Genomic DNA, 112,959 nt, shown 5'->3' on the forward strand with positions numbered 1-112,959 from the left:
ATAATGAAATAGCCAATCTACGTACAAGCTCACGAGTCCTGTAGATTGGCTTGTTTAGCTATTTAATACATATTTTTTTAAATTTAAATTAAATGTTTTTTTCTACAGTATTGAATGTGTTAATAAGCAGTGCCCATTGAATAGAACGACAGTTTGGTAGAAAGCACATGGCATAATCGCAGTATTAGCCTAGCCAAGAGACAAGACCCAAAACGAGACAAGATCCGACAATATAAAGAGAATTATATGAGGTTTGGATTTACCTTCAAGACAGAGACAAATGACATTGACCACTATTTATAAACGTACCTTATTAACTAACAACTAACATGAAAAATATCTGTGTGTGTGTGTGTGTGTGTGTGTGTGTGTGTGTGTGTGTGTGTGTGTGTGTGTGTGTGTGTGTGTGTGTGTGTGTGTGTGTGTGTGTGTGTGTGTGTGTGTGTGTGGCAAAGTGTGTGTGTGTGTGTGTGTGTGTGTGTGTGTGTGTGTGTGTGTGTGTGTGTGTGTGTGTGTGTGTGTGTGTGTGTGTGTGTGTGTGTGTGTGTGTGTGTGTGTGTGTGTGTGTGTCTCTGCCTGACAACCTCCATCCGTCCAAGGTTAGATAAGTTGTGTGCCACTCATCAGGGTCAGACATCTCATTAAATAGCTGTACGTGTCATCCACAGATAGACTTGATATGAGGATTCCACATGTTTGTTAAAATGTTAATATCTCAGTATTGTTTTCAACATAACAGGTATGTTTATGCATGGCAGTGGCATTCATTCTTCTTTTTCCACATTTATGTTAAAATAAAACATGATTCTGTCCATTTGAATAGCTTGTACATGATTATCATTCAATTGACAGACGGTTGATCATATTGACATTCTCGATTAATAAGGTATGTTTATAAATGGCTTAATAATGAATTGCATTTTTATTGCGCTGTTCTAAGTACTCAAACTTACTCAAACTACATGGTCTCATTTCAATTATGTTAAAGATGATTACGACTAGAATAAAAATGAAAATATATATGCTCAGAAACAGCGAAAGCGGAAATGCATGGCCCATTGCTCGCCTAAAATGTTATCAGACACTGTTTCTTGTTAAGCGAGATTTAGATCATTTCCAAAGAAACCATTGTAGTCACACACACACACACACACACACACACACACACACACACACACACACACACACACACACACACACACACGACATTGGGATGTGAAGCGGCGAACAGTCAACTCCAGCGTCCTCACACCAATGTTGGCAAGCTAGCGCCGACCGACTCATTGGAGGCAATGTAGGGTCCAGTGTCTTGCCCAAGGACACTTCGACATGTGGACAGGAGGAGCCGGGATTCAAACCACTGACCCACGGATCATTGGACGACCTGCACTACCTCCTGAGCCACAGCCGCCCGGCCGGCTTAGTATTCAATGCACAATAACATGGTATATTTATACATAATCTGTAGAGAAAGCTCCTATTGCACACCTACTGGGACAGGTGCGTAGGAGCAGGCAACCATTTTTTCATGTTTATACATATAACACACTATTGTATACATACTAATATGTGGTAGGCCCCCCTACCCAACAGGGTAGGGGGTCCCTGCTCCATCTCCCCATCAGTTTGGGGGTCGCTGGCCTGAAAACGTTGAAGACCCCTGTTCTAGTATGTGAAGAGTCTCATTTTGGGTAAAAAGAAATCGTGAGTTTTTCTGCTTTCCTGAAGAATGGGCACCCGCGAGAAGACTGTCTCCCAGCCAAAAACAGTCACAAATTTAGACATGAATGTTCTAGTTGAATGGGTAGAAAGGACGCCCGGGAAACAGAAGGTCACAGGTTTGAATCCAGGCCACGGCTAAACCGACTGGCAAGGTACGTTTCTGACTGGGTTGTATTCACTGGGCAGATTCATCATTTTTGCAGGCTAGACTGCCCAGTCATAAACTTACTCTGTGCTGCTCAATAAAATGATATAATATGCGCATTGAAAAACAACATATCAGAATGTTCTCCTTTTGTTTCCCTTAACTGATTATTTAATGCAGGTTTCTCCAGATTTCAACGTTTGTTATAGTTAATTAAAGGGCAAGACCACTTTGGTAGAGGTTTGGGTTGTGACCTTGCCATGATGTAACTCCAAAGGTGGGAAACAAATCAAATTTTTTTTTTCCATTGACTAGAATTTGAAATATACTCCTCGTTGACTTACATTGTACGGTGAAGAGGCTAGAACGCAAGTAACTAAACAACATACTAAATGTAAATAACATACAATGATAATATGTGAGACTAACATACATATGGATAAGATAACTTGCATCTATGTAATTAGACAACAAGTACAGATACTAGGGATGTGTGAAATGACTCATTTCAATGATGTTAAAGATGATTACACGACTAGAATAAAAATGAAAATAAACGCTCAGAAACAGCGAAAGCGGAAATGCATGGCCCATTGCTCGCCTAAAATGTTATCAGACACTGTTTCTTGTTAAGCGAGATTTAGATTGTTTCCAAAGAAACCATTGTAGCCATTGTAGTCTCACACACACACACACACACACACACACACGCACACACACACACACACAATGATGCATGATTAAAGATGATTACTCGACTAGAATAAAAATGCTCATTGCTCGCCTAAAATGTTATCAGACACTGTTTCTGGTTAGGCAAGATATAGATCGTTTCCAAATAAACTGGCATTGTAGTCACGCACGCACGCACGCACGCACGCACACACACACACACACACACACACACACACACACACACACACACACACACACACACACACACACACACACACACACACACACACACACACACACACACACACACACACACACACACACACACACACACACACACACACACACACACACACACACACACACACACCATGGCCACTGATAGTGACATGATACTAACCATGATACTGACATGATACTGACCATGATATTGATATGATACTGACCATGATACTGACCATGATACTGACCATGCTACTGACATGATACTGACATGATACTGACCATGATACTTACAATAATACTGACATGATACTGACCATGATACTGACTATGCTACTGACATGATACTGACCATGATACTTACAGTAATACTGACATGATACAGACCATGATATTGATATGATACTGACCATGATACTGACCATGATACTGACCATGATACTGACATGATACTGTCATGATGCTGACATGATACTGACATGATACTGACATGAAACTGACCATGATACTTACAATAATACTGACATGATACTGACCATGATATTGATATGATACTGACCATGATACTGACCATGATACTGACCATGATACTGACATGATACTGACATGATACTTGCAATAACACTGACATGATACTGACCATGATACTGACCATGATACTGACATGATACTGACCATGATATTGATATGATACTGACCATGATACTGACATGATACTGACATGATACTGACATAATACTTGAAATAATACTGACATGATACTGACCATGACTAACCATGATATTAATATGATACTGACCATGATATTGATACGATACTGACCATGATACTGAACACGAGGCACTCTGCAACCTGATTGTACATAAAACACATGCACACACACACGCACGCACGCACACACGCACGCACGCACGCACGCACGCACGCACGCACGCACGCACGCACGCACGCACGCACGCACGCACGCACGCACGCACGCACTCAGGACAATGAAAGCCACCGCTGGCAGCTGAGGAGGGTCTATAAAAGGCAGTGGTGGAAAAAGTACTCAAATGCTTTTCTTAAGTAAAAGTATCAATACTGTAATGTAGAAGTACGCTGTTATAAGTGATCTGCTACTTTCAAATAGCCTAAGTATAAAATAAGGCTAAAGTGGTTAATGTACGTTTTATAACGTAATAATTTATATCTGCAAAGTAACTAAAGTTTTAGTGGTGTAAAAGCACAATTTTCCTCCGAGATGTAGTGGAGTAGAAGTAAAAGTATAGACAATTGGAAATACTCTAATAAAGTAATAATACCTAAAAATGTTACTTACATTTAAGTACAGTACTTGAGTAAATGTACTTAGTTACTTTACACCACTGCTCACCAGGTACGTGGCGAGGGACAGGGCGGTGCGCCCACAGGCATCTTGGGTATTAATGGACGCGCCCATCTTGAGCAGCAGCTTGACCGTGTCCACCTGTCTCCCCGACACCGCGTGCATCAGAGGGGTGGAGCCTGGAGGCGTGTCCACAAGGCATGGTTAGAAAAAACAAACGCGGCTAAGTCATGATTTCCTCCTGTCAAACTAGACACACAAACAGTAAAAACAGTAAATCCTCAGCGTTCATTTAAGCATTAACTCTGAGAGTGTACAAATGTAACCAAATGGACCTGTAATGGTGCATTTGGTTACATTTGGTCACAACCAAATGTAACCAAAGCAGCACAAAGTCAGAACTGCAGACCCTTTTTTATCTAATCTTTCACTGGTATATTTTTCACAATAGCCATTCCGTGCGTTTTTGGCAATGACACTGCCCCCCAGCACCGGATATGTACCATAAATGTATTTATTTATGTCTTTTACACTTAATAAATACCCTTTCTGATATTTCTGTTTTTGCTTCCCTAAGTAAATGCATTTAGTTACTGTCCATTACTGAGTGTTGTGCGTGTTGACGTCCCCGCTGGCTGCTACTTGAAACACGACATTCAGGTCCATCTCCTCAACACAATCTAAACACACGGAGAGTGACAAATAAAGTGGACTGACCTGATTCTTAAAGGAGCACTTCGCCCATTTTCAACCATATCTTCATAATTGGTCCTCACTAATGCTCATTATAAGATTTCTGTCTACACACTCTGTGTCTCATTCGAGGGCTGTGGACGGTTCAGAAACCTGCCTACCAGTGACATCATCGATGGGGATTCCAAGTGAATAGAAACTGCAGCTTTTCCCATATTCACTTAAAAAGTGGGCAGCTTTTCAATGGGAACGGAGCAGTTTTTTTTCCGGAAATCCGCAAATGACAACAAACCGCTCTGTTCCCATTGAAAAGTGGCAGAATCCGCCCGCATAGGCCGAATTAAAGTTCGGTGTGACCACACCCCCAGTCAAGAAATATCTGTGTCATCTTTTAAATCACTTCTGAATACACGTTCACTGTGTTTTTACCTGTTAGGGTACGGTTACACCAAACTAATTCTGCCTATGCGGCGGATAGGGAGAATTAAATTTCAGTGTGACCTCAAAACCTTTATGTCAGTTTTATTTGTTTGTTTTCATTTTATTTCATCTTATCTTTAAAGGGATATTTCACTTTCAAATGAACTAAACAATAAAAAATATACAAAAAATGAATGAGAAAAGTAATGGAAAAATCATGGCCCCTCACGTATTAGAAGGACATTCTAATGCATGAGGGGGCTGTGATTTTTCCATTATTTTTTCTTTAATGTTTTATATATTTTTTTATGTTTATTTTATTTGAAAGTGAAATATCCTTTTAATTATCTTTTATTATTGTTTTAATTAACATTATTGCATACACTGATTTTACTTTGCTGTTTTATCTCTTTATGGCTATCCTGCTGCTGTTTTTTAACTTGTTCTGTAAAGCACTTTGTAACCCTGTTTGGAAATGCGCTTCACAAATAAATTCATTATCATTATCAATATAATCATTATTCTCTTCCTGGAAAGTTAGCACGCTGACATATAGAAGCCATTGTTCTTGCATCAATAATAATAATAAAACAATTGAAATCTTGTTTAAAACAACCAAACTTGTCTGCAGATGGTGTTGTTGGTAGGAAGGTTTCTGAACTGTCCACAGCCCTCCTCTGACACAAAGACCACCTTTAAGTGTAAACTTGTCTAACTGGTTCCACCTACACACTCATCTGTGGGCAGCACTCAGCTAGGTGAAATTTAAAACTGAAGAAGGTCAAAAACATAAAGGAATGGAATGCCCCTCCACAGGTCTTGAGAGCTGAAGCCTCTGTGGACATTTTTAAGAACCACTTAAAAAATACTGTTTAAACAAGCATTTGTGGGATGTCTTTTTTTTCTCTTCATTTTTTCCATTTGAATGTTTCATGCTGTGTTTTTATTTATGTTGCTGTTAAGCACTTTGTGACTTCTCTCTGTCAGAAGTGCTATACAAATAAAATGTAAAGTATAAAAATAGGCTACATACTTGATATCCTGAAGATGAAATAGCATTTCTCTTATTTCAATTGAATTTTCGAACTTTTAATTTAATTTGAATTATGGCATCTATTCGCTTCCATACTAAAGCAGTGGTTCCTAAACTTTGTATTTGCCTATAGGAACCCAAAGTTGTGAAAATAGCAGATCTACAAGCTCACAACACATGCAAACTTTTTCTTAAATGTTTTTTTTTTAAATTATTATTATTTGTGGTACTGTATTTGATTATATGTATGAAATACTTTTGAAAAAATGTTGGAATAGTTTGTAATTGATGAAAAGTTGTAATTATTTAGTTTTATCTTTTTTTTTTTTTTTTTTATCTTTTGAAATATATGTGTTTGGGAAACAGAGGGCTAAAGGTTGCACAGCTATTTAGTAAGAAATACAAGAACTCATGATGGAAACATGGCACTACATACACAGACTGCATTATTATGATGATTATTATTATCATCATCATATTGAGTGTTTTGGGGTGTATATGTATACCGTATAAAAGCACATGTTTCAAATTCGACACGTTTCAACAGTTCCAATAGGATACTGCAGTTACGCTATTTTGCCACTAGAGGAGTCTGTTGACCACATAATTATAACCCATTCAATCCGGGAACGCATCTGTCTCATTTTAGATTTCTTATTGAGCTTGTAGATCTGCTAAAATATATATAAACGGTGTATATGTATTTTTAAAGCGAACATTTGTAACCTTTTGTGGCCAAATACGTATCATTTTGGGGGTCCTTGTCGACATGTAAAGGTTTGAGAACCAAACATAAGTTGTTTTGTTTTTTTAAACTGTTAGAATTTAGAAGACATTTGTAGAATCGGCCTCAGGTCTTAATTGTTTCCAGTGGTTGTAACATGATAGATAGAACAGTAATTTCCTGAATGCATTTCCAGAATGCTTAATTGAACCAGAGTAGGCCTATTTTATTGAAATGTTAGTGTATTTTCTTTGTTTCTTGGGTGTTCTTTGGAACTATAAACACACATTCTAATCTAAAGTGAATCCTTGGTGACTGCAGTTCTTTCTTATTACACTCACCTGAGCATAGTCTACTGGTGTTTGGCCCGATGCCACCCTGGCCTGGCCTGAAGTGATTGGCTCTTTGCACAGCAGCCATATTATCACTTCCTTTACAGGTGTTACCAATGATACTAATGAAGGCTCTGTTCTAGCACAGTGGTTTCCACGACCCCCATAACTCTGAGAGAGAGTGTACAAATGTACTAACTCTGAGAGTGTACTCTCAGAGTTACACACCTGTAAGGGGCCATTTGGAAGCCCATGAGGGTCCCTGGACCCAGACCCACTGGTGTAACAGAGTGTTTCCAGTGGGCCAACATGCACAATATCAGCAACCTGACTCTGTTTGACCAGAATGGAACAAAGCCTTCATTAGTAGCATTGGTAACACCTGTTAATGTCCTCATAATATGGCTGCTGTGAATAGAGCCTAGTGCTAGGGTCTAGGGTAGGGTAACACATCCTATTGTTAGGCCTGTCACAATTATTACATAATCGCCTATAATCGCAATTATTTGAGATAATCGCAACTATTGTCTCGTCAGCTATTTGAAAAAGCCAATCTACAAGCTCACGAGGTGTTGTGAGCTCTTATAATGGCAAGTTTTTTAAAAGAACATTGAAATAATGTACACAGGAAGATTGGGCACCTGAGTAAAAAGCAGTGGTGTTAAGTAAAGTACATTTACTGAAGTACAATTTTGAGGTATTCTTTTTACTTTTTAGTGGAATATTTCCAATTTTCAATACTTTTACTTCTGCTCCACTACATCTCAGAGGCAATGTTGTACTTTTACTCCACTAAAATGATTTGAAAACTTTAGTTAGTTACTTTGCAGATATAGCCTATATTATTATAATACGAAAAAACAAACATTTTAATCACCTCAGCATTTTATACACAGGCTATTTGAAAATAGCCGATCTAAAAGCTCACACGTTGTGAGCTTGTAGATCTGCTATTTTCAAACCATGGAAAAACGCCATTGGCCAGATCTGTAGGTGGCAGTGTTGAGTGAGTAAAGACATCTCCGTCTGGTGGATATATAATTTGATCTTATTTGTGGCACAGAAAAGGTGGGCTTCTGTGAATCCCCCCACCGCGGGGGAGAGGCTTTCAACAACCTAGAACCGTCTTCGTGTCTGTCGGTGACGGTGAGCCGCGAAAGTATAGGCTATTGTTTTATTACCGTTCAACCGGGACAATGAGGATAAACATGATATATCCTACTAACACAAGAAGGGGAATGGAATTGAAGCCGCCTCTATGCACAGCAGCCATATTGGGAATGAATTGGCCCCTTCCTTAGTTCCTTCACAGGTGTTGCCAATGATACTAATTAAGGCTCTGTTCCATTTCGTGTGGCATAGTGGTGGTCTTATTTTCAAGGACCCCTTAACTCTGAGAGTGTACAAATGGAACCAAATGCACTCTCAGAGTTACACACCCACCATTGGTGGGTGTGTAACTCTGAGAGTGCATTAAGGGGCCATTTGGGAACCAAAATGGAGTGTTTCTAGTGAGCCAACATGCATGATATCAGCACCCTGACCAGAATGGAACAGAGCCTTCATTAGTATCATTAGTAACACCTGTGAAGGAAGTAAGAAGAGGCCCACTTTGAGACTTTCTTTCCAATATGGCTGCTGTGCATGCCTATTGTTCCCAAAAAATAAAAAATAAACACCACAATGAATGAAACAACTAAAACATATTTATTTAATTGTGGCATTTATATAATTTACAGTTTAGACCAATGTACTCCCATAAGGGAGGGAGGAGAGGGTAGCCTTGGATCAAGACTTATCATATATGTATTTTTATATCGATTTTGACATTTGCATATCTATGATAGACTTGGCTAGCAGCGCCCACTTTCACCAGTAAAGCCCGTATTTCTCCGTACGTGAACAAATGCAATATATAAGGTGCTTATCCGCTAGCCCCAAATGTTAACTCACCATTCGGAATCTTTATGTAATGTATCAGTTCATATTCTTCAATAGGTGTGTGTTTTAATCCCGTCTTTGGTCGAACGCCATTCCCCCCCTCGTTTACTTTCTGTTTACATTTAGGTGTAATTCCGGCTGTCACCGGATGCGCCCCGTCACCACCGCCCATTACATACAGGGAATTTCCGACAGAATCCGACATAGACGGGATTAAAACACATATCTATTGAAAAAATACGGACCTAATACAGTGCACAAAGACTCCGAATGTTTCTTTAGTACATATACGGAGAAGTACGGGCTTTACGGGGGGGGGGGGGTGCAGGCCAAGACTATCGTAGATATGAAAGTAAAAGTCAAGACTCGATCAAATAATATGATAGTCTTGATACAAGGCTAGGGGGGGGGGGGCGGGGCTGCTGGTGGTCATGCAGACGGTGCCGTCACGGCTGCAGAGAAGTGAGGCTCCTCCTTCCTTGCTGCATGGTGGCTGTCGCAGTTCTTCACTCATCAACATCACACGCGCGCGCGCACGCACACACACACACGCACAGACCCAGGCAGACCTAGTAGCGACGCTCCGATCCCTGCTTGATTTGCTGTAGATCTCTGACTGTGTGTGTCTGTGATCCAGGCAGCCCAATCCATCCAGATCCAACGGTCATCATCATCATGGCGATCAACCAGGGGCTCAAGGCGAGATTCGACTCGTTCCTCCACGAGAAGAACCTGATGACGGACGTTCTGGCCAAGATCGAGGCCAGGACGGGCGTGAACCGCTCCTACATCGCGCTGGGTATGTATGACAACAATGATCAACAAACAAAAACCCATCATCATGCATCATCTGTGTCGCTCGCCGACAAATGGCAGATGTTGACGTGTGATCGTGAAGAGCTGGCACTTTTCGGCGAGCTACAGCCGTCGCATGACGTTTAATGGAAATAATAGACGTAACACTGATATCTGATCTTTTTTTTCCCTGATCTCTCTCTCTTTTTTTTTTTACTGATATCTGATCAATTTTTTTCTTCTTTCTTTTTTACTGATCTCTGATCTCGCACCACTCGGTGAATGATGAAACAAAGACGCTGTCGCTCGCCGAAAAAAAATGGCAGATCTAGCTAGACCTGCCATTTTTATTTTCAGCGAGCGACACCATCCATCCTATCATGACAGGGTAGATCTATAAGTAAGCGTTTACGGGAAATAAATGTAACGGCTGATCTCCGGTCAGATATCACGTCAGTTCAGAGGAAGGGATCAACGCATTAGTAGTAACAATGTAACAGCGTTTCATAGAATGTGTAGTGGATGACTAATTAAAATGTTGTTTGCGGTGGATAATGTTTTACTTTGAGGGTTGTGTAGTGAATAATATCTATTTTATGTTTTTTGTAGTGAATAATATCTATTTTATGTGTTTTTGTAGTGAATATTATCTATGATATTAGGTGTTTTTGTTGTGAATGATATCTATTAAGTGTTTTTTGTAGTGAATAATATCCATTTTAAGTGTTTTTTGGGTAATAATAATAATAATGTGTTCATTTAAATGGTTTCTCTCTATCATCAGCTGTCATAGGGTTTGTGGCTATATATTTGGTGATCGGATATGGCGCCTCCCTGCTATGCAACCTCATCGGCTTTGTGTATCCGGCGTACATATCGTAAGTGAACACACACACACCCACCCACGCACGCACACCCACCCACCCACCCACCCACCCACCCACACACACACACACACACACACACACACACACACACACACACACACACACACACACACACACACACACACACACACACACACACACAAGCACGCACGCGCACACACGCACACACACACACACACACACACACACACACACACACACACACACACACACACACACACACACACACACACACACAGAGAGAGAGAGAGCTTGTTAGGTGACTGTGTGGTGATGATGATGTTGATGATACATATATATCTACCGATGATGTCACGTTCAAAAGAAATCAATGCGTCTGATCAGGATGTTTCCACAGCAGCGCAGGCGTTTGGGATTTGACTTCCGCTTTCGTAATAACGACCATAGTGAGGAGTCACTGCAGACCAGACTGGGCGCTGTGCCCGGTTTTGTTTCGTGTGTGTGTGTGTGTGTGTGTGTGTGTGTGTGTGTGTGTGTGTGTGTTTTAGGCCAGTAGCTCTCAACCTTTTCTGGTTCAGGGCCCACTTGAACATCTAAAAAAAATGCACGTCTGCCGTTTTAAGTGGTCGGATGGGTGGGCCACGTGCATTTTCAGAGCACGTTTAGGACCTATAATTAAGAGCTAACCATAGTGGCCACAGTGTAGTAGAGCAATGTTTTTAGAGAGTATTTTAGCTACAATGACGTCACGCCCCTAGGACGGGCCAATAGGGGAAGGGAATCGAGGTCACGTGGCTCGAGTGTGTCGGAGGTGCAAACAAAGCTGCTCCTCGTGTGGATTTGGCTTCTTTTTGTGGATAGGTAGGTTGAAAAAAAAACTGTATTTTGACGTCCAGTCTTCATTTTAAATCCCCGGCACTACAATACTTAGACCGCAGGTTTGTGCTAGGACATAAATATCTATCGTCGTATACGATCCATCTCTCAAAATCAATGCCCGACACCTGTTTGCACCTACAAGACAATGGCCGACTTGGCCACGCCCTATCTATCTATCGACCTATCGACCTATCGTATATCATCTGCTGCTTAGCTGCTGTGTGGAGTGTTGATGGAATTCACCACACTGTGTTCATAGGGCGTTGGTCTGATTACAAAATAAGCTTTATTTATTGCACATGCAGTAGTAGCAATACCACACTGTAGACAGGGCGAGGTGTGTGTGTGTGTGTGTGCGTGTGTGTGTGCGTGTGCGTGTGCGTGTGTGTGCGCGCGCTGTAGGTTTATCTCATTACCGGAGGTTAGCAGTGCATGTCCTGTATACATGGAGTGTTGGATGTATGGTACATGATGTTCCATAGCAGGCATGGCATGGTCACAATGTAGAGTCTGTGTGTTGCAAGCTGTTATCACAGTGGAGGGGTGTGATAAAATGATAAAAGAGGGTGATAATAAGCCTTGTCGGCCGCGAAGCCAAGCGATTAGCACGAGTTGAAGTACGGTCAAACGCCGGCCCGCGTGCAGAACTGTCACCACGAGCATCCTGCTCTCTGCGGAATGAGGGAACTCAGCGCGTCAAACGGTGCCGACCCACGGTTGCCTAGTTGATCCTTGCGAATAAATATAGGTTAATAGACTCTGGGAACGCATCTGTGTCACTTTAGATTTTTTGCTCTAACCGCTATTTTATACTTTGGCTATTGAAAAATAGCAGATATACAAGCTCATAGCACGGCACCGAGTGCCACGCTATGAGCTTGTAGATCTGCTATTTTTGAAAAATCTTGAACATTTTGTGCAAATATTTCTTATATATATGTTTTTAAAGGGAACATATTTGACTCAAATCTTTGCTTCTGGGGGTCGCTGGAACAAAATATCTTCAGATAGGGGTCCGTGGCCAAATACATATCATTTTTGGGGTCCTTTGAGCACCACTGATATAGCAACATACGTACGTTTTTTTTACAGAAAACTGTTAGCATTTAGAAGACATTCGTCGATTAGGTGCAGCCACACATGGACGTCAAGTCACTGGAAGTTCCATCCACTCCCATGATATGTTTTTTCTTTTTGGTTTTTGGATGGAACTTGGTGACTCGACGTCCATGTGTGGATGCACGTCATGCACCAATAGAATGGGTTAACTACATAACTGTAGTTCCCTTTGGCATACCCATTTCCTGTTCCGGGTCGGTTTCCCCATAGCTTCGTTTGATTGGCTCAGCAGCAGATGAGACGCCGCTGTGAGCTTGTAGGTCATCTATTTTTGATGTGTGACACAGTTGTACAATGAAGTATGAATTGGGCTTAAAATGGTTTAGTGGGGCGACGGTGACTCAGGAGGTTGAGCGGCCGCTCTACCTCCTGAGGAAGGTTCCCAGTTCGATCCCGCGGGCTCCCCCGGAGTCTGTGTGGAAGTGTCCTTGAGCAAGACACTGAGCCCCTAACTGCTCCCGGTGAGCACTCGGTTGGTGCCTTGCAGGGCCGGCCCTAGGATTTTCGTGGCCCTAAGCAAGATTTTTTTGACCCCCCATTATAAAATCATTTTGTCATTTTCTAAAAGCGTTACTAAAATAATAACGCTAGTTGTTGGATAGGAGATACATGACATAATTACAATATGAAAGTAAATATATGTATATATATATTGCTTATAGCAGCGGCCGGCCCTGGTGCCTTGTGTGTGTGAATGGGTGAAAGTAATGCACTTTGGATAAAGGCGCTATAAATGCACCGTTTACCATTTTAGCCGAACTAGGCTTAAAGCGCACTTTGTTAAAGGTTTGGATTGTGTAGTTACCTTGTCATGATGTAGTCCAATTGGTGAGATATCTTGCTCTGTCGCTCCATTGATTAGAAATTGATATTCCAAAAATAGCCTCCTCATTGTCTTACATTGCACAGTGAATCAGCTCTCAAAGTCACTCTTTTAGCACATTTTTTTTAGCTGCCAGCACTTTTCTGCCATGCATTTTTCACTGTGCAATGTAAGTCAATGAGACAATTTGGGATGAATTTCAGTGGCGCAACGGAGCAAGATACCTCACCAATTCTTTGAGACACACATACGGGTATTTCGGGGCGTGGCCGAATCCGCCATTCCTTCGCCGGATGAAACAACACAGCTTTCACCATTGGAAGTATTGTAGTGCAGGTCATTGCAACAACTTAAAACGTAAAAAAAACGTAGAAAAAAAAAAAAAATATTGTGAAGCACAGGATAAAGATATACATTTTCAATTCAAACACCTATGAAGTGCCTCCCTATTTCCAAAAACAAACTCAAAATAAACAGGTACACCGCCACATATTCTAAACCTTCCGCGGTTCTGCCAATAATCATATTGTTTGAGACACACATCCGAGTTTTTGCCGGGACAAACAATGAATCACGTGATCCCCTTACTTCCCCTATTCGCTCATACTAGGACATGGCGTATGTGTAGGCAGAAGAATAGGACTAGTTACATCATGACATGACATGGTAACTACACAATCCAAACCTCTATACAAGCGTGTTATTGCGCTTTAAGGATAATACTCTATTCAAATTGGATTTGTTCCCCGGCTGGCCTTCCCCCCAGTGTTATAAACGGCTCACTCCCCATGAGTGACAACCTCCATGTGCCCCCCCCCCCCCATTTTGATTTTCAATATTGCTGTGTAGTTGTTTTTGTTGCACTATTGTTTTGAGTGTTGAATGTTCAATGGACCATAATGGAAACAAGCCTCTGGCTTTTTGTCTCATCCATGTGGTGTGTTTTTTTTTTACTTGTCGTGCTGCCTGCACCTTTAAAAATTGTCAATGAAGTATTCAATCAATGAATCAATAGGCTCTATGCACAGCAGCCATATTCACTTCCTTCACAGGTGTTACCAATGATACTAATGAAGGCTCTGTTCCATTTAGTGTAGCACAGTGGTTTCCACGACCCCCACAACTCTGAGTGTACAAATGGAACAAAATGGACCCGTAGAGTTACACATCCGCAAGGGGCCATTTGGAAGCCCATGAGGGTCCCTGGACCCCAACTTTAGACCCACTGGTGTAGCAGAGTGTTTTCAGTGAGCCAACATGCACAAAATCAGCACCCTGACTGTTTGACCAGAATGGAACAGAGCCTTCATTAGTATCATTGGTAACACCTGTGAATGTCTTACAATATGGCTGCTGTGAATAGAGCCTATTCAATCAATCTCTTGTCATACTTAATTTTTTCATAAAATATGGTGGCCCTCAGTTGTGGAACTCTCTAGACGCATCACTAAAGTCATCACTTTCCTTTCCAACATTAAAAACATATATCTTATTTATGTTTCACTGTAGCCTATATGATTTAGTTCTGATGTGTGATTCTTACTCATTCTTCTGTCTTTTTCTTTTCCTGTGCAGTTTCTGTGTTTTCACTTCTTTATTGCACTTGTCTAAGGGGGGGACTAAGCTTGGATTCCCCTTGGATTCTTTTGTGTTGTTCTTATTGAGCTTTTAATGTATGTTATTTAATAGTTGAAATAGCAGATCTAGCTATTTCAGCTTTTTGTGGTATATTTTAAAATGTATGAACATTTTCCCACATCGAAAAGATTATAACGATTATTCAAAAATAATAGTCCCTATGCACAGCAGCCATATTATCACTTCCTTCACAGCTGTTACCAATGATACTAATGAAGGCTCTGTTCCATTTAGCAAAGTGGTTCTCAGATTTTTAAATTTCCACAACCCCCATAACTCTAAGAGTGTACAAATGGAACCAAATGGACCCTTACGGGTCCATTTTGTTCCATTTGTACACTCTCAGAGTTACACACCCATAAAGGGCTATTTGGGAGTGTTTCCAGTGAGCCAACATGCACAATATCAGCACCCTGACTTCGTCTGACCAGAATGGAACAGAGCCTTGTCATTGGTAACACCTGTGAATGTCTTACAATATGGCTGCTGTGCATAGAGCCTATTGCGGTTATCTGTAATAATTGGCGATTAGACGATTACTATAACAATTGTGACAGGCCTAGATATGTATTGTTGCTATGCATTCTTTTGCAATGTACCAGGTCACATACAGTAAGTAAGTGATGGACTCTCTTTAACCCTCCGCAGGATAAAAGCAGTCGAGAGCGCGACCAAGGACGACGACACAAAATGGCTGACATACTGGGTGGTTTACGGAGTGTTCAGCGTGGCCGAGTTCTTCGCCGACATCTTCCTCTCATGGTTCCCTTTCTACTACATAGGAAAGGTAACGTCCCGCACGCCAGTGATTTGAGTTGATTCGATTTATTTGAAATGTAATAAAACCCCACAGGGTTACTGCCGTGGTGGGGGAAAAAGTACTCACGTTTATTAGTTAAGTAAAAGTATCAATACTGCAATATGGAGATACTCTGTTACTCTGTTGTAAAAGTCCGGAATTCAAAATGTACTTGAGTGAAAGTACAAAAGTATTGGAATCAAAATGTACTGTTCGCTTTAAAAATATATATATATTCAAAAATGTGCACACATCACGATTCACGACATAGCGCGGGAGTGCCGCGCTATGAGCTTGTATATCTGCTATTTTTGAATAGCCAAAGTATAACATAATGGTTAAAGTGGTTACACAGACGCGTTCCTGGTTTTAATGGGTTAAACATTATAACAAGGAAAGGAGGAAGGACGTGCACAGCACAAACAAACGGTGAAATGTTAAACAAAATAAACGGCCGCAAACTGTTGGACTGTTGGACTAAAAACTGTTGTTTTTATTGCACCTGAATGCTGCTGTGACGTTTCGAGCTTGCACTCGACTCAGGCTGAAACACCACAGCAGGTCCCTAGCACAAAATCTTTTCAGATGGGGGTCTGCGGCCAAACACATACTAATTTGGAGGTTCTTGACATGAACAAGGGTAGAGAACCACTGCTCTGTGTTGCCTGGTTGCAACATGTGTGATGGGAATTGTAGTTCCGCAGTAGAAACAAAGAGAAATGTGCTAAGCTAACGTGTTGCAGGTTGGAATTAAAGCAGAACAATGGAACCACTGTGGAGCTATGTATGGAATGTTTCCTGGTATGTCACCTGACAGGCCCTCCAGTTATTATAACAATAATAATACTGTAGTAGTAAGTAGTAGTAGTAATAATATTAATAATAATAATATTAATAATATAATAACAATAATAATAATGTAGTAGTAGTAGTAGCAGTAGTAGTAGTAGTAGTAGTAGTAATAATAATTAATTGTAATAATCTTATATTAACATACACAGTACATATTTAAAACAAATGAGATTTCCACGGCAATGGATGAAGCTTGGACACATTGCAGGTCAGCCTTATTGGGAACACAGAATGTTACAGGTCCATGTTTGACACCCAGGGCTCAATGAAACACTCCAGATTTGACTGTGTACATCTAGCCATGTAGACATAATGACACGGCAACACTGTAGGGACCATTTATGAGGTCAGAAAGGCTTTAGCCACTGTTAACCCAGTGTTAACTTTGACAGCAAATTTTGCTTTAGTTTAAGTCATAGTTACTTTTGTATACAATTCTATTTAGTTTTAGTCATATTTTAGTCACCAGAAATGTTTTAGTTTTAGTCTAGTTTTGGGAGGTGTTTAGAAGAAAAGATCCACCGGTTTTCAGCCTTTTCTTTCTTTTCTTTTCTAACAGTCTTAGAAAAAGAGCCACATTGCTGTCTTAAAAGGGCGTGCGCGCGGGTCTCATTTGGGGAGCAGTTTTTAACCCTTGAATGTGGGTATTTTAGTCCATTTTATCGGGGTTTTATTGTTTTTTTCATAAGATAAGATTTTAGTCGACTAAAATGTATGTTGGTGTGATGGCGCTTTAATGCCTGATTTATACAAACAAAAAATAGCCGATCTACAAGCTCAGCTATTTTCGGAGCGCGACACCCATGCACAACCAAGCATGAAATGACTTGTTTTAGTTCTACTTGATCTCGCTAGTTTATTTTGTTGTCAAAATTGTCAATATTTAGTCATAGTTTTTCTCATCATTGCTTAGTTTGTAGTAAGGTTTTATTTATTTTTCGTCGGTGAAAAAAGGTAGTAGACAAAACAATTTCGCCATAGTTTTAGTAGACTGAATAGGCTGCACAGAAGCCATATTGGGAATGAATTGGGCCCCTTCCTTAGTTCCTTCACATTTGTTACCAATGATACTAATTAAGGCTCTGTTCCATTTAGTGTGGCATAGTGGCTGTCTTATTTTCAAGGACCCCCTTAACTCTGAGAGTGTACTAATGGAACCAAATTTGGTTCCATTTGTACACTCTCAGAGTTACACACCCACCATAAGGGGCCATTTGGGAACCAAAATAGAGTGTTTCTAGTGAGCCAACATGCACGATTTCAGCACCCTGACCAGAATGGAACAGAGCCTTCATTAGTATCATTGGTAACACCTGTGAAGGAACTAAGAAGAGGCCCAATTTCTTTCCAATATGGCTGCTGTGCATAGAGCCTATTGACACTTAACAGTCCGGGTGTCACTATAACCCTGCAAGGGTAAAAACGGGCCGGCACAAAAACCATTGAATTGGCCTCTTGTTTGTTTAAGGCAGTGGCATTTCCTAGTTCCTGATAAGTTGTGTCATGCTCCTGGCATGTTGCCAGGCCCATGTAAATGTGTCACAACACTGCGGTTTGAGCTGGCAACGATGAATGTCTTTAGAAATCTGCTCATGTTGATCAACGTTGAGCTTTCTCTATGTTAAGCCTCACTGCAAAGCGCAGAGTCTGATTATTATGGAAGATGAGTATACTGTAGAAGAGTCTTATAATGCAGATGATGGCTATTTTAAGGATTTCCGCTATCTTCATCTTGTAATTGTTAAATTCAAAGTCGAGCATAGGGGTGCAATTAACTATTATTTTCATAATCAATGAATTGGGTTTATTATTATTTTATGTCATTAAACTAAGACCATCAAATGATCAAATAAGGAATGCAAAAAAAACGAGAGGAAAAACAGCCTGCAGTGCTGTTCCTTTCGTGGTCAGATGACTGATACCTCTTGATCACCACATGACTCGTACAGCAAAACGTGTGTTTTGAAGAAAATGCAAAATCTTTGAAAATCTAGCCAGGCATAAAATGGTTGCCATTTAGACCTGGAACGCATCTGTGTGTCATTTTTAGATTTCTTTGGCTATACAAAAATAGCAGATATACAAGCTCATAGCGCGGCACCGAGTGCCGCGCTATGAGCTTGTAGATCTGCTATTCATTTATTTTTTTAATCTTGAACTTTTTTTTTTTTTTTTTTTTTTTTTTAAACTGATTTAGAAAACATTTTTAAGAATCGCCTCAGGTCTTAAAGGGTTACGGTAGCTCTCCAGCGCACCAATGTCGGCGGCGGTAAGTGTTGGGAAGCATCCGTTGCCGAAAATCTGATAGCAGCGAGGTTGTTGTTGAAAAAGACATCAAGCCATAGGCTATTTTTAGCACCATATTGAAGTCTGTCTTTGTCGGCTCTCAGGTGCATTCAGCAACCTTTTGTTTCTCACACCTTCCAACCGACTGATCTCCCCACTTAATGCGACTGCCGGTCTGTAGTAATCTGTAGTCTGTAGTCACACACACACACACACTTGTAGATCGGCTATTTTTGGCAAAGAGATTTGGTGCAGACAGAAACCAAGTATCAAGTGCAGTCGCATGTGTAACTCAGGTCCTTTTTTTTACTAACAGCAGAGGGTTGAAGTGGTTAACTGCTGCCTCAGCAGATTGCTGTGTAGGCTACATAACAATAGATGGTCGCTAGGCAACCTGCTTTGCATAAACAACATGACTCACCTCAACTCCGTCGTCAGACAGTGTAGCCTACTACAGCACTGTTTCCTAAACACTGGGTCGGGACCCGTTTGTGGGTCACAGACCCATTTTTACGAGTCGCGAGTAAATGTCCCTTTTCATTTCCTACATTTTTTAATTATTTCAAGAATAATTAATGTTTCAGAAATGATTTTAAAAAAAAGTCAAACATTTTTCAAAATAATTTCATACATTTTCCCATTAAATCTAAGAAATTCCAATACATTTTTTATACTTCATAAGTAGTGAAAATATTTTCACTAGTTCCGGGGAGACATCAAATTTCTCCTATGGGTCTCGAGCTAAAAAGTTTGGGAACCGCCGGCCTGCAGTAGCTTACACATGCAAATGAATTGAATGAGTCACAGGGAAAAAGAAAAAGAAAAAAGTTTGCCAGAAGCAAAACGTGTCATTAGTTTCATGGCTGCATGTCTGAGGATTTGAAGAACAGTCTTGGGTTTCGACACACTGTTACACAAGTAGGCTATTGCATTTCTGAATGTCATGTCCTAATCCTGACTGTTGTTGTCTAATACAGTGGTTTACTTTTTTCATGTCAAGGACCCCCAAATGAATTTGTATTTCGCCACGGATCCCCATCTAAAAATATTTTGTATTTTGTTTTGTTAAGATGTTTCAAAAATATTCCAATTGTTTTAAATTGTTCACGATTTTTTTTTAAATAAACGATTAATTAAAATGTTTCAAAGATATTCAAAATGTTCCAAATTTTAGCCGTTCTATGCGCTTGTAGATGGGCTATTTTCAAATGGCCAATGTATATAGGATTTAAACAGTTGAACAGTTTTGATGATATCTTAACACATTTAGCTGGGGACCCCTGGAACCCCCTTAAGGACCCCTGGGGGTCGCCGGACCCCACTTCGAGTACCACTGGACTGATAAAACAAGTGCTTCCTTTGTACTCCATAGTAGCCCATAACATAACAAGTTCTGTTTTGTAAACAAATCTCTCTGTTTTGTGTGTGTGTGTGTGTGTGTGTGTGTGTGCGCGCGCGCGTGTGTGCGTGCGTGCGTGCGTGTGTGTGTGTGTAAACACAGCCGATCTACAAGCTCACAGCTTGTCGCTACGTGGCGCGCTGTAAGCGTGTAGATCTGCTATTTTCAATGAATGTTTGCTCCAGAATTGGAATAACAATTGTTCCCTAAAAGTGTCTGATCGTGACAACGCTACTCACACATAGTAGTGTGTTAAGAGGTAGAAGACAGTGTTATGTGGGGTACAGGTCAATGTGAGATACATGCAGGCTTCCACAAATATGAGAATATGTTCCAACTTAAAATGAAGCTTTTAAATAAATTGCTGCTGCATCAGATTGGTTGATCTTCTTCATTTCGAGGGTCAATTCTTCACTGTTATTTTCCGAATCAAAAGTATTGTTTCTGGGCCAGTGAATTTGAAATTGAAGTCAGGGCCAGTGCCAAAATTCACTTAAAGGACAACTTTGTTTTTTTACAACCAAGGTTTATGTTTTAGATGAGTGTTAAAATGTTTAAATTTACTGCTTTCTATAGTTTTAGCAATTTTCGCGATCTTTTTTTACAGTGGGCGGGGGCATTCTGTCCGGTGGCTAAATATCTCTTTTTTTACACAGTAACCCGGCATTTTCTTTATTATTATTTACATTAGCTCTTCTAGCCCCCAATAACTCACATCTGGCCATCAAAGACCACAGGACCTTTTTTATTGTTAAAATACATATTTAGCCACCGGACAGAATGCTGTAAAAAAGAAAGAAAAACAATTGCTAAAACTATAGAAAGCAGTAAATAAAAAAAAAACACTCATCATTTATTATTTTAATTACAAGCTAAAATATAAACCTTGGTTGTAAAAAAAACAAAGTTGTCCTTTAATGTCAATCTCCCGGCTTTGAGGAAATTGCACAAAATCACGTTATTAGTTTCTTACATGACTCTTCACTTGATCTCTCGAGTACTGCGTTTTGTTTAATGAATCAATTATTTGATGAATGGTTTCACCCCTTATCAACCATTTGAGAAGTTGTGTGGGCCTAATTGAACCCCCCCCTCTCTCTCTCTCTCTCCCTCCCTCACTCCAGGGTGCGTTCTTGGTGTGGTGCATGGCTCCCATGGCGAACAACGGCTCGGTGCTGATCTACACGCGGATCATTCGCCCCTTCTTCCTCCGAAACGAAGGCAGGATCGACGACGTGGTGAAGAACCTCACAGACAAGGCGTCGGAGGCTGCCGACAAGATTAAAGACGAAGGTGAATGGACTCTAGACACGCTTTGCAGAAGAGAGAATAGTGCATAATATCAGGGCTAGGCGACCGTAGGCACGGGTGCTACCATTGGCACAAGAGATGGTAATCACTGACACAGGTGTGAGAGAGGCTTTTTCCTTTAAAAGGTAGGGTAAGTGATTTACTTCGGTTAAATACGTGTTGAATAGCTCTATATTCTGATAGTACTCATTGCTATAGAGTGTTTGTTCAGTAAAAGGAGTCTCCCATGTGTCTCCAGCGCTTTATTAAACAGAAAATGCATTTTCAGTGCTTTCTCCTGATTGGCTTACATTTTGTCACCTACCTGAAAATGTACCTATATTCTGTTTACTAAAGAGAGCTGGAGAGACCTCTGAGACCGAACAATTGCCATCAGAATATAGTACTTTAACTTATATAAAAAAAAAAAAAAAAAAATATCACTTACCCTTCCTTTTAACACTTGGGGTGCCAGAGTTTTATTTAAAAAAGTGTACGTTGAGTGCCTGGATTTTTAACAATTTTTGAACCTTTTTCAGGTAGTCACAAAATATTTTCAGTGGACAGGAGCAGAGATACAGGCTTTTGAAGTCATAAATTAACCAGGAAGTGGATTAAAGTCTAAATCTTCGAAAAATCATATCTCCTGGTGCTGTGAAGGAAAAAAAAAAAAAAAGTTTTTTTCTTCAAAAAACGTATATATACGGTTTTGGCACTCGACGTCAGTTTTTGAAAAGAAGTATATATACGGTTTTGGCACCCAATGTGTTAAAATACGGTAATTATTATTATTATTATTTTGTCAATTTAAGTCCCCTCGCATGTTCTAGGTTTTTTCGGAGGGTATACGCTACGATACGATGCACGTGGCCGTGGGTATACGCTCTCGTGTTTTCAATGGATGAAATGGTTATTAGACTGTATACGCTTCTTCCCAAAATAATCTGGACTGTGTACGGCGTATACAGCGTCTGACGGTAGAACACACCACTGTAAGAAGGGCAGGGGGCGCTATAATAAAAAAGTTTGGGAACCACTAAGATAAAAAAAACATGTCCACCATTGTTTTTATTGGTGGGCCTAACGGGTTACGTTGAGAACGCTGACTGTTCCTTTATTCTCTTTGCCCCACAGCCAAGAGAGCGACAGCCAACATCATGTTTGAAGAGAAGAAGTCCACCTAAAGACAGACGTCCCCCCCCCCACCTCCAGGAGCGGAGTGTCAATCCCACAGCTCAATAAATGTTGCCTTTCAAATGTTTTCATTGTTCATTTTCTAAATTCAAGTAGTATGTAATCTTCCACACTGTCCATACATAATTTACATGGTGGTAAAAAAAAAAAAGAAGAAAAAGAAATCGTGCCATTTTGAAAGTGAAGTTGGCCTTTTCCCTCAAGACAAGCTTTTAGACCTTAAAACTTTGCATATTGTACCTTTATGCTGCCCAGATAAACTGACTGTAATGTATTGCCGTTTGCTTTATACACAAATACAAAATTGTTTGCCCATTTGTGTTGCCACGTCGAGGGTGTTTTTGTGTGACTATTGAATGCAAAATTGACTTGTTTTTAAGCTTAATTTATTATGTCCCGTACTTAATCTGTATCCAATTAAGCACTTTTAAACACAGCTGTTATGGTCACATTGGAGTGCTGTATATCCTTGATGCGTTTCGTTGTTTGAAATGGTATGTAATGTGTACAATAACACATTACATTTTATATGATATAGCTGTCGGGAGAAACATTGTACTGCATCTCCATATTTCACATTGTTTACGTTTCTTTGTAAATGAATGACCTACTCCTACTTCATCACCCACAAATGTCTCACAAAAGTAGCAACAATAGCCAATCTACAAGCTCACAATGTGTCGCAATGCAAGCTTGTAGATCTGCTATTTTAGCTATTTTCTAATTGAACAATTCTTAAAAGTGAAAATGAGAAGTGGTTACGTATTTTTGGGTTTATTTATATAAATATTCAACCAATGAAAAGTATTTACAAGAGCTTGTTACTAAATAATAACTGCATTGGAACACAGGTTATTTTTTTCCATTAACTGAAAAGTAACAGTTTTGGACATACAAGGTTTCAACCCGACAGTGGCAATAACATACAGTACATGCATGGGGGCCGGGGGGCTAAGTTATTAGTTGTATGTCAACAGCTGTATCAATTTATAATTGTATTCCACTTAAACACCCCTATACTTTGACTGGGGGTCTATAGGTCTTGGTCCTCTCTACATCAAATCTTTCCACAGAAATCTACAGGCCCACAACACGTCACATTAATCTTGTAGATCATTTATTATCACAGAATATTTGCCTATTATGACATGGCCAGAATCGAGACATTGGAGTTCCTGTAGTTAATATAAACCCTAGTGACATTGAAACATAAACTAGAAGAGGAACTGATCCCAATAATGAACAGTAGGTGGCGTAATTGGACAAAAAAAGGGTAATTCAAATGGCTCCTTGTGTAGTGTTGCTGGCATTGTGATGGAGAGCCATTTGAAACTTGATACGTGATTCATTTGTGATGATGCAGAGCCATTTGAAACTTCATAAGTGATTAATTTGTGATGATGCAGAGCCATTTGAAACTTGATAAGTGATTCATTTGTGATGATGCAGAGCCATTTTTAACTTGATACGTGATTCATTTGTGATGATGCAGAGCCATTTGAAACTTGATGAAGTGATTCATCTTGTTAGAATAAGTGTTAAATAACTATATTGTGATAGTAATGATTGCTATTTAGGTAGGGTTAGATAGAGTGTCCCTGTCTCTCCAGCTCTTTAGTAAACAGAAAATGCATTTTCAGGTAAGGTTACCAATATCTCTAGAGCGGTAACTTGTAAATGATAAAAAGTGAAATTGGAAGTGAAGCAACAAAACAAATTGCGGACAACATTGAAATTGGAAGCTGACATTTGTAATCCACCTGAAAATGTATTTTTATGGTTATTAAAGAGTTTGAGAGACACGGAGGCCTCTGTTACTGAACAAGTGCTCTATGGGGCTCTATGGTATCTATAGCTATGATTACAATCACAATATAGAGCTTTAAGTTTTAACAACAAAAAAATCACTTACAGCCATGTTAGGGAATTGATTTACTGGACTGTGGATAGTGGTATAACTACTTGAAATGAGTATTCTACACTAGTACGTAAAGCAGTCTCTGTAGTAGAATTATAACAAATTATTTTGCATGCGTTATGATTGTGAATGGGTGAATGCACATTGGAAAGTGCTTTGGATAAAATATGCTTCAGTATGTAAATAGGGTAGGGACCATTAAACTTACCTGGGATCAGTGCACAGCGCTGTTCAAGATGTCAATAATTTCAGGCAAACTGTTTCTATAAATGTCTCTAACCCACTAGGAGCGGAGTTATTACAATAATGTAGAGCAGTGGTCCTCAAATATTTTGTGCCAAGGACACCCAAATTAATATGCATTTGGCCGCAGACCCCCCCATTTAAAAATATTCTATGCGAGGGGGTCCATAAGAGAAGATGTTTGGTAAAATGTTACTCACCTTTTCCAAAAAGTATCAAAATAGCCGATCTAGACGGGCTATACAAACAACAAGCATAAAATAAGGCTAAACTGTTCCTTATTTTGCCGATGACCCCCTGGAACGCTTTCAGAAGACCCCTGGACCTCACTTTGAGAACCTTTGATCTAGGAACACTGTTTATATAGGCTCTATTCACAGCAGCCATATTATGAAGACATTCACAGGTGTTACCAATGATACTAATGAAGGCTCTGTTCCATTCTGGTCAAACACAGTCAGGGTGCTGATATTGTGCATGTTGGCTCACTGGAAACACTCCCAAATGGCCCTTTACGGGTGTGTAACTCTGAGAGTGTACAAATGGAACCAAATGGACCCTTACGGGGGTCGTGGAAACCACTGTGCTACACTAAATGGAACAGAGCCTTCATTAGTATCATTGGTAACACCTGTGAATGTCTTCATAATATGGCTGCTGTGAATAGAGCCTATAGCCAGCGACATAAAGATACAATCGACACTTGCAGCTGTGTGGCCCGCTACGCTACAAAATAAAGCTGAGCTGCCTTCAACTTCACACTAGCAGATACAAAGCTACAAAATGACCATGTGTTATTTCACCATTTCTACTGGCCTTCTCACTCCATACAATATAGGCTCTATCGGAAAGGAATTGGGCCTCTTCCTTACTTCCTTCACAGGTCGTACCAATTATACTAATTAACCCATTCAATCCAGGACGGCCTCTGTGTCACTATAGATTTCTTTGGCCATTAAAAAATAGCTGATCTACAAGGTCATGGCGCGGCACCGAGTGCCCCACTATGAGCTTGTAGATCTGCTATTTTTGAAAATAAATTGTGCAAATCTTTGAATATATATATTTTTAAATTGAAATTTGTAACTCAAATCTTTGCTTCTGGGGTCCCTGGAACATATATAAAATCCATTTAGTGTTACAAAACTTTGTATAATTTCAAGAAAAACAAAACAAAACCCATAACTCTGAGAAATAGAACCATTTGTACACTCTGAGTTACACACCAGTAAGGGGCCATTTGGAACCCCCTCAAGGAACCATGAGGGTATCTGGACCAAACTTTGAGACCCACAGGTGTAGCCGCGTTTTGTTTCTTTTTTCATTCCGAGAGATATGTGGTGTGGCAAAGTGCTTCCACTTCAACTGCGACAGATACACTGTGTCACTTACTATCTTTTGTAGCTGCCAGTGTGAAAGCAGCATCAGGAATATCATCTTCACAAGTACGAAGACAAAAAAAAAACATATTTGATGTCTAATCATTAAAATTATCGTTGTTCGATCCACATGTATCCTAGTAAATAAAATGATGAACTAGTTTAGCGATATGAAAGCCACGGCAGACTGCGTCATACAAGTGAGTACAGAGATTTGAGTTTAATGGCTTCATAAACAACCTGTATAAAACAATTACCTTAAAAATTCATGCATTTTTCAGTGTAAATTAACTTTGAAATATAGAGGAAAAATTCTATGTACAACAGTGTGTGTACAACAGCCTGTAACAGCGGGCTTCACTCGACTGGGCTGTTGTTGGTGACATAATAATACATGGCTGCATAGAACGATTTGGACATTATTGCCTACATAGAAACAAATAAAAAGTCAACTGGGGAAAATAAAAGTTTATGTAAGAAAAAAAAAATCTAGTTTATTCGAAATCTAGCGGGCATTTATATTTCGAACAACACTCGGATTTCCAGACTGAAATGTTCATTATTTAGAATTCATTTTCAGACATATAACTGACAAAGGAAAAGAAATAACGCTAACAAACATAACCGATGAGATTCCCCATTACCAAAATAAAAGAAAAGTTACATTCTGAATAGCATTATTATCATTAATAACTGTGGTACGAAAAAACTCTTTCATATAACTGCCCAAAAAAATGCCTGAGTTCGATGGGGGGGGGGTTATAGTAAAATCCGCCTGAGTGGAAAAAAATCACTGACTTCCTATATTACATTAATTTACAGTTTTTGCGTAATTTCATGGAAAGAGATCAGGTTGCTCACAAAAACAAAAACAACGTTCCTTTTTACAGACTAAGACAGGAAATTAAATAATTCAAGCATGAGAGGTAAAAGAATTTTAAGAAACCAGATGAGAGAGAGAGAGAGAGAGAAGAGAGAGAAGCAGTGTAAACGAGGTACGTCCGATGGCCAGCCTTGAAACCCTTTACATTTCAGCATAATTCATATATAATACAACGTCATCGACATAACACTTGCTCAAATCAAAACTCGAGAACCAAAGCGCGACGGGGAGAGAGAGAGAGAGAGAGAGCCGTCGCGCGCGGGATCCAGTGTCGTGGGAGGGGTGGGTGGGGTGGGTTGATGAGAACACGAAGACAGCACTCCCGGGTAATCGTATCCGTTAAGAAAAAAGGAAGAAAAAAAATGTACACTTTATAAAAATAATCAAAGAAATTACGCCACATCCCGTGAACTTCTAAAGCACGATGCAGCTTATTTTTAAACTCTTAAGATACAAAAATATGCACTTTTTTCGCTTTTGTTTTGACACCCCCTAAACCCCCCCCCCCCCCCAAAATCCATCCCCTCTGCACGGTTCCCAGGATATGTTGCGCACCATTGGATTAAAGTCGACCCCACTTCTACTGAGCTAGCAGATCGTCGCTGTCGGGCAGAAAACTTGTCATCTCCGTATTTCAGCTTTTTAGGGTTTTATTTCCGTAAATTAATGCCCTAGTTAATCGCGTGAGAGAGCGTCGCACACAAAAGTGCCGCGCTGTGAGCTTGTAGACAGGCTATTTTCTCTAATAGGCTCTATGCACAGCAGCCATATTGGAAGGAAATTGGGCCTTCACAGGTGTTACCAATGATACTAATGAAGGCTCTGTTCCATTTAGTGTAGCACAGTGGTTCTCAAACGTTTTAATTTCAAGGACTCCCATAACTCTGAGAGTGTACAAATGGAACCTAATGGACCCGTAAGGGTCCATTAGGTTCCATTTGTACACCCGTAAGGGGCCATTTGGAACCCCCTCAAGGAACCATGAGGGGTCCCCACATTTTGAGACCAGAATGGAACAGAGCCTTAATTAGTATTATTGGTAACACCTGTGAAGGAAGCAAGGAAGGGGCCCAATTTCTGTCCAATATGGCTGCTGTGCATAGAGCCTATTGTGACAATGTTTGAAAGTGAAAAAGTGTGTTTGGGTTCCTTTCATGAATATTGAACCGATGTAAAGTATTAACAAGAGCTTGTGACTACATTTTGACTCCATTGGAACACAGGTTATTTTTTTTCCGTTTCCTGTTAACAGGGTTTTGGGACATACAAGGTTTCCACCCGGCAGCGACATGAGAAACAGTGCTTAGTACAACTCTGGTCTACGAAAGTTCCCCGTAAGGCATTTCCTGTGTTTCAATGTCTATGGCTACTACCACCGCCTGGGTCCAAAAAAAAAAACATCTAAGCCCCGCGCCTCCGGGGGGCTGGGGTCCAGACCTAAGCCCCGCCCTCTGGGAGGGGGGCTGGGTCCAGATCTAAGCCCCGCCCTCTGGGAGGGGGGCTGGGTCCAGATCTAAGCCCCGCCCTCTGGTGGGGGGTATAGGTGGGGCTCCGGGGCGGCCTCCTGTTATGTCTTGCGGCTGCTCCAGATCTGCTCCGGCGTGCTCCGGTGGTCCGAGGAGTACTCGAAGGGCGAGCGCGAGTCGTACGGCGAGGAGCGCTGCTGCTGCTGCTGCTCCCGGGGCGAGCGGGGCCCGCCGCCGCCGCCGCCGGCGGAGCCCCGGTGCTCCGGCGGCCAGTCCGAGTGGTAGCGGTACGAGTCGCGGGGGGGGCCCGGCGGCTTGTGGTAGTCCGACCCGGAGCGGTGGTCCGAGTGCGAGTGCTCCTTGATGTCTCTGTCCGACCGGTGGTCTCTGCTGCTGGAGCGATGGTCGTCCATTTTCCTGTGCTTGCCGTCGCTGTAGTATCTAGAAGGATAAACAACACAAACTACTTTTTAGTTATGTTGGCCACACCCCTCTGGAGGGACATATTTGTGACATTTCTGAGTGACAAAACGATATGTCAACCGATATGTTGTCTATTATTTGTCTTTTTGATGACATCGGTAGTTATGCAGCCAACGTGTCCCGATTTCCCGATGTTGAGAAAATGTTGTGATGCCACGACATGTTGTGTGCTTGTTTGAACATTTTTGAATAGGGCTTAAGTGGTTAAATAAAATGACTTTTGGTGGTTCCCTCTACATTATTTGTCCAACGCAGCGATACCAGTTTGAAAGTGGTTTAAAAACCAGGCCACATCGGCTGCATAATAGGCTCTATGCACAGCAGCCACATTGTAACGACATTGGGCCTCTTCCTTATATCCTTCACAGGTGTTACCAATGATGCTAATGAAGGCTCTGGTCAAACAGAGTCAGGGTGCTGACGTTGTGGGCCTTCCTTTCCTTGAGGGGGTTCCAAACATTTCCTTACGGGAGTGTAACTCTGACCCTTACGGGTCCATTTGGTTCCATTTGTACACTCTCGGAGTTGTGGGGGTCGTGGTAACCACTGTGCTACACTAAATGGAACAGAGCCTTCATTAGCATCATTGGTAACACCTGGGAAGGAAGTGATAATATGGCTGCTGTGCATAGAGCCTATTGCCATTACAGATACCGTCCAAAAAAAACCCCATCAAATAATAACCAATATATCTGTCGGGTTGCAATCACTGTTACGGTCTCCTCACCTGTCCTGCCGTTCCCTGTCTCGGCTGTCGGGTCTGTAGTGGTCTCTGTCTCGGTGGTCTTTGCCGTTGCTGAACGACGAGTAGGGTCTCTTCCTGCTGTCCCCTGCCCCTCCCCCTCCTCCCCCGCCCCCGCCGCCGCCGCCACCGCCCCCCGGGTTCCTGCGAGGCTCCGAGCCGTGGCGGTCCTTCCCTCCGCCGCCACCGCCGCCGGGGGCGCTGCCGCCGTGCTCGTTGTAGCGGGACGGCGGGTGGTGGCGCTCCGAGCTGTAGCTGTCCCTGCTGCTGTCGTCGTGATGCGAGCTGTCCTTTAACCTCTCGATGTCTGAGGACAGCGGGGAGGGGGGGGACGCAACAGTTTTTTTTACAAATTAGGCCTGCGGCATGCGATAACATAGTTGAATATTGCAATGACGATATGACTCACGATACGTAAACAAAACCGTTGCTGTCGGGCAGAAACTTTTATCTCCATGTTTTAAGCTTGAGTTTTTTCGTAAATTGACGCCCTACTTGATCATACTGCAGCATCACACAAAAGCAATAATCTACATACAAGCTCAAAACTTGGCTTTTTACTCAAGATTTGAGTAATTTTTTTTGCTTTAAAAGAATCTATATATTCAAAGATAGCAGATCTACAAGCTCATAGCGTGGCACTCGGTGCCACGCTATGAGCTTATATATCTGCTATTTTTTAATAGCCAATGTGTAAAATAATGCTTTTTAGCTCAAATCTAAAAATGACACAGATGCTTCTCCAGGTCTTAAAGGTTTCATGATGTTCAGTTTTACCACACATTAAAAGTCTTTGTCCTTCAAACGTGTATAAAAAGTTTTAACAAAAAAACAATGGGTTAATATACAGTTTGAACGTCTTTCTGCCTTTTTTTGGTGCTATCATAGAACCCAGACAGTGAAAAGCCTACTGTATGCACACACTGAGAAAAGAAAGAAAGACATGGATTGTGGTATATTTCCATTCCAATAACATGGTTTTAGTGAAAACATTGCGCTATTGTCAATGGACATATCCCACCGCCAATACAGTTTGTCACGGTTTTCCTTAAAACACGGTTAGTAGTTTTTATCAGCTTGGAATCCCCGTCGATGACGTCATTGGTAGGCAGGTTTCTGAACCTGCCTACTGCAACAATATTCTATACAACAATATTCTAATAACACGTTTATGAACATAAGAGACACATGCCACGTGGAGAAGTGTTTAAAGGTTTCATGACGTTCAGTTTTACAACACATTAAAAGTCTTCGTCATGGTCCTTCGAACATAATGTATAAAAAGTTTTAACAAAAAATTCCACTCCATTGATCCACGGCAGGTGTTTTTCTCTGACATTTCTAAAGCCTTTTCAACTGCAATGAAAAAAATCACACCCAGTGTGAAGTGAGCTGTGATATTTATGAGTTATTCATTTCATCATGCATCTCGGTAGCCAATCACAGCGTGTCTGCGAAGTTTGAAGTTAATTTCATCATGCGTCTCGCTATCCAATCACAGCACGTCCTGCAAAGCTTAGCCTATGGGCGTGTTTTCCACAGCATGGCGTCGCAGCGAAAGACACATTTTCGACGGAAAGAAAAACTTTCACCACGGATGGGTCCTAAAGCCTCTTATAGGAGCGGTTGCACCGCTCAAAAATAAATCTTTGCCTGCGGGTGTCGCTGTTGAGGGATTTTGCCTGTCAATCATTGCCTCTGCTCCCCCCCCGCCTCTGCCCCCCCCCCCCCCCCCCCCAAAGGAAAGGATAGGGGAGGGGTGGGGCGAGGAGGAGAGTGGGCGGGATTAATGGCCTGTGACTTCACTGCCCAAGGGCCAAGCTCAGATTACGTTTCAGCCTAATTATTCAGAAAACCCCAGACCACAGAAAATCCACTGAATGTTCAAAGTTCAGATTTTTTTGGGTGTAATTGAAGTCATAAAACCCCCCAAAAAACATTTTAAAAAAAAACTCCTAAAGAACATTTAGGAGGGTTTGTCAACAACAGTCATGCACGGGTCGTACCTGCATGTTTGCAGCCCTGGGTGTTCATGGAGCTTGCATTCTGGTCCGCTGCCTACAGGAACACAAAAGACATTTTTAGAAGAGCTGAGCCCGTAAGCCAGTGTTTCCCATCCTTGGGTCCAGGCTTAGGGGCTATCGACAAGCAAAAATAGCAGATCTACAAGCTCACAGCACGTCTATTGCTATTCGTCGTAAGCAAAACACAAGTGTGTGTATGTGTGTGTGTGTGTGTGCACGCGTGCATGTGGGGGGTCTCGGTTTTTGTTAGATGCAAGAAGTGGGTTCCAAGGTAAAAAAAAGGTTGGGAACCACTGCCGTGAACCATGCTGCGACAGAACTTCATTACAGTTCATCAATTCTCTAGCAGTGTTTTTTTGGCTTGCGTACCTGGGCGTTCTCTTGCCGTTTCTTGATTGCGTGCTTGTACAGCTTATGTAGCTTCCTGGCGTCGAACTCGGTGAACTTCGAGACGAAGATCCAGAGGTTTCTGTGAAAGACAAAATGCTGCATGTTGAGTGGACAGAGAAATGGAATCTTGAGTAAATCGGCCGTTTATGGGTCATTTGATTCGCCATTCAGTACTTCAAAGGACCATTTGTCTTTTTTTGGAACGATTCAATTTTGTAAACCACATTCTTTAATTCAGTACGGCTGAGACAAAGATGAAACACAACCACAAAAACGTATTGAATATATTGTCGCTGTCGGATAGAAACCTTGTCCAACAGCGTACTTTCCAGGAAATGGAGAGAAAAAAAGAACCAGCGTTCCAATGGCTCCAATGTAGTTATTATTTAGTCACGAGGCTCTTGTTAACACTTTATTGGTTCAATATTTATAAAACCCACGGACACACTTAACCACTCTAAAAAACCTTTGATAAATAGTGAAAGTAGCTGATCTACAAGCTCATAATGTGTCAAATTGCGACACGTTGTGAGCTTGGCTATTCTCGCTACTTTTTCGAGGCAGTCTTGTAGGACAAAGTAAGGCATTAATTTATAAAAAACGAAATGTTTAAACATGGAGGTACAAGGTTTCCACTTGACAGCAACAATATTTATTAACACATTTAGACCGGGAAAGAATCTGTGTCATTTTTTTATTTCTTTGGCTACAAAACAATAGCAGATACACAAGCTACAAGCTCATAGCGTGGCACTCGGTGCCACGCTATGAGCTTGTAGATCTGCTATTTTTTGAAAAATCATGAACATTTGTGCAAATCTTTGAAAAAAAAGCGAACATTTGTAACTCAATTCTTTGCTTCTGGGGGTCCCTGGAACAAAATGTTTTGATGGGGGGGGGGTCCGAGGCCAAATACATATACTTTTGGGTGGTCCTTGACTTGAAAAAGTAGAAAAAATGAAAGAATAATGTTTTTGGCCACCGACCCCATCAAAATATGTTGTTCCAGGGACCCCCCAGAAGCAAAGATTTGAGTTAAAAATGTTGTTTAAAAAATATATATGTATTCAAAGATTTGCACAAATGTTCAAGATTTTCCAAAAAATAGCAGATATACAAGCTCATAGCGCGGCTGTGAGCTTGTAAATCTGCTATTTTTGAATAGCCCCAAGTATAAAATAACGGTTATAGTTCATATCTAAAATGACAGATGCGTTCCCGGAACCATTGAATGGGGTCAAAGGTCAGGAACGTTTAAGAGAGGTACGTACTTCCTCCACTGTTTGATCTGCTCGGGGTTGGTGTATTCCTTCAGACACTCGGTGATGTGGTCTCCTATCTTGATGAGACACTGCCGCGTGTGTTCCAGCTGCTCGCGCTCCGACAGGCCTTTCTCCGGCCTGTCCAGCTGCTTCAAGGCCGCTTTCACCGGACGCATGCGCTCCTTACACTGTAAAACACAATGAACGACACCGTTAGGGGGCTGTTGTCTAGAGTTGTTCCGATAGCGATACCAGTATCGGTAAAAGCTGCCAATAAGGCTCTATGCACAGCAGCCATTATTGGAAAGAAATTGGGCGTCTTCTTACATCCTTCACAGGTGTTACCAATGATACTAATAAAAGCTCTGTTCCATTCTGGTCAGGGTGCTGATATCGTGCATGTTGGCTCACTAGAAACACTCCATTTTGGAGCCTTACGGGTCAATTTGGAGTGGACCCGTAAGTGTACAAATGGAACCTTACGGGTCCATTTGGTTCCATTTGTACACTCTCAGAGTTATGGGGGTCCTTGAAAATAAGACAACCACTATGTGAAGGAAGTAAGGAAGGGGCCAAATTAATTCCCAATATGACGGCTGTGCATAGAGCCTATTATTTAACAATGATTCATGGATTTTTTGATTTATTCCTAGATCAGTGGGTCTCAAACTTTTTCATTTCAAATGGACCCATAAGTGTCCATTTGCTTCCATTTATACACTCTCACAGTTACACACCTGTAAGGGTCCATTTTGGAACCCCCTCAAAGAACCATGAGAAGTGACTTTGAGAACCACTGTCCTAGATAGTTTTTAAATTACACACTTGTACCGGACAGGTACTCGGTATTGACCGATACACGAGTTATGGGTATCGGAAAAGGGAAAAAATGGTATCGGTTAGGGATGCAAATTATCGATTAATTAATTCATTGATAGTTGATAACCTTATCGATCGATTAATCAATTACCGTAATTTTCGCACTATAAGCCGCACCTGAATATAAGCCGCAGCAGCTAAATTGAATGATTTGTACATATATAAGCCGCACTGGACTATAAGCCGCGGGTGTAAAATCCCTAGATTTAGGAGGTCCCCTAGTGGCCGTTAGCTATAAAAATCCATAGATAAGCCGCACCGTTATATAAGCCGCAGGGTCGAAAAATGGGAAAAAAGTCGCGGCTTATAGTCCGAAATTTACGGTAATTGATAAGCGACGTTTTTAGGACCAAAAGGAGAATTCATGTCCGAAAACCGAAAATGAGTGCAGAAACATAATTGCCTTGATGTAGGCAAACTCACATTTGATATCACACACACCATACCTGTAACTTTAACTAGCCAAAAAAAAAAAAGTAAAAACAAAAAAGAAAAGGTAAATTCTTAACGGCAATTAATCGATTATAGATTCATCGTTCACATCGGTACATCTTTAGCTGTGTCTACAGAGAGTGATTATTTTTATTTTTTTGGGTGATGGAGCGTTTTGGATATCATGTCCCTCTGAACACATGCACGGGACAAGACACCTGTGTTCAATGATCGTTAGCCTGTCTCTCCAACCCTCTGCATAGGAAAGTGACTTTTGGGAGCGAGCTTGAAGTGCGCAGGGCGCTCCGCCAGACAAAAACACTGGACTTCAAGAGCGCTGAGACGCGATACTTGGAAGAGGAGGGCTCCAGCGCGTATTTACCATAGAAAGCGTGGCAGGAAGGCACTGGTTCCACAAAAAACACTTTTCTGAGGCCCTTTACAAAAGAACTAAGAACACATAAATGGCAAAGGGATTCTCTCATTCTTTCATCCCTGCATTAAGGTATTGGTTCTCAAAGTGGGGTCCTTGGGAGAGTTCCAGGGGGTCCCCAGCAATATCAGTTAATATAGCATCACAATCATTTTAACCACCAATCCATATTTTATACTTTGGCTTCTCAAAAATATTCCCTTCTGGGGGTGCCTAGCACAAAACATTCCCAGATCGGGGTCCAGGGCCAAATACATATAAATGTGGGGGTCCTTGACATGAAAAGGTTTGAGGAACACTGCATTAAGGGACCACACATCAGTCTGGGCTTTTTCATGTTTAGGTTTGATTCGATCATTACTACACTGTACAAATGAACAGCTTTTGAACAATAAACCTATTTAAAGAGGGAATGGGGAATTATTAAATCAACTTGGGCATTTTCAACCAACCATTTCAAACTCTCAGCACACTGAAAGGATTTTGCACGTGTTCGGTATACGTACCACGCTGAAGGTCTTCTGGTCGAGTTCCTCGGATTCTTCGGAAACGGCCGAGTTCTCGCCGACGGCGCTGACGAGGACCGGCGGCCCGTCCGACGCCTTCTTGGCTTTGTCTCGCGTCTCAGACTTGGCTTCCATCTGACAGAGAAACACACGGGACACAGAGTGTCATGGAACTAGCCTGGGAAGCATACCTTTTTGGGCATATCCGGAAAGACTTCACCCCAAAATAGGTCCGTCCGCGGGCCTACCTAATAAAATCCATGATGCGCAGAGTTTAGCTTATTTTTTTTATATAAATGCGAGTGTACTTCCGGAGACTATATAGCGTCTGTCTACCTTTATTAAAAAAGGCATATATTTTTAAATGGGGGTCTGCGGGCTAATAAGTGTCAATTTGGGGGTCCTTGACATGACAAAGTTTGAGAACAAAAAACAATAAAATAGGACAGCTAGTAGGAGTAGTACCAATAAGTGTGTTTTGAAGAAAATGCTAATAGGTGGAAAAACTAGCTAGGCAAAAAGGCAGGGCCTTATATGGAGAGTTGCGACATGATCCAAGGAATCCAGGAGGGGACAAAATGATCGTGCTCAGACCTGATGTTTAGGGTTGGAACCGGAAGAACTGGATCCAACATTGAGGAACCGGAATCGGTTTATCAAGGATAAAGGATCCCAACCCGAGCAGTGTTGTGGTGTCTTACCTTGTCGAAAACGTCCTCTTGTTTAAAGGCGGGCAGCTCGGGAGGCTTGGCGTCTCTCCTCTCCTTCGTTTCCTTCCTCTCTTTCGTTTCCCGCCCTTCCTCTTTCTTCTCCTTCTTCACCTCTCTCTCCTTGGGCTCCCTGTCCTCCGCCGGCGGCGAGGAGGCCGAGTCTTCGTCGCGCTCCTCCTCCTCCTCTTTCTCGGCCGGCCTCTCCACCCGCGCCCTCCTGGCCGGCAGCCTGACCGGTGGCGCCGCCTCCTGGGCGGGAAGAGAAAGAGCAAGATGGCCGTGTTAACAGGTTAACCCATTAAGACCTTAGGCGATTCTTAAAAAAAACAGTTTTAGCTTGACACCATTATACGACAAAGCATAAAACTGAGGTGGTTAATCACACTACCGTAATCAATTTAGTTAATCAAAAAAATATATATATATTTAAAACAATTTTGAGTCGATTTGTTGATACTTTATTCATCTGCAAAAATATTTGATAATTCGATTACCGGTAAATAAATACAAAAGTAGTCAACTGCATAATTGCTAAGAAAATTATTGATAGTTATTAGTGATGGGGCAAAACGTAAAGTTCAGTGTTCGAATGATTTCGTTCACGTTCAACGTACAGTAGTGGGCATGAACTAAAGCCTGAACCTAACAGTTTCAGGAAGTGAACTAGTTCGGTCACCAAAGACCGAATCATTTAGAACGAATCGTTCATGAACGTCCCGTCACTAACAGTTATAGCCCTAAAATTGTTGTACACAACTTGTCCAAGCGGCTAGCAGCGCTCTTGGATCCCCGGATGCTTCACGTACCTTTTCTTCCTCCACATCCTCCTCTTCCTCCGACCGCTTGTCAGAGGGCGTGTCTGACGACGGACTCTTCGTCACCTCGTCCGTCTTTGTGGGTTTCACCATTTTGGTCTTCTTGCTGCGCGGCTTCCGCTTCCGCGAACTCACCTGAAAGAAAGATACACACACACGTTCAGGCTCTCCCTTGGCTGGCAGAGGGAGTGTATCGCCCAGGATTACTTAAGACAATTGGCACTGCTGAAAAAATGGGTTACAAAATCGTGGGATAACAAAAAAATACATTAAAAAATTAAAAAATACAGCTCAGCATCATGTTACTATATGTCAGTATTATGTTATCATATTGATAACTGAACATAGACAATTAATGCCACCAATTCTGAGTTCAGTTTCCAAATAGACACACACAGACGCCTCTGTGCCTACACAGGGGTGTGCGTGCGTGCACACAGACACACTCAGCCATTGTAAACATTTTTGGCCTTTTTCTCGTATGACGAATAGCAAACATGGCAGATCTATAAGCTCACAATGTGTCATGATGCAATGAGCGGGCCCGTGGTCCGCCAGCCGAGATTGCATCAGAAGACCAACGGCCTACACCATAACTTCCCCTCGTCAATGACTTGCTGTTTCTGACGATGCGCGTTATGACCCGTTTCTATGGTGTCAGCTGCAATGTTTGTACTTTTGGGGGAAGCAACACCCCCCACACACACACACACACACAGAAACAGAGACAGACAGACACACACACAGAGAGAGAGAGACAGACAGACAGACACACACACAGAAAGAGAGAGAGTGAAAGACAAAGACAGAGTGAAAGCGGGAGACACCATATACCTCGTCCCAGTGAATGGACCAGGACACACCGAGACAGATTGAGCCCCACACTCGAGCCGACTGGCTGAGTCCGCGACGTTTGAGGTGAACGAGCGCCGCCGGGTGTACTTACAGTGCCTGCTTGTCTCTGAGCTTCCTTCTTGGCCAGATCCCTGCTGAGTAACTTGATGAGGTAGTCTGCTCTGGTCTGCAGCTGCTTGGCTTGAGGCTTCTTGTCCGGATCGTCCGGGAGGAGCTGAGGGAGCAAGCACGACATCAACACATTATAAACCCAATTAAGACCCCCGAGGCCGATTCTACAAAATGCCTTTCTAAAATCAGCAGTTCTCACACTTTCAAGATTGCTCAAAATGTTTTTTTTTTTTTATAGCAGATCAGATATACAAGCTCACAGCACGTCAAGTGCCATGCTATGAGCTTGTAGATCTGCTATTTTTGTTAAATCGTGAAAAAATATTTTTTATATTCTTATCAAAAAACTGTTAGGATTTAGAAAACATTTTTAAGAATCGCCTCAGGTCTTAATGGGTTAACAAGAGCTTGTGACGAAATAACAACTAAAATCGGATCCATTGGAACACAGGTTCTTCTTTTACAGTTCCTGTGAAGTAACACAAGGTCTAAAACCGACAGCATCCTCATACAAACAGTGTGGGCGCTGATCGAACCTTGTGTGTGAGGTTGAGGTCGGGGTCCATCTTGATCATCTCCCAGCTGCCGTAGCCGTACTCATAGATTCCTATTAGTAGGCTGGAGTCGTTCTCCTTTCCCCAGTCGATGTCAAAGTGGGCCGCCTTCGAGTGGCAGGGGATCATGTACCTGCAAGAACCAGCGACACCACATCAACACTCCAGCTTCTAGGTCCATTACAGGGTTTACACCTTTTTACCAGTGAATTTTCTAAACTATTCCATAATTTGACCACCATATTTAAAAAGGTAGAGTAAGTGATATTTTTTGGTTAAAACTAAAAGTTTTTTGTTAAAAGGTTAAAGGGCTATATTGAGATAGTAGTCATTGATATAGTGTTTGTTCAGTAACAGGAGTCTCCATGTCTCTCCAGCTCTTTAAACAGAAAATACATTTTGAGGTAGGTGACAACATTTCAGCCAATCAGAAGAGAGTACCCATTTATCAGCTTAATTTTGATAGTGTTCCAGTTCCAATTTTTGTCTGCTCATTTCTTAGTGCCATCACTTCCAATTGCCCTTGTTTAATCTGTATGCTGACTGAGTTCTCCATCCTGATTGGATAAAATTAGTATCCCGACCTGAAAATGCATTTTCTGTTTAATAAAGAGCTGGAGAGACATGGAGACTCCTGTTACTGAACAAACACTCAATATAGAGATACTTAACACTTATTTTAACCAATGAAATCGCTTTCACACTAACTTTAACCCCATTTCCACAACTTTCAGAGAGCAGTTTGGTAAACTGCCTAACGTTGCTGTTGTGCAGAACCCTCGTATCTCCATATATAAACCTTTTATGGTTTGTTTTTTTGTAAATGAATGTCCCCGTTCATCACACTGCATTGTCCCACTAAAGTAGCAAAAACAGCAGATCTATAAGCTCAAAAGGCATCACGGTGCAATGCGTTGTTAGCTTTTAGATCCGTTCTTCTTGTCACGTGACATCCGTATAACTTAAGACCACACACACGCAGCGCCACATTTTATTAGTAATAAAAGTTACATATCTTGTATGTTAGACGTAGGTTTTATGAACATAACCAACAGTCAAAAAGAATGCATGATTCAAAAACAGCCGAGCTACAAGGTCACAACTAACAAGCTTTTCAAAAAAGAAAATATATTTTCACTATTTTTGAATTAGTCTGCCCTAAATGCACAACGATGCGCACATAATGATGCAAATATGACATGTTGGTAAATGTCATCCGACTGTTTTCATACAGATGGATGGAAAGGATTCAAACGATTATGCAAAGTGATTGTGATTATGTACTACTTGTGCGACGGGGGTGTGGCTACCTCTTCCTCTCGTCGGGGTCCGAGGGGATCGCTTTATGGAGCGGCGCCAGCTCCTCCTCGTGGGAAATCACCAGCTTGGCGTTCACCTGCACCCCCGAAATCCTGAACGTGGGACCTTTCACCTTCCCTCGTCGACCCCCTGGAGAGAAATATAGGGGGGGAAAAAATATTGTATATATATAAGTGTCCTGTCCTTCCAGAAATAAGGTTCATGAATAATAATGCTCCTATGTGACGCAACCGGCGTCAGCTAAACCGGAAACACATTTTTGGTTGTGGCGATGTCATGACTAATAGTTGGGGATAGCAGTGGTTTTCAACCTTTTTCATGCCCCTAAATTGATAAACATTTGGCCGTGGACCCCCGTCAGAAAATGTTTTGTGCCAGGGACCCCCAGAAGCAAATATTTGAGTTAAAAATATTCGCTTTATAGCGCGGTGCCGCGCTATGAGCTTGTATATCTGCTATTTTTGAATAGCCAAAGCTAAGTGCTTTGGCTATTCCCCCAGGAACACTGGTGGTCCCCCGACCACTGGTTGAGAACCACTGCTATAGAGCGTGTAAAGGTGTTTTCACTGACCCGACGTCTTTTCAGCGCCACAGGGGTTTTCCCGCAGCGTTCTCAAGCAGCCGTTATGAACCGTCTCTGCCAGCCGCTTCAAGTCGTGCTCCGACTTGTCCACCAGCTCTGCGTCGCGCGCGATGGCGTCCAACCTAAGAAAGCAAAAACGGAGACCCTTAGCGACGTATTGGGCAAAGTCGGAATGCGTGAGATGGTTCTCATTCGGTCGTCGGGGCTTACCGTTCGAGAGGCCCGCCGAACTTCTTGTAGCTTTTCACAAATCTGTTGAGAGATTGAGAAATATTAAAGACAGAAATGCAATGCAAAAAACAGAGACAGAAGTCCGTCTTGGGGAAGGAATTCAAAAGCAATACCCATAGTTGTGTAAGGCCAACTCCCAATCTATGAATAGGGAGCCTCCTCACACACTAGCGCTCTGTTTCCTAAACTATTAAACTGTATATGTGTTTTGGTATCATCTTTCTTGCTGTTCTACAGGGTTTGGAAACGGCTTCTGAACATGTACTTCAATTGCTAGTTTGACCAATTGTGAGCTTATAGCTTTTCTGTGCATGACACTGGTACACAAAATAAAAACATGCTGGCCTCTATAGAATCCAAATGATTTATATCAAGTCGTGGCGACTGAGAACTTGAATGAATACCTTCGGATCTCAGCGTCGCTGAAGCCCTTGATGTTTTCTCGTGGGATAGTCCGTGGTCTTCCTCGCTTCTTGGGCCTCTTGCGGTCCGAGGTCGAGTCACTTTCGGACCCCGAGTACCGCCTGTTCCTGCTCCTCCTGCCCTCGTTCCCGTTAAATTTCATCTGCGAAAGAAAAATCGGTCCGATCATTAGCAATCACAACATTAATTAATGTTCAGACGTCCCGTTTGTTTACATTCATTTACGTGTAAAAAGTGTCATTTAGAGATGTGTTTGTCCATACGAGTGGATGGAATCATGTGGTTCCTCCGTCGCAGAGCACGGCCAAATACATATCTAAAAATGTTTTCTAAATCCTAACGGTTTGTTGCTATATCAGTGGTGCTCCGACTTTTCCATGTCAAGGACCCCCCCAAAATTCAATGTGACCCCCCATCTCAAAATATCTAGTTCCAGGGACCCCCAGAAGCAAAGATTTGAGTTACAGATGTTCACTTTAAATAAATTAATTCAAAGATTTGCACACGTTTTCACAACTTTTTAAAAAATAGCCAAAGTATAAAATAATGGTTAAAGTGGGAGCCAAAATCAAGCTTGAACAATCCCGTCTTGTGCACCTGCACACGAGCAGCCCCATTGTCAACGAGACAATATCAGATCTATATACACACATATATATTACCTGTTTGGCACAGTTTCTCATGCGTGGCAGGAGGTAGATCTCCTCCAGCTCCTTCTGCCGCTCCTCCTCCTCCATCCTCATCCTCTGCTCCTCGGGGATGATGTCGTCCCAGCCCCTGTGGTTGTGCTCAGAGTCCAGGTCCTCCTCCTCCATCATGGTGAAGTTGGCCACCTAGCATGGAGAGGGGACACGTCACACAACCAGAGACCAGATCAGGCCTGAGCCCAACGTCCCGAGTCCCACTGGGGGGGACTTTTGATTCTCTCGCTCTTTTTTTATTTTTACATTACATTACAGTCATTTAGCAGACGCTTTTATCCAAAGCGACTTACATTCAACATAGGTGGGGAAACGAAACTACTAATCACCAGGAGCATTAACTCATTCACTGCCACTGACGTAATAAACGTAATTTTAATTTTTTTCAAAAAAAATAATAATAATAATTTGACCCAAAGATCAAGGAGATAGGATTTTTCAAAGATTTAGACTCCCATCCACTTCCTTGTTAACTTAAAACTTCAAAATTCTGTATCTCGGCTCCTGAGTACTTTTGTTTTTTCAATGAAAACTCTCTGGCAGTGGACAAACGAGGCCAGCAATAATTCAGGCAGTGAATGAGTTAAGTGCATTCTCTTCTAAAACAAGCAACCGAGAGTATACCTAGCACTAAAGTGCAATATATCAGCTACCTACTTAGAAAAAACAGATGAGACAAAGTAGGAAAATCAAATGAGCAAGAGCTAAAACAAAGAAGTGTATCGAATAAACAAGATCCAATAAAACAATACAACAATAAAACAAGAGTTCATACAACTAGTTAACAACAAGTAGGCAAGGCGAAGAGGAAGGGTAGTGTTTCCTGAAGAGGTGGGTTTTCAGCCTGCGGCGAAAGATGGGCAGTGACTCTGCTGTCCTGACATCAGTGGGGAGTTCATTCCACCACTGTGGGGCCAGAACAGAAAAAAAGTTGTGACCGTGTAGATCGGCCAGAAGGACCCTTGAGCGACGAGGCAATCAGTCGCCCCGAGGTGGCCGACCGAAGTGGTCGGGCAGCGGTGTAAGCATCGACCATAGCCCGGAGGTAAGAAGAAGAAGCTGTTCCTTTCACTGTAGGCTAGCACCAGGGTTTTAAACTGGATTCGAGCCGCTACGGGGAGCCAGTGTAGAGAACGGAGAAGGATAGTTGTGTGGGAGAACTTGGGGCACCAGACGAGCCGCAGCTTTCTGAACAAGCTCCAGAGGTCTGATGGCAGATGCCGGAGCAATTTTACCCATTCAATCTGGGAACGCATCTCTGTCATTTTAGATTTCTTTGGCTATTCAAAAATAGCAGATCTACAAGCTTGTAGATTCAAAATTGGTGCAAATATTTGAATATATGGCTGCCAGGCTTCTGGGGGCCAGGGACCCCCAGAGGCAAAGACTTTAGTTAAAATGTTTGCTTTAAACATATATAACGGTTTGCAGAAATGTTCACGATTTTTCAAAAACAGCAGATCAAGTTCATACTAGCGCAGCATGCAAGTGACGCGCTATGAGCTTGTAGTCTGCTATTTTTCAATAGCCAAAGAAATCTAAAAATGATTTAATGGGTTAAACATGCAGCCAAAGCAATGGGAACAATGCGGCTTGGAAACAGCTCTTTGCAAAGTTATGTTTTTTTTTCTTCTCCTTTCTACCTGGAACGCATCTGTGTCACTTTAGATTTCTTTGGCTATTCAAAAATAGCATATATACAAGCTCATAGCGCGGCACCGAGTGCCGCGCTATGAGCTTGTAGATCTGCTATTTTTGAAAAATCGTAAAATGTTTTTTTTTTTTTTTTTTTTCAATAAACTGTTAGGATTTATAAAACATTTTTAAGAATCGCCTCAGGTCTTAATGGGTTAAATTACTCGGATGTGTTTACCTTGAACTGAGACAGCAGTTCCTCTCCCACAGTGGAAGGACCCGGGTCGTTCTCTCGCGTCTCTGCTCGTTTAAGGATCTCATCAATGTCCATTTCCTAGGATGTGCACATGTATTACAGTTCAAAGTACAAATAATGACATTTTACCAATATTGATTATTGCCAGAGAAAATATCTAAAAATATCAATAGCATCAAGTATACATTCACTATATGCTACAGATGTAATAACCTATTTAAAAATATATAAAATTGGTTATTTCTCGTTCAACAAGGTGTAAATCAGGCTTGAAACTACAGCGTGTCCTTCATATTTACACACACTGTTTTCAGTTGAAAATGCATGTCTAGTCATTATTAGTCACTGAATAATAATATTCAACCTGTCGTGAGCTTGTAGGTTGGCTATTTTTGGCGTGCGATGAAACATTAATCAGGCTTACGCCCAAGGGAATATTTTCAATGCACAGAAAAGTCACAGACAGTCAATAATAGACGTCCAATACCTAAATCACCTCAATAATATGATGCAAGATTTATCATTTATTTATTTGATTGTCTCCAAACCTGAGGTTCCTGCTCCTCCCCCTCTGGCTCTTTGAAGAGTTCCTCCGCGCCAAACTTCAAAATGGCCGACAACTCCTCCTTGTTGAACGGCGTTGCACTGTTATGAGACACATAGTGGTGACACGTTAACTTTATACTCGAGCTATATACAATACATACAATGTCTTGACCTCATGCCTAGATAAAAAGTTTATGTTGTAACTAGTCTCTCAAGTCAGACAACTGTTCCACAATCTCTGAATGCTACATGCACTCTGTAACTACGCCTTCTGAAAGCAGAGAATGGAAGCTGTCATTTGTTCCTCATTTCCGGTCACAAAAATATATATTTGAATATTTTACAACATGGTTTTGAATTTCCATTTCTGCTAACCAGCAATTATATACTCTTCGACTAATTTGATTTACAGTAGGATAAAATTGATGAGGCGGACATCCGTTTCTTCGCATTGTCAGTGCTTCCGTTGCACAAACTGCATGGTGGAAGCATTTGGAAATTGTGACTATGTCGACACTAAATCCCCATGAATTCAAATTCAAGATAATGTAGTGCCTTCTTAGGATGAGTTAAGACAATTTACGGACCTGGAGGGTTAGGGTTTTTATTTTGTGGCAAAAGGCCGCTGCAAAATTAGTAACTGTAATTCAACATTGCCTGCCACAGGAAAACAGGAAAATAATTGGCAGAAGTATGATTTTGAGATGGAGACACTTATCGGTCCCATGAATTAAAGCTAAATAAAATCCTAAAAAGTCCTAATATGCGATTTGTGAAACAGTGTGACGTGTTGTAAGCTTTTAAGGCCTTTGCACACAGGGTGCGATTAGTCAATCAGTTTTTACCGCATGCGAAAAAACGCACAAATCAAACTGGGTTCGATTGAGAAAAAAAAATGCATCGCATCGCCGCACGGGGTGTGCATGAGGTCATTGAGAACCATGTGTTCATTTAAAAAATGATATTGTCCGTTTTTTCTGTGCGGAAAATCGCACCCCGTCTGCAAAGGCCTGTAGATAGCCTTTTTTTCGGTACATAGTATGCTTCCATAGGGGACATGCTGACTTCTATGGAACCCAAACGAGGCGAATGAGAACTTTAATCCATGCGGTCCTCCATAGATACCTCGATGGAGCGGCTCCGGTGTGCAGCACGGTCTTGCCGGTGGTGTCCATCCTCTGGATGACCAGGTGGTCCAGCACCATCTTCTTCTTGGCTCGCTCTATGATCTCCTCCTCCACCGAGCCCTTGGTCACCAGGCGGTAGATGTTCACCTGGAAGATGCAATCACTCAATATTAGTCCTTTTAACTAATGGGGAAAAAATGTCTTCCTCCCTTTTGTTCTGACCCCGGGCCACACACTGGAATTGTTGGATATGGGTCTGGCTGGAGACGATTCACTTTCATTACATTTGATTACTATTCTTGTTCTAAAAAACAGTGGTTCACAATCTTTTTTTGTGTTCTGGTCCACTAGCACAAGGGTTTCCAAACTTTGCAGGCCGTGACCGACCCCCAAAATAATTATATTTGAACTGGGGACCCCCCCCCAACCCTGACAAGCACGGAGTTGAGGCATTACATTTAGTTTGACTTGGTTCTACAGATAACTGAAATATAGCTGATCTAAAAGTTATGTTCAAACGAGTTCAAACAATCCTCAATAAGACAGTCATTATTTCCTACCTCAATCGCTGCAGTAGTGAGTTTCTAATTGATCTACCCCTTATTAACCACATGAACCATAGTAAACCCTATTGGAGCAAACATTCGACAGAAATGGCTATCAGCTCACAACACATTGTGCGTTTTCAGTGAAGAGATGTTGTGTAGAGGGAAAAAACGGAAGGAGGGCCTAGCACAGACCCCAGGGGTAGGCCCGTCACAATTATTACATCATTATTTGAGGTGTGTTGTACGCTTGTAGATCAGCTATTTCTAGCAGCTAAAAAGTACGACATTATTTAATGTCAGTCATTTCTTTGTATATTTCAGTTATTTGTGTGACAATTAACTGTCAACCTAAATGTGCAATCGTGACAGCCCTACCCTGGTTGGAGTATATGCAGTTTAACTGGATAACAACCAGGCTGTCACCCACCGGCTGCAATCGCGATGCAGAACTCTGGTATAGAAGAATTGCCGCCAGAGCCAGCGTTATGTAATGAAGTCGTGGTTGTAATCCGACTACTGTCTCTCTTGCAATACCTGACGGACCTGTATGGGCCCAGCCCTAGTAGGCTATGCTAGTTGCTTAAGCGACCACAAACCTCTGCACCCAGGGATTATAGACATGGACCCTGGGGGCTAATACCCAGAGGCCTCCGACCTCGGCTATTTTCGTCCAAGAGATTTAAGTGTAGAGTGAAGAAAACAAGCGGGCTAAATATTGGCCACCGTGGGACCCTGCTCAACAACATATAAGGGGTTTAAGCCATCAAGACCGAGAACGCATCCGTGTGTAATTTTTTTGATTTCTTTGGCTATTCAAAAATAGCAGATCTACAAGCTCAAGATCTGCGAGCTTGTAGATCTGCTAAAAATCGTGAATTTGTGCAAATCTTTGAATATATATATTTTTAACTCAAATCTTTGCTTCTGGGGGGTCACTGGTACAACGTATTTGAGATGGGGGTCCGCAGCCAAATAGATATAATTTTGGGGGGCCATGACATGAAAAAGAAAAAAGACCACTGATATAGAAACATACGTTTTTTGGATTTAGACATTTTGTAGAATCCCCCAGAAGCAAAGATTTGAGTTAAAAATGTTCGCTTTAAAACAATATTCAAAGATTTGCACACATTTTCACGATAAACAAAAAATAGCAGATCTACAAAAATAGCAGATCTAAAAATAAAAATAAAATACCAGATCTACATACTGCTATTTTTTCTGTGCTTTTCTGTGCTACTTTTTAAGACCGGGAACATGCGTTCCCGGTCTAAAAAATGGTTAAGTGGTCGATCCGTCGTCGTGCGTATATATACCTGTCTCTTCTGTCCGATGCGGTGGGCCCGGGCCTGAGCCTGCAGGTCGTTCTGGGGGTTCCAGTCCGAATCGAAGATCACCACGGTGTCGGCCGACGCCAAGTTGATGCCCAGGCCGCCCGCCCGCGTCGACAACAGGAAGCAGAAATCCTGGGCAGGAAGAGGGGAGTGAACGCACGTCACACAGTGTCAAATCAAATCAAAAATAATCGGGGGACTCCTCACTGGCAGGTGAGCCAGTAGGGTTCAACAGCAGGGACAGTGGGGAGGAACCAATAGACGGGTTTCATGTTTGTAAACATTGAGAGGATATGACCGCGCAGAGGAGGGGGTAAGCCAACTAAGCCTATAGAGGGCGCCATTACCCGCAGCAGCTCTGGTCAAATGTCCATTCATAAAAGAAATGATCTTCACCGGGTTTAATGAAAGTAGATTAAATTATGCAGTTTGTAATACCTTGTTTACTCAATAAAAATGATTTGTTGGAAGTTGGATCTGTTTGTATATAATAGCAGCATTATGCCTATTATGCCTATAATAGCAGAATTATGGCTAGCTAACTCCCGAATATAACAACAGAGTGAACGGCGCAACAATTCGTTTCCCCCAGGCATGCGCAGATTGCGCATTCTGCTCTGTGATGACGTCGCGCGGAAATCCGTCTATTGGCTCTATGCAGAGCAGCCATATTGGGAATGAATTGGGCCCCTTCCTTACTTCCTTCACAGGTGTTACCAATAATACTAATTAAGGCTCTGTTCCATTTAGTGTGGCATAGTGGTTGTCTTATTTTAAACTAGAGTTTCGGGGGGCTACGCCCCCCTCAACCCCAGCCGCGCACGGGGCCCAGCGTGGCCGCGTGTATATTGGGGTACTCAAATTGCTGGAGTAAAACTGTGGAAAAGTAAAAAAAAAAAAAAAAAAAAGTTTGAAAAAAATATATTTTTGATGTTTGAGGGGGACCCCCGCGGACCCCCTGCTGGTCGACGGCCCCCCTGTGGAGTGTTGGGCCGCGCGGGGACCCCCCTGGAACATGGCGGACCCCTTCGGTGTTTTTTTTTTTTTCATGAAGGTGGTTGCTTGTTTCTGGCGCTTGTTTTTAGAGAACCTGGCATGCCAACGACTTGGCAACCCGACTTGTTTGTTTTTGTGTTTGGGATGAACATGGCACGTGAAGGACGGACATAGTGTGAGCGAGACATGAGTGAAGTGAAAGTAACGGCCTGGGTGGAACAAAGGAGGTACGTAAGAAGGGGGGGGGGGGGGGGGGGGGGGGGGGGGGGGTTGAAGCAAAGGAGCTGCGTGTGTGTTGGTGTGGAGGAGATGGGCAGAGTGCAATGGCGGCGCAAGCCAGCGCATGCTGCCGCACGTTACACCAGAAATGGTGCCTGGAGAAAATGGTGACCAAAAAAAAAGTTTTGGAAAAAAGGAAAAAACCCCCGCAGCGGCTGGCAGCTGTTGTGGTGATGAGGTCGTGCGCACGGTAAACGGTACGAAGCTGGCTCCCCTTCCGTTTTGTCCGACATTTGGTGAGTAGAATTAATTATGTTGCGCGGTGGAAAAGCTGTAGTGAGCAGTGAGATGTCCCCTACGCGAGGCGTAAATTCAGCGCGGCCGCCGTGGCGAGTCAGTTGCCGACATGTGGTCTGGCGGTGCGTTGTTTATTCCATAACAGAGCTGTGGGGTGTCGCCACCGAGGGTGCGGAAGTTGCTGGCCATTTATATAGTTAGAAGGGCCCCATAACTCTGAGAGTGTACAAATGGAACCAAATGGACCCGGGTCCATTTGGTTCCATTTGTACACTCTCAGAGTTACACACCCACCATAAGGGGCCATTTGGGAACCAAAATGGAGTGTTTTTAGTGAACCAACATGCACGATATCAGCACCCTGGCCAGAATGGAACAGAGCCTTCAATTAGTATCATTGGTAACACCTGTGAAGGAAGTAAGAAGAGGCCCGATTTCTTTCCAATATGGCTGCTGTGCATAGAGCCTATTGGCATAACAAGGGGGTGAAAATAGTAGGCTTAAATTAAAAAGATAAAAAATGATTCAATAAAAGGCGGCACTGGAGCAACGCAAAAATATATATATATATATTTCGATGTCAGATTACATCTTTGTCAGGACATGACGAAGATGTAATCTGACATCGAAACGTTGTGTTTTTTTTTGCTGTGCTTTGCATCCTGCTAATAGCTGGGTGCAAAGCACAGGAAAAAAACAACAATGTTTTAAACCTTTTAAAAGGGCTACAATCATCCAAGTTGCTCCAGCGCCCGCCGCCTTCTTTATTCAGTTATGTGTCCGCTCCTGAGACCGGATCAGCCTGAGTTGGGCTTGAGGCGTGGTGGAATATTCCTTTAATGAAGAATAATTAATTTCCACTGTGTGTGCGCCTCTTACCTCAGAGCCCTCGGCGTTGAAATGATCCAGTGCCTGTTTCCTCATCTCGCCCTTGATAGAACCGTCCAATCTCTGGAAAACAAACATTAACTCATTAAATCACTGGTTCGGTTTTGGTCCAAAACAAATCTTATAAAAAGGGACAAAATCTTTCAAGATGCCACGGCCAGTGACATGAATTTGGCCCAAAAAGGTGTCATGGATGAGGCTCTAGTATGTGTTCTAACTCACTCGGTTAGCCACTCACCTGGAAGAGGAACTGTCTGCTCTTGAGGTAGTCAGCCAGGATGTCCAGCATGCGAACCATCTGAGAGAAGATGAGAACACGATGTCCTCGCTCCTTCAGACGCACCAGCAGCTTGTCCAGCAGCACTAGCTTCCCACTGCTACGAATCAAATGCTGTGAACACAACGCAACACGTTAAAAACCAGCTTCCCACTGCTACGAATCAAATGCTGTGAACACAACGCAACACGTTAAGAACCAGCTTCCCAGTGCAAAGTAACGTGTTCCACTAGTATCCGAGGTTGGAAAAGTAAACCAAGTACATTTACTCAAGTACTGCACAATGTTTGAGGTGCTGGTTCTGGAGTGTTGTACATTTTGTCAGACTTTATTTTCCTCCGCTACATTTCAGAGGAAGACATTGCACTTTAAATCTGACAATACATACATGAAATGCAATGCAATGCATTCAGATTGTTTGAGTTTTAAATACCTGAACGGAGCTGATCAGTCTGGATTCTACTGTGCAGCCTACTATAATGCAGGACTTTCACTTTTAATGGAGTACTTTTTCATTATCACAATGCCACATGCACAGTGCCATCTTGTTGCTAATGTTTCTCTAAATTGTAATGTCTATTTATGTTTTTACCTTTATAAGCTAATTCAAGATCACCTTTTTTTGTGGGGGGGGGGGGGGGGGGACGACGACAACTAGACGCAAGATAAGCGTTAAATAATCCAAGGCGTAAGTAGACAGACCTGTAGTGCCTCTGCTCGGCTGTAGAACTCCTGGTCCTCGGGTGGTTTGATGAGGTAACAGTGATTACAACACTTCTTCAGCTCCATCATGATGTTGAGGAAGCCTGAAGTACTGCCTTTCCCTTTACTGAGAGCCTTGTAGTTCCTGGTCAAAATCCACCTGGAACACACACACACACTTTGTGTTAATTCATATAAAAAAAAAAGGAATGGTAGTGTGGTACATGTGGGTCTAATCTCTGTGTCTGAATGGATCATAGTATGGTAGTGTGTTTCTTACGTGTAGGGGTGCCACAGTTAACTCACTCACTGCGAAAGACGACTTATGACGACTTTTTTTTTTTTTTTAAATGTAATATTTATTTATTTTATTTTTTTCGTTTTTTCACAAAGAACCAGGAGGTAACGTGATCCGAAGATTTACTGCTCCATTAACTTCCTGGTTAACTTATTACTTACGGCTCCTGTGTTTTACTATGTATTTTTGGCGATTATTATGCTATTCTCAACTGGGTATAACAAGCGAACGTAGGGTCGCCCTTTTCTTGCTTTAGTTACTAGTTACTTTGTAGATTTTGATTATTATTACAAAACATACATTGACCACTTCAGCCCTATATACACATTTAGGCCATTTGAAAGCGTCGCTTTCTCACAATGCGACGCATTGTGAGCTTGTATATCGGCTATTTTCAAACGATTTTGTTATACATTTGAAAACTTGTGAAATGGGACAGTCTGCATAATGAGTACCTTCTATTTTTTGGCACTTTAAGTACATTTTGAACCTCGGGGTGCGCGGCGTTCCACTTACTTGTAGTACTGCTTCTGGATGGCGCTCATCTCCACGCGGAGGATCTGCTCCACCTTGGCGGGGAGAGACTTCTCCACGTCCTTCTTGACCCGGCGGAGCAGGAAGGGTTCCAGCTCCTTGTGCAGGCTGGCGTAGCCCGAGTCCCTGCCTTTCGCGTGGTCGTCTTCAAACTGCTCCCAGTGGTGGAACCTGGAGAACAGCAGCAATACCAGGGACACGTTTACAACCACACATCCAACACGGGTCGTTCGAAAAGTCTAATAGGCTCTATGCACAGCAGCCATATTATGAAGACATTCACAGGTGTTACCAATGATACTAATGAAGGCTGTGTTCCATTCATGGTCAAACAGAGTCAGGGTGCTGACTCACTGGAAACACTTTGCTACACCAGTGGGTCTACAGTTGGGGTCCAGGGACCCTCATGGGCTTCCAAATGGCCCGTTACAGGTGTGTAACTCTGAGAGTGTACAAATGGAACCAAATGGACCCGTAAGGGTCCATTTGTACACTCAGAGTTATGGGGGTCGTGGAAACCACTGTGCTCGACTAAATGGAACAGAGCCTTCATTAGTATCATTGGTAACACCTGTGAAGGAAGTGATAATATGGCTGCTGTGCATAGAGCCTATTTGACATATCTGTCGCTGTCGGGGTGGAAACCTCGTCCAATGGATCCAGTGTAGTTGTTATTTAGTCACAAGTGCTTGCTGATACTTTTCAATGGTTCAATATTTGTAAACCCCACAGACACACTTACCCACTTTAGGCCATTTTGGGGCGGGAACCCCTATTTGTAACTATACCTTTCAGGACGGGAAAACCCCTTTTGGGGTTGTTATTACTATGTAAAGTACTATATAGCAATACATTTGTTGTACATTTTTTAAGTTTTTCAGAAAACGTAGGTCAGGATTTAGAAGCCGTTTTTAGAATCGGACACAGGTCTAAATGGGTTAAAACTATATTTGAAAAATAACAGATCTACAAGCTCACAGTGTGCTGCTTTGCGACACGTTGTGATCTTGTAGAGCGGCTATTTTCGCTACTTTTGAACGACACTCTTGTACTGTTAAACTAGACTCTATCCTTCAAAGTTGAAACGATAACACGGCATCTGCCCGACAGCAACATTATACTCGTCTATACTTACGTTACAATACAAAATGTTGGATATCACCCTGAGCCCAATAGGCTCTATGCACAGCAGCCATATTGGACAGAAATTGGGCCCCTTCCTTGCTTCCTTCACAGGTGTTACCAATGACACTAATGAAGGCTCCGTTCCATTTAGTGTAGCACAGTGGTTCTCAAACCTTTTAATTTCAAGGACCCCTATAACTGAGAGTGTACAAATGGAACCAAATGGACCCTCGGGTCCATTTGGTTCCATTTGTACACTCTCAGAGTTACACCCTCTCAAGGAACCATGAGGGTCCCTGGACCACACTTTGAGAACCACTAGTATTTCTAGTGAGCCAACATGCACAACATCAGCACCCTGACTCTGTTTGGCCAGAATGGAACAGAGCCTTCATTAGTATCATTGGTAACACCCGTGAAGGACGTAATAATTTTTCTCCAAAACGGCTGCTGTGCATAGAGCCCAATTCGTGCAACATCACTTTCAAAAACACCACTTCAAGCGGGAGGTATTGTCGTACTTTTCGGGCATGATGAAGTGCAGCAGGGACCACAGCTCTTTCAGGGAGTTCTGGAGGGGCGTGCCGGTGATCAGCAGCCTGTGGTTGGACTTGAAGTCCATCATGGTCTTGTAGAGCAGAGAGTCGTCGTTCTTCAGGCGGTGAGCCTCGTCCACGCCGATGAACGCCCAGTTCACGTTGCCCAGGAATGACTGCAGAGAGACACGAGGCAACAATTTGAACTCGCAAACCGAAAGGTTTTGTCGGGGCCAAGTGACAATGTGTGACATTGCTCTTTAATGCAGTGGTTTCTCAAACTTTTTCATGTCAAGGACCCCCCGAATTGACACTTATTAGCCCGCGGACCCCCATTTCAAAAGATATGCCAGGGACCCCCATAAGAGACGATTTTTTTACGGCTCTAGCAGTGATTCTCAACCATTTTAATTTCAAGGACCCCCCAATTTGACATGCATTAGGGCTACGGACCCCCATTTAATGGCATTTCTATCACTTGGACCGCAATTTATATTGTAAAATCTATCTCAATTTAACTCTGAGAGTATACAAATGGAACCAAATGGACCCATTTGTACACTCTCTGAGTTACAGACCCATAAGACCCGATGATTTAATTTTTGGCCACCATCCTGTCCCACCCTCCAACTCCCTGGGCATTTTAAATTCAAATATCCATTCCTCTGCCAAAAATCTAGGTTTTATTTTTGATAACAATTTTAAACTTGACAAACATATCAGCTCTGTCATCAAGTCAAGCTTCTTCCAGTTAAGACTCATAGCTAAAGTCAAAGCGTATCTCCCACAAAAACAGCTGGAGATGGTCATACATGCTTTTATCACCTCCAGATTAGACTACTGCAACTCACTCTATACTGGCATTGATCAGGCTTCACTTAGGCGCCTACAGCTGGTCCAGAACGCAGCCGCCCGCCTCTTCACCGGCACTAAAAAACGCGACCACATAACACCAGTCCTGGCCACTCTTCATTGGCTCCCTGTTCATTTTAGAATAGAATTTAAGGTTCTTTTATTTGTATTTAAAACCATTCACGGCCTGTCCCCGTCCTATCTCTCCGACCTAATTGAGCCCCATATTCCAACCAGGGCCTTGAGGTCTGCGGATAAGCTACTGCTGGTCCCTTATATGACCAATTTGAGGAGTAGGGGTGACCGTGCTTTTGCGGCTGCGGGCCCCAGGCTCTGGAATTCGTTGCCCCTCCCCATTAGATCTGCCCAGTCGATTGGGGCTTTTAAAAACTTACTAAAAACTCACTTATTCTCTCTTGCTTTTAGTCGCACCTAGCTATCCTGTTCTGTCCTAACTCCGCATTGTTTTGTTTCTCTTTTTTGTTTTTGGTCCTGTGTATATATCATTTGTTGATGCTTCTTTGTGTCTAATTACCTTATTTTAACCATGTTCAGCACTTTGGTCGGCTTTGAGCTGTTGTAAATGTGCTATATAAATAAAGTTTGATTTGATTTGATTTGATAAGGGTCCATTTGGTGCCTAATCTATCATTTAGATGGGGACCCGCTGGAACTCCCTCAAGGACCCCACTTTGAGAACCAATGCTTTAATGCGTTTATCTCACCGCGTGTCAGAAAGTGCATTATTTCAAGCATTTAATTTCAGATACGATCCGAGCCGCACCACAACTACCAAGTAAAAAACAGTGAATTTCGAGCCCTGGGGTTTGGCGGCGAGGAGAGCAGCCACACTGACCTTGTCTTTGAGGAGGATCTCGTACGTCGTCAGAAGAACGTTGAACTTTAGCCTCTTGTTGTGCGCGTGTAGCCACTCATGCGTTCGGATCTGAAATGAAGACGGGATAAGAATATGTAAATATTACACAGTTTGCAAACATACATAGTATACATAAACTAGAAAAGGTGCTCCTCGGAGCACTGCCAGACCCCTAGTGGTTGAAATCTGAATGGCCGGACTTCGCATGACATGTGTGCAGAGGAAAAGAGGGACAGACCGACCGACAAAGCCTCCTGTAGGCCGACCCCTTGGGTCGGGCAACTATAGGAAAAAATAGGCCTGCAAACAATGAAAGTGCATGGTAAACTGTATTCATCCTTACAGTATATAGGCTACTTTGTCATACGATGAATAGTGAAAATGTAAAATAAATAGATACATGTAAAAATAATAATAATAATAATAATAACAACAACTACAACAATAAAACTCTTCCACCGCAAAATGTTGAGAAATAGGTTAACTCATTCACTGCCTGAATTATTTCTGGCCGCGTTTGCCCACTGCCAGAGATTTTTCATTGAAAAAAAAAAAAGTACTCAGGAGGCGAGATACAGAATTTTTAAGTTTTAAGTTAACAAGGAAGTGGATGGGAATCTAGATCTTCGAAAAATCATATCTCCTTGGTCTTTGGATCAAATAAAAAAAATTAAAAGAAATTGGACAAATTAAAAGTCGTTTTAGTCGTTCAGTCGTTGGGGGTTACAATTACTACATAATCTCCTAATTGCAATTATTTGAAATAATCGCAATTATTTTGCGTAATCGTCATAATCGTTTCCATGTTGTTTCCAACATTTTCCCAAAATAGCAGATCTACTGCTATTTAGTATAACATCATTAAATGTGTCAGTCATTTCTTTGTATATTTAAGTTATTCATATCTGCTCGTGCTCGGTGCAATTTGTGATTGTGAAGCCCAAAAAAACAAACAGAAATTAAATTTGTATTCATAAAAAAAATCGTCAACTTAAGCCATTAAGACCTGAGGCCGATTCTTACCAATGTCTTTTCTGAAAAACGTATGTTTCTATATCAGTGGTTCTCAAACTTTTTCATGTCAAGGACCCCCCCCAAAATTATATGTATTTGGCCGCCGACACCCATCTCAAAATATTGTTCCAGGGACCCCCCCCAGAAGCAAAGATTTGAGTTAAAAATGTTCGCCTTAAAAGAATATAAATATGTTAATGTGCACACATTTTCTTGATTTTTCTAAAATAAAGAAAAAATATTTTTGAATAGCCAAAAGTGTAAAATAATGCTTTTTTTTTTGCTCAAATAGAAAAAAGAAAAAAAATCACACCCAGTGTGAAGAGTGGTGCCTTTGAATTAGTATAACTGGTTGCATCCTTGTGTTGCAATCAGCTGCAGCTGTTGAGGCCGTGCTCAAACGGACGGACGGACGGACGGACGGACGGACGGACGGACGCACACACACACGCGGTCAAGTGTAGGAGTGGCTGGCACCACTCAAAAAATGACACAGCTGCGTTCCAGGTCTTAATGGGTTTAAGTTTGTATTGATGACGGCCCTGGTCTAACGTACCATGGTCCTGCTGCTGATGTCTCCCAGGTAGACCACCACATTCATCTGCGGGGCCCACAGCTGGAACTCCCGCTGCCAGGAGGTCAGCGTGGAGAGCGGGACCACCACCATGAAGGGCCCGTACAGCTGGTGGTCGTGGAAGAGCAGGTCCAGGAAGCAAATGGTCTGGATGGTCTTGCCCAAACCCATCTCATCTGCCAGGATGCAACTGTTACCTCTGGGGGAGGGGAGGGGAGGAGAGAGATTACTTTAACCCAGGGGGTCCTCAGAGTTACTACAGGGGGTCCGCCAAATCTTTCTGTGATATGATTAACCACTTGAACCTTAGCATTCCTTTTCCGCAAAAATAGCAGATCTACAAGCTCAAAACACGTCGCAGCGCGCCACGTTTTGAGCTTGTAGATATGCTATTTTTGTTTTTTTAATTGGAATTTATTTATTTTTTACTACTTTTTAATTGGAATCCTGAAGAGTAGCAATTTTATTTCTACATTTAGTTATACTTATGTTAACTTTATGAACTTAAATACAAATACATTGGACATAAAAAAAGACAATCGAATTTTAATACTAGTCATTAAGCTACTACTAATATAGTAGCAGTGATTAAAGCGGGTCATGTTTGCAATTGCAACAGCTGAAATCAATAACAAATCAGTATTCCGATATTAACCTGCGGGCCGCATTAAGTGAAGGTGGGGGCCGCAAGTGGTCCCCGGGCCGCCAGTTGCCCATGTATGATTTAAACCACAGAAGAGCGTGACTAGCTCTCTAAAGCCCAATTTAAACTTCATCATACGACAGTGTTGTGTGCCCGGAAATAGCCAATCTGCTATTTTTTTGGGCACGCGAGAGCATAAATTAGACATCGTCGGCCTCTTTGAGTGGGTCGTACGTACTTGCACCAGGAGTGAGCCAGGTAGTTCAGACTGTCCAGTTGATAGTCTCGGAGCTCCAGTCCCTCTACGCCGCCGCCGATGTACGCCGGCTGTTTCTTCACGGGGACAAACCGCGGCCTCTGCTTCAACACCTGGGTAGGAACAAGGTCAGAGGTAGGGCCATGTCACCATTGCAAAATAGGCTCTATGCACAGCAGCCATATTGGGAATGAATTGGGCCCCTTCCTTACTTCCTTCACAGGTGTAACCAATGATACTAATTAAGGGCAGGTTCTGTTCCATTTAGTGTGGCATAGTGGTTGTCTTATTTTCAAGGACCCCCATAACTCTGAGAGTGTACAAATGGAACCAAATGGACCCTTACGGGTCCATTTGGTTCCATGTGTACACTCTCAGAGTTACACACCCACTATAAGGGGCCATTTGGGAACCAAAATGGAGTGTTTCTAGTGAGCCAACATGCACAATATCAGCACCCTGACCAGAATGGAACAGAGCCTTCATTAGTATCATTGTTAACACCTGTGAAGGAAGTAAGAAGAGGCCCAATTTCTTTCCAATATGGCTGCTGTGCATAGAGCCTATTGTATCCATTAAGACCTGAGGCCAATTCTACAAATGCCTTCGAAAGCAGTAGTTCTCACAATTTCAATGTTTTTTCAAAAATGTTTAAAATTAGCAAATGTACAAGCTCGCAGCGCAGCTGCGAACTTGTACATCTGCTATTTTTGAATAGCCAACGCAAAAATGTAAAAAGTCACACATGCTTTCCCGGTTTTAATCCGTGAAAACACTTAAACCATTATTCTATACTTTGGCTTCAAAAACAGCAGATATACAAGCTCAAGACGAGACATTTTGTCAAATCGGAACTTCAGGCCTTAAAAGGGATAGTTCACCCCCAAAATTACTTTTTTTCCTATCGATTAGTCACCCCATGGAGACTTAAATTCATGGATAGTTTTTTGTTTTTGTCGCATTCCTAAGCCTTATTTTTTGGGTGAACTATCCCTTTAATGGGTTAATCTCTCAACACAGATTATTTTGTCTTTTCAGAATGGGTTCCCAGATTGACCAGTGGTCAACTGGTGGTTGTGCTACGGTTACCTTGCAGTCTCTGGAGGGGATGTTCTTAGACTGGTTCCTGCTCATGTAGTCGTCTATACACTTCTGGAACTTCCTGGAGAGGAGCCCTCCGTCCTCCCAGCTGCATTCGGAGTAGGGCAGGCCCTGCCACTTGCACAGGTAGTCGGGAAACCCCGCCGCCGACTTCTGGTTCGAATGCCCTGTTCCAAAAGCAAAGCAATGGATGTTATATCGGAATTCAGGACTATTCAAGGGGGTTTCGATGACGTTTTCTTATATTTTCCGTCGTTGAAACTTGGCAGGGTTTTTTTTTTTCCTGGATGGAGGATTATACAACAAAGTCAGCAGTTCCAACAAAGCAATCCGATTGGTCAATTTAGACCAACGGTTCTCAACCTTTTTCTGGATCAGGGGCCCACTTGAAAATGTCAAAAGTGTTTGCGGCGCACCCATCTGACCACTTAACACAGCAGCCGTGTTAACTAATTTTCTGCCATTCACGCATATATGCGTTCTATTGAATCCATCACTTGCCTGCCAGTAACGCATAAATGCGTTTTGTTTTATTTGACCCGAATACCAAGGAGATATGATTTTTCGAAGATCTAGACTCCCATCCACTTCCTTGTTAACTTAAAAATTCAAATGTCTGTATCTCGGCTCCTGAGTACTTTTTTAATTACAATGAAAAATCTCTGGCAGACAACTGCAAAAAATCTGAAACAATTCAGGCAGGTTAAGTGTTAATATATGTGGGCCGCATGTATTTTCATGTTTATTTGAATGATCAATCGATCGACTGTGTTCTGGCTTGGACAAATGGAACCAATATAGTATACTTTAAGTTATAATTTAGCGGTAACGCAATTAAAACCCATTTTTCAAGGTTTGAAAATATATATTTTTTATATATCATTAAAATCTCAAGTGCTTTGCCAATTATTTGGGACATTTAGAATGGGATCAAATCAGCACGACCGCTACACCTAGCCATGCTCAGATGAAAAATGCCTCATTTCTGACCGTAAGTGAAAGTCAAAGTGTGCTCAATGTCGATGCACGTCTCAACCGTCAGAGATCTCACCTATGATCCTCTCTACCAGTTGGTACTGCGAGTGCAGGTCGTCCATCAGCTCCTCCTGACAGTTCAAGTACTCGATGTCCTCCGGCGACGCGGCCTTCATCCTGTGATGTCATCAAAATGGTGTCAAAGAAGACAGTTCTATAACATGTGTTCCTGTAGTCAATACAGTAAGGAATATAACTCTGTCTAAGACAAAGTTAAAGTCCAGTTGTTCATCCAAAAAAAAAAATACTTATTTTTTCTATCAATTACACACCCCATGAAGACTTGAATTCATGGAGATTTTTGTAGATTTTGTCACAATCCTAAAGCAATAATTCAATGAGTGGCTGCTCAGTAGGAGACTCTCTGAGTCTCCGCCGGTCAAATTATTGACTGAGGCATGCGACAAAAACTAAAGAATGTAATTGATAGAAAATGTTGTTTTTTTGGGTGAACTACTCCTTTAACGCTATTTCCTGTGCGTGTTGTTAACCCACTAATAGGCTCTATTCACAGCAGCCATATTATGAAGACATTCACAGGTGTTACCAATGACACTAATGAAGGCTCTGTTCCATTCTGGTCAAACAGAGTCAGGGTGCTGATATTGTGCATGTTGGCCCACTGGAAACACCAGTGGGTCTACAGTTGGGGTCCAGGGACCCTCATGGGCTTCCAAATGGCCCCTTACAGGTGTGTAACTCTGAATGTGTACAAATGGAACCAAATGGACCCGTAAGGGTCCATTTGGTTCCATTTGTACACTCAGAGTTATTGGGGTCGTGGAAACCACTGTGCTAGACTAAATGGAACAGAGCCTTCATTAGTATCATTGGTAACACCTGTAAATGTCTTCATAATATGGCTGCTGTGAATAGAGCCTATAGTCCATACCCGGGGAGGGGATTGTGTGCACCCAAACTATGCAGGCTGTTTGTTTACGCGCTCGGTATGCATAGTTACAGTTTTGGAGAAGAGCGCTGCTCAGTTGATCGTGTGTGTGTGTGTGTGTGTGTGTGTGTGTGTGTGTGTGTGTGTGTGTGTGTGTGTGTGTGTGTGTGTGTGTGTGTGAGACAACCCGGTCATTTACGACCCGCCGTCGGAGCGCGTCGATGTGCGTGCGAGTGCTGCGGACGTGACATCCAAAGCGGCCCGCGGCCTATGGAAGGATGCCTGTGGACGCGGCCGCCGAATCACACTCCTTTAACCCTTTAAGACCTGAGGGCGATTCTACGAATGTCTTCTAAAATCCTAACAGTTTTCGGCAGAGGTTCCTTAGATGTATAGCAGGATCTAGTTTCTCTCACCACTTCTTCTTCTCCTGCTCCTTCTTCATGAAGTTCTCCAGTTTCTTCATGCCCTTGACGTTCTGCAGCTTGAGGGAGTCCTCGGTCTCCCAGGTGTTGTGGATGTGCGACCAGTTCTTCCACTTGATCAGGTACTGGGTCTCGCCCGCCTCTTTGCCGGCGGTGAAGTTGACGTTGGGATCGCCCTCCGCCTCCACCGAGTACACCGTGGTGGTTCCTCCCGTCGCTGGGTATCAAAACGGGCACAATATATGTGTCAGTGGTTCTCAAAGTGGAGACCCCCAGGGGTCAAAGTGAGGAACAGGTAAAATCAATTAAAAAAAGGAGCACTTCACCCATTTTCAAACGTATCATCATATAATTGGTTCTCAGTAATGCTCATTATAAGATGGCACCGCTTCCGTCTACTCACTCTGATCATTTGTGGAATGTGGACAGTTCCGAAACCTGCCTACCAATGACATCATCACGATGCAGCGCGTTGAGAGCTTGTAGTTCGGCTCATTTTAAAACATTGTTTAAGAATCTTGAAAAGTTGTGTGAAAGATTTGGGATAATTTTGACAACTTTTAACAACACAAATCTTCTCTTATGGTGGTACCTGGCACATCATCTTTTGAGATGGGGGTCCACGGCGTCAGGCTACATTAGAGCCTAAGTGACCGGACCTCTAGGCCAGCGGTCCAGGCCATAATGAGCATTATTGAGGACCAATTATATGAAGATAAAGGCTGAAAATGGGTTCATCCAAATCAGTGTGTGTTCCCCCCACTTGCTCACCTCCTTTCCTGCCGTGGCGGCTCTCCATCACTCTCTCCAGCGTCTCGAACTCGTCCTCCTCGGGCTGGGGGACGTCCTCTCCCTGCACCTCCACCAGGTCGTCCGAGTCCGTCTTCATCTCCTCGTCCTCCTTGTAGGACACGTTCTGGGTGGCCTGCCGCCTCAGGCCCGCCAGCGCCGCCTTCTTGTAGCTGTCGTCGTCCGAGTCCGAGTCCGACGAGCGCCGCTCGTGCTTCTTCCGGTGGGCGCTGGCCTTCTTCCCGTTGCGAGAGTTCACCCTGCGGAGGAGGAGACGGGACAATAATAATCGTTTTAACCCCATTAACCCATTTGTACTCTCTCAGAGTTTGGGGGTCGTGGAAACCACTGTGCTACACTAAATGGAACAGAGCCTTAATTAGTATCATTGGTAACACCTGGGAAGGAAGTGATAATATGGCTGCTGTGCATAGAGCCTATTGAAGTCGATTCTACATGTCTCCTAAATCTCAACAGTTTTCTGAAAAAAAACCTATGTTTCTATATCAATGGTGCTCAATCTTTTTTATGTCAAGGGCCCCCAAAATGATATGTATTTGGCCGCGGACCCCCATCAAAATATTTTGTTCCAGGGACCCCCCCAGAAGCAAAGATTTGAGTTAAAAATTTTCGCTTTAAAAATATATATATATATATATTCAAAGATTTGCACACATTTTCACGAATTTTCAAAAATAGTAGATCTACAAGCTCGTAGCGCGGCACTCTGTGCCGCGCTATGAGCTTGTATATCTGCTATTTTTGAATAGCCAAAGTGTAAAATAATGCTTTTTAGCTCAAATGAAAAAAGTGACACCGACGCGTTGCAGGTCTTAGGCGTTGCAGACCTGAGGCCGATTCTAATCTGCAGTTTTCACACTTTCGAGATTTTTCAAAAAGAGCAGATGTGCAAGCTCGTCGCGCGACGCGGCGTGAGCTTGTACATCTGTTATTTTGGAATAGCCAACGCTAAAATGGGTTCATCTTGATTGTGGCCTTGACCTTTGACCTTTTGGACATGACACTAGGGATGTGGCGGATAACCGTTGTTGCTAATCAATTATTTGACAGCAGTAATAGTAAAATAATCGATTTGAAATAATCGACAATATCCTAGTAATCATAAAAAAAACATCTACTTACTTGGTTGGAGGTTTTCTGCTTTTGACTTTATGACTTGGTTCATAGTCGGACGCCGTCTCGTCACTGTTCGAGTCGGACCCAGAGCCACTCTTGGAACCAGAGCCAGAATCTGAAGAGGCTGAATTTCTTCTCTTTTTGGATCCACTTGAGGAGTCAGAATCATCGCTACTCGACGAGTCCTGCAAAACATTAGCAAAATTAGTGAAATTAATTCAAGGACCCCAACGGAAACAAGTCCGCAAGGACTTTTTTTGGTCGGACCTCTTAGACAAAAGTATTATAAATGTAACCGTGTTGTTTTACATTCTTTTGCCAAGTAAAAATTTCAATCAATCAATTTCAAAAGATTCAAAGCAGCACTACGTAACTTTCCTCTTCTCCTCGGATTCGAACCCGGTTTCCTGCGCAGGTGCTGACATTTTTACAATTGAGCTAATAAGAGTCTGCCTGCTTGCTCAGGGGATATAAATTGAATCTTGACCATCAGGTCAAAAATTCTGGTCAGATCCTGTGTCTAGTTGAGACATGACCTTTGACACAATCTAATCAAAATACAACGACCCCAATTATATAAGTTATATTGTATTAACATACTCTACCATACAGATTGGCTCTATTCACAGCAGCCATATTATGACGACATTCACAGGTGTTACCAATGATACTAATGAAGGCTCTGTTCCATTCTGGTCAAACAGAGTCAGGGTGCTGATATTGTGCATGTTGGCCCACTGGAAACACTCTGTTACACCAGTGGGTCTACAGTTGGGGTCCAGGGACCCTCATGGGCTTCCAAATGGCCCCTTACAGGTGTGTAACTCTGAGTGTACAAATGGAACCAAATGGACCCGTAAGGGTCCATTTGGTTCCATTTGTACACTCTCAGAGTTATGGGGGTCGTGGAAACCACTGTGCTACACTAAATGGAACAGAGCCTTCATTAGTATCATTGGTAACACCTGGGAAGGAAGTGATAATATGGCTGCTGTGCATAGACGGATTTCCGCGCGACGTCATCACAGAGCAGAATGCGCAATCTGCGCATGCCTGGGGGAAACAATTGTTGCGCCGTTCACTCTGTTGTTATATTCGGGAGTTAGCTAGCCATAATTCTGCTATTATAGGCATAATAGGCATAATGCTGCTATTATATACAAACAGATCCAACTTCCAACAAATCATTTTTATTGAGTAAACAAGGTATTACAAACTGCATAATTTAATCTACTTTCATTGAACCCGGTGAAGATCATTTCTTTTATGAATGGACATTTGACCAGAGCTGCTGCGGGTAATGGCGCCCTCTATAGGCTTAGTTGGCTTACCCCCTCCTCTGCGCGGTCATATCCTCTCAATGTTTACAAACATGAAACCCGTCTATAGAGCCTATTGAACCACTGTTCTAAATCCTTCAAGTTTTCTGAAAAACGTATTTTGCTACATATATATATATAGCTAAAATCTAAAACGACAGATGCTTTCCCGGTTTGAACGGGTTAAAAGTGCAAATGAACATGGAGGCCACGTGATGTGTGTGCGTCAGTGTTGAGCTCCTCACGTCAGATCCACTGTCTGAAGAACTCTGCTGCTGTTGCTGCAACTGCTGCTGTTTCCTGAGCATGGCTGACCTCTGCACTGCTAGAATACTGGGGTTGGACTTCCAGAACTGCATGAAACACAAGGAAAGTTACAAATGATAAGTCACTTCATATCAAAAGCCCAGCGGCGTTAATCTGGTTAGCTCTCAGGGACTGGTCATTAAAAAATAATTAGGAGACTGACATCTTTATGAATGTTTGGTTCAGAGTGAGCCATTGAAATTACATTTACTTTAATATTGGTAATATTTAGTGACTTGAATAGCCCATTTTATCATCAAGTATCTAATGGACAGAACATATTTTTATTGAGAAACAAATTTGAAGATGAATCTCAACAAACAGACGTTGAAAGATGGAGATACACGGTTTCTGCCGACAGACGATATCGTCTAACCACATGGCATTTGTAACTCTATTATGCTGCAGTCTCACCTCGGCTCCATCGATGTTCGACTTGTTGGGCGGCTCCACCTTCTCCTTGGATTTCCCCGAGTCAGAATCTGATTGGCTGCCGGAGTCGGAACCACTTCCTGAGTCGCTGCTCCCTGATTGGCTGCTGCTGCTCGAGGAGCTGGAATTGGAGCCGGAGCCCGACCCCGACCCGGAATTGGACTCGTCATCGGAATTGCTGCAAATATTCAAGTGTACACACGCACACACACACACACAACTGTGTTAGAATTACATGAATCGGTGAATGCATTGAGGCAAATGATAAAACAGCATACTGGTAGGTGGGTTTTGTTGACTATTTTCTGCTTTGTCGTCGTTTTTACCGTATCCAAACACAGGCCTCACACTGTGTGTGTGTGTGTGTGTGTGTCTCTCTCTCTCTCTCTCTCTCTCTAAATACGTGAGACTGAGAAAAAACTGTCACGTTGCTAATAGGCTGTTGAACCTCCTCCGACCCTTACGATGGAGGGGGAGGGGGAACGTGAAGAGCTTCGGACGAAAAAGTTAATTATGTACTTCTATGTGAACTTTGGTTGGGTTTTGCTACAAATTGGTGCAATAAATAGGTTAATATCATAGAATTACAATTCTAGTGGAAAATGCATATCGTCTCCGTTGGGTGGAAACCTCTCATGTCAAAAACTACTTCTCAGGATTCCAATTCAAAAACAGCAGGAAAGGCCGCCTTTGAGGATCCGCTACTTTTGATGCTTTTGTGTGACGCTGTCGACTGTAGTATGATCATTAGTATGGCATTAATTTAAGAAGAAACACACAAAGTTAGAATATGGAGATTAGAGGTTTATGCCCGACAGCAACAATATTCTGTTTGTTCTCCATTGTAGAAAAGAGCTTAAAATAGGCCCTGTGCACAGCAGCCATACTGTAAGACATTCACAGGTGTTATCAATGATACTAATGAAGGCTCTGTTCCATTCTGGTCAGACGGAGTCAGGGTGCTGATATTGTGCATGTTGGCTCACTGGAAACACTCCCAAATGGCCCTTTATGGGTGTGTAACTCTGAGGGTGTACAAATGGAACCAAATGGACCCTTACGGGTCCATTTGGTTCCATTTGTACACTCTCAGAGTTATGGGGGTCGTGGAAATCTGAAATTCAAAAATCTGAGAACTACTGTGCTACACTAAATGGAACAGAGCCTTCATTAGTATCACTGGTAACACCTGTGAAGGAAGTGATAATATGGCTGCTGTGCATAGAGCCTATTGTCATGCAGAAACCCCTTATCTCCATATTTTAACTTTTTCGTACATTAACGCCCTACTTGATCATACAACAGCGTCACATAAAAAGGCTCAAAAGTAGCAGATCCACGTGCTCGAAGCGACTTTGAATCCTGAAAAGTAACAGTTTTGGACATTTTCCACCCAACAGAACCTTTCTCTAACAATCCCCATGCATGAATGAAGTGACTTTAGTTAAGAGTCTGCTTTGCATAACAAATATATTGTCTTAAACAGTCAACGTTTTGCAAAAAATGTCAATAACTAAATTAACATGAAGTCAGTGTTGATACAGGTTTAAACAAATCTAATTCGAGACAACTTCCTGCGACATTGATCCCCTGTTCTCCTACAACTAACGTAGTATCGCGTGTTTATTAATGATAATGTGATCCGTCGATGCAAATGTGATTTGCACACCCATGCATTCATCTTTTGTTCGAAGAACAAGCTCATTAACAATTTGTAAATGAACTACCATTTATATAGCAGCTTTTCCAAAAGCGCTTTACAATGCGTTTCACATTCTCCCATTCACACACATTCACAGACATTTACTCATTCACCAACACAGTCACACACCGTTCAGTGTCTTGCTCAAGGACACTTCCGACACACAGCTAGGAGGAGCCGGAGATCGAACCGAGAAATTCCTGATTCCGAGACGCCCGCCTCTCAAACTATCATTCTGCTCTCTAGAACCATTGGTTGTCCAGCACACAGGACAGGATGTTTTGAAGCAAACATTTTTAACTCCGATCTGTGCTTCTGGGGGCCCCTGGAACAACATATTTTGAGATGGGGGTCCGCGACCAAATACATATCATTTTGTGGGTCCTTGAAATGGAAACGTTGGAGCACCACTGATATAGCAACATACTGTTAGGATTTAGAAAACATTTTTAGATATGTACTTGGCCACAGACCCTCATCTCAAAAGGTTTTGTTCCAGGGAGGCAACCCCCAGAAGCAAAGATTAGAGTTACAAATGTTCGCTTTAAAAATATATATATATATTCAAAGATTTGTACAAATTTAAGATTTTTCAAAAATAGCAGATCTACAAGTTCATAGTGCTATGAGCTTGTAGATCTACTATTTTTGAATAGCCAAAGAAATCTAAAATGACATAGATGCGTCCCCGGATTGAATGGGTTAAAATGTAATAAACGTTTATAAGCATACTATTCATTTGTTTTGTAATATACACACTACATACTGTAGAGGTGAATTTTTTTATGAAAATCATCAAGTGATTACAACATGCTGTGTGAAACCAAGGGTGTTCATTTAGATGCATTGATGAATTGATCAAATCTATTACGTGTTAACGCAATCTCCTTGTAAAAATTTGTAATATGGTATTAAACAAGCTACCATGAAGTTAATCTATGTCTATGATTGTCTTATGATATATCTGACTCTATATAGACTTCACACAGTGTTATCACACAAATGAAGGAAAACAAAGCAGATTCTTGTATAAAAGTTCAATCCCCCGCCAATTGTTGCCTACTGACACCGTTACACCAATATCGGTGACCTATAGAGTTTTGTCACGCTGGAGAACTTCGGTCAAGGCTTCACATAAAAAAACAGGAATACAGTCGTGTCAACTTTCCCAATAAGTACCAGGGCTGTTTATATACTATATGAAATCCTTCTCTGAATCAAACAATGCTGCAATAATTGTAAAATTAACACGATATAATCATTTCACTAGCATTAACCAAATGAACCCTAGCGTCCCTATTCCGGGGGGTGATCATTCTGCAAAAATAGACAATCTCTGTGAGCTTGTAGATCTGCTATTTTCGGGCCTATGTTCCCCTCAGAATAGGGATGCTTGGGTTCACGTGGTTAATGTAAATAAAAATAAGTTCCTATCACACAAAGATTCCCCCCCCCCCGTAGTAACTCTGAGGACCCCCTAGGGGTCCCGGACCCCCTGTTGAAGACCTGTGGTTTACGGTAGTGGTTACATGAGATGCTTTTTTTTTTTACCTCGACTCCCCGCTGCTGTTGCTGGCGCTTTCATCCTCGCTGCGGCCGGCCATGTTCACGACCGAAATAAAAGCCTCAGCACAAAAGCTGATCTAGGATCAGCCTTTAGGATCGACGACGCGACCCCTGTAAAAAAAAAGAGAGATCACACACACATGAAAATAGCAGTGAACACATGAATAGGGCTGTCGCCATTATGAAATTTTACTCGACGATTAAATTGTCGCTCAAATAATTGCGATTAACGGTTTAATTGTGTTTCCGAAACTTTCCGTCGTTGAACATTGGAACATTATGAATTTCTGTTTGGCTTTTAGACTTTGTGAACAAAAAGGTGCAGAGGGTAGATATGACAAACAACTTACATAATTTAACCCATTAAGACAGAGAAAGCATCTGCGTCATTTTTAAGATTTCTTTTGCCATACAAAATCGTGAAAATGTGTGCAATTCTTGAATCTGAGTATATATCAATTTTTAAGCAAAAATCTTTAACTCAAATCTTTGCTTCTGGGGGTCCCTGGAACAGCATATTTTGAGATGGGGGTCCAGGCCATTTTGGGGGCCCTTGACATGAAAAAGTTTGAGAACCACTTATTATAGCAACATATGTTTTTCCCCAGAAGCACAGATAAAAATGTTCGATATAAAAATATATATTCAAAGCTTTGCGCACATTTTCACGATTTTCTTTTTTCAAAAATAGCAGATCTACAACCTCGTAGCGCGGCACTCGGTGCCGCACTATGAGCTTGTATATCTGCTATTTTTGAATAGCCAAAGAAATAAAAAAAAAGACACAGATGCGTTCCCAGTCTAAAAGGGTTAATAAATTTAAATGAATAAAAGGCCGAAATATCTCCCCCGTTCCATTAGAAATTCCCTTTAGTCTAGTCGATATGAAGATGTTGGCTTTCCACGCGGGAGACCCGGGTTCGAATCCCAGGCCGCTACATTTGTATGAATATGGGAAATAGCCGATCTACAAGCTCAGCTTGTAGATCTGCTATTCCCACTATTTTTTTTACATTAACATTTTTCAACATAGAAATGAGTATGAAAACAATTGTTGCGATTATCACACATAATTGCGATTACGCGATTATGTAATAATTGTGACAGGCCTAACAATGCACATAGTGTTTTGCGAAATCGTATCCAAATAAGCTGTTCAATATGTTTTCTAAGCATTTTGAAGAACACTGGTTGCACACTTTCACATTGCTATACGTCTAACATTTCTATAAGTCACTAAAACAGTGATGTGGTTACTGACAAGCATCACGTCCAGTCTGTTTATTGGCCGCCAAGTATGTTCACATACAAGGAAATCGGTGCGTTGCTCTCGAAGACAGATGAAAAAATAAAAATATAACAGAAGTGGGAGATAGAAGTGTGTAAAACAAAAATAGGCTTGTATATATATTTTTTATAGGGTCGATGTGCTGAGATTATACATGCATTTACCTTTTTAATACTATATTTATTCATTTAATTATGTATTTTCTCTCCTATGCGTCTGACAGTAACGAACCAGGTCTTGTCAACAGTCAAATACCTTGTACATATGAACACAATTTGTCAATGAACCTGATTTTGAACACGAACATACAACACACAACCTTGACCATCAGTTCCACTATACATTATTTGAACAGCATATATATATATAAATCAGCATCGCAGATTTAGGTTACTAATACAAAACCTAGATTAAGTGATAAATGACGATGTATTCTTATAGGTTAAACCTAAAGCCAGTACAACCAGCCCCACCTTGACCAGCTGCAACACTTAAAGAGATGAACACATGAAAGATTAATGCATCACTAATTGCAATCCAATTACATGCTTGTGTAATGGACCATTCTGCATAATGACTTTTACATTTGGTATTGCAAAGTATATGTTGATGCCAACACTTTTGTACCTTTTAAAAGTATTTTACTCTAGTGAAATAGTATACTGAAGAGTACTTTTACTAGTAAGAGTGTTCCACATTGTGTTACTTTTACTCAAGTCAATAAACAGAGTACTTCTTCGGACAAACGCACTTTTACTTGTAACAGAGTACTTCAATAATGTAGTATAGTTACTTTTACGGAACTAAATAATAGTACTTCTTCCACCGCTGTGCATAATGCACGAGTAGATTTACTTGTAACAGTGTACCTTTTAAAAATATTTTACTATAGTAAAATAGTATGATTGATGTATTTTTTTATTAGGCATAAATGTAAAAACAGCACAAGTACAGTTAAAACACTTTGTCTAAAAAAAGTCCTTGCGGTCTTGTTTCCATTGAGGTCCTTCAATTCATAAAGTAAGTACAGAAGAGTACTTTTACTTGTAAGAGAGCAGCGTTCCATATTGTGATATTGTTACTTTTGTTCAAGTAAAAGTGAAAGTACTTATACCCACCACTGGACAAAAGCATTTTTCAAACATTTTTGTACTTTTACTTTTGGTACTTTCAAGTACATTCTGATGCCGATACTGGTGTACTTTTACTCAAGTAACATTTTTGAACACAGGCCTTTCACTTGCAACAGAGTGTTCTCATACTGTGGTATTGGTACTTTGACTTATGTAAAATATCTGAGCACTTCCACCACAGTATATAACTAACTATAACTCATTTACATTACGTGTGTTATGTTACGACCGCAGAGAGAGAGGCCCGCAGGCCACGCGTTCTCTCAGACAACGCAGCCCCGCATCCACGCAGCCCAGTGCGGGGCAACAACTACACACAGCGCTGCGTGGAACCCTCCGTCTGCGTTCCCCCCGCACAGCACCGCAACAACAACAACAATAAAAAAAAAAGCCACACGCACCCACCCCGCAAAACACACGGAGCACCACGGGCCACCCCAAGTGCCGCCCTCGCGCACGTCACGCGCACGCCGTTCCGTTTGTTTACATCGACGGATGGTCGTGGGTTTTGTTTATTTTTCTTTTAGCAGGCTAGCGTTTTTTTAGCCACATGCTAACCGTTAGCGTGTGGCTAAAAAATGCTAGCGCGACGGGTCCCCATGCTAAGGGCTAGCGCGTTAGCTTAGCGGGGGGGCTAGCTAGCCCCGCTAAGCTAGGAGGAGGCTATTGGCGGGGTAGCATCTCTCCGTTAGCATCTCGTGTGTTTTGAGTTAGCTGGTTTAGCATTAGCATCACGGAGGGAAGAGGAGGAGGGGGGGGTCGTGTTTTGAGTGTGAATCAGAATCGATAGGAACCCGGGGTTGGGGGGTTAGATCGATCGATTCCCAGCAAGCGGGACCGACTCGAACCTCTAACCCCGAGGCTGAACTGGAGATGGAACGGCGTCGGGATTCGAACCCGGGTGTGTGTGGGGGGGAAACCCCAATCAGTACCGATGAGTACTAGAGCTCCGGGGTTCACAGACTCCCAGATCTCAGATCGTGAACCCGAAAGTCCCATTATAATACCGACCGATCAATGTATTCAGCACCCATCAACATCGGTTATTGATCGCACTTAGTTCATGGTCGTCGTTTCATCATCGTTGTTTACCTGTGTGGTTCGTTCCTCCGGGCTGGATCGGTGATTATTCCTTTGATCGGCTTGGATCTTAGCGGCTAACAGGCTACGAGCGAAGCTAGCTTGACCCGGGATTCCTCCAGCCAGGCACACACACACACACACACACACACACACACCGACCCAAAGCGATGCGGAGCAGCGGGATCCCGCTCCTCTTTCCCTCGGCGTCGGTCGGCTCTCCCTCCGCGGCGGAAGCGCGGATCTCAACCGATGATGAGCGGCGATCGCCGATCGGACCGTTTCTCCGTGTTTGTGTTTCTTTTACGCCAGTAATAAACATAAGAGCAGACCAGAAGCTAGCTGCTACCACCGGCCTCCGCCATGACGCCGTCCCGTCCGTAATCGGGGTTCGCTTCAACGACGTGACGTCGCGCCGCGACGTGTGACGTCACCCCCGACGACGCACCCGACGTGACCTGGACATACAGGCTGTCGGACCGGAACCTGTTGTTGTTATATTAGGTTATCCAACCACCCTCAGTGGTGGAAAAACTACCAAAAAATATATATATATATCAATACTGCAATGTAGAAATACTCTGTTACAAGTAAAGGTCCGGAATTCAAAATTTACTTGAGTAAAAGTACAAAAGTATTGACATCAAAATGTACTTAAAGTACCAAGTAGGCTACCTCTGAGATGTAGTGGAATAGAGGTAAAAAATATTGGAAATTGTCAAGTAAAGTACAAATACTTTTCAAAATTGTACTTAAGTACAGCACTTGAGTACATGTACCTAGTTACTTTCCACCACTGGGTGTACATAGGACATAGTTTATCCATGTGCCTTCTTCTAGCACACCACTGCAATTGCCTCCACACTATACACAAATAATAATGCATGCCATGGGAAGTCCAATACACTACATTTCATGCTTGCAACTTTCATATTTACTGTACATTTTGTATTTGTCTGAAACAACATTATTGCGCAATACATATTAGTGCTATTACGCAATATCATATGCGTCACATTTTTCCAGTTACACAGCGCATGCGTGGACACGAATAAGACAACAGGCGTGTGTAGAGCACACACACACACACACACACACACACACACTTAGTTCTCATTCACAGAGAGAAAGACGTTTTTGTCCCAGTCGTCTTGAAATAATGTAGTTTCTGACCCGTGGGCCTGGGATGGGCACATTATCAAATTAAATCAATATTGCTTTGAGGCATGCATGGTCTCGGACCAGCGGGACCACCAGCGAATGCTTCGTGGACTACTTAGGGGTCCGCGGACCCCAATGCCCTAAGCTGTTTGTACTAATAAGACGACAGCCACAACGCTCTCTCTCACACACACACACACACACACACACACACACCCTTCGTTCTCATTCACAGAGAGAATGCGTTTGCACGCATTTGTGTCTGTGTGTGCACAAATACACAGATACACACACGTATTGTGACAGTTGCGTTTCCGCTGGCCTAGCAATCTGGGCACTTGGCTCAATGTAGCCTGACAGCGCGTCACGGATTCAGGTCCCCAGCCCAACGGCCTTTTCTGTGTGTCATTCCCTGTGTCTCTCTACTCGTTTCCAGTCTCTCTTTACTGATATTATCCAATAAAGGCAGAAAGAAATCCCCCAAAAATATCTTTACAAAATAGGGAGACAGGCAGGCGGTTGGACCAAGCCATCACACTCATGTCACCATGACTCAGCCATAACCATATTGGTACTAAGGAGTTCCCAAATCAACTAAGCCCAAATATGGAGTGTGTTGTCTACCTCAAGGTGTCATCATGGCATCAGGCACAAACAAATCACTCAGCTCCATACATGGCCACAAAAGGGGCCATGCCCATATATGGCCTTGATACTAATGACATCAGGGATCACAATTCATGCCCATAAAAGCGACAAGGACTGACAGATACAGAGATCTCCATATATGGCCATATCAGTCGGATCGACGGGGCAACATAGGTGTGAGGGCCACATAGTGGCTCGAACTAGATGTGAGGGACGCGTAGCGGCCCAAACCTCTAGTTATTATTACACAGATAGATACACAGTTATTGGCGTTCTGCTGCTCCATGAAAATTCAACCAAAACCCTTCCAGGAAATACAAACACAACAGCCTAGCCCTGGATGATGCCAACATAGTGCCAAACATTGTATTGTCTACATTCCAGCCACCCAATTCTCAACCTAGCCCTGTAAAGTCCGTCCTTAAAACAAAATAACAGCTAATAACAAATGCATGTACATTTCTCAATTCTGACTCTAAACATTTGCTCAAAATATCACATTTCAATCTTTAATTAGTTGAATTAAATAATAAAAAAACGGTGTATTCTGCATTGTGTTGGGTTACGTGGGTATAATGCATATTGCATCAACAAATAATGACAACTTTGAGGGATTTATCTACGATACTCATAAAATAGTATCTAAATGATGTTCCTTCAAAACAACATGCAGTGCACTACATAAAGGCAGCCATCTTGGATCATCCAATTTAAAGCCCTCAAAAGGCATGCACGGGGGTTTTTCAGTAAAGTATTTATCATATCGATGACCCAGAAGGCTCAGAACTGAATGTATCAAATATGATGCAAATGGCGTTATAGGGCTAGATACGCCTGTTAGAAGTCATGGAATCATGTTTCAAAATAAAGATAAAGAGTCCTCAATCCTCATCAAGTCACTTAGATTTGAACTGGGGACCCACCACCACCCTGACAAGCACTTGGCATTGTAGGCATTACATTTAGTTAGACTCGGGTTCACAGATTGATTGATTGATTGATTGATTGATTGATAGAATACTTTATTAGCAGTTTGCAAAAAAAGCACAGGAAAGTACAGTTCAATACAAGGTCAGCTAAGAGGATTTAAAACCCAAGAAAGCCTATGGCTTGTTTCCATTGGGGTCCTTTGTATTCAATTCATGGAGTCATTTATTGACAGACAGATATACACTACTATGCAAAAACAACTTGAAAACAAAAAACTAAAATATGTACAGCAAACAGTTTGTGCAGTTTCGAATTGCAGCCACCTGTAGGTGCTGCAGGTGAAGGAGAGTAGGGTTTTACACTCCTTCACAGCTTTTGGTAGGGCATTCCACATTGTTGTGGCATAGCAGGAGAACAAATTCAACCCCTTGTTAGTGCCAAATCTGGGTTGGACGTGATCAGTGGAGCTCTGGTGTTGTGATTGTGGACTTCGTTGACGTTTTTGAAGTACTTTGACAGGTACATGGGTGTCTTGTCGGTGTAGTGTATTTTGTAGACCAGGACCATTGCAAGTTGCTGTACTCTGTCCTCAACCCTGAGCCATCCGACCCTAGCAAAGTGAGCAGGGGTTAGATGAGTTGTAGATGTGAGGCCAAGGAATATTCTTGTTTTTATGGCCTTTGTGGTGTTATGGTACCATGAGGAGCATGCATAGTTGAAATAACCTTGGATGAGTGCTCCTGTTAGAGTCCTCAAAGTGTTCCTACTGACCAGAGAGCAGATCCTATACAAAAAATGTGTTCTTTGGTTGACTCTTGTTGCTATTTGGAAAGATAACGCGCTGCGAGGCATTGTGATCTTGTAGATCGGCTATTTTCACAATGTTTGCCTCTTTCTTACGTAATATTTAACAATTTGGCCAATTCTGTATTAAAATGTCTTAAAATCATTCAATTGTAACTGCAGAAATGTGCAGATACCCTGTATACACTTATGTATGTTGGTTTGTTTACTGTTGAGTGAGAAAACAATGTTGCTATTCAACTGGGGACTGTCCCAAAATAATTTTGGGACGCTCCTGGGGGTCCCGACCCCCAGTTTGGGAACCACTGACTTAGACCAGTGGTTCTTAAACCTTTGTGCAAGGACCCCCAAATTAATTTGGCCGCAGACCCCCATGTGAAAATATAATAAAGAGAAAAAAATGCAGTGTTCAGGGATTCAGTCAGAATGTTTATGCTTGCAGTTCAAAAGAAAATACAAGACATAAAGAAAATACACTATCAGTCTGGAATATGTCAATAAAATACACTGGTTCCGTTAAATCTAAGCATTCTGGAAATACATTCAAGAAGTGACCGTTCCAAGAACAATTATCTGGTCCACAGAGTCCTCTGGTGGCCAAATACCATAACTGCAGTATTGAAAACCACATGGCCACATGTAGAAACACTGAATATAATAAGGACATGGTTACTTAACATTTAAATACAATTACATAGGTCTGTTGTTACTTATTATGAACACACAACCTCATGGGGGAACGTGCACAGATTGCATGAGATTTTTTGCAATTGTCTTATTTGATCAATCCTTTTTTTCAGTATGTAAATATACGTAGGCATACAATGTAATTGTTTGACATCTTTTGTCTGTAGGCACTTTGACTTTGTAAACACTGTTTAAGAAAGGTGCTATACAAATAAAGATGTGTAAAGAACATAATGATGATGATGATGATTACTAGACCTATACTACTACTACTACTAACAGTAAAGAAGCATATGACCACTGTATGATTTACAGCAGGGGTTTTCAACAGGGGGTCCGGGACCCCTGGGGGGGTCCTCAGAGTTACTACAGGGGGTCCGCCAAATCTTTGTGATACGATTTATTTTTTACATTAACCACTTGAACCCAAGCATCCCTTCTCTGAGGAGAACTTTAGCCAAAAATATCAGATCTCACAACGCCTTGCGCTGCGAGGCGTTGTGAGCTTGTAGATTGGCTATTTTTGGCATAGAGTTATAGGTGTAGAGGGGGAAAAAGAGCAGCAAACGTTTATCTGAAACACAATTTTATACAATATAGAGGGGGTCCCTGCTTCATCTCTCTCTCAGCTAGGGGGTCCTTGGCCTGAAAACATTGAAGACCCCTGATTTACAGTATAATTGTCATCCATTCTCCATCTACTATATTTGACAATAGTAAACTATTAAGGTTGCTTTATCCTAGCAGACCTGCTGTGCACCTATTTATGTATTTTGTCCCCCAGATATATATGTAGTTTTAATCTGTTACATGTATGGAGAGGGCTGGCAATTGCCGTCCCCTGGGACCCCTAATGACGCCCCTGATGATGACACTTTTTTTGGCTTGATTGATTGATTTTGATGATTGTTTTTACCCAAACTACATTTGGAGACAATGGAGGTTTTTATTTGTACATTTGCATGTTGCAGTTAACTGTGAGCGTGCAAATAAACCAAATACTCATGCAACACAACATTCCAAAATGATTGGTCAATTTGCTACCAACCATGACTGTAATCCCTACTGTATGTGACTTGGGGTGGTATACTGTATATAGGCCTACAATTCAATACAGTAATGGATGGTAAAATAAATGGTATTGTAAAGTAGCACTGGTAATGAGTGGAAGATGCAGTATCTTTTGTGGATGTGGAAAATATATTTTGGGGGTAAAAAAGAAAAGGGGAGAAAGAAGAGCTTGACTTCCCCCACATAATTAATTTAATCTGAATGACAATCTCCTCTTTTACTTTAAACTTGGATTTTAATGTTGTTTATTTTAAATTAATTGACACATTTTAACCAATATTAGTCAAATAAATGTAAAATATACAGAAATGTACAAACATTAACATTTTGTAGAATTGTGTCGTAGATGGGGCACAGATGGGGTCTCATCCTCTGGAATGACGAAACATGCACACTTTATCCTGGCAAAGAAAAGGCATAGGATTAGTGTATGAATGCAGATAACCACTAAAGCCATATATACTTTGTTGTAGGAAAAATAGCATAACTTGCCGATGGAACATTTAGGAAAAAAAGAAATTTCTGGCCCAAATACATGCCCAAAAATGTAAGACAAATGTCCTGTCTTTATCTCCAAGATCACGACTAGTAATTCTCCCAGGAGCATACCTTTCTCTCACATGCATCTGCTGGATAGTTTCAGGCAAAGGTCGACCGAAGGTCTCTGGAAGGAAAAGAGTGGCCAGGGAAGACAGAAGAGCCAGAGAAGCCAACAATAGATATGGTAGGTACTTGTAGTATATACCTGCATAATGGAGAAGAGCACATTTTAATGACTTAATAGTTTAGTATGCAGCATGTGGGAGTTCACAAGTGTTGAAGTACCATACTTCTGTCAGGAAACACCTAATTAATTAACTAATGATTGCTTTACTTAAGTAAAAGTATCAATACTGCAATGTAGAAGTAGCCTACTCTGTTACAAGTAAAAGTCCGGAATTCAAAATTTGTATTGGTATAAAAATGTACTTAAAGTACCAAAAGTAAAAGTGCAAAACTGTTTGAAAATAGCAGATCTACAAGCTCACAACGCGTCGCATCACGAGGAGGCTTGTAGATCGTCTATTTTCAAATAGCCTAGGTATAAAATAGGGCTAAAGTGGTTAATGTATGTTTTACAATGTAATAATTTATATCTGCAAAGTAACTAGTAACTAAAGTTTTCAAATAATTGTAGTGGAGTAAAAGTACAATAATTGCCTCTAAGATGTAGTGGAGTAGAAGTAAGAGTATAGACAATTGGAAATACTCCAGTAAAGTAAAAGTACCTCAAAATTGTACGGTACTTGAGTAAATGCACTTAGCTACTTTACACCACTGACTAATAGTAACAGTTATTACTCTTTGACAGAGTAGAAGTTGACATTGCAGATCTATATGGACAGAAACGTACTCAGTTGCATGGCATAAGGAGCAAGCACACTGCCCACGTTGGAAACCATGGCACAGGTGCCAACAGCTGTGTTTCTGATGACTGTTGGGTACAGCTCTCCGGTGTAGGCATAAATCATGGCTAAACTGGTGGCAAAGCACAATTTACCCAGCATCTCCAGTGTTACGGACAGGTCAGGTAGACCTAAGCAAACAGAAGAATAGAAGAGAATAAAGTAGAATAGACGAATGTATCAATCTATTTAGATATGTTGTGTGTGTGTATATATATTTGTGCATGCATGTATTTGTGTGCACATGTGCATGCAAGTGCACACACGCACACGCACACACACACACACACACACACACACACACACACACACACACACACACACACACACACACACACACACACACACACACACACACACACACACACACACACACACACACACTTTGCCAAGTTAGCCACTCTTGGAGCCTGGCCTTCCTCTTTTAGATAAGACAGGATGGACTTTATTAACGTTTTTTTTGCACTATTTGTACTCTCAACTGCTGTTGTTGTTTTAAGCTGCACTACAATGTTTTTCACCCACTGTTTTACTTGTAATTCATGTGATGTGACAATAAAGTTCTATTCTATTCTATTACGTCCCAAAGCTGCATGGAATGCTGTTAAGGATGACATTTTATTTCATGTTTAGACTGAGACATTTTAATGTTGAATGATGATTCAGCGATCGGGTTGACAATGCCACAAAGAAGACTTTTACTCTTGGGGCTGACAGCTGCAAAAAAGCTGCTGGTCCTAAGATGGAAACCTCCCCATAAAATAGAAGCTTCACAATGGATCCTCGCACTAATGGACATGATCTCCCTGGAACTCTCTATAGCTCGAACCAATGGGGCAAAAGAAAACATGCTGGATACCTTAGCCATAGCATTGGAGAAACTGAAATCATGCTATTAACATCATACATATCTACTGATTATTATCTTTTTCCTTTGTTTTTTCCTTTTTATGCAGCCTTGCATCTGTAACTGCCTTGTTTATTTTATTTTATTTCTATTTATTTGTATTTTATTTTTTTGTTTTCTCGTTTTTCGTTTCTTGCCGTATTTATCTTATATATATTAATGCATCTGACCTGTCTATGTCTGTTCAACCTGTGGGCCAGGTAGGGTGGGGGTGGGGAGTAGGGGAAACTCTTAACTGGAGGGACAAATAAGAACCCCTTGTTGGGTAGTTCAAATGTACTGGAATCAACTGCACAGTTGTACTGTGCAGGACATGCTTGTTCAATCCTCCAGCTATGTGAACAAAAAATAAAATAAAAACTTGATCACAAAAAAAAAAATGTTTAGACTGAGAAGGAGTAGTCTTGTAACTTCCAACATTCATTTGTTTCCTATGATTAAGTCCCTATTTTCCCAAGACACAAAAAAGAAACGGTCACCTTGTGGCACCAGCTGAATGCAGTACAGCATTCCTCCTCCGAGGACCATATTGAGCGCCACAGACAGCCGCCTGGGAAGACACTGCAGCGCCAGCCAGCCGGAGACGAATGCCGGCACCTCCACGGCTGCCGAGATGAAGCAGTTGACAAAGCGGTCGCCGTGAAGACGGGACGTGTTCAGGGACAGGCCAAAGTAGCAACTGTTTAGAGTGAACCTGGGAAGGACAAACACACACACAGCAACAGTCTCTGTCCCAGCAGTAAGTACTGATCAATGATTGACAGATGGATGGATGATGGCTAGATGGATGGGCAGATTGATAGATATCTGCATGCATATAGGGATCGTTGCTGTCGGGCAGAAACCAGCTAACTCCATGTTTCTGCTTTTTTGATTTTTTTCCATAAATCAGTGCTATTGAACACCTTTTACGTCTGTGTGCTGATTAAACAAATATTGAACCAATGGAAAGTATTAAAAAGTGCTTCTGACAAAACCAGCTAACTCCATTGGATCCTCAAACTTTCTGCTAAACCAGCTAAGTCCACCAAAGGGGGGTGGAGTTAGCTGGTTTTGCTGACTCCACCCCCTTTTGATCGCCAACCTCATTGTGAGCTTGGAGGTCCATTCAGCTGTTCTTATCAATGATGAACAAAACCTACTAACTCCACTTTTTGTTTTGTTTTTGTCATTTCCTGAAAAATTAACATTTTGGACACTGTTTTGAAGCACACACACTGACTGCTATTACTAGCCTGACACTCAGCCTGAATTTTCATTTCGTTTCACTCCATTATTCAGTCTGAAAGCCCTCTCAATGCAGCCGGGTGCTGAGATGGGGGCGTGGCCAAAGTTTTTTTTTTCAAAGACTCTTTGGCGATTGGTTCGTACTGGATTATCCCGATCCCGATTCGTCGATCAGATTTTCAACCGAGGCTGAGACCTCCTATGAGAGCGTCACCAGACCAGAATCGCCTGAACATATTTTTTTAATGGCCGTGGCTAGCGATTCACGGGCTGGAGCCAGGCTATGCTATTACTGAAATGTCCACAGATTCCCAATAATGAGAGTCTTTGCCAACCCCTTCAGCTTTTGTTTTTAGTATGCTATTCTGTGAATTTGCACTATTTTAACTTGAAAAAAGTACAATCAGTGATACATTTTTGCAGGACAAACATTCATCCCCACTGCACGCGCTCGCATATTCACACAGACAAAAGGTCCCTTTTGCTACCGTCGATCGCAAGAGTGCCTGCATACACAGTGACCCACTCTGAGACAGGTGACACATACTACATCTATTGTGTCTTAAGACATCCAAAAGAAGCACATACTTATAGATATACCCTTCTAGAAGGTGAGGGCAAAAATAACCTGTCGATACTCACCACATTAGGAAGAGTATGAGTGTTGTGTTTCTGGTTTTGGTGAACCTTAGCAGGTCTAAAACGCTGTGGTGCTCCTCTGGGTTACTTCTGTCGTTTGCCATGTCACTCTGCAGGACACAAAGCATCAGCCTCCTCCCTCTCAGTTCATTGTGTATTCTCCCTCCATGCCAAAATGTTATGTGTCTACGGCTGTCATCGAAGACAAATTTGAAGTCAATTATAATGGTCGCTGTCGATTTCTTAACATACTGTTGGATGTAGCAGGGCCCTTTATACTGTATGTATTATTGCACTCCATAACGTCTGTGCACAATGCTCTTTGAAGTATTTTTGGTGCACCTCTGGTAGCTATGGTCATTACAGAAATGTGATTCCCAGTGCAGGGGCCAGAACATTGGGATTACAAATACTATTTTATAGTGTTTAGGGAAGTGGCCACACAACCCATTTATGTGGAATGGTTATTGTGAAAAATATGCAAGTGAAGAATTAAATACATTAGAAATGTAATTGAAAAAGTTAAACAGTATGACTTAAAGTCAACTTACATCATAACCTTCAAGGATGACCTGCGGAGCCTCTACGTTGTTCTTCTTAGCAGCTTCTCTCAGTACGGCCTCAGCCTCCTCTATTCTTCCCCGAGAGATCAGCCACCGAGGAGACTCTGGGATGAACCTGCCTCGCAGGTAGGAGAGAGAAGGTCCACGCTTTGGTTATGGAACGCAGTAGAGAGAGGTTCACGCTCAAACAGTCGGAACTCGGAAGGGCTTTACCTCAAAAGCAATTGGCTCCATGCACAGCAGCCATATTGTAAAGAAATTGGGCCTCTTTCTTACTTCCTTCACAGGTGTTCCCAATGATACCAATGAAGGCTCTGTTCCTTTCTGGTCAAACAGAGTCAGGGTGCTGATATTGTGCATGTTGGCTCACTGGAAACACTCTGGTACAACAGTGGGTTCCTTGGGGGGGTTCCAAATGGCCCCTTACGGGTGTGTAACTCTGAGAGGGTACAGATGGAACCAAATTCCATGTGTAAACTCTCAGAGGTATGGGGGCTTGGAATTAAAACAAGTTTGAGAACCACTGTGCTACACTAAATGGAACAGAGCCTTCATTAGTGTCATTGGTAACACCTGTGAAGGAAGTAAGGAGGAGGCCCAAAATCTTTCTAATATGGCTGCTGTCTATTGGTGCCATATCATCCTTTTGAAATGTAATAATTTTAAGAGAAAAAAGACGTCTCCAAAAAACTAAAATAACCTTTAAACCTATACTGAGTGCACAAGTGTGTATGCAGTTGCAGTGTAGTCAAGCTTCAAAGAAGGATACCAGTTAAACGTGGCTGATATTGTACTTCTAATGTGTGAGGGGGCCGTGTTTTTTCAATTCCTTTTTTTTTCAATTTCTTGTGTAATAATTGTTTTGGAAAATTAACAAATAAATCAAATAAATGAAAAGTAAGTAATTGAAAAAACACGAGCCCTCACACATTAGAAGGACAATCAGTCACCAGAACCAAGGACGGGTGTTTTCAATGAATCCATCATGGTTTGTATAGGAAGGGGTGTCAGATTAATGAATATCAAAAATCTAAATACTGAATCAACCACAGACATGCAAAAGTGTCACTTTTCAGCTACAGTCACCTTTTTGAACCCAAATAGAGCAATTGTGTGACACCTGACCCGAAAGAAAACAACATGATGTCACCTTTTTCACCTCGGGGCTGTTTGCATGCCTGCAACCAACTTCTGGGGTGCTCACAAAACCCTGAGTAAACGTAGAAATGACCCCAAACATGTTTGAAAGTGAAATATCCCTTTAAGGATTCATTACCTGTTCTTTTTCTCCTGTAAAATGGAATAAAACGTTATAAAATAAATAAATTAAATAAAAACCCTTTAGAATTTGAATTCATTAAAAAAAAAGAGAAACTACTAACATCTATAATACAGTGAGCTGCCTGTCACAGGTGATAATATTAAGTCCCCAATATTATGAGTAAAACATTTAAAATCCAAACACTACTGGCTCAGTAGTGATGGTTCTTCTACAATGACTGCAACTCACCACCAGAGGGGTATGTAGAGAAGGCCAGGCAGAGATAAAGCCAGCAGAAGATACTTCCAGTCCCTTGTGAAATAAGCAAAGAGAGGCAGCATCATGTAGCCAACAGCAGAGAACAGACACACTCCCAGAGACACATACAGGACACGCACGTTTCCTGTCAAGATCTCCGTACCTGGAGGGAAGCAGAGGGAGAGTAATACACCAAAATAAAACACGTTTATCGGCTAGAGCTCCTCCGTTTCACAGATTTCCATAAACCTAGACTCTGTATTTTGCAATAATTTTCATATGCACAGTATGTCTAATGCAGGGGTGGGCAACTTTGATGATGGAGAGGGACACTATATTTCCACACTCACTCCAGAGGGCCACATTGCATATACTGTCGGGCAGACACCTCCGTATTTTTCGTAAATTAATGCTGTACTTTGCCATTCTTTGTCACACAAAAGTAGCGAAAATAGATGCATTTTGAGCTTGTAGATCTGCAATGTTTGCTATTTTTTTTTTTTTACATATCTGAATTGGAATCCTGAAAAGTAACATTTTCAATTAATTTCAAATGCATTTAGTTATACTTATGTTAGCTTTATGAACTTAAATATGAATACATTGGACATAAAAAAGACATTAGAATTTTAATAGTCATTAAAGGGGAAATCCACCCATTTTCAATATTTAACTATGTCATTAATATAGCATAAAGGAGTTGTGTGGAAATAAGAAAAAAGTTCCCCCCTTTCTGTGTTGCCTTGAACTGGAGGATTGATTGTGGGTTTAACATTGCAAATTACAACATGATGAGTCATCACGTTGTAATTTGCAATGTTAAACCCACAATCAATCCTCCAGTTCAAGGCAACACAGAAAGGGGGGAACTTTTTTCTTATTTCCACACAACTCCTTTATGCTATATTAATGACATAGTTAAATATTGAAAATGGGTGGATTTCCCCTTTAAGCTACTAATATAGACTGAAGTAATTAAAGCGGGTCATGTTTGCAAGTTTGGAATTGTAACAGCTGAAATCAATAATATATCAGTGTTCCAATATTAACCTGCGGGCGGCATTAAGTGAAGGTGGGGGGGGGGGGGGGGGGCGCATGTGGCCGCATGTGGCCCCAGTTGCCCATGTATAATGTATCATTTCATTGCATTCCTAATGCTGGAGTCGCTGGCCGAAAGTAGCAGATCTACAAGCTACCGTGCCGTGTTGTGAGCTTGTTGTTTCACATTTTTCAGCCATCACTCCGTCGGCTCAACAATAACACTGTCTGTCAGTTATGTAACATACGAGATTTAAATAGGTTTAAATAGGATTAAACCTGAATGATTTACTGATTTACTTCAGACTTAGGATACAAAAAAATGTGACTTAGGCCAAAACAATTGCCTATTTTGGCCCAAGTCACACTAGGGAGATAGCCATTATACTAAAAGGGGAAGGAACAGCATGATCCGTTTCAATGGTAACCAGACATATCGCCCTAAAACCATTTCGCCCCTGTTTTTGAGCGGACATTTCGCCCACCCCCGGACATTTCGCCCGGACATTTCGCCCACCACAGACGTTTTTCCCAGACATTTCGCCCACCCCCAGACATTTCGCCCGCCCACCCCCAGACACTTCGCCCAGACATTTCGCCCTGCAATTATATTGTGCGACATTCATTATAAATATATAATCCATCAGTTGTGCGAGATTCATTATATTGAAATCAAATTACCTACTTTTGCAATTATTATAGATAATTACCGGAGTTACCGCTGCACTGCACTTATATAATCAATCAGTTGTGCGAGATTCATTATAAATGGCTTTATTTAGATACATACATACATACATACATACATCCTACTTTTGCAATTATTATAGTTACCATTCATTATAAATGGCTTTATTTAAGAGGGGAATACATACATACATACACACATCCTACTTTTGCAATTATTATAGTTACCATTCATTATAAATGGCTTTATTTAAGAGGGGAATTTCTCAACTTTCACAACTTGTTCTACTGTTTGACTATTTGCATAGCTCCGTTTACAACTTGTTCTACTGTTTGATTGATTGCAGTTTGCATAGGAAAAGGTACAAACGCCTTAACTGATCACCACCTGAATCTTTGTACTTTAATGTCCAGCTATCTGATTCTGTGTACTTTAATTGCTTTAATTGGCGGCAGATGGCCCATTCCGCACCTCCTGGATCTAGGTCTATTGAAATTTCAAGACAAAGGAATGGAATGTGACCTGCCTCTGTGATGCATCTGTACTGTAATGACAATAACAGAATAGCAGAATAAAAAGTATTGCAAATGTAAATGTTCCTTTTCTCCTGTCTTAGCGTGTGTGTGTGTATATATGACTCCTGGCAAACCTGTTCACCGCTGCTGCATGTCAGAAGTCATCTCCACTGTTCCTATGTCATGAGCAACAGACACCGTTGGCTTGTTTTACAAATAGGCCTAAAACATGTCTACAACCCAGTCCAGAACTGACAGAATACATGCTTAACATTAGCTATGCCCTCTGTCAGTTATCTGTCCATATGCTCTGTTCATTATATACATTACTTCACTATCACTGTCCATTTAATCCTAATCAAGACAATACAAAAATAAAAAAGGCCAAACAAGCTAAATTCATTTCAGAACTAAACATTTAGATTCTGCTGGATCTTCGTCTGAGGAATCAAGCATGACACGTAAATCAATCAAACACTGAAATGCACTGAAAAACAGGCCACTGAGTCGATAATATAATCTATCCCCAGCCTAAATTGTTGTAATTGTTAGATTTGGCTTGAATCATTCTTTCTGAATGATTACACTTGAAAACAAATTAGATTTAGGAATTTTATTCCTAAAGGCTTCATCTATTTGCAAATAGGGCAACTAAATTATCAGAATAGAAATGAATAGAAAACATAATGATGCATGGACAGTTTAGCTATATCCTGTCTATATCCTGAGTCAGTTTGATTGATTGATTGAGGTTTTTATTATTTGCATAGGAAAAAGGAAAAAGTACAATTTCATGACAGTACAATTCACTGGTACAAGGTCAACTAAAAGGATAAACACCACAAGAAAGCTTCTAGGCTTGTTTCAATTGGGGTCCTTAAAAGGGACACACACACACACACACACAGATTCTCTCTCATTCTCGCACACAAACGGCCAGCTAGCTTCACTATCTATGGGCGAAATGTCTGGGCGAAATGTCCGCAAAAACGGGCGAAATGTATGGGCGAAATGTCCGATTTTTTGGGCGAAATGTCCGACTTTTTGGGCGAAGTGCGGAAAGGGCGAAATGACTTGTATTCGTTTCAATTAGGAGAGGTGGCCAGTGTCATGAGGAGCTGACTTACGGTGCATTTTAACAGCGGGCGATTCTCGGGCGATGCCGGGCGACGTCGCCCAAAATATAAAGAAAGTCTATGAGAGCCGGCAACTTCGGGCGATCGGGCGAAGTGGGCGGGGGGGCGATGAAAGATGGATTTTCTTTATCTTTTTGGGCGACGTCGCCCAGAGTTGCCCGCTGTTAAAACGCAGGGATAGGCAAAAATAACATATTCCTAAAAAAATGGCTTAGGCCATTAGTGACGACATGTGAGCAGTTGTTACATACCTAAGACAAAGGCAGCCACATAGTTGGAGATCTGGCCCAAACCAACAATGAAGTAGAGGATAGAGAACACCGTCCACGAAGGAGAGAAGATTTGGACAAAGGTAAAAAGTGTCTGGACTGCCATGGTTGCAAACAGAACTGGCTTTCTTCCAAACCTTTCAAAATAAAGGTGACAAAATTAGCGTGTTTTGTTTCTCTTTCCTTTATACATTTACAATTTACTTGTTAGACATTTTGCAGATATGCATATCCACCAGTAAGACTCCCTAATCGGGAGATAAGCGACCGTAGGTCACATGTATACAGAAGAGGGCTGTAACGGCGATTGGTTCAGGAATGTTTGTCTGAAGTCCTGAAAGAAAGAAAAGCTGCGGGAAGGTTTCAGCAGTCGTATGGCAGACCAAAAGCAAAGGTGTGCAGGCAAGAGCTGTTGGTGTGTGTGTGTGTGGTGTGGGAGAGAGAGTGTGTTTATAGGGGAAAGGAGGGATTGTTTGTGGGGGGCAAGCCCCCGAGTTACGGCATTTTATGTGAGCTGCAGTGGCAGGGGGTCCTCCACTGGGGGCGCCACCACTTTTGCATCCGTTCTGGAGCACCAGGAGTGGGTGGTCCCCGGGAATGCCCCGTGAGCAGCCCCGTTGGGGTGGTCATTTGGTAATTTGTCCACATGTGCTCATTTTTTACACTTGGGGGTCCCCGAGGCAGCTGGGGGTCCCCGAGGCAGCTGGGGGTCCCTGGAGCTCCGGGGGTCCTTGGAGGGTGTAGTTTGGCAGGTAAGGAGTGTGTGTGCAAAATCTGGCATGGATCGGGGCAACGGGTGCGGAGATATGAGCAGGGCAAAAGTGTGACGTGTGTGACGGAGTGACGGAGTGACGGACGGACACCTGGAGCAGCTTTCTGTAGTAAGTGCGACCTACGGTCGCAATTACAAAGTGCAAGATCAGAGTAAATGGCTGGAACCCTAGTCAACAAATTACAGGGTAATCACGTAAATAGAGTGCAAAGAAAAACAATTAAGCGCTACATAGTTAGAAGGCAGGTGAGGTAAACATTAGAATCTGTGGACAAGCTAACCGCATACTAAATGTAACATTATGTGCACAATATCCAACATACATCTGGATAATTGAATCAAAAGAGGCCTTTGAGCAGTCAAAGTTGTTGTTCGACTAAAACATTATCTAGAGGTGTACAGGTCTAGATAAAAACAATGTTTTTTCTTTTTAATAGGCCAGCCATACATATCTGGACAAAGGGAAACTGTTAGTTATTATTGGTGGATTATAAACCACATAGACCAACGATAGCACAGGATAACTGACCATACGGTCAAAGGGTGCAATCACACATCCTTATCTCTCACACATGGGCAGTGGAGGACAGTAACGGTGCACATTTACTTGAGTACTGCACTTTTTATGAGTATCTGTATCTATGAGTATTTTTTAAATACTTTTTTGATGAGTTCCACTCCACTACATTTCAAAGACAAATATTTTACTTTTGACTCCACTACTAGGCTACTCTAGGAAGGCTGTGAAGTACTCATTCATTTCAGGCCATTTTCCCACAAGCCTGAAGAGTCATGGGTCATTATTAAATAATCATGCCATGTGTTTGAAATACCTGTCTGACATCTGTCCAGAGAAGAAGGATCCACACAGAACTCCCAGGAAGTACACTGAGGATGTGAACGGTTGCTTCCACTGATTGCTGCATACCAGGTCAAACTGCAGGTTGAGAATTTATACAGTAAAGAAAGATTGACACTTCCGGGTCCACCTTTGGTTGAATAAAAATTGTACAGTGGTGGAAAAAGTACTCGATTACTGCAATGTAGAAATACTCCGTTACAAGTAGTCCGGAAATTCAAAATGTACTTGAGTAAAAGTATTGGCAATTTTGCCAATGGCGTCAGTTCAGCTAATAGTCAGGGGATATTAAAAAGTCTTGGAATAAATTCCTTACCAAAAAAAATCTTCACCAATGTGTTTGCAAAGGTGTCTAGTAACCCATATCACAAAGACTGAAATTCCGTATCCCTAGGAGAATTTTTTTTTTTTAAGATTTGTTTTTGGTATTTTTTTATTGTTTTTCTTGGAGAGGGACAGGGAAAGTAGTCTGACAGGAAGAATGGGGAGAGAGATGGGGGGAAGACATGCAGGAAAGGCCGACGGGAACGGGACGCGAACCCGCGGCACACTGCTATTAAGGATTTTCAACCAGGGTGCCTAGACCGCGACGCCACGGTCTAGGTCCCTAGGAGAATTTTTGACAGCTCCTTAAAGTTGGGGTACCCACCATAACCTTGGTTAAAAAAAATCCCCCCCCAAAATCAAAATGTAAATATAGCTGCAAGCAGCAATTAGCGGTTTCGAGAATAATGGCAGACTGGCAGACTGTGACAAGAGTGGCAGACTGGCAGACTTTGACAGAGTGGCAGACTGGCAGACTGGCAGACTGGCAGACTTTGACAGAGTGGCAGACTGGCAGAGTGGCAGACTGTGACAGAGTGGCAGACTGGCAGACTGGCAGACTGTGACAGACTGTGGCAGACTGGCAGACTGGCAGACAGACAGACTGTGGCAGACTGGCAGACTGGCAGACAGACAGACAGACAGTGACAGAGTGGCAGACTGGCAGACTGTGACAGACTGGCAGACTGGCAGACTGTGACAGAGTGGCAGACAGACAAACAGACAGACTGTGACAGAGTGGCAGAGTGGCAGACTGGCAGACAGACAGACAGACAGTGACAGAGTGGCAGACTGGCAGACTGGCAGACAGACAGACTGTGGCAGACTGGCAGACTGGCAGACAGACAGACAGTGACAGAGTGGCAGACTGGCAGACAGACAGACAGACAGACTGTGACAGAGTGGCAGACTGGCAGACAGACAGACAGACAGACAGACAGACAGACAGACAGACAATGACAGAGTGGCAGACTGGCAGACAGACAGACAGACAGTGACAGAGTGGCAGACAAGCAGACAGACAGACTGTGACAGAGTGACAGAGTGGCAGACTGGCAGACTGGCAGACAGACAGACAGACAGACAGACAGACAGACAGACAGTGACAGAGTGGCAGACTGGCAGACAGACAGACAGTGACAGAGTGGCAGACAGACTGTGACAGAGAGAGAGAGAGAGAGAGAGAGAGAGAGAGAGAGAGAGAGAGAGAGAGAGAGAGAGAGAGAGAGAGAGAGCAAAGTGCACATGTCTGAATTAACAGGGTCATGTTTTGCATAATGCAATTTAAATGTAAACTGTGACAAGTGGGGTTTGAGCCGTGGACCTTTGGCACATGAGACTAACACTGTATTGATCAAGCTATTCAATCCACAGCCTTGGTCAGTGAGAAGGGAGAATCCAACAAAACAAAACAAAACAAAAGAGGGAATGAAGTACATCATACATTGAAAACAACTACTCTCAATAAGCGTTTCATTTAACAATTGCATGTTTATTCATTGATACAGCCATGTTGTGTGTAATGCAATTGAGTTGAGGTCTGCATGAGGTGAGATTTGAACCGGCGACGCTCTGGTATCAAGGCAGATGATTAAGCCATTGGGCCAACAGACCCGAACTGATGTAAAGGGAGTTCACACACTTGACACACTTTCACGCAAATTGCTCAGAAATACTGGATTTAAATGTTTTTCAAACTGCTCAAAATTGCAGACAATCTAAGGGCGGAGTTTACTGGTTAACAATTGCACATGCATTCATTGATACAGTCATGTTGTGTGCAATGCAATTATAATGAATTCTACATGACGTGGGATTCGAACCAGGAACCCTGTGGTTTCAAGGCAGATGATTAAGCCATTGGGCCAACAGACCTGTACTAGTGAAAAGGGAGTTCACACACATGACACACTTTCACGCAAATTGCTCAGAAATCCTTGGTTTAAATGTTTTTCAAACTGCTCAATATATTTCGGAATGGAAACTAGTGGAAAATAGTCGATCTACAAGCTCACAACGCGTTGCTATCTAAAAAGGTGTGAGATTGTAGATCGGCTATTTTCACAAGAAAGTATGTCATACATAAAAAAAAACTACTCTCAAAAGCATTTCGTGTTATTGTCTAAACATTGCACTTGTCTGAATTAACAGGGTCATGTTTTGTACAATGCAATTTAAATGTGAACTGTAATAAGTGGGATTCGAACCAGGGACCTTCGGCACATGAGACTCACACTCTACTGGTGGAGCTATCCAATACACAGCCTTAGACAGTGAAAAGGGAGAATCCAACAAAACAAAACAAAAGAGCGAATGAAGTACGTCATACATTGAAAATAACTACTTTCAAGTATGCATTTCTCGTCATCTTTAACAATTGCACATGTATTCATTGATATAGTCATGTTGTGTGCAATGCAATTATAATTAAGTCTACCTGAGGTGGGATTCGAACCGGCTACCCTATGGTTTCAAGGCAGATGATTAAGCGATCAAGCTATTGAACCAACACACCTGAACCTGTGAAAAAGGGCCTCAAACATGTATTTGACACAGTTTCATGCAAATTGCTCAGAAATCCTGGATTTAAATGTTTTTCAAACTGCTCAAAATTGCAGACAATCTAAGGGCAGAGCTTACTGGTCAAAGTGATACATGTGTTCCTCATGAGTCAAGGCACATGTGTAAGCAGGTTTAACGGCTGTCGGCCAAACGAGGCATGACTTTTGCCTGTTTAAAGTTTGCATTTTCAAAAAATTGCTATAGCGCCCCCCTTTGACCAATTGGAGTAAGATTGGTTTCAGTGATACTTGGAAGGACCCTCTACAATATTGCAAAGTGTCAAACAAATGTGAGTCTGCATGTATGTGTTAGGGGCAGATGAATAATTTAAAAAAAGCTGCAATTTTCATTGGCTTATAAAAGCTTAACGTTTTCACTTATGGAAAATCCGCTTGGTTACGTCTGTCGGCATTGGTCCAAAGTTCATGTGTATACAGTTTCGTACAGATTGCTCATAAATCCCAGGAGGAGTAGGCTTTTTACTGCTTTTTACTGCTTTTCATAGAATTCGAAATGGTGGGAGATCTAAAGGTCAGAGGTCAAAAGTCAAACAGTGAAAGTTGTTAGGCATGAGGAGACGCATGTGTGTATCGAAGTTTCATGGCTGTAGGTCGAACAGGGCATGAGCTGTACCTGTTCAAAGTTGGCATTTTCAATTGAGTGCTACAGCGCCACCCTTTGGCCAATGGTTGTGAGTTTCGGGTTTTCGCCGTTTGGCATAGCCCTCTACCATATTGCCGAATTTCATAAGAAGTGACCAGGCGGTTAGGCCAGAACTGGCAAAACCGGCGGAAGATCATGAACTCTTACAGATGTAATAAGGCTTCGAGCCTATTGGCCTCGAAACCTTAATAATAATAATAATAAATATAGCTGCAAGCAGCAATTAGCGGTTTCGAGAATAATGGCAGACTGGCAGACTGTGACAAGAGTGGCAGACTGGCAGACTGGCAGACTTTGACAGAGTGGCAGACTGGCAGACTGGCAGACTTTGACAGAGTGGCAGACTGGCAGACTGTGACAGAGTGGCAGACTGGCAGACTGGCAGACTGTGACAGACTGTGGCAGACTGGCAGACAGACAGACTGTGGCAGACTGGCAGACAGACAGACAGACAGTGACAGAGTGGCAGACTGTGACAGAGTGAGAGAGAGAGAGAGAGAGAGAGAGAGAGAGAGAGAGAGAGAGAGAGAGAGAGAGAGAGAGAGAGAGAGAGAGAGAGAGAGAAAGAGAGAGAGAGAGAGAGAGAGAGAGAGAGAGTGAGAGAGAGAGCAAAGTGCACATGTCTGAATTAACAGGATCATGTTTTGCATAATGCAATTTAAATGTAAAGTGTGACAAGTGGGGTTTGAGCCGTGGACCTTTGGCACATGAGACTAACACTGTATTGATCAAGCTATTCAATCCACAGCCTTGGTCAGTGAGAAGGGAGAATCCAACAAAACAAAACAAAACAAAAGAGGGAATGAAGTACATCATACATTGAAAACAAGTACTCTCAATAAGCGTTTCATTTAACAATTGCATGTTTATTCATTGATACAGTCATGTTGTGTGTAATGCAATTGAGTTGAGGTCTGCATGAGGTGAGATTTGAACCGGCGACGCTCTGGTATCAAGGCAGATGATTAAGCCATTGGGCCAACAGACCCGAACTGATGAAAAGGGAGTTCACACACATGACACACTTTCACGCAAATTGCTCAGAAATACTGGATTTAAATGTTTTTCAAACTGCTCAAAATTGCAGACAATCTAAGGGCGGAGTTTACTGGTTAACAATTGCACATGCATTCATTGATACAGTCATGTTGTGTGGAATGCAATTATAATGAATTCTACATGACGTGGGATTCGAACCAGGAACCCTGTGGTTTCAAGGCAGATGATTAAGCCATTGGGCCAACAGACCTGTACTAGTGAAAAGGGAGTTCACACACATGACACACTTTCACGCAAATTGCTCAGAAATCCTTGGTTTAAATGTTTTTCAAACTGCTCAATATATTTCGGAATGGAAACTAGTGGAAAATAGTCGATCTACAAGCTCACAACGCGTTGCTATCTAAAAAGGTGTGAGATTGTAGATCGGCTATTTTCACAAGAAAGTATGTCATACATAAAAAAAAACTACTCTCAAAAGCATTTCGTGTTATTGTCTAAACATTGCACTTGTCTGAATTAACAGGATCATGTTTTGTACAATGCAATTTAAATGTGAACTGTAATAAGTGGGATTCGAACCAGGGACCTTCGGCACATGAGACTCACACTCTACTGGTGGAGCTATCCAATACACAGCCTTAGACAGTGAAAAGGGAGAATCCAACCAAACAAAACAAAAGCGCGAATGAAGTACGTCATACATTGAAAAGAACTACTTTCAAGTATGCATTTCTCGTCATCTTTAACAATTGCACATGTATTCATTGGTATAGTCATGTTGTGTGCAATGCAATTATAATTAAGTCTACCTGAGGTGGGATTCGAACCGGCTACCCTATGGTTTCAAGGCAGATGATTAAGCGATCAAGCTATTGAACCAACACACCTGAACCTGTGAAAAAGGGCCTCAAACATGTATTTGACACAGTTTCATGCAAATTGCTCAGAAATCCTGGATTTAAATGTTTTTCAAACTGCTCAAAATTGCAGACAATCTAAGGGCAGAGCTTACTGGTCAAAGTGATACATGTGTTCCTCATGAGTCAAGGCACATGTGTAAGCAGGTTTAACGGCTGTCGGCCAAACGAGGCATGACTTTTGCCTGTTTAAAGTTTGCATTTTCAAAAAATTGCTATAGCGCCCCCCTTTGACCAATTGGAGTAAGATTGGTTTCAGTGATACTTGGAAGGACCCTCTACAATATTGCAAAGTGTCAAACAAATGTGAGTCTGCATGTATGTGTTAGGGGCAGATGAATAATTTAAAAAAAGCTGCAATTTTCATTGGCTTATAAAAGCTTAACGTTTTCACTTATGGAAAATCCGCTAAGTTACGTTTGTCGGCATTGGTCCAAAGTTCATGTATATACAGTTTCGTACAGATTGCTCATAAATCCCAGGAGAAGTGATTTTTTTACTGCTTTTTACTGCTTTTCATAGAATTCGAAATGGTGGGAGATCTAAAGGTCAGAGGTCAAAAGTCAAACAGTGAAAGTTGTTAGGCATGAGGAGACGCATGTGTGCATCGAAGTTTCATGGCTGTGGGTCAAACAGGGCATGAGTTGTACCTGTTCAAAGTTGGCATATTTCAATTGAGTGCTACAGCGCCACCCTTTGGCCAATGGTTGTGAGTTTCGGGTTTTCGCCGTTTGGCATAGCCCTCTACCATATTGCCGAATTTCATAAAAAGTGACCAGGCGGTTAGGCCAGAACTGGCAAAACCGGCGGAAGAATAATAATGAAAGTGTAGAGATGTAATAGGGTTCGAAGCCTGATAGGCTCTCGAAACCTAATTCTGTTTTAAGTAGCATGTGAGGTGTCAAACTAGGGTGTTTTTATGATTCTGAATCCATTGCAATCATTTGTTTTGCACCAAAACCACTCCTTGGGCTAAAAACGGCCCAATCTCAATGGGCTTTTTACACAAAAAGTATACATGGCTATGGCCGTGTATACGGCCGTATACAACCAAGGTTATGGTGGGTACCCCAACTTTAAGGAGCTGTCAAAAATTCTCCTAGGGATACTGAATTTCAGTCTTTGTGAGATGTGTTACTAGACACCTTTACAAACACATTGGTGAAGATTCTTTTGGTAAGGAATTTATTCCAAGATTGGAAAATATTCTGCTAATATCCCCTGACTATAAGGTATGGCAAGGTTAGGGTTGCCAACTCCCAGAGATTAAAATAAGGGACACCTATCCTGGGCGCGCCGCAATTTTCATTTGGGGGGGGGTCTATGCACCCCAGAAATGCATTGTAGCTTTAACTTGAAAGTGTAAACACACGCACGCACGCACACATGCACGCACGCACGCATGCACGCACCTCCGTGACGATGGTGGACTGGTAGATGTCTCGGCTGTAGCTCCATCCGTCCACACAGCTCTCCTGTCTCAGTTCAGTGAGGTTCACGTCCCGACCGGGGATGTAGCCCAGAGCGGACAGGTTCCTGACCTCATCCAGTCTGTATCGGTGGCATCGGCTCTGCTCCTCCTGTCCGTTCACCACCTCGTCAAATATAATAATAACCTTTATTACAGTGCAATAGGCTCTATGTACAGCGGCCATATTATCACTTCCTTCACAGGTGTTACCAATGATTATGCTACTAGTAATGAAGGCTCTGTTCCGTTTAGTGTAGCACAGTGGTTCTCAGATTTTTCAATTTCCATGACCCCCAACTCTGAGAGTGTACAAATGGAACCACATTTGGTTCCATTTGTACACAACCGTAAGGGGCCATTTGGAAACCCCTTAAGGAACCATGAGGGTCCCTGGACCACACTTTTGAGACCCACTGGTGTAGCAGAGTGTTTCGACTTAGCCCACATGCACAATATCAGCACCTTGAATGGAACAGAGCCTTCATTAGTATCATTCATTGGTAACACCTGTGAAGGTCTTTACAATGTGGCTGCTGTGCATAGAGCCTATAAGCTGTATGCATGTATGGTATGTATGGTAACTTCGGATGCACCAATATAGAAATCCCGGGCCCCTACCGATACTGATAAATAACTAAAGAAATAACAAAAAAAATAACAATCTGACCGATAACAGATAGCCGATACCGATTAATTTCCCCTTTCGTGCTAGGGAAGCAAATAAATCTTCATGATGAAAACTATTACAAATTCCATTTTGTACACTCTCAGAGTTACAGACCAGTAAGTGTCCTTTTGCTTCCTATCCGTCATTTAGCTGGGGACCCCCGGAACCCCCTCAAGGACCCCCGGATGGATTTCTACAAACCCCTCCCTTGAGAATGCATTAAGCCATACTGTAAATGAATCCATTTTTCCAAGATTTCTTTGGCTATTCAAAAATAGCAGATATACAAGCTCATAGCACGGCACTGAGTGCCGCGCTATGAGCTTGTAGATCTGCCATTTAAAAAGAAATCTTGGACAATTTGTGCAAATCTTTGAATATATATATATATATATGTTTTAAAGCGAACATTTTTAACTCCGATCTTTGCTTCTGGGGTTCCCTGGAACAACATATTTTGAGATGGGGGTCCGTGGCCAAATACATTTTGGGTGGTCCTTGACATGCACAAGTTTGAGAACCACTGATTATAGCAACATAAAAAAAAATGTTAGGATTTAGAAGACATTTGTAGAATCCCCCCAGAAGCAAAGATTTGAGTTACAAATGTTCACTTTAAGAAATACACATTCAAAGATTTGCACACATTTTCACGGATTTTCCAAAATTAGCAGATCCACAAGCTCATAGCGCGGCACTCGGTGCCGCGCTATGAGCTTGTAGATCTGCTATTTTTGAATATCCAAATAAATTAAAACAATGACACACAGATGCGTTCCCGGTCTTAATGGGTTAACATATGGAGACACATCGTAAAGAACAATACACCAGCGTCAGGTGCTCACCTGCACTGGGATGATGGCCTTGCGCCACTCTGCCGTTAGGTTGACATCTGGAACCAGGCAGTGGTGGCGGGGGGTGTCGGCCAGGAAGATGACAGAGTACGCGCTGAAGCCATTGGGAACGGTGGTGGCACAGAGCAGGAAGAACACCGTCTGCTGGAAGCGTCCCCACTGTCCAAGGAAGGCCGTGGTCTCCTCGTAGTCCTTCATAGCCAAAGACCCAGGAGCCTAAGAATCAAGAGAACGTTAGGGTTAAAGTCTACAGGTCAAACACGGACGCAAGGTTAAGTAAACACAAAAAAAAATCAAAGTTTTATTGCCAGCCCAGAGAGCAACAAAAAGCAACAAGGCAAAAGCAGGCAAAAGGTCAAATAAGGGATAAGCCCAAACTTGAGGCCTATAGGCTCAGGCTGGCAGAGCAGGCGAGGGGAGGTCCAGGGAAGCCACAAGAACAGGACAGGAATCAAACAGGTTCTGGTTTCAGAAAAAGCACAATGCGTTAAGGATCTGACAAAAAACTGGAGAACAGGGCAGAGCTTATAAAGAGGCAACTAGATTACATTACATTACATTACATCACAGTCATTTAGCAGACGCTTTTATCCAATGTGACTTACAATAAGTGCATTCAACATGGTAGGCAAGCAAACTACTAATCACCAGAAGTCTTAAGTGAATTCTCTTCTATAACAAGCAACTAAGAGTATACCCAGCGCTACGGTAAAAGTGCAATACATCAGCTACCTACTTTCTTAAGCAGATGAGGCAAATAGGAAAATCAAATGAGAAAGAACTAAAACAAATAAGTGTATCAAATAAACAAGATTCAATTGAACAAGAGCTCATACAAATAATTTGACAACAAGTAGATTGCTGAAGAGGTGCAGCTGAGGAGGCTCCAACTAGCTGCCACACCCCTGTCTCTTGTCACCCAAATCCACACACAGAGAGAATTACAAAGCGGTAGATGGAATGGGAGCCTATGTACAGTAACAGAGAATCAAGATTCAAGAATCCTCTCTTCTTGCTGACTCTAAATACCTCATCATGTCAAGTGATGAGTCAGACGTGTCCAAGAACAATGGTCCCACGAAATACAAGCAGTCTGTTGGAAATGCCCCCCCCCCCCCCCCCCCCCCCCACACACACTATCCAAGACCTCCTCCTCATAACCCCTCATAGTCCCAGGCATCTCCTATTTTTTCTGCCGCCGACAACAATACGTAACGCCTTCCTGGTTTAATCTCCTACTCCTTTATCTACAATACTTCTGTGGATAGACTTTGATCCATAATCTGCTGTCTATTACTAGTGGCAGAGATAAAGATAACTATACCTGCTGAGAATCCAGTTGTAACGCTGACATTAAAGCAATAGTGCCTGCACTGCCTGTGAATGTATTTTTGGCCCAGGGCCCACGCAAAAAAAAATTGCAGTAAAATAAGTAGGGAATGAATTCCCAACTTAGATTGAAGCCCAGCCAATAGGAAGACAGAGGGGGCGGGGCTTAATTAATTTCAGTTCGTGCCTATTGGTGGTTTTAGTCCATGTACAAAATGTGTACTCTGTAGCATGCTGCGAACTGGAGTTATAGCTGTTTAAATGCCGTGCTCAAACGGACGGACATAACATACGGACGGACATACGGACGTCAAGTGTGTGTGTGTGTGTGTGTGTGTGTGTGTGTGTGTGTGTGTTGAAGTGGCGCATGTGTTGCTTCTTTGCCGTGTTCAAACATACGGAGGGACATAACATAGACGGACGCAGACAGAGTCAAATGTAGAGCGGCTGGCACCGCTAAAAAAAGAGTGAGACCCACTTATGGGTCACAACCCAAGGTTTGGAAACCACAGCTATAGGCTACATACATTGCACCAGGCCCCATCACGACCAGCAAGCACTTGTGGGTTAACTACTTTCAACCTGGCATCCCTATTTTGAACATGCCATTATAGCTGAAAGTTTTCCTAAATTGCTCAAGCTCAGATCTCTAAAGAATAGATCTGAGCTTGTAGAGCTGCTGTTTTCAATAATCGTTTGTACAACAAAGTATAAATTAAAAAATCACTCACAGAGTAAATTGAAAATGTGGAATATTTATATATATATATTATATTTTTTAAATATGGAAGACATCACCAACGCTACTAGTGGTGCTAGCGAACAAATACTTAAATAAAAAAGGGTGGAGGGAGAGAGTTCAAAGTTCCCCATCATACAGTTTCACTGTATGTAAAGGCAGTGGTGCAAAGTAACTAAGTACGTTTTTACTCAAGCACTGTACTTAAGTAGGCCCTACAGCCTAAACTGTATCTTCTTTGTTTTCTTTTAGAAATATTGGCAAAACTAACATCACTGAATTTTTCATTCATAGCCTAATTTTGAGAACTTATATTACTTTAGCTACATAAAGAAAACAAGAATTGGGTTCAATTTCAATCTGACAGTTACGACTTGTAAGTTGTAAAGGGCAGGGAATGTGACAATTTGCCACAAGCTATAGCAGCAGAAAAAACCCTGCATCGCTACATTTAGGGTGTTGAGCATAAGGAATGACTTTTGAATCAAAATTGTAAAGTACCAATTTAACTACTCCTGCTGCTGCTGCTGCTGCTGCTGCTGCTGCTGCTACTACTACTGTATGTCTTCCACTACTAATACTTCTACAACTGCTTCCTCTTTTTCTTCAGAAAACTGAAATAAAGCAATTGTGTTCTTGCTGTCCCTCTGAAAAAACTACGCCAGGGAAAGCCAATCAAAAGCCAGAAGTGTGAGATCGGTTGCTGCCAGCGTCTCCAAGATCCCCCTCCTCTTCATCCTTCTTTACCTGTTTGTCTGCTCCCTCGACATCCTCAGCTCCGCCTTCCAGCTGGCCGGAGGTACGCTGCCTTCATCAGCATCATCATCATCATCAGCAGCAGCATCATCACCATTGTTCCTCAGCATGCCACCTCTTACATCACATGCTAGCGACTGCAATCCATCTCTCATTTCCCGTCTCTTTTCTTGTCCCACACTTATATTCAATTATGGCTCTTTTTCCAGAAACTCGCTTAGCCCCAGTGGTGGGAAGTAACTAAGTACATTTACTTAAGTACTGTACTTGAGTACTTTTACAGTTTACTTTACTGGAGTATTTCCAATTTTCCAACTCCACTGCAATTATTTGAAAACTTTAGTTACTAGTTATTTTGTAGATTTTGATTATTATTACAAAACATGCATTAACCACTTCAGCCCTATATATATTTCGGCCATTTGAAAATAGCCGATCTACAAGCTCACAATGCGTCGCCATGCGACACATTGTGAGCTTGTAGATCTGCTATTTTAATACATTTTATACATTTGAAAACTTGTGAAATGGGACATTCTGCATAATTAGTACTTTCTACTTTTGGTACTTTAAGTACATTTTTTTTGTACATTTACTCAAGTCAATTTTGAATTCTGGACTTTTACTTGTAACAGAGTATTTCTACATTGCAGTATTGATACTTTTACTTTTTCCACCACTGGTCCTTGCCATTATTCTGTCTCTCTCGGTTTTGGGCAGGGCACCGGAGGACATCCTCCAGGACCAGTGCTGTGCTGTGTAACCCAGTGGCAAAATAATAATGATAATATAATTACATAAATAAATAAATAAAACATTTAAGAACTAGTGAAAATAGCAGATCTACAAGCTCACAATGCGTCGCTTTGCAGCACATTGTGAGCTTGTAGATCTGTGATATTTTCACAAGTTTGGGCCCCGAGCAAACGTCTAATTTTCCTTTTGGGTGCTCAGCTATAAAGTTTTGTCTCTGTCTGTACATCCGAAAATCTATTTATCTGTTATCCTTCCATCCCATAGTACTGAATGTTCAGTCTGCTATCCCTATCATCATGGGCTCCAACATTGGGACATCAGTCACCAACACCATTGTTGCTCTGATGCAGGCTGGGGAAAGACCCTAACCCTAACCCAAGAGATCAAAATGAACCCATTAAGACCTGGAACGCATCTGTGTCACTTTTTCATTTGAGCTAAAAAGCATTATTTTACACTTTTGCTATTCAAAAATAGCAGATCTACAAGCTCGTAGTGCGGCACTCTGTGTCGCGCTATGAGCTTGTATATCTGCTATTTTTGAATAGCAAAAGTGTTCACGAAAAATTTCACGAAAAATCGTGAAAATTCAAATTCATATAATTTTGGGGTCCTTGACATGAACAAGTTTGAAAACCACCGATATAGAAACATACGTTTTTCAGAAAACCGTTAGGATATAGAAGACATTTTGCAGAATCGGAACCTCAGGCCTCAATGGGTAAACACTGCTTATAAGTGCATAATAATGCTTTATGAATATGATTGACATGACTTTCAAAAGCATTCAATAACAGCCAAAATAAGCTACACCTGACTTTTGTTGGACAAAGGTGTATTGATGTGCCGTAGTCTGTCACTCACATGTTCATTTTACCCTATAGTCCAGTTTATAGACGACATATACAGAAATTATAGTTAGCCTAAACAGGGAATATTTATTGATTACAAGGGAGTTTCCCTCTATAATATGCGAATAAAAGAACAGCAAATGAATGATATACAAAACAAAATACAAGCCCGATAATTTCACGAAGTCAATTCGCTCCACAACAAGGCAGCATGCTTAGACAAGCGTTCAGTTGAGCGCCATGAGAATTCTGCCGTTCTTATCTATTACACTCAATACATCAAATTATTATTATATAAATCATATTATAGACCCTTTAATTACATATTTTGTGAGGTGAGCTTAGCTAGTGAGAGTTAGCTAGGCTCACCCTATATGTAATGTGCTGATTAACTGTGCAGAAAATGTATTAGAAATTAACAACTATCTTAAAACTCTTACCCATGTGTTATATGAAGCCATATTTTACATAATTGAAATTGTTACAATAGATGTTGCACATATGTTACACATACCAAAGTTAACAAGGAGGACATCTTTTATCTACTCATTTACTGCTAAAGTACATTTTTAAACATATTCATAATACCGTATGGAACATAATGTGTAACTCCCATCCGACGCATGTAAGACTCAGGTTCCTTGTACTGGTGTTTATTCATTTGAAAACATCGTAGAACTGACAGTACATACAGAAAAGACAAAAAACAAAACATCAACTTGGGCATTCAGACATTTTACATAAAATGTGTGACTTTCAATAATAAGATTAACAACAGTTACTGACCACTTTGCCTGCTTGCACACGAATGGGGGTGGGGTCGACTTGGACACTTCAGTCTTTCTGCAAAACCTTTGCTTTTCTCTTCTTTACATTCTTTTATTTCACTTTCTTCTATTTTACTTTAATTTCTTTCTTTCTGTTAAACTCTCCTTCTCTCCTCCTGCTCTCTCACAGTGGAATGAGTGCTGCTGCTGCCCTCTCAACCACAACAGGTGTCGCCAAACCAAAACTTGATTACAAAACGCAGCTGTAACAAGTGACACCTAATTGAAAACCTCCAACACATAGAACACACTTAGAGCGCCTCCAAGAGACATGTCACTAGAAGGACAAATACACAAAAATAAACAATGACCTGATGCCAGCAGTAACATAATGTTTTAGGTTAAATGGAAGACAGACTGACATTTTAAACTGTTTTTACTCTTCCAAAATGGAATATTCTGACTGCTCTATACAGCAGCAAATATATTTCTTCCAGCATGGCACAGCTGGTCTGTTATCTCTCGCTTCTGGTAAGATGGGGTTCACCTCTGACACTGAACAATGTATGTGTCTCTCTAACTCTTCTGTCAGTGTTGTCACCTCTCTGTTCTTCTCCTCCAGTTGTCTGTTGTTCTCGTCTAGTTGTTGGTCCTTCTCCTCTAGGTGTCTGTTCTTCTCCTCCAGTTGTCTCTTAAACTCTCTCTGCATCTTCTTTGAGATCATGCTTTTCCTTTGACGCTCTGCTTTGACTCTGGCCTCTCTCTCATAGATCTCTCTCATCTGCTCTGTTTCCTGTCTGTGTCTCTCTTCCCTCTCTCTCTCCATAATCTCTATATTCAGTCTAGAGCTCTCCAGCTGTATCTTTATCTCCTCTTTTCTCTCAGACTTCCCTCTCAGCTTTTGTTCTAGCTCTCTTTTCGTCCTTTCATCACTCTCCTCCTTCATTTGTTCCTCCAGTTCTCTCGTTTGTTGGTCAATCTTACAGATTTCTTTCTTGTTCTCTTGGATGGATCCCTCTAGTTTCCTCAGAGAGTCCTGAACCTCCTTCTCAAACCTCTGCTCCTCCATGCGTGTCCTCTCCTCCCTTTCTCTCTTAATCTTTTCCTCCATCTCCATGGCCTCTGCCTCTGCCTCTTGGTGTCTGTTGCTGCAATCATGCAGCTGTTCACTAAGGTTAAGGTCCAATTGGTGAATGAAGCCAATCATTTCGAAACTTGCCTTGTTCCCCTTTTTCCTCACCATGTCGATAATCTCCCGTGCTTTGTCTACCCTGAGTCTTTCCCCTCTGACTGACTCCATTTCTAGATCATTGATAACATTCTTACTCAGAAGTTTGTCCAGTAGAGAATGCACGATGGGCTCTGAGACTCTTGCAACGAACCCTGCCCTCACAGACATCAGCCATTTCTCTGCTTCCTGGGGGTTTATCGTCATCAGATGTTGCTGAATTGCAGAAGCACCTTGAAGATAAGATGGGGGGATTCATGATTATTATTGGTAAAATTATATAATAACAATGATAATGTATTAATATTTCTACCTTGTGGTTTTCATCTTCATTAGCGCTCAGCTGAAGGCCACTCTGAACCATTTGCATGTTTTGACCGATAGTTGTTAAAACAAATACATAAATGCATTTTATTTTATAATAAAGAAATCAAATTTTGACCATCAGGTCAAACTTTGTGTGAAAGGTTGACACAGGATCTAAATGTCTCAATAGAAGAGCAGGGAGACCAAATACAACCACCCCAGTTGCACGAGTTATATTGTATTAAAATACTCTACCATGCAGATTGTACAAAATACCATTTTATTCACAATAATAATAATAAATAATTATATAATCCAAATACTTTCAAAAATAGAAGATCTACAAGCTCATAAAGCATCTCATTGGTGCAGACTTTAAGTTTGTACATTTTTCACCGATATATCTAATTAGTGTCAAAAACTAAATACTGGGAAGGTGCATCCTTTCAGAAGAAAGATTATAAGCAAATAAAGTATATTTTAAGATTATTATTATCATTGGTATTATTATTATTATTATTATTATTATTATTATTATTATTATTATTATTATTATTATTATTATTATGTCTTTCTTTATTTCTTTATGTTTTAATTTATTTGCTTACATATTTTAAAGTCATGACATAAAACTGAATGCACCACCAGAATTGATAGAAGTAGCGTCACGATCACACAATATTTGAAATAGTAAGAAGGACTCACTGTCTGGAGAAAGTTCTTTTATGCTGTCTCTCCTCCTTGGTAGAAGAGAGGAGTCTGTGTTCTCTTCATCCTCTGCAACATAAACAGTGGATGTATTGACAGTGACAGAAAGAAAGGGGTGACTGGACTATTAGATATGATACGATATTACTTTATTATCATCTCTCACGCATTGGATGAACTTAACATTATTTCTTACCGTTTTAAAGAAACAGACAGATCTGCATATGCATGCTATAACAGAACAATTATCTATAGAGATACATGGTTTTTAATAACCCAATACTCACCAAGCTGTGTGTTTTCACTGATGACATCATCCCATTCCTTCTTCCACATCCTCAGCTCTTCCTCTTTCTCTTTTAGTCTTTTGTCTGAATTGTCTCTCTCTATCTTGATCGTCTCCAGTTCACTCTCTTTTTCCTTCATTTGAACTCTGAGCTTCTCTACTTGGCTGCTCTGGTCCTGCAGGTCCTGAGTCATCTCTTTGGTGGTCTTCTGCAGTTCACTCTCTTGCTCTCTCTTTCTTTCAGTCATATCCAGGAGCAGTTGTGCCTCTTTTGTAGAACATATAGAAAACATACATAGAACATGTGTAAGTTAGTTTAGATTTTCTAACAAGCCAAACAAAGATTTGACATTGTGTTTGATTGGTCAGACAATCAATGCACTACGATGACTGGGCCCTTTCAGCTTTGTCCACGTCAGGACGCATGGAGCCACCATGCTGTTACAAACATAGGAGTAGTTTGTAAAGGTATAGCGAAAGGCTTATAGCAAAAGTAAATGTTACATGCATTTTCTTTTGTTCTTTTTTTTGTGCCGCCAAGATCTTGAGGCACAATATGTGCGATTTTGGTGGTCCTATGATCACAAACGTGGTTAGAGCAAGTTACTGTTTGTTCGTGTAACAAAAGTTGTGACTTTGAATTGAAAGAATAGGAGAGACTAAGTCCTGTCAGTCAGAGGGTCATTGCACAAATTAAGTAGGCCTATGTCACTGTGCTTTGGAAGTCACATTGTGTGAAAGAAAGACACATTTTCTTACATTTACGAAAATAAAAAATATGTGTGAAAGGTGAATATTTTGGCCATGAGGACTACTTAAACTAGTTAAATTTTACAAAATCTTTTTGGCGCAGCAGGCAGCACTAGCTTACAGACTGAGTCAGAATCAGGAGAGAGTATCTGTTATACAGATAATGAATAATATGGTCATGGACTTTTGTCAAAAATCATCATGCGGGCCGGATTTGAAGCCTTTGGTTTGCGGACCGCCAGTTTGACAACCCTGTTCTAGATGGAGTCCTTGTTCTCCCTTTCCACTGTTACTTGCTCACTTTATTTTGTTTTATTTTGTAGTTTTTGTAGTGTTTTCAGTTTTATTTTACTGCTGTTCCTATTGTTTGTTTATTTTTCTCATTATTTCTGAACTTTTTAATTGGAAATAACTTAATTACTTCAACAGATTGTCAATATGCACAAGAGGTGAATTATAACACAAAACAAATTAAATACTCACCAGTGCTGTTCTTCGTTTTCAACTCCTTAACTTCAGCTTGTTGCCTGGCAATGTGTTCTTCCAGTTGTATGAGTTCTGTTGTGAATTCCTCAGCTTGTTTTCTGGCCTGCTCTTCATGTTTCTTCTCCATCATTTTCAGTTGTTCTTCATCATCTTTCTCCATATTCTGTCGTACCTTTTCTTCTACTTGTTGTCTTTTTTCATCCTCTTCTCTTCTTTTTTTCTCGTGTTTTTGTCTTTCCACATAAAATTCTTCCTGAAGTATTTTTATTTTACTTTGTTCTTCTTCTCCTCTGTTTTCTTCTTCCTGGCATCTGTTATCCCACCATGCTTTTCTTTCCTTCTCCCATTCCTCTTGTTGTTTTCTCATTTCTTCTTGCTTGTTTTCCATCATTCTATCCTTTTCTTCCCATGTATTTTTTTTCTCTCTCTCCAGGGCCTCAAGTTTATCTTCCCACTCCTTTCGTTTTGTTTCATCCATTACTTTCCTTATTTTGTTCTCCTCTTTTCTTTGTTTCTGTTCTTTCTTCGTCTCCTCATCCATTTTCACTCGTATTTCTCTCTCCTTTTCAATTTCAAGCTGCTGCTCTTCCATCCGTCTTCCCATTGCCTGCTTTTCTTCTTCATGTGTTTTTGCCAGGGCTTCCATCTCTCTCTTCATCCCATCTTCCTTCTCTGTTGACATCTTCACCATTTGTTTTTGAATGGCTGCTTCAGGCTCCTGGAACATCTCTGTGGTGTAACATCCTCCACCATTCACCTCCACCATGTTCTCAACCTTCATCAGCAGATCACTGACTTGTTTTTGGTTGTTTTCATCACAGTTGTTGAAGACGTGGTACCTTCCTCCACAGTCATCAATCAGCTTCTTAAAAGAATCATCTAAACCCTTGTCTATGAATTCCTCAATGGACCCATTTTTTCTCTTCAGTTCGTCTCCTCTTGTGAAAAGAATGATGGTGAACTTCTTGGAATCCTTTCCAAAGGCTTTCTGGATTAGCTTCAATGTCTCTTTCTCCTCTTGTGTCAGTCGGCCAATCTCTAACACCAGCAGGAAAACATGAGGGCCCGGGGACAGCAGAGCGATGCATTTTATCAGCTCCTCAAAAACCTCATCATAGGACAGAGTTGTATCAAACAAACCAGGTGTATCAACTACCACAACACGACGACCATCTACTTCACCAGATGCTTTCTGGCAACGCTTAGTGGTAGATAACTGGAAGGGTGCGGATTCAAATACCTCCTTACCCAGAATAGTATTTCCTGAGGCGCTTTTCCCACTGCCTGTATTCCCTATCAGCACCATCCTGAGGCAATCTCTGCTCCGATTGTCATCATCACCTGGAATATCTTTAAACAACTGTGCGTTGAAAGATGCGTGCATCTTTACTTGCCCTCTCTCGCTCTGGTCCTGCAGGTCCTGGGTCAGGTTCTGTTGCTGTCTTTTGTTATCCATCTCTTTGAAGGTGTTCTTCAGTTCACTCTCTTGCTCTCTATTTTCTTTTTGTCATATCCAGGAATAGTTGTGACTCTATTATAGAATAGAAGTTTAGAAGCAGACATTTTAATAACCTCAATTTATCACATCTTCTCTCGTATCTTTCATTTTCATAAAGTAAGTAGTAGGGGTATAACGTTTTTTTTTTTTTTTTTAAGGTACAGTGAAAAAAAAAAAACCCACTGCAAACCAAGTACTCCAATAAATAATTAATAGAAGCAAAAACCTTTTTTTTATGTAAAAGAACTAAACTTTTCCATTACACATTCCTTTCAAATGTGGGTAAAAGACAAATTCACTATTAAGGACGTTGAGGTAAGAAAAAAACAAGTGCCCCTCTTCTGAATGTGGAGTGGTGTTGTTGTGAATGGATATGGTGCATAATATGTCGCTGTGGAACTCTGTATTTTAGTTCCGCATCCCCCCCAAAAATGTTTTGGTACATATAGGCTCCTGCCCATAGGGCATCTCCTGTTTCTTTAGCATGAGGCAGCTTGATGTACAAGCACATCACCGAGCCATCACGTTTGTACAAGTACTGTACACCCCCTGGACAGTGCCAAGCAGCTGGCAGTTACACAAATGCAAAATGTCTCAACAAAAGCGAGTGTTAAAGGATCTCTCCATGGAAGCAATGAGACATTGTTTAAAAGCCCCTTGTAAATTGTACATTTTCACAATTCGGAGGCAGACAAAATCTGCCTCCTGGTGGCGCTATAACAGGACAATGTGAAAAGGGTGGCATGTGTTCCTCGGCCTAGTAGGAATGTGCGTGCAAAGCTTCACGGCAATGGGATGCTGCGTTTATGATTTGAGCCATTTTGTTTAAAAAAAGCCACTCCTGCAAACTTTAGATGCCACCATCTTAGCTTATCAGAATGGATTATGACAGATCGGAGAGATCCGTGTTGATCACATGACTATAGAGATACTGTGTACCGATTTGCGGGATGTTTGGACAAAATCTGTAGGAGTAATAGCAACAAATTGTGTTTTGCAAAAATCAACCTCCTGTGGCGCTATAACAGGCCGATCTGAAAAATTCAGGGCAGAGGTTCTGCTCTGGCACACAGGGAGTGTGTCTGCACAGTTTCGCTGCGATTGGGCCAACAGTGCCAGAGATTAGCTGTTCACAGACAGACACACACACACACACACACACACACACACACACACACACGCGCGCGCTGACGGACGGACGGACGGACGGACGGACAGGATGCAAAACATAGTCTCGGCCATACAGGCCATGAAGGCATGGCCGAGACAAAAAAATACAAATTCTCTCACGGTACATCAGTTGGCCTTGGCACTCCGTTTGAGAACCACTGATCTAATGGTAATGCAAACATACACTATTGTGCGATGTAACTCCCTCAAATGTGTAGAGAGAGAGAGATGGCAGGAGCGCTACTGGTATCCCTCAAACCACCGGTGCTCATGAAAGGGAATAATATGAAAGAGCAAAAAAGGAAAAAATGTGCCAAAAAGGCACAAAAATCCAGGTCCAGGCACTCAGGTGGATTTGAAATAAAAAGCCTTTATTTGGGCAATGGGCTTAACAGAACATTAAAAAACACCAACGCGTTTCGGCAAACGCCTTCTTCAGGGTGTTGCCAGCAACACCCTGAAGAAGGCGTTTGCCTTGTGCCTTTTTGGCACATTTTTTCCTTTTTTGCTCTTCCCTCAAATGTGTGTTGGATTCCTGGCCTGGACAGTACTTACGTGTCATGAGTCCTGCTTGTCCATGGTCCTTGTCTGTACAAATGTCATTCTAGTTGTTGAACTCGATAATAAAATGGTTACAATTTCCTGGTTATGTGATGAGCTTTGCAGAAACACACAATAGACAATAGACACCCAAAAAAAGACAGAGGGCCTAAAAGCGTGACTAGGCTGTGATATTACATTCAATATCTTCTGAAAGCAGAGAGAGAGAGAGAGAGACAGATAGCCAGACAGAGACAGATACATAGAGAGTTACAGAGAGAGAGAGAGAGAGATACAGAAAGCGAAACAGAGAGAGATACAGAAAGCGAAACAGAGAGAGAGAGAGGTAGGGAAGGAGGGAGGGTGTGCTATTATCAAACAACTGTGTGTGTGTCTATGTCTGTGTGCGTGCGTGCGTGCGTGCGTGCGTGCGTGCGTGCGTGCGTGCGTGCGTGCGTGCGTGCGTGCGTGTATACCATACATTATATATACTTTTACTGTTGAACATCATCAAATATTAATGCAACAATATTTATGGGACTGTTAAAAAACTGAAGAGACAAATCAGCTGACAACACACAGTCCAGCTTCATGTACGCTACACAAATACATCCTATATGGTTGCGATTTAAGATCCCTGAATAGCATTTGTAGTCTAATACTAAACAGATAACACACCTGGACCTGGATGCTACCAGGGTCATTCCTGTGTTCATTCACTCTACGCCGCTCCCCTGATTCTATTGGGGTTCACATTCAAACCAGGACAATGGATGATATGTCTGGGTTTTCTAATTGCTTCACAATTGACCAAAAAGCCCCTCGGGATCAGCCGGCCGATGCCCCGCCCTGCTCTAGATTAGAACAACTGGTTGTTCATGGCACATGGCAGGTCACCAGGTTTGTTTATTTGTTTTTTTATTTATGTACTTTCATTTTCATTTGAAAACACTATATTGTAGCTATAATGTCCAAATAGAGAATCTATCCCCACCTGAAAAATGCCTATTTAACTTTTATCCATATTGAGAGTGACTGAATACTATACCAGAGACAGACAATCAAGCAGCGGAATGGTCCTGGACAGCAAAAGGACCATGAAAAAAGTCCACCGTTATGCACACTTTTGTGGGTGGAAAGACCACTTTGAAGGTGCTTTGTCTCGTGGTGCGTTCTAAAATTATATTCCTGTAGCCACAACTAGGTTCTTGACAATTTCAAGTCAAGAACCCCCAAATTGATATACATTTTGGCCACGGACCCCCATCTGAAAAGAGAAGGTTTGTACTGTTAAAAGATTGCAAAATTATTCACCCCCTCCTGCCCCTAAAAAAAGAAAATGCAGCCTGATGATGGTACCATATAATCCGTTTTCAAAGGGTAAATGTTGAACTGGCAATATAAATACTTTGGAACCTAAGAATGGCATTAGTGAGAGAGGCGAACAATAACCTACTATACAATATAACATAAGGACTTCAAATATCTCGGGCCTGGACTGCTTCAACAGAACAGGAGGACCTGAAGGTCCAGAGGACACTTGCCTTGAATGCCTTGCATGGGATGAGGAGTGTGTGGAAATCAGACATGGGAGAAGACCTCAAGAGGCGGCTGCTCGTAGCTACAGTGGAGTCAGTAGTACTGCTGTGTGGGGCTGAGACTGAGACATGGACCCTCACAGCACAACAGGAAAGGGCCCTGGATGGATACACAAGAATGCTACGAATGGCACTAGGTGTCACATGGACGACCTACATCAGAAATGTGGTCCGTGCACCTAGGCTCAGTGTAGCCTGACAGCGGGTTGCGGGTTCGAGTCCCGATCCCGACGGCCTTTGCTGCGTGTCACTTCCCATCTCTCTCTCCCCATTTCCTGTCAACCATACTGTACTATCAATAAAGGCATAAAAATCCCCCCAAAAAGAAAAATAAATGCGGTCCTCTACGGGGACCTACCACTGGTCACAGACCAAGTCAGATAGAGAAGGATGAGTCTGGCAGGGCACTACGTCAGGCACCCGGAACTATAGTGGCAAGGAAACGAGTTAGTCCCGAGTTAGTGTTGGCTAGACCGCACTCTCGTATCGCGTCGCATAACATAATTACGGGACACATACTCGTATAGCATAGGGTTGATATCTTACTCATACATATCACGCACTGAAGACCATCAATCTTATATGGAGTGGTTCCTGCAGTTGGGTCCAGGGACCCCCAGGGGTCCTTGTGGGGGTTCCAGCTAAATTATTTCAAACACGTTAACCCTATTTGCTATTTAAAAATAGCACATCTACAAGCTTGTAGATCTGCTAAATTTTAAAACAGCTAACAGGTAACAGGTAAACATGCAGCATTATGTTTGATTTTATAGCACAGGCTTTTATATTCAAGTTGCATATTTTTTGCACAGGTTCCATTTCCCTAAATATTTGAAGGCTTCAGAAAACCCACTTCATGATATAATCTTCATTAAATAGGCCTATCACTTGCACTTAGCTTAGTAAGAAAGTCGGGCATTAAGTCATTGAGAAAATGTCTCCCCTGTTTTCTTACAAATCAAACCGTATAGTGGAGTGTAACATTAGCTACATTCCCATAAAGTATTTCATTTTTATGATTTGTTTAATGGTTTATATTATTATAACTGAGGTGAAAGCTTCTATTCCTTCACAAGAACTCAGGAGAAACTGTGATCCAAACGGAACGAGGAACCTGGACTATTCTGATGTTAAAAGTGGCACACAGGATTTTTCTTTTGTTAAAATAAGTGTTAAATAGCTCTATATTTTGATATTTTTAATTGCTATAGATTGTTTGTTCAGTAACAGGGGTCTCCCAAGCTCTTTAAACAAAAACATTTTCAGATGGGATGCCAATGTTATCCAATGAGAAAGAACTCATACAGGGTACAGGATAAACAAGTGAATTTGGAAGTGATGAAACAAAAAATAGAAGACAAAACTGCCTTACTGTCTTATATTATGTTTGTAGGGGTTCTCTCCTGATTGGATGACATTGGCAACTCACCTGAAAAAAAGTAGTTTCTGCTGGAGAGACTGTTACTGGACAAACACTATCTATAGCATTAGCAATGATTATTATCAGAATACAGAGCTTTAACGTTTGAACAAAAAAGAAATTGTTTTAACCAAAATATACACAACCTTTAAACACATCCACACTGATTCTATTTATTGGTCCATAAAGGATGCCAGTCAG

General features: G+C 41.8%; 4 protein-coding genes and 1 long non-coding RNA gene across 5 annotated transcripts; 1 reads left to right on the plus strand and 4 right to left on the minus strand.

Moving 5' to 3' along the window:
• The first annotated feature begins 9,735 nt into the window (after positions 1-9,735).
• reep5 (receptor accessory protein 5) lies at positions 9,736-23,468 on the plus strand. The gene is made up of 5 exons (XM_084047046.1): positions 9,736-10,030; positions 10,811-10,904; positions 15,982-16,120; positions 21,794-21,962; positions 23,094-23,468. The coding sequence occupies exons 1-5, from the start codon at positions 9,907-9,909 to the stop codon at positions 23,141-23,143; spliced, it is 576 nt and encodes a 191-aa protein (XP_083903172.1). The 5' UTR covers positions 9,736-9,906; the 3' UTR covers positions 23,144-23,468.
• Positions 23,128-25,285, minus strand: LOC311037760. The gene is made up of 2 exons (XR_014600000.1): positions 24,659-25,285; positions 23,128-24,528 (listed from the first exon to the last, which is right to left on the minus strand). It is a non-coding gene; the product is annotated as an uncharacterized lncRNA (long non-coding RNA).
• Positions 25,286-26,888: 1,603 nt separating this feature from the next.
• On the minus strand, positions 26,889-72,612 carry chd1 (chromodomain helicase DNA binding protein 1). The gene is made up of 36 exons (XM_084047718.1): positions 72,245-72,612; positions 68,717-68,842; positions 65,446-65,641; positions 64,971-65,078; positions 63,413-63,591; positions 62,252-62,529; positions 61,472-61,697; positions 60,183-60,283; positions 59,120-59,298; positions 58,013-58,143; positions 57,114-57,330; positions 55,523-55,612; positions 53,800-53,990; positions 52,136-52,324; positions 51,322-51,481; positions 50,581-50,733; positions 50,334-50,405; positions 47,925-48,074; positions 46,059-46,207; positions 44,936-45,032; positions 44,370-44,465; positions 42,458-42,628; positions 41,777-41,937; positions 41,352-41,393; positions 41,130-41,263; positions 40,549-40,687; positions 39,221-39,371; positions 38,665-38,787; positions 37,710-37,853; positions 36,895-37,152; positions 36,194-36,328; positions 33,953-34,131; positions 32,661-32,760; positions 32,274-32,325; positions 30,253-30,574; positions 26,889-29,483 (listed from the first exon to the last, which is right to left on the minus strand). The coding sequence occupies exons 2-36, from the start codon at positions 68,767-68,769 to the stop codon at positions 29,144-29,146; spliced, it is 5,466 nt and encodes a 1,821-aa protein (XP_083903844.1). The 5' UTR covers positions 68,770-68,842; positions 72,245-72,612; the 3' UTR covers positions 26,889-29,143.
• Positions 72,613-77,852: 5,240 nt separating this feature from the next.
• Positions 77,853-97,768, minus strand: LOC311037993 (organic cation/carnitine transporter 2-like; the record flags this gene model as incomplete). Its single annotated transcript, XM_084047288.1, has 11 exons — positions 77,853-77,934; positions 78,143-78,278; positions 78,927-79,109; positions 80,365-80,579; positions 81,755-81,861; positions 82,303-82,429; positions 83,825-83,996; positions 87,462-87,616; positions 89,085-89,188; positions 95,991-96,173; positions 97,562-97,768. 11 exons carry the CDS (start codon positions 97,766-97,768, stop codon positions 77,853-77,855), a joined length of 1,671 nt encoding a protein of 556 aa, XP_083903414.1.
• Positions 97,769-103,159: 5,391 nt separating this feature from the next.
• Positions 103,160-106,988, minus strand: LOC311037625 (uncharacterized protein). Its single transcript, XM_084046861.1, has 4 exons — positions 106,530-106,988; positions 105,298-105,564; positions 105,008-105,079; positions 103,160-104,229 (listed from the first exon to the last, which is right to left on the minus strand). The coding sequence occupies exons 1-4, from the start codon at positions 106,921-106,923 to the stop codon at positions 103,205-103,207; spliced, it is 1,758 nt and encodes a 585-aa protein (XP_083902987.1). The 5' UTR covers positions 106,924-106,988; the 3' UTR covers positions 103,160-103,204.
• Between the last annotated feature and the right edge of the window lie 5,971 nt (positions 106,989-112,959).

The sequence above is a fragment of the Gymnoscopelus microlampas genome, assembly GCF_963454915.1.
Source record: "Gymnoscopelus microlampas genome assembly, chromosome: 21".
In the NCBI taxonomy this organism is placed as follows: Eukaryota; Metazoa; Chordata; class Actinopteri; order Myctophiformes; family Myctophidae; genus Gymnoscopelus; species Gymnoscopelus microlampas.

Bases quoted from the DNA above. Each gene is read 5' to 3' on its own strand.
- chd1 (XM_084047718.1), bottom strand. From the start codon at position 68,769: ATGGCCGGCCGCAGCGAGGATGAAAGCGCCAGCAACAGCAGCGGGGAG. The intron at 65,079-65,445 runs GTGAGACTGCAG...TGTTTCATGCAG, and splicing joins CGAACATCGATGGAGCCGAG to TTCTGGAAGTCCAACCCCAG. The intron at 55,613-57,113 runs GTACGTTAGACC...TCTTCATTTCAG, and splicing joins ACATCAGCAGCAGGACCATG to ATCCGAACGCATGAGTGGCT.
- LOC311037625 (XM_084046861.1), bottom strand. From the start codon at position 106,923: ATGATGGAAAACAAGCAAGAAGAAATGAGAAAACAACAAGAGGAATGG. The intron at 105,565-106,529 runs GTGAGTATTTAA...GTTCTACAAAAG, and splicing joins GAAAACGAAGAACAGCACTG to AGGCACAACTGCTCCTGGAT. The intron at 104,230-105,007 runs GTGAGTCCTTCT...CTTATCTTCAAG, and splicing joins AAAAGAACTTTCTCCAGACA to GTGCTTCTGCAATTCAGCAA.
- reep5 (XM_084047046.1), top strand. From the start codon at position 9,907: ATGGCGATCAACCAGGGGCTCAAGGCGAGATTCGACTCGTTCCTCCAC. The intron at 10,031-10,810 runs GTATGTATGACA...CTCTATCATCAG, and splicing joins CCGCTCCTACATCGCGCTGG to CTGTCATAGGGTTTGTGGCT. The intron at 16,121-21,793 runs GTAACGTCCCGC...CCCTCACTCCAG, and splicing joins CTTTCTACTACATAGGAAAG to GGTGCGTTCTTGGTGTGGTG.